At 39.9% G+C, this 144,179-nt stretch overlaps 1 pseudogene; it reads left to right on the top strand.

Moving 5' to 3' along the window:
* Window positions 1-57,517: 57,517 nt before the first annotated feature.
* On the top strand, window positions 57,518-114,013 carry LOC101604145 (annotated as a pseudogene).
* The last annotated feature ends 30,166 nt before the right edge of the window (window positions 114,014-144,179 follow it).

Genomic DNA, 144,179 nt, shown 5'->3' with positions numbered 1-144,179 from the left:
AAGACACATGTCCTAATATGAAGCAGCCTTCACTTTCAATGCCATACACTGCTTTCGCTGTTGCCCTGGTGGTTCTGTGATTTCTCCACATATTAGCAAAGTAAGGAAGTGCCCCTCTACAGAAAATCTTGAGGGCAAAGGAAACTTTATATCCCAGGTTTTGTCTAGTACTAATGCTATGGTAGGAACTTTTTCCATATCCCTGAATGAGATGAACACTTGCAAATAAATTCACTTCGCTACAGATGAATGCTTTATTTAGTGCTTCCTAAGTGAAAACATTTACTTTCACATTTTTTCCACTGTTCCGCTGACATCCATTCACTAATACTGACCTAGATTTTTCACCATAGTATGGGCCCAAATGTTTGAGAAACCAGTCCCCCTCCCCACAAAAATGTCTCTGATTTTGTGATCTGCTTGGTGTAGGCTGGAATTGAATACTAACATCATGACTTATGTGATTATTTCCTCTTTGGAAATGTCTTTTGCCTTGCTTTGGTTTTTTTTTTTTTTTTTTTTTTTTTTTTTCCATTCCCAGATAAACTATGTCATAACAGAAAATTCTCTCTGAACTTCTCCAAATGCACTCTGTTGTTTCCAGACTGTAGGATTATAATTAAGCCTGTGTAATTAAAGTGGAGGAGCATCCCAGGCCTATTGTGTATGCCCCTGTTTATATTACAAAGAGATAGCAAAAGGTACTCAGTAAGGTTCCAGCCAAAGTCCTTGAAAGGGCTACCAACTCTGCTGTCTAAACATTGTCCCTGGGTTGGAAACAGCAAGGGGAGAGTAGGAGGAGGGCTGGGCCAGGAACCAGAGGCCTGTTGATTTTTCCATTCTGGGCATGATGTCATGAGTTTAGAGACCTAGAGAAAGGTATTGACTCAAGTCTTTTCCCTGTGGTTCTGAGGGTTGAACCCAAAGCTTCCAGCATGCTAGGGCAAGTGCTTTACCACTGAGCCATATCCCTAGCCCTTGACTGAAGTCTTACACACTTAATCTGCTTTAGCCCTTTCATGGATCATCCTGTGGCTTGATGGCCTTCAGTGGTCCTATAGCCCTGAGCTTACATGAAAACATTCAGACCATTTAGGCCAGAGTGTAAACACATTCTTGACCTCAAAGCAGCACAAATATATCCTTCTAATTGAACTTCAGTCAACTCACAACCTCGTCTTTGGTGCTTTTTTGTAGGCTGATGCAAATAGAACATTAATTAATTAATTCCAGGTCAGCCTAGGCTACAGCGAGACCCTACCTTGAAGCCCCCCTGCCTCCCCAAAACCTACTGACTTTGTTCTCTAAAACAGCAAATCAGAAGCACTGACTACAAAGAAAAAACAAAACACCACAACCACAGTTTAAAAAAATCTATGAGATAAAATGTTATTATATTTTTGTATATTTGCAAAATGTTGCCAACCTAAACCATTAGATGGGGATTTTATTTCACAAAGTCTGCAAACTATTCAACAACTAACCCACTGCACCAAGAATGTGGTGCCAAACAAAATATGTCAGGATTAGTAGTACTCAATAAAATCTAAAAACCAAATGACATGCAAGCTATATTTCATCATTAGAGTACTTCCTTAAGTCAAGGAACATACATATTAACTTGTTTAAACACAGTGCTGAGCTGTCAGTCACTCTATTTGTCAAAACCAGAAAAAAGAGAACCCAGTGCTTACCAGTCCATCCAGATGATGACTTCACACTTCTCCCTTCCTGGCAGGCACCATCTGGTTAATCCTCACATCATCAGAGAAAAGAACTGCTGGGTGGAAGAGAAAAGGGGACACACTTCTGCATTGCAAAGCAGCATAGAAAAAGCAGGTAGGTAAACACCTTGTCAGGCCTGAAGGAAAGTACAGTTCTGGGATGAGAATCAAAACTACTGCCAGACGTAGTGGTACACACCTTTAATCCCAGCACTCAAGAAGTTGAGATACAAGGATCACTGTGAGTTAAAGGCCAGCCTGTGACTACATTGTGAATTCCAGGTCAACCTGGGCTACAGCAAGACCCTACCTTGAAGCCCCCCTTCTCCCCCCCAGAAAAAACCTACTGACTTTGTTCTCTAAAACAGCAAATCAGCAAATCCAATAGGAAGAGAATTAAAGAGGAGAGGAGGTGAGGGAAATCAACAATTGGAACTTTGTCTCCACCTCCACTGGCCCAAAGAAAGGCTCACATGAACCAGTAAAGGGCAAACACTTTGTCTCCTTCTGATAAGATGGTTATTTTAGTCTTAAGAATTAACACTTGTGTAGCATTTAAACAACTTCAGAGGATTCTTTAGATATGTTTTCTTATGACATCCTCATCATTTGCTGGTGACTTATACAGCATTATCACCAATTTATAAAGCAGAAGTCCAAGTCTCAGAGACATGAAGTGACTTTCCTAGTGGCTGTGTCAGAAACAGAGAGTGGGTTAGGGGACTTGGTCTTAAGCTTACACCCAAAACAAAAAACAGTGTGACTCCTCATAAGGTAATGTTTCTTTGGAGCAAAGTGCTACAGTTTGAGAAGAAATAATAAAATGGAGAGGGTTAAGTGTCTCATTCTCTGTCAATAGCAGTGAGCTCTCGTGCTTCTTCTACCTTGCAGGACAGGAGGAAGGGCATCTCTGGTTTGCAAAACCTAGTGGTGGGATATGTGATTGTGTGGGGCCTTCTGGGAGCAAAGGGAAAAGTGAAACCTGTTCAGGTGTGATCCAGCATCGGCAACTATGACCTGCTGCACTCTGAGAAGCCACCTGCTGATACTGATGGAGCAAATGTGTGGCCTCACCTCCCACTTTCCACCAGGTTTCTCCACCTCACCTCTACACACCTTGGGTCTCATGGATCCGAAATCTGGAAGCCCCTAACCCTTAGCCTTATATGAAGTCACACCTTCCATTATCAGAGGCGGCCTGGCATTTTGGCTTCATCACAAAATGTTCATATATACACACATCTGACCCCTAGTAGACACTTTGTTATGGACACCCTAGATTCACATATTAAAGTACTGACCTCCAGGGCTAAAGAATATAGCTGTGATCTTGGAGATGGTGCCATTAAGGAAGTAATCAAGGTAAATGAGGTTCTGTTGTGGCCTTAATTCAGTTGGAATGGTGGCATCATAAGAAGAGATCAGGGGTATGTGCCCTCAGGAAAGAGCATGTAAGGACACATATGGAGAAGCCAGCCATTGAAAGCTGAGGATCGAAGCTTCTAAATAAACCAAACAATCTTTGAACTAGCTTCCAGAGCCCAAGAACATTATTTTCCCTTGTTTGATGCCTCCTGGCCTCCCTATAACCATAGAATGTAATAGTGTTAACTTGAAATCAAGCATCTGGCCTCAGAGTCTACATTCTTAAGAAAATGTCTTTTGAGGAAAAATAAAAGTTCAGAAAGCCAAAAGGAAGAGAACTAAAGAGGGGAAGGGAACTGGCAATTGAAATGGTCTGCTCTTCCACTGGATCGAGGAAAGGCTCACATGAGTCACTAAAGATGTGATAGCTGCAGAGCACTCTAAGCCACAGGGCTCTATTCCGGGGGTCAAAAAGCAACCTGCTAACCACAGGCCTGGCACAGGAAGGTTGGGTTTGCAGGTGGAGACATGTTGCACAGTGGGTAATCCCAAGGAAATAGATTTCAAGATAAAGAAGACTGACGTAGGCCGGGAAGCATTGGAATGAAATGCTCTGTGTCTCCCATCATGTACTGGAAGTAGGGATGCCACCTTGCCAGAGTCTGGTGACACTGTCTCCTTGGAGCCTTTGTGCATGCTGCTCATGAGATGGCATATAACTGCCTCCCTGTCGAGGGTGGGGGGGTCTGTGAAGATACCTTTGAATGGTGCTGTATTTTTTGTTCAGATTGACAACAGCCTTGATCATCTGACAAATCAATATTGTATTCAAATTTCAGTTTATTAATCCAGTATATTGGACCTAACATGGAGAGTTGAGGTCCATGTTACCTATGATGTGCAAAGATTTCCTTCTCTGTTCTTTGCCTGGTGGTTTGTATTGCTTACTTAGTTTGGGTTTTGTTTTAAACCTCTCTACGATGGACCACCATCATATTTGTCTTTCTTTTACTCAGAAATTCATCAAGCATGCAACAATGGCTCAATTGGGCCAGGTAACAAGACATGACTGACTTTTCTACACCTGCACATTCCTTCTTTAATGAAGGTTTGTGGATGACTTACTTACCTAAACTGGGAGTCAAATGTTTAAAGAAAACATCTGTGGCATTATGTCTCACCACATCACTGATAAACTGATGAGCTGTCAAACAAGATTACAGTTTTAGATAATAAAAGCATGTTTATTAAGAAAGAAAATGCTTACTAGCCCTATCTGGCTGGATAAACTTTCCAGGGTCCCTGCCCTTCCAAATCTGACCACAGACACAGACACACACACTTTAAGTGATCCATATGAGAGACTGAGAACAAAAGATAGTAATGTCAGAGGGGTGAATCATCAACCAAAAAAACCATACAGAAAATATTTGAATCCAGTCATAGTGGGATATGCCTTTAATTCCAGCACTCCAGAAACAGAGATAGGATAATAATTGTGAGTTCAAGCCCAGCCTGGGACTACAGAGTGAGTTCCACGTCAGCCTGGGCTAGAGTGAGACCATACCTCAAAAACAAAAACCACATTCCATGCTTTTAACACTCCCACTCCTGGAAGATTAGTACTTCCAGAAACATAGAACTAAATCAATTCAAAGCCTCAGGTGCCAGAAAGATCTATGGGTACATGTGACAAAAAAGAAAAGACTCAGTCAACTATGGTAACAGAAAGTCAAATGCTTGCCATTAAATTTTCTTTATTTATTTATTTGCAAGCAGAGAAAGAGTATGGACACTCCAAGGCCTCTATCCACTGCAAACAATTTCCAGGTGCAAGTGCCTTTAACTGCTGAGCCATCTCCCCAGCCACCATGCTGGCCTTTGAAGAAAATACAGATGAAAAATCACAGAAGCCTATTAGCATGCATGTAGCTGGGGTGTGGGTGTGTAAGAAAGGATGGAGGGCTTGTGTAAAGTTGCATGCCAATCTGTCTCCTCATGCTTTCCGAAGTTTCTTCTCCTTCATCACTTGAACCCATTCCTCCCCAACCTTCTCCATTTTACACCTGCCAAGATAGAAAAGGGAAGCCATATTCTTCAACTCTAGTGGAACCCTCTCTTAAGAGTCATCTCTGTCCTATAACTCAGAAATGCATGACCAAATTACTAAAGAGGAGTAGCAGAGGGTGTTTTCTGCGTTAAAATTTAACTTCTTTATTTGCACACAATTATATGCATGTGTGCATGTGGACATGCATTCATATGTGCATGTGTATGTGTACGGGCTCAGCAGGATCTCTTTTGATTTCACAGGAACACTAGACACATGTACCACTTTTTGTGTCTGGCTTTACATGGGTGCTAAGGAGTTGAGTGCAGGCCAGAAGGCTTTGCAAGCAAGTGCCTTTAACTGCTGAACCATCTTCCCAGCCACCAGCTAGTTTCTTTTTTATTTTTTTGTTTGTTTTTATTTTTATTTTATTTTATTTTATTTTTTCAGAATTTTTATTGACATTTTCCATGATTATAAAAAATATCCCATGGTAATACGCTCCCCCACCCAGCACTTTCCCCTTTGAAATTCCATTCTCCATCATATTACCTCCCCATCTCAATCATTGTACTAACATATATACAATATCAACCTATTAAGTACCCTCCTCCCTTCCTTTCTCGTCCCATTATATCTCCTTTTTTTATATATTTTTTTGTTCATTTTTTATTTATTTATTTGAGAGCGATAGACACAGGGAGAAAGACAGATAGAGGGAGAGAGATAGAATGGGCGTGCCAGGGCTTCCAGCCTCAGCAAATGAACTCCAGATGCATGCGCCCCCTTGTGCATCTGGCTAACGTGGGACCTGGGGAACCGAGCCTTGAATCGGGGTCCTTAGGCTTCACAGGCAAGCGCTTAACTGCTAAGCAATCTCTCCAGCCCTATGTCTCCTTTTTAAGTTATTGACCTCTGCTACTAAGTATTTTCCTTCTCACACAGAAGCCCAATCATCTGTAGCTAGGGTCCACATATGAGGGAGAACATGTGGCACTTGGCTTTCTGGGTCTGGGTTACCTCACTTAGTATAATCCTTTCCAGATCCAAACATTTTTCTGCAAATTTCATAACTTCATTTTTCGTTGCTGCTAAGTAGAACTCCATTGTATAAATGTGCCACATCTTCAATATCCACTCAACAGTTGAGGGACATCTAGGCTGGTTCCATTCCCAGCTATTATAAATTGAGCAGCAATAAACATGATTGAGCACATACTTCTAAGGAAATGAGATGAGTCCTTAGGATATATGCCTGGGAGTGCTATAGCTGGGTCATATGGTAGATCAATCTTTAGCTGTTTTAGGTACGTCCACACTGATTTCTACAATGGCTGAACCAGACTGCATTCCCACCAGCAGTGTAGAAGGGTTCCTCTTTCTCCACATCCCCACCAACATTTATGATCATTTGTTTTCATGATGGTAGCCAATCTGACAGGAGTGAGATGGAATCTCAATGTAGTTTTAATCTGCATTTCCCTGATGACTAGTGACATAGAACATTTTTTTAGATGCTTATATGCCATTCGTATTTCTTCCTTTGAGAATACTCTATTTAGCTCCATAGCCCATTTTTTAATTGGCTTGTTTGATTCCTTATTATATTCATCCTCTATCAGATATATAGCTGGAGAAGATTTCTTCCCATTCTGTAGGTTGCCTCTTTGCTTTTTTCACTGTTTCCTTTGCAGTGCAAAACTGTTGTAATTTCATGAGGTCCCAGTGATTAATCTGTGGTTTTATTGCCTGAGCAATTGGGATTGTATTCAGAAAGTCTTTGCCAAGACCAATATTTTGAAAGGCTTCCCCTCCTTTTTCCTCTAGCAGTTTCAGAGTTTCAGGTCTGATGTTAAAATCTTTAATCTATTTGGACTTAATTCTTGTGCATGGAGAGAGAGAAGAATCTATTTTCATCCTTCTACAGATATATAACCAGTTTTCCCAACAGCATTTGTTGAAGAGGCAGTCTTTTCTCCAATGAGTATTTTGGGCATTTTTAATAGAATATCAGGTGGCTATAGCTACCTGGACTTATATCTGGGTCCTCTATTTTGTTCCACTGATCGACATGTCTGTTTTTGTGCCAGTACCATGCTGTTTTTGTTACTATGGCTCTGTATTATAGGTTAAAATCAGGTACAGTGATACCACCAGCCTTATTTTTATTGCTCAGTATTATTTTAGATATTTAAGGTTTTTGTGATTCCAAATGAATTTTTGGATTGTTTTATCTATTTCCATGAAGAATGCCTTTGGAATTTTGATAGAGATTACATTAAATGTGTAGATTGCTTTAGGTAAGATTGCCATTTTCACAATATTGATTCTTCCAATCCAGGAACAAGGGATGTTTCTCCACTTTCTAGTGTCTTCTGCAATTTCTTGCTTGAGTATTTTAAAGTTCTCATTGTAGAGATTCTTTATTCCCTTGGTTAGGTTTATTCCAAGGTACTTTATTTTTTTGGATGCAATTGTGAATGGAAGTGATTCTCTGCTTTCATCCTCTGTGTGTTTGTTGTTAGCATATATGAAGGCTACTGATTTCTGTGTATTTATTTTGTATCCTGCTACATGGCTGTAGGTTTTTATCAGCTCTAACAGTTTGCGAGTAGTCTTTAGGGTCCTTTATATATAGAATCTTGTCATCTGAAAATAATGATAACTTGATCTCTTCCTTTCCAATTTGTATACCTTTTATGTGTGTCTCTTGCCTTATTGCTATGGCTAAGACTTCCAGTACTATATTAAATAAAAGTGGGGACAGTGGACACCCTTGTCTTGTTCCTGATTTTAGTGGAAAAGCTTCCAGTTTTTCCCCATTTAGTAATATGTTTGCTGTAGGCTTGTCATAAATAGCTTTTATTATATTGAGATATGTTCTTTGTATTCCCAGTCTCTGTAGGACTTTTATCATGAAGGGATGTTGGATTTTGTCAAATGCTTTCTCTGCATCTAATGAGATGATTATGTGATTTTTGTCCTTCAACCGGTTTATGTAATGTATTACATTTATAGATTTGTGTATGTTGAACCATCCCTGCATCTCTGGGATAAAGCCTACTTGGTCAGGGTGAATGATCTTTTTGATATACTCTTGTATTCTGTTTACCAATATTTTGTTGAGAATTTTTGCATCTATGTTCATGAGGGAGATTGGTCTATAATTAATTTTCTTTTTTTGTTCTGTCTTTGCCTGGTTTTGGTATCAGGGTGATGCTGGCTTCATAGAAGGAATTTGTAGAATTCCTTCTTTTTCTATTTCCTGGAAAAGCTTAAGAAGCAATGGTGTTAGCTCTTCCTTGAAGGTCTGGTAAAATTCAGCAGTGAATCCATCTGGGCCTGGGCTTTTCTTAGTTGAGAGATTATTGATAACTGTTCAGATCTCCATGCTTGTTATAGGTCTATTTAAGTGACTAATCTCATCTTTATTTAATTTAGATATATCATATAAATCAAGGAAATCATCCATTTCTTTCACTTTCAAACTTTGTGGATCATATGCTTTTATAGTATGTCCCTATGATCTTTTTAATTTCTCTGGAATCTGTTGTGATGTTACCTTGTTCATCTCTGATTTTATTAGTTTGTGTCTCTTCTCTCTTTCTTTTGGTCAGATTTGCTAAGGGTTTATCAATCTTGTTTATCCTTTCAAAGAACCAACTCTTTGTTTCATTAATTCTTTGGATTGCTTTTATTGTTTCTATTTCATTAATTTCTGCCCTAATATTTATTATTTCTTCCTGTCTACTGATTTTTGGTTTGCCTTGTTGTTCTTTTTCCAAGGCTTTAAGGTGAAGCATTAGGTCGTTTACTTGCGACCTTTCTAATTTCTTAATATACGCAGTTAAGGCTATAAATTTATCTCTTAGAACTGCCTTCATTGTGTCCCAGAGATTTTGGTATGTTGTTTTTTTATTATCATTTGTCTCTATAAATTTTTTGATTTTCTTCTTGATTTCTTCATTGACCCATTCATCATTTACTAGTGTATTGTTTAGTTTTCATGATTTTGTGTATGCTCTATAGCCTTTCTTGCTACTGATTTGTAGTTTGATTCCATTGTGGTCAGATAGAATATAAGGAATTATTTCAATTTTCCTGAATTTGTTAAGATTTGCTTTGTGTCCTAATATATGGTCTATTTTAGAGAATGTTCCATGCATGTGCTGCTGAAAAGAATGTATATTCTGCAACATTTGGATGAAATGTCCTGTATCTATTTGTTAGGTCCATTCCTTCTATGACCTCATTTAGTCCAGATGCCTCTCTGTTTATTTTTTCCCACCTGTCAATTGATGAGAGTGGGGTGTTAAAGTCACCCACCACCAATGTGTTTGGTGTTTTCTGTGACCTTAGTTCCAATAGTGTTTGTTTGATGAATTTGGGAGCCCCCATGATAGGTGCATATATATTTAGGATTGTAATATCCTCCTTTTGGAGTGTGCCCTTAATCAATACAAAGTGACCTTCCTTGTCTTTCTTGACCACCGTTGGACTGAAGTCTACCTTGTCAGATATTAGGATAGCAACCCCTGCTTGTTTTCTAGGCCCATTTGCTTGAAACACTGTTTTCCAACTTTTCACCCTAAGATAATGTCTGTCCTTTGTAGAAAGGTGAGTTTCTTGGAGACAACAAATTGTAGGATCATGCTTTTTAACCCAGTCTGCAAACCTATGTCTTTTGGTTGGGCCATTGAGGCCATTGATATTAAGTGATATTATTGAAAGGTGTGTATTTATGTTTGCCATATTTGTGTGTGTATGTGTATGGTTCTGGTTCTGCCTTTGCTCTCTTGTGTTAACTAGTATTTGAGTATTGCTTGTTTTTTCCAGGGTCCTTATATGTGTGCTTTTCCTTTTCTTCAGCATGGAGGATTCTATCAAATATTTTCTGTAGAGCTGGTTTTGTCTTCAAATACTACTTTAACCTGCTTTTGTCATGGAATATACTTATTTTCTGTCTATTTCAATGGATAGCTTTGCAGGATAAAGTAACCTTGGTTGACAGTTGTTATCTTCAGAACTTGGAATACATCACTCCAAGCCCTTCTGGCTTTTAAAGTTTGTGTTGCATAATGTGCTGTAATCCTAATGGGCTTGCTTTTGTAGGTAACTTGATTTTTCTCTCTAACTGCTTTCAATAGTTTTTCTTTGGTTTGTGTGTTTGGTAGTTTGATTATAATATGGCGAGGAGAGGTTCTTTCCAAGTTTTGTCTGGCTTGGGTTCTAAAGGCTTCCTGTATCTGCATTGGCACCTCTTGCCCAATTTGGTTTCTATTTCCCTAATTTCTGCCCTAATCTTTATTATTTCCCCCTATACTGATTTTTTTTTTGCCTTGTTCTTAATTTTCTAAGGCCTTAAGGTGAAAATTTAAATTGTTTACTAATGAACTCTCTAATTTATTTATATAGGCACATAGAGCTATAAATTTCCCTCTTAGCACTGCCTTCATTATGTCCCAAAGGTTTTGGTACATTGTATTCTCATCACCATTTGATTCTATGAAATTTTTTTATTTCTTTTTATATATCTTCAATGACCCATTCTGCTTTCAATAGTGTACTGTTTAGTCTCCATGAATTTCTGTATGCTCTGTAGTTTTTCTTATTGCTGATTTTCAGATTAATCCCATTGTGTTCAGATGGAGTAGCAGGGATTATTTCAGTTTTTCTGTATTTGTTGAGATTTGTTTTGTGTCATAATATATGGTCTATTTTAGATTATGTTCCATGTGCTGCTGAAAAAATGTATATTCTGCAGCATTTGGATGGAGTGTTCTGTAGATATCTGTTAGGTCTATTTGTTCCATGACGCCATTTAATTCAGATGTCTTTCTATTTATTTTTTGCCGGGATGATCTGTCAATTGATGAGAGTGGGGTATTGAAGTTACCCAGTACAATTGTGTTTGGTGTTATCTGTGATCTTAAGTCTAACAGTGTTTGTTTTTTTTCCCTTGGATGAAACTGGGAGCCCCCATGTTAGGTGCATATATGTTTAGTATTGTAATGTTCTCCTGTTGGAATGTTCCTTTAATCAGTATAAAATGACCTCATTTAACTTTCCTCACTAATGTTGGTTTTAAGTCTATCTTGTCAGATATTAGGATTGTAACCCCTGCTTGTTTTCTAGGTCCATTTGCTTGAAATACTGTTTTCCTTCCTTTCACCCTAAGACAGTCTCTTCCTTTTATTGAGGATGAGTTTCCTGGATGCAATAAATGGCAGGATCCTGCCTTTTAATCCAGTCTGCAAGCCTGTGTCTTTTGGTTGGGGCATAAAGGCCATTGATATGAAGAGTTATTATTGAAAGGTATTTATTTATTTTCACCATAAGTGTTTCCTGTTTTTCATTATGCTCTTATTTAAGTATGTTTTATTTTTTATTTTCTCCTGTGTGTGTTTTGCTTTCTCTTCAGCATGAAGGATTCCTCCAAGTGTTTTCTGTAGAGCTGGTTTAGTTGTCATAAATTCCTTTACCCTGTTTTTGTTGTGGAATGTCTTATTTCTCCATCAATTTGAATATATAGCTTCGCACAATAAAGTAATCTTGGTTGACAGTTGTTATCTTTGGAATATATCATTTTAACCCCTTCTGGCTTTTAAAGTTTGTGTTGAGTAATCTGCTGTTATTCTGATGGGCTTGCCTTTGTAGGTGACTTGATTTTAACTGCTTTCAATATATTTTCTTTGGTTTGCGTGTTTAATAGTTTAAGTATAATGTGGCGAGGACAGCTTCTTTCCAGGTTTTGTCTATTTGGTGTTCTAAATGTTTCTTGTATCTGCATTGCATTTCTTTCCCAATTTGGGGAAAGTTTTCTTTTAGGATTTTGTTGAACATGCCTACTAAGCCTCTGGATTGAAATTCGTCTCTTTCTACTAGACCCTGAATTCTTATGTTTGATCTTTTCATAGTGTCCCTGATACCTTGAAATTCCCATTCATGCCTTCCTATGAACTTGTCTTTCTCTTTGTTGGACTATAATTAGGTCTGCCACCTGGTCTTCTACTTTAGATATTCTGTTCTCTCCTTCATCCACTCTACTGGTGAGACTTTCTGACTGTGTTCTTCAGAGCTAGAATTTTAGCATGGTTTTTCTTCAGTTTTTCTATTTCCTTACTCATGTCTTGTAATGACCTCCTTATTTCATTAAGCTGGTTTCCTGTATTCACTTCCAGAAGTTTGTTTTCTTCTTTGATTCCTTTCATTTCTTCTTTTATTTCTTTGAGTATAGATACAATCATTTTTTTTAAATCTTTGTCAGGAATTTCATCTAAAACAGTCTGATTGGTGATCATTTCTGATGGATTTATAATTTTTGGTGGAAATGTATTGTCTTGATTCTTTGTGTTTCTTGTATTATAATGTAATGACTTTTGCATCCTGAATCAACTTGATGCTTGATACTTGGTAATTATCTACACTGTTCTTGGATGTGGCAATCCACCTTTATATACTTTCTGGACATGAGTTTAAGGTGCCAGATGTAGCTCTTGCACCCCAACCCAACTACAGAAGTAACCCTAAGTGTTGAATTTGCTTGCTTAGCAAGTATTCTAGTGGGTTGGGTAGAACAGTTTACTGGCAAATTCTAAACTTCAACTAAGAAATATACACGTTCAATAAAAACCAGCACAGAATATGCAATTGTGGGGATTAAAACAAACAAATAGTCTTATAAAACCAAAATCCCTAAGGGTGTGTGTTGCTCTACACTCTTAATATTGTCAGCTGGGAGGTAGAGATTTCTGTTCCTAATAGGTTTCCAGGTCAGCATGAATCTGAATCAGACCCTGCCCCCAAAAATGATAGAAACAAAAGACAAAGGTTCTATAAATCTCAAAGCATCAAAGGCAACAACATTCAATCCCCAAATATAGCTTATTTGAAAATGGTAAGGCCAACCAAGAATACGTAACCCATAACCTGCTCTGACATGAGAAAAGAGATTAGCTCTTTCAGTGCAGGCCTATGTACCTATTTCTTTTGTCAGTCTGCCTTGTTACCTTTTGTGGTGGTTTCCAATCTCACTAATGCTGAGTAGGCACCTCGATCCCTCTGTGTTGTGCTGTGGAACTGGAGTTTTGATCAGCTGTGCTGGATGAGCTGCCACTGGGGGATGAATGCCAGAGGTTCACAGTGCTGATGGTTGAGGGAAGAGAGAAAGCCTGGAGTTGCTTACACAGTCCTGCCTATATCCCTTTCAGAAGCTCCTTAGCTGACCTCAGCTGTCTTTCTTTCACATTTCTTGAATTTGCAAGGAGGTTGATGAGGTTGGAAAATCCCCTTGTGTGGTCTCTGCTGCTACCACTATTTGGCATGCCTAGTGGTGCGATGCCAGGCAAGTTCATGGATCACATAGATCAGCAGGCCACAAGTGCCTCAGTGGGATTCTGGCCATTTTTCTCCTTTCTGGTGGATACTGGTCTCTCCTACTCCTCCGCTGGTTTCAAAATAACCTATACTCCTTCACTTTTCAGAAGGGTGTATTTTCTGTGGTTTTGCTTAAATCTTTCCCTAAGCTTATTGGGTGTGGCTCCTATGCTGCCATCTTACCTAGAAGTCTGAAGAAAGTGTTATGTGATACTGAGAAGGATATATATTCCTTACCATGGAATATATGGTAAATGTCTATTAAGTCCATTTAATCTATTGTTATTTAAGTCCAGTGTTTCTCTGTTTATTTTTTGTCCATCTGAGATATCAATTGGTGAATGTGGGCTAGTTAGTTCACCCACTATTTCAGTGTTAGGCATTATCTCTAACTTCATAGCTAGTAAATTTTGTTTTATACAATAAGGTACATCCGTGTTTGATGTATATGTGTTTAGAAATGCAATGTTTTCTTGATGATTTGTTCCCTGAATTAATCTAAAGTGGCCTTGTTTATCTCTTCTGAATAATTTTGGTTTGAAATCTCTTTTGCCAGAAATTAAAATAGTAATGCTTGCCTGTTTCCTGGTTCTAATTGCTTGAAATGTCTTTTTATATTCTTTTACCCTAACAAATAAGCTAGTAAACAATAAGGAAACACCAAACACCATAAATCACAACAGGGATTAATTTACACTTTTCAATAATAATTTAGGGTGAAAGTGCTAGGATTACAGGCATGTGTCACCAAGCCTGTTTGGAAATTTTCTTTCTGATTATTACTATCTTTATATTTTCTATTCCATTTGGAAATAATATTGATAATTTATAGTTTCCTAGGTAAAATCCATTTTCAAGTATGAACTTTTTAATTTAAGGTTAAAGATGCTATACTTTTACTTTGTTCTTCTAATTTTTCCTGTGCCTATATTGAAGTCTTCCTGATTTCCAAAGGGCATTTGTATCTTCCTTGTATCTGATCACATATACCAAAGGCTTCTCATACTTCATTCATGACCTCAAGGAAGTAGCTTTTAGTTTTATAAACAAATTTCATTGTTTGGGCTTTTTTCTATTTTTATGTCACTAATTCAGTTTATTGTCTCCATTGCTGTGCACTTTTTTTACTGTTTCATTTCATGATTGCTGAGATATTTATCCCTTTTCTTATTTTCAAATAAGTGACAATAGTCATAAACCTTCCTCTGTGAACAACTTCACCTATAACCAACCAGTATCATCTAGTAGAACTCTCATCTTTCATGTTTATAAGTGGTTACCACTTCATGTCTTTATTTCATCTTTAATCCATGGAAAACCCTGTCTTATTTTTCACAAATGAAAAGCTTAGAATAGGATATTCTTATTTTGTTGCTATTAAATAATTTTATAGTACCATATTCAGAAATATAGGCTATGATTTCTGCATTTGGACTTTATGATGGTGATGATCAATAATTTTGTATTCTAGAGACTGAAGAATGTAAATTATTCACTTTATATAAAATTATATATATTAGCCGGGCGTGGTGGCGCACGCCTTTAATCCCAGCACTCGGGAGGCAGAGGTAGGAGGATCACCGTGAGTTCGAGGCCACCCTGAGACTACAGAGTTAATTCCAGGTCAGCCTGAACCAGAGTGAGACCCTACCTCGAAAAACCAAAAAAAAAAAAAAAATTATATATATATATATATATATATGACTTATGGAACATTATCAAATGTATTATAAAATCTGCCACCTGAGGAGATGATTCAGTAAGAAAGAGCACTTGCAGGAAGATCACTGGGAGTTCAAGGAAAGCCAGGGATGACAGAGCAAGTTCCAGATCAGCCTGGGCTGGAGATTGAGACCCTACCTTGAGAAAACAAAACAAACACACAGTGTGTGTGTGTGTGTGTGTGTGTGTGTGTGTGTGTGTGTGTAGCTTATACATCATTCTAAAATGTGGTAATTTCCCATAGCCTCAGGTATTTTTTGACAAAGCTCCCTATTGAGTGTGCAGAAGACTGCTGGGGCAGGTATGTCACTAGGGGTAGATCTTGAGTCCAACCCTAAGGTATGTGTGTATAGAGAGCCAGCCTGAGCTCTAGTTGTTGGTTCTGTTTCCCTGCAATGGGTATATGATGACTGACCCAGCTACTTTTACTATGATGAAGCTTCCCATAAAATCTGTAAGCCTAAAGTAAACCATTTCCTTCCATAAACAGCTTCTGCTCCACTGTTTGTTCCAGCAATTATTAGGTAGCTGAAATATACAGTACCACATAAAAGTTGGGAATGGCCACACATGTCTGAATCCCAGCACTCTAGAGACAGGAGGATAGCTGCTCATCCAGTCTGACTTGCAAATGGAGGGTCCCAAGTTCAGTAAGAGACTGTATTTCAGGGAAATAAGGTGGAAAAGTGATTGAAAGGACACCTGATGCCCTCCTCTGGCTTCAACATACATACACACAGGATATGTGCATCTGTATGCATACATGCATATACCACAAACATGCACACAGATGCACTTGCTCTACAACTACACACACGCACGCACACACACACACACACACACACACACATTCAAACACATCAAAAATAAATAAATAGGGCTGGAGAGATGGCTTAGCGGTTGGGCGCTTGCCTATGAAGCCTGGGGACCCCGGTTCGAGGCTCGGTTCCCCAGGTCCCACGTTAGCCAGATGCACAAGGGGGCGCATGCGTCTGGAGTTCGTTTGCAGTGGCTGGAAGCCCTGGCTCGCCCATTCTCTCTCTCTCCCTCTATCTGTCTTTCTCTGTCTGTCACTCTCAAATAAATAAATAAACAATGAACAAAAAATATTTATAAATAAATAAATAAAATAGAATAAGATCTTGTCATCTGAGTTTGCTAGTTTTTGCAAAATATTCACTAGGTTCTCAATCATGTCTGAGTTAATTTCTGAAATATTTGTGGCTTTTATATTTGGAGAGAATATTATTTTTGCCATATATTCCATAATTTGCCTTATATTCAAGTTCAATAGTATTGCATGTTCTTGTAAGTCTTTTTGTATTATTTTGTTTTGTCTCACATTTTAATAGCATAAGGTTGAAGTTTTTTCTAAACTAGCCTGAAAGTCTTTTTTTTTTATTTTTGTGTGAAGTCTAAGCAATTCCTTGCGTGTTTAATTCACTTCTGAGCATAGTATTTTATTAATTACCATTGCTTTGTGTTGAGTTTCTTTTGTTCTCTGCTTTTTGTTGAACAAATTTAGTTTCTTTTTTTATTTTTTCTTTATTCAGTGTTAAGTGATATGTATCATTTCCTACTCTTAAGAGATTACTTTTCAGGCTTACCTTTTTAAACGTGTATTTGTGTGTGTGTGTGTGCAGTATTGTGGTGTGGTATATGATGTGTGGTGTACAGATGTACATATGCTGTACGTATATGTTGAGAAGGTCAGAGGAGAACTTTGGATACACTTCTCTATTGCTCATCCCTGTACTTCCTTGACACAGGGTTTCTCCCTCAACACAGAGCTTCCCATTTTATTCAATGAGCCCCAGTGATTGTCTGGTCTCTGCCCTGACAGATTTGGATTACAGAGATGTGTGGCAACACCCAGAGTTTCTTTAACTTTAAAAAATATTTAGGCAGAGGGAAGCAGCTGTGGGCTGTGTAGGTAGGCTGGTGGGACGGCGTGGGAGGCTTCGGGGGTAGGGGGGCAAAAAAAGAAAGAAAAATATTTAACATTTTTACAACTTCCACAAATATAGACAATATATTATAATCATAATCCCCTCCCACCACCACCACTCCTCTTCCCACCCTCCACTGAATCCCTTGTTCATGCTCTTTCCAACTAGTCTCTCCTATTTTGATATCATCACTTTTTCTTCTTCCTATCATGCAGGTCTTGTGTAGGTAACATCAACCATAGTGAGGTCATGAGCATCAAGGTCACCTTATGTCTGGAGGAAAGTATTTTAAGCACTCTTCCCCTTCCTTGGACTCTTACATTCTTTATGCCATCTCTTTTGCCATGGTTGCTTAGCCTTGGATGATGTGATAGAGGTGTCTCAGCACTGAATCCTCCGCTGACATTTCTGCTCAGCATTTCAGTGAGTTTGGGTGACCTTAGTGTTTACCATCATTTGAAGAGAAGTTTCTCTAATTAAAAGTAAGAGTAATAATGTATGGGCATAAACATAATTAGAGAGTAGTTTGGTGAACATAATATATCGATTCAGCCAGACAGGTGTTGTAGCTACCTCCCAAAGGCTTAATATTTCCCAGCCATGCGTTTTTGGTTAGATTTTCGGTACCAGCAAGGAATTCGTCCGCTGGAGAAGGTCTCAAGTCCGGTTAGAGATCATTTGTTTTCTACCATAACAGATATGTCACCATTGTACCAGTTGTTACATTTGCCTGGTTGACCAGCCATAAAGCTTTTAGGGTTGACTGCTAAATACCTAGGTTTTTAATTTTTTTTTGGTTTTGGGGTTTTTTGTTTGGTTGGTTGTTTGGTTGGTTGCGTTTGTTTGTTTGTTTGTTTGTTTGTTTGTTTGTTTGTTTGAGATAGGGTCTCACTCTTGCCCAGGCTGACCTGGAATTCACTATGTAGTCTCAGAGTGGCCTCAAACTCATAGTGATCACCTTGCTCTGCCTCTCAAGTGCTGGGAGTAAAGGTGTGTGCCACCATGCCCAACTAACACCCCAACTTTTTTTTTTTAATTTTTATTTATTTATTTATTTGAGAGTGACAGACAAAGAGAGAAAAACAGATCGAGAGAGAGAGAGAGAATGGGCGCGCCAGGGCCTCCAGCCTCTGCAAACAAACTCCAGACACGTGCGCCCCCTTGTGCATCTGGCTAACGTGGGACCTGGGGAACCAAGCCTCGAACTGGGGTCCTTAGGCTTCACAGGCAAGCGCTTAACCACTAAGCCATCTCTCCAGCCCACACCCCAACTTTTCATATGGGCTCAGAAGAGTCAAACAGGCAGCTTCTGGCTCTCCCAGGTCCTCCTGTTTAAGCAGCAAGCACTAAACCACAGGAACCATCTTCCTAGCTTTATCTTTATAATTTAATGTTCTTATTTAAGTCAACATATTTTATCAATGTCTAGAAATATCTGTATTTCTATCATCCTCTTGATCAAAGTAAAAGTCTTTAAGACTCCATCAACTGGAGTTCTACCTGTGTTTCTGACTCTCTAACCTCTGAATTCCCACACCTGCTTCCTTACAGCTTGGAAATTTTAAGCCAACTTGTTTCTTTCTCTATTATGAGTCAATACTTTCCTATTCTCAGTTATGACTTTAGTAGTTTTTAGCCTACATCGTTTTAGTAACTATTTATTTATATGTGTATATTTGCAGCTGTAAATGAACTCCGGATACTTATAACACTTTGTATGGCTTTGCATGTGCACTGGAAATTGAAAATGGGCCAGTAGGTTTTATAAGTACCTTTAAGCACTGAGCAAACTCCCCAGCCCCTTAGCACATATTTTAATCATGGCTGTATTCATTGATTTTCTTGTTTTTATTCCCAGCAATGTATTTTGATGAATACTTTTTAAAAGATTAGTTATAATTCTCTGAAATATTTTTATCTTCTCACTAAAACACAAATTTGATTAGTACATAATATGAAGTACAAAATTATTTGATTTTAATATTCTGGTCTTCTGAAGTAATAACTGATTACAAAGAAGTTAAACAGAATGAGCAAGTTTTTTTTAGACAAATAATAACTGAGGCCTAGGTTTGATACATATAAGAATTGCCTTTCTTCCTTATTACAGTTTTGCATGGAACAAAGAAAACCAAACTTTATGGAGAAAAGATATATCTTGGCTCATGGTTTAAGGGGACTGAACCAATCATAGTACGAAAGGCATGACAGCTGGAAGCTTGCTGACATCTGAAAGGATCAGAAAGCAAGCAAAGTCAAATTCTTGTTCTAGGCTGGCCACATCCAAGAATTAGCTGGGATGGTGGCACCCTCATTTAGACTGAATCTTCTGTCCTCAATTGAGCCTTTTTAGAAATGCCCTTACAGACATACCCAAAGGTATGCCTCATTAAAGCCCAAGGTATTAAGTCATCCAATCCAGTTTACAATTAAAATTAACCATCACAAATCTACCTCTTGTTAACCTGACACCTAAGCATACACATTAAACCCTAACATTCCCCCATAGGCTCAGAGATATATAATAATGTAAACGCCATTTATTAAAACTGCAAGTCCCAAAAGTTTTGCCATTTTAAACAATGTTATAAAGTCCAGAGTCTCTTCTGAGACTCAAGGCAATTTCTCAACTATGTGCCCTTGATTATATATATATGTATGTATTTCAGTATACAATGGCACAGACTAAATATCACTATTACAAAATGAGAGAATGGGGTCATAGCAAGGCAAGACTGCACTAAAACAATACCAAAACCTAGCAAAGCAAACACCAAAACCCACAACTTCATGTTCAGTATCTTGGATTCTTGCTGTCCTCATGTGGACTCTAATAGACTTGGAGAGCCCTCCCTCTCCAGTTCTGTAACCTCCAGCACACATAATCTCTTTCTTGGGCTAGTTACACTCCATATCTTCAGTTTGCCTGGGTATATGTCCCATGGTGTTGGAATGTCTAACACCTGGAGATCTCCATTGCAACATGGGCTTCACCCTCACAGATTCATGTAATGGCTTCTCAAGCCCTTGCAATGGCCACACACTGCTTGGCCTCAGTGGCTTTCTACAACTTTGGTACAAACCTCCATGGCCTGGAACTCTCATAGTTTTCATACTTGTGAATGATGTTACCAATTTCTGCTACCAACTAGAGATATAGTCTTCCCCCTTCAAGCACAGCTATATATTCTGTGTACCTTGATGGATAAACCTGGGAGAAAAGACTCCTTAGGTGTTTGTTAGTAGAAAATCCTTCTACTGGCATTTGCTGTAGTGTCTTTCCTTACAAATTAATATATCTTCACAAGCTGGAGTCTTTGATGGGTAGGTCTTCTCATAAAGGAATCTTTCCTATTTGTCTCGTAACAAAGTGTGAGGTTGCTATTTATGACAACAATTTCTCTAATAATTGCTGCCTCCTTGGCATTCATTTTGTTTGCTTTGATGCCCTGTCCACAATTTTCACCATATTCATGTTGCTTTCCTTGTTATTTTTTCATATCTTCCGTCCTTGAATTCCCATTATAAACCTCAATTAATCAAATGAGCAATAACCATGCCCTAGCCTGAATTCTGTGCTGTTGTGAAATTTCCTCCAGCAAACAATTTAGTCCATTATTTTTAAATTTAGCTTCACTTAAATCTTTAGTTTCCAGTTTTCCACTGCTATGATGCTATCCACTTTTAGAATGTGTCTTTCCTCCTCAACCAAACCTCTTTGGAAAGACTCATAAAAGTATGACTCATTAATTTCTTTATCCAACCAATCTGTCAGTCAAAATTAACCTCATAAGGATATAGGAACAAATGAAGATGCCAACATCAAACTGAACCAAGTGGTTCCCTTTCACAACTAAAGACTATGTCTTTCCTCTGTGAGATCATTTAGCTAATCACCTTGTTGTAAATAGGGAGATGTAGTGACAGCCAATGGACCACAGCTGGCTAGAATATAAATGCCATAAGTTCAAGTTTAATCTAAGGACTTTGCACTACTTCATCATGTGGCAATAAACAGTAGTAAGAATTTCTTATGCCTCATGAGAGATGCAACTGTAGATATAAAAAGTGACAGATCCATAGGAAACAAAGCTAAAATCCTCCAAGTAGAACAATCAGTAAGGGCACATGTGCTTAGATATTTTTTTCCTTTTTTTCTCTTTTTTTTTAACATGTTCTTATATTACTCTAACCTAGTAATATGATTTTCATGTAACTTCAAAAAGATACAAAAACAGGAATGATTTAAAAAATTGAACTCAAGAGGTTTTGGAAAACCAAAATGAATTTTAGTCATGAATCTGTATTCTCCTGAGGTAGAGAAACAAAATGATATCTTATATGACAATAACATCATAGACTTATAAAGCAAAGAAAACTAGTCCAGATTGTTTCACATTTGCAGAAAGTCTAAACAAACTTTTTGATAATTAATTTCTAAAATATATCCCTTCCCTCCATCCCTTCCCTGCAGACATGTGCACATAAATTATAATAAGGAATGTTGGTATGCAATTTGATTCAAAGTGCTTTTTGTAAAGTGCATAATGATGCATGCTGAGAAGATGCAGGCATGTCTAATTGGATATAATTAAAATAATGATGTGTGTTTAAAATAATGATACATTTAAAATGTTAAATGTAAGTGGCTGAAGAACCTGTAATAAAAAGTCAAAGCAGTAACTAGTTTTTGATTACCTGATTATTCACGGAGCTAATACCCTTCATTTAACAAGTAATGCAGGTAATGTAATAATGTCACAGTGGAGGGTTTTGGGAGTCCCGCTGATATCATAGGCCTTTATTTCCTTGATTAGGACACATCAGATATTTTTCCTTCATAACAATTTCTTCCTCAAAAAGAAAGGATTGTGTGTGTGTGTGTATGTGTGTGTGTGCATGTACATATGCATGTGCACACATGTATGTATACATACATGCATGTTTAAAGGTATATGTGTATGTGTACAAGTTCCCTCACAGATAGGTAAAATATTGACAATTAGGTGGCTCTACAATGACAACACAAGATTCAGTGAATTTTTCCTTTCTATTTTGTATAGATTTGATACAACTTTGAATAGCATAAAGTATCTGTATTTGAATAAAAGGTCTATATTTGATCATTGTGCTTACTCCATGCAAAGGATAGAACTTATCAACAGGAGAACATGTCCTAACCTTAGCATATGTAGTCTCAAAAATTCTCTTTAAATAAGTGGGCAAAGATCAGATAAAAGGATATTTTTCACATTCAGCTCTGGGTAGGTAAGATTCACTGTAAAGACTATTCTTTGATTCAGTTGTCTCCCACCATCTGGAGTTGTTTTGGTCCTGTCCTTGTCTTTCCTCACACCGCTCATTCAAGTTAAATCAGTGGCTTCTATATGTCTCATTATTTTTCAGTCTGGTCCTCATCCATGCACCCGGACTTCTCAGATGTGTGCAGTCAATGAGCCAGTGCTCCACAGCACAGATAACTCATTACCTTCTGTCCTCTGCTGCCCAGCTGTGACCTCCAACAGAGGCCAGTTCAACTCCCTGCAGGGCTGTGTAGGCAATTAGTGTCCTTGAATCCCAGGACTATAATTCATGATCAGTAGTTAGGTAAGACAAATGGCTTGGTTTGTTTTATTCTTAATTTTTGTGCATTGCTCATACCACTAAGTTTTTGTACTCAAAAGGACAAATAGGTCTATGATACATTTGAAATATTTCCTAATATTGTACATGTTATTTATTTTCCTTATTTGTTTATTATTGTATATGTGTATAGAGTACTTGTGTATTGTGTTGTATGTAGTGTGTATGGTGTGTAGTATATGTAAATGTGTGTGCAGATGCACATGTGTGCAGAGGACAGAGGAAAACATCAGGTTTCCTCACCACTTGTCTGTTTCTTTTCTTAAAACAAAGTGTCTCCCTCTATTTGGAGCTGTTGTCCATCAGTAAGCCTCAGCAACTCCTAGGTCTCTGCCCTCTAAGAACTGAGGTTAGATGGGAATGGCTATGCTCAACTTTTTATGAGGGTTCTGGCAAGTTGAACTTGGCAGTAGCAAGCCCAAAATGCCCTCATGCTTAAGCAGTAAGTGCTCTTAATTTCTGAGCCATTTCTCCAAACCTTGTCCTTTAATTTTATGTTTAATAATGTTGCATGAATTCTTTCTGAGGAGATGCTGTTGAATGTTTGCTCCCTCAAACAGGGTACCCCAGACACTCTAAAGGCCAATTTCACCAAAGTTTACCTTGGCAAACCAATGAATTTATTGGGATTTCTAGAAAATGGGTGAATGGTTAATAACAGAGATGTGGAGACCCCAAAGAAACCTCATTGAAAAGTCTCATTCCAACATATTTCATCCCAACATGGGTAACCTTTCCATGGCTGCATGTTGTGCTCAGAGTCCCCTGATCTTTTACCCTCTCTATACTCTGATTGCCCCCTGAGGCCAATAGACCTTATGCACATAGACCTTATGCACATAGCTAGCACAGGGTTTACCTGACATCTCAGGTGACAGTTCATCTGCCCCTGGCCCTCTCCATTTATAAGGGAATAGGCCCAATCTGAAGAGTCTCTCATCTGAACTTGTAGCTACTTTTAATAAAGATGCCAATGCTTCTTTCTTGGAAAACTGCATCACGCAACAATCATTTTGATGAATAAATTCTATTGTCAATTTGTCCAGATTAGGAATCAAGTAAGAGACATGCCTCTTAAGCAGGTCTGACATTTCCAGGAAGGATCGATGATGGGGGAAAGGCTTTGCCCCATACTATATATGAAAAAAGTCTGAGAGAACAGAGGACCTTTTGCCTGGATGCCTCTAATACTTACTGTTTGTACACCTACCGTTTCATGAACATCAGAAACTAGCTTCATCAGCCTTTCAAAGTTGACTAAAGACCAGAGACTCCACAAATCCTCCAAACCTTTATTGCCATGTTTGGACTGCTGAAGCATCCAGCCTAGTGGACTGAAGAACTACCAGATTCTCCAACTTTCTAGCCTACAGATAGCTCTTGTTGGACTGTACAGCCTGTATCCTGTAAGCTAATATAATAAATTTTCTTTAATATATATATTTTTTCATTCTGTCAATTCTGTTCCTCTAGAGAACTTTAATATGGTAAGTCATAAAGTATAAACATGATTTCTAAGAGTTTGAAACAGCTAATGTGGACTTTTTTTTTTAAAGGTTTTATTTTTTGTGTATTTTTATTTATTTGAAAGCGACAGACAGACAGAAAGAAGCAGATAGAGAGAGAGACAGAATGGGCGTGCCAGGGCCTCCGGCCACTGCAAACCAACTCCAGACGCGTGCGCCCCCTTGTGCATCTGGCTAACGTGGGACCTGGGGAACCGAGCCTCGAACCGGGGTCCTTAGGCTTCACAGGCGAGCGCTTAACCGCTACGCCATCTCTCCAGCCCTAATGTGGACTTTTAAGGGATGATTCTGAAGAATGTGTTAATTCCTCCAGTAATTAAGAGTAGCAGATTAGCAGCTTCATCCTAAAACTGATACTCAAGTAGAAATATCTAATTTGCATAAACATACACAGGGCGCCTAGGAAACTGCATATATTGGATAGAAAGAGCAAGAAACATTCTGGCATCATTTTCTTTCTTTATGGACATTTAATTTCAGTTGATATGAGCTATGATACCAAGTGTTTTACTATCCAGTATTCATGATGTGGTTTATAAATTATGCTTATTTTTCTTATTCTTTTCATAATTTTATTGCTCAAAATCAGCTTTAGTAGCAACAAAACAAAGAAATACAGCACAAACTTTACCCAGGTTAATATATGGTACACATTTTAGCATCTCTCTAATGAAATTGGAAAAATTTTGAAACCATTGACCCAATTAAACTCTCTGGAGTTCAAAAACTAAACAATGACTTTTCTGTCAATATGAAAGCAATGAGGGAGTCATTTTTATATCACATTAGCTATAGATTTACAAAATCCAATTCTCAAATACTACAACTAAATTTACTGAATTCTTATACATTTCTCATCAACTAACACATCCTAATGACTATCCAGGATCCTACCTAGATATATGAAAAAGTCATTATACACATATACACATGAGAATGTCTATATTTTAGTTCTTACATATTATGTATGGCTCAAAGGCAGTTGAAGAATTAGTTTTATAAAATTTAAATAACATTTTATATAAATAAATTCTTCTTTCACCAACTTTTAACACTGCCTAGTTAGTTTTCCAGGTGTTTCTAATTGTGCTTTCTCATTTTCATCTCAACCATCTATCTCTGACTCCGATCACTACCAGATTTGTGGGTGGTAAGGAAATGGGAATCACACAGAGTAAAAGTAAGGATGAGGAGGAGGGAAAAGAGCCAATGGAAACTTTTGCTGAAGGCCTGGAGATATGGCTAAGATGGTAGCATGCTTGCCATGATGGGTTCAATCCCCAGCAAACATAAACTATGTGTAGTGGCAAATACCTTTAATTCCAGCACCTAGGAGTTGGCAGCAGGACAATGAGTAGCACATAAAAGAAACTTTTTCTGGAGCCAAAGTTTGAAAATTATGCTAAAGCTAAACAAAATGGAGCTAAATTGTTTATTTTGCAAGTTAGTGGAATTTTCTTCCATAATTAGGTGCTAGAGAAAAAATTTTAGAAAGTCACAATTTTCCCCAAGACATAAAAGAAAGTTAATTTTGATCAAACACATAGTTCTGGAATGCTCACAGGTTAGAACTGATATCCTTCCATTAGGTAGATTTATAGGCCAAAATGCAATCAAGTTTAGGATCCCCAGGCTCCAGATAAATGAACAGTTCCAAACCACATCATTAACCTGTTTACTCATTCTCTTCTGCTCAACTCCTGTATCTTTGAGATTCAAATGCTGACTCCATAGTCTAAGGAACATATTTTCTAAACCAATGTTAGGCAAGGGACATAATATGTAGGATTTCACTTCCACAATATTAATTTAGCCTATGCTAGAGCATGAGAGGGCTTTCCATCTTTGTTAGTCCTCCTCAATTTCTTTCTTGAGTGTTTTTATGTTTTTATTATATAAGTCTTTCACATCCTTGGTCGGTGTTATTCCAAGGTATTTTTTGTCGTTGTTTTTATTGAAAATAGAACAATATCACTAATTTTTTTCTCTGTATCTTTGTCCTTTGCATATAGAAAGACTATTGATTTTTGCACATTGATTTTGTATCTTCCAACTTTGCTGAATGAATTAATCACCTTTAAGAGTTTTGAGATGGAGCTTCTTGGGTCACTTATATATAGAATCATGTCATCTGTGAATAGGGCTAACTTCTTCCTTTCCAATTTGTATCACTTTTACTTCTTTCTTCCATCTTATTTGTTGGGGTAGCACATCTAGTGCTATGTTGAAGAGCAGAGGTGAGAGTGGGCACCCCTGACTTGTTGCTGATCTCAATGGGAATTCCTTAAGTTTTTCTCCATTAAGTGTTATTTAGGCTTTAGGTGCTTTATATATACCCTTTATTATGTAGAGATATAACCCATCCATGCATATTCTCCCCAACTTTTTGATCATGAAGTGATATTATATTTTGTCAAAGGCCTTTTCTGCATCTATTGAAATAATCATATGTTTTGTGATTAAGTTTATTTATGTGGTGTATTATATTGATGGATTTATGTATTTTTAATCATCTCTGCATTCCTAGGAAAAAAGGCCTACTTGATCAAGGTGGATAATGCCTTTGATGTGTTGTTGAATTCAATTTGGAAGGATTTTTGTTCAGGATCTTTGTCTCTAACTTCATCAGGGATATAGACCTATAGTTTTCTTTTCTTGTTATATCTCTGTCTGGTTTTGGTATTAGGGTGATACTAGCTTTGTAAAAGTAGTTGAAGAGTTTTCCCAGTACTCTGAATTAACATTGTAAAAAATGGCAATCTTATCAAAAGCAATATACAGATTTAATGCAATACCAATAAAAATCTCAGCATTATTCTTCACAGAGATAGAAAAAAATCTCAAAATTCATATAAAATGACAGCAAGCCTTGGATACCCAAGAATATCCTCAGCAAAAGAAACACCTCTGGAGGAATCACTATACCTGACCTAAAGCTATATTTTAAAAGACATAGCAAAAAAAACAAAAAAAAAAAAAAAAAAAAAAAAAAAAAAAAAAAAAAACAGCATGGTACTAGCATAAAAACAGGAATATAGACCAATGGAACAGAATTCAGGATCCAGACTTTAGGTCAAGTAACTACAGCTACTTAATCTTTGACAAAGTCCCTAAAAATTTAGACTGGAGAAAAGACAGCATCTTCAACAAATGGTGCTGTATAAACTGGATAACCATAAGCAAGAAAATGAAACTAGACCCACACATCTCGCCATGCACAAAAGTCAAGTCCAAAGGGATCAAAGACCTCAATATAGGACTGAAAACTCTGGTACTACTGGAAGAAAAAATAGGAGAAACTTTCCATGATATAGGAATTGGAAAAGACTTCCTTAACAAAATACCAGTAACTCAAGAACTTAAGCAATCACTCAACCATTGGGATATCAAGAAGCTGAGAAATATTTTCACAGACAAACATACAATAAGCAGAGCCAATAGACTACTCACAGAATAGGAGAAAAATTTTGCCAGCTATACAACTGACAGATATCTAGTTTCCAGACTTTATAAAGAACTCAAAAACCTAAACAATAAAAAACAAAACAACCCACTCACAAAGTGGGGCAGGGAACTGAACAGGGAGTTCTCAGAGGAAGAAATACAATGGCAAACACTCATTTAAGAAAATTTTCAATATCCCTAACCATCAGGAAAACACAAATTAGAACAACTATAAGATTCCACCTTACCCCTGTAAGGATAGCAAACATTAAAAAAAAAAAATCAAATGAGAACAAATGTTGGAGAGAATGAGGAGAAATGGGAACCCTCACTCACTGTTGGTGGGAATGTAAAATGATACAACCACTATGGAAAGCAATATAGAGACGTCTAAAAAGGTTGACTATAGAGTTACCAACAGACCCAGTTATTCCCTCACTGGGCATTTACCCTAAAAGCTCCACACCTCAGTTCAAAGATATTTGCTTAACCATGTTTATAGCTTTTCAATTCATAATAGCTAAGAACTGGAATCAACACAGGTGCCCATTATTGAACAAATGGATAACCAAGATGTGGTATATCTACATGATAGAATTCTACTCAGCAGTTAGAAAAAAAATGAACACAATTAAATTTGTAGAAAAGTGGTCAAACTTGGAACAAATCATACTAAGCAAACACACAATCACAGAAAGACAATCGTCGCAAGGTCTCACTCATCTGTGGCTCCTAACTTGGACCAGCCCAAGATGTTGCATACCTAATAGGCATCTGAAGGACCAGAAATTTGTGGTGTTAGGACTGGAGGGAAGGGTAAGGGTGGGTAGAACACAAAATTGGACCCAAATTGAACTGGTACCATAAAATCCTATATCCTAGAAGACAGCCTTAGAGGGAACACCTGAATTAAATGACCCTGTACAGGGTGAAATGAAGCCTAACCTTAATTTTCTCTTTCTTTCTTTCTTTCTTTCTTTCTTTCTTTCTTTCTTTCTTTCTTTCCCCCCCCCCTCTCTTATATTGTCTTTCTTTTTCTTCTTTCTTTTCCCTTGATGCTGGCCTGTAATCCCCAGTACCAAAATGCAGTTAATACCCACAATGAGCTGTTGATCAAAGAGACCTACAGGGTTTCCCAAAAGAAAACAGACTTCTGTCAGAGTACTTGATTACCAACCAGAAGTTCATGGTAAAACCCTACTGCCAAGATACCATATACTGTTGATATGGAACATGGAGAGACCTGGCTGGAATTTGGAAGAGATCTAGTCCTGAAACAGCCTGTTTAGTGCCAAAATGGGCTACATGAACTATGGGGGGAAAATGGTCAACATCTGTCTGAGCAACTTTAGGTCTATGCTACTCAGGAGCAAACAACCTGCTGTGATGCTCACCCTAGTGTGATAGTGGCACACAGCCATGGTGGGTAACTGACTGCTCTTGGATTGGTTAACAGATCCACTCAGTGGAAAGGAACCCATATTTAGAACTGGGAACAAGTCAGAATCATATCCAGATAACAAGGTCACTCTCAAATATCAAGCTTCCACCAATCTTGGGCTACAAGAGAGCCTACACCTATTAAATTCTCTCTAAACTAACAGTGATTGTTGTTGGAGGATCTGCTTCTTTTTTCCAGATGGATGCCAGACCTAAGGAGAGAATCATCCCATAACACTTTCTTCAACAAAGCCCCAGCTTAAATCATAGAGGAATTGGGAAAATGAACAAGAATGCTGCTTTCTTGGTGGACCCAGTATCAGCACAAGGGTGGAGATAGACACAGAGGACACTCAATTTCTACCAAACCAGAGATCCAGAGATAAAAGGCTCCCAAGAGCCCATCACTGAGGAAGACCTAAAACAAACCCAGCATGGCTCAGGGAAATTTGCAGAAGCAGGGGAGGAAAGATTGTTAGAGCCACAAGTTGGAACATTATGCACAGAGACATTGCCTCTTCCCCATAACTGATGTCTACCCCCATAATGAATGACCCACAATCCCCATGGGGTAACAGGCATCCCAACAAGGAGGGTCCCTTCAGAGGGTGGAAGTGCAGGTAAGGGTAAGGATGGTACCAACATGTGCTGTTTACATACTAACTATATCCATAACTATTAAAAACTAAACTTAAAACTGTAGGTATTAAATACCATGACAAGAATTATAACTTGCTCTTTAGAAAGAGGTTCTTTTGTTTTGCTTTTAACTTTTCTTTTGTGGTGATAATGGGGATGGAGACTGGGGTATTGCATGTACTAAATCTTTGTGCTTTATCTCTTAGCTACACCTTTACTCTAAAAACAAGAAAATTTTGACTAGACTATAACTGAGGTTAGCTGTATTTTAGCCTTACTTTCTCTAAATTAATGTATAAAGTTAATATAATCCAAACAAAAATTTCAGTAAGTTCCTGGCTGTGGCCCTGAGATCTCCTCCAAAGAAAATGATGGGTCCACAATGCTCAGCACCAACACCCTGCTTCAAGTGTGGCCACACCACCCACTGGGAAAAACCTGCCACAGCCCACACCCACTGCCAGAGACCTGTCCTCATTGCAGACTTGCCAGACACTGGAAGGTCCATTTTCCTTCTTTGCCTCAACAAAGTAGGCCAGCCCCTTCTCCTCATCCCCCATGAGGGCAAATTGCCAATCTTCTGGGCCTGGCAGATGAAGATTGATGGTGGCCTGGGACCTCAGCCCCCAACAACACTCTTCATATCACAATGGAGGAGCCCAGCGTCACAGTCCAACTGTAGGTAGGAAGGCCTATCTCATTTGTGATCAAGGCAGGGGCCAGTTGGTCAGTCCTACCATCCTACTCTGGTAAGACTTATCCCTCGCAGATCTCTGTGTTGGGTATTGATGGCCTATCCCACTCCCCATGCATCACTTCCCCCTTACCCTGTGTAGTCTGGACATTCATAATACCCTCTTGTCCTATTCCTCTACTGGGTCGAGATCTTATGCAAAAAATCTCCCTCTATGATTTACCACCCACACTCTACCTTCCTCCTCTGGCCAACACTCTCCCTTACAAAGGAGCCGGGTTTTCCCCTCCCTGTCTCCGAAGTTAATCCCAGGGTGTGGGACATTTCCTCACCAGCATTAGCCTCTCATCACATGCCTATCATCATCAGACTCAAAGACCCCACATCCTTTCCCTGCTGCCCTCAATACCCAAACTCACTTAAACATTGACAAGGTCTCAAACCTATTATTTCTTACCTGCTCCAAGGTGGCCTCCTTCGCTCCACTCATTCCACTTGCTATACTCCGATCTTGCCTGTTATCAAACCTGACCGGACCTACTGCGTAGCCCAAGACTTGCTCCTAGTCAATGCTGCCATTATGCCCATCTATACAGTAGTCCACAACCTCTATACTCTCCTCTCTCACACCCCCTCCTCCACTACTCATTCTTCAGTTCCTGATCTCAAAGATGCCTTCTTCTCCATCCCCCTCCACCCTGATTCCTACAATCTCTTTGCTTTCACCTCGGAGAACCATATACTCATACTGCCTCCCAACTCACCTGGACTGTCCTTCTCCAGGGTTTTAGAAACAGCCCCCACCTATTTGGTCAAGCTCTCTCCACTGGCCTTTTATCCCTGGTTCTGTTACCAAACACACTTTTACAACATGTAGACAGTGTTGATCCTCTCTTTATCTAAACTACATACTAACAAACATCTTAACTTTCTCAGATCTAAGGGATATCGAGTCCCCCCACAACCCAAAAAATGTTCAACTTTCTTTAACCCAAGTGAAGTACCTGGGCTTTCTCCTTACCCCCACCTCATAATAACTCACCCTAAACTGCAAGCAACATCTTCACTCTGTTTCTCTGCCTACCTCTAAGAAAGAAATTCTCTCTTTTCTTGGTTTTGCTGGGTTCCTCAGAATGTGGAATTCAAACTTTGCCCTCCAGGCAAAGCCTTTTTACAACAAGGCTAAGGGAAGCCCTCATGAACCCCTAGACCCTAAGTCAGAGACAGATACTGCCTTCTCCCACCTGCACAATGCCCTTTTGAAAGCTCCAGTCCTTGCACTTCCAGACCTTCAGGCTTTTCTTCTTTATTCAACAGAAAAAAAGGGGTATGGCATTGGGAGTTCTAGGTCAAATGAAGGGCCCATCCTTTGCCCTGATAGCCTATCTTGCTAAACAACTAGAAACCTGTCTGGGGTTGCCAATCATGCCTATGCACTCCTGCTACAGCTGCTCCTCTGGCCCAAGAGGCTCAAAAATTCACTTTTGGACAACTCACTGTCCTCTCCTTATACAGACTTAAAGATTTACTCTCCAACTCTTGCCTGTGTACTCTGATCCCATCTAAAATTCAGCTCTTTTATATCAATTTCCTTGATAACCCCAACATCAAACTTGATTCTTGTCCTCCACTTAACCCCACTATCCTCCTGCCTCTACCCAAACATCTTACACACTCCAGCTTAGAAACCATAGAGGAACTCACCTATCATAATCCTAGAATCTCTATGTCTCCTCTCCCCAACCCCGATCATACACAGTATATAGAGAGCAGCCCTTCTTCTAACTCACAGGGCTCCCGTTGTCTCAGATGACCAAATAATAGAGACTGGCCCATTGCCTAAAGGGAGTAATCCCAAAAGGTTGAGCTGATAGCTCTCACTAGAGCCCCAAGGCTGGCACAAGTTAACATCTGTACTGACTGCAAATATGCTTTCCATATTCTATAACACCATGCTGCTCTCAGAAAGGAGAGAAGCTTCCTCTCAGCTAAAAGAACCCCCATTACTTACGGGCCCCTTATCTTTAAACTGCTACATGCCTCCTATCTTGCTACAAAGGTGGCTGTCATTCACCATGGGGGACACCAGGCTGTAACTTCTCCTGTGGCCAAGGGAAACTCTTTTGCAGACAGAGTTGCCAGGGGATCCAGCCTCCACAGCACATATTCAGCTTCAGCCTTTTCCCTTGTCCCTACCTCCTTCATGCCTTCATATACCCCAGGACAGTACCAAACTCTAACAAAACTTGGCAATATCCTGGGACCACAAGACTGGCTACTCCTGGGGGACCTCTACTGCTTGCCTGATCTCCAAGCTACTACCATCCTGACCCACCTACATAATCTATTTCATTGGGAGCCTGCCCTCTACAAAGATCCCTGACTCCTCTCCTTTTCCATCCTTGCTCCTCCTCTGTAATCTCTCTCCTCCATGACACAGGCTTGCTCACTCTGCACCAAGGGCTCTCCACAAGGGGGAGTTTGCCCCCTCCTTCCAAACCCCACCAACACAGGGGCTTACTTACAGGAGTGGACTGGCAGATTTTACTCACATGCCTCCTCACAAAAAAAACCTAATACCTTCTAACTATAGTGGATACTTTCTTGGAGTGGGTTGAAATTTTCCTATGACAGGAGAAACTGCAAACATAGTCACCTCTTACATTCTTGAATCCATTGTCCCCCACTCTGGCCTTCCCCTTACCACTCAATAAGACAATGGGCCAGCCTTCATTTCTAAGGTAACCCAGAAAGGATCTAGTGCCCTGGGGATATACTGGAAACTTAATATTCCATATAGGCCTCAGTCCTCAGACAAAGTAGAAAGAGCAAATGCCATTCTCAAAACTCACCTGTCTAAGCTGACTTCTGAACACCTTATCTTGGCTCCAGCCCCTTCAACTTGCCTTAGTCTGAATCAGAGCTACTCCTCAGGACCCCTCCTTCCTTAGCCCTTTTGAACTCATGTATGGATGCCCCTTCCTGTTACACAACCTTCCCTCCAAGGGTACTTACCAACTTTCACCTTTATCCGGAACCTTCTCTGGGAACATGCTGACTGCTTTCTTTCCCAACCACCAGAGGGAGCCACAACCCTCTTACTTAACCCTGGTGATCAAGTCTACCTTAAGCAGTCTTACCCACAGGGTCTCAAGCCACTCTGGACTGGTCCTCTTCTGGTGATCTTACCATCCCCACTGCCAGCAGCAAAGCTTCAGGGCATTCCCAGTTGGATCCACTTACCGCAGCTTAAGAGAGTCAATCCACCTCCATCCAACCCTACCTCACCCAAGGATAAGTGTACTGCCACCCCAACGGGCTCTCTTAAACTCTCTTGGGTTCCCATTCTTCCCCCATTCCCAGAATGTTCCTCTTGGCACTGATGCCCCCATTGCCTCCTTTCTCTTTCCCCAACCCCTCTATCCCTCTCCTCTCTGCTCAATCCCTACTTGTGCCTGGTGTTTGGATGTCATAGCTATTGACCAGGATAACAAATTGCTTAATTCTTCCTTCTTTCCTCTAATAGGGTGCATGGAGCCCATCTCTCCCACCTTCTCTATATGTTGCCGACGACTGCCCTGAAACCAGCTCAATACAGGGATGATATAAAAGAAGTCTCTGCTTCACTCAGGACCAAGTCATAACAGCATGCTACACTGACTGTGTTGGAGGGTGCTCACTATGGATCTCCCATCCTGTTGGCACCACTACTTGTACCCAACTAAATCCTATGTCATCCAACCACCACAACTCAAATCTCAGGGGTGCTCACAATTTTTTCCATCACAGACCCATGGGACCAAACGTGGGAAGATGTGATGGTAGGGGTAACAACCCAAAACAATCTGGGCTCTTGCTGTGGGGGCCAAATAGTAGTATTTAGATCCATTCAAAATGCTCCTAAGACTGCCCAAAATGCCCATATTTAAGCAGTTGTGGACATAAAACAGGCTAATGGAACACTCCAGGAAGATCTACATGATCTAACCTTCTCCACCACCCCTGGATGTTTCTGATCCTTAATTATTCTCTCTTCAACCTCAATCCAACTGAGTCTTACCAATAACACTGCCTGCTTCCTGTGTGCTTCCCTTGAGTGACTCTTCATTACTGCAGTCCACCTGTTCAATGTCACCTCTGTCTCAGACATTCCCTGCTTCTGGCATCCTCTCTCCAAGTTCCCTACCCCACTTTCTCTTCCAAACCACCTTGATTGCTGGCATAAAGACATCACTCAATGCTGGTCTGGAGCTTTCAGGAATAACTCTATTGTTCCTTTCCCCATATCTTGTAAGTCACAAGGTCATTATACTGGTGTAACACCCTGGCTATCTTAAATATTCCCTAAAGAAATCTTTTTTTTTTTTTAATTCAACTTTTCCCATCCTCACCTTTCCCCAACTGAAGAGCCCTATAAAGCCCACTATCTGGAATCTCAGGTTGGCTGTGCACCACTCTTGAGAGTCAGTCCTGGAAGCCTGTGCTTTTCCGAATAAAAGCTTTCATGTTTGCCTCAGAGTGGTTTTTGTGGTCTTGGTCACTCTCAAACCTTACACAGGGAAGGGAGAGAGAAGAAAAAAGTTTTAAGCCACACATGGTGAGGCAAACTTTTAATCTTAGCACTAGAGGGGATGAGGTTGGAGGATTGCTATGAGTGTGAGCCCAACCTGGGCTACAGAGTGGGTTCCAGGTCAGCCTTGGTGAGACACTGCCTCAAAAAGAAAAACAAAAGGGAGTAGCTAGAGATATAGGTCAGCATTTAAGGCACTTGCCTGCAAAGCCTAACAAGCCTGAAGTTTGTAGCACCTAGAGGTCTTAGCACACCCATTGTGCTTGCAAATGAATTAATTTATAATTAATTTTTTAGAAGGAAAAGCCAGTGCCCAGATCCAGAAATCAGGAAAGCAGCCCAACGATACAGGCAGCAACTTGACTGAGACCAAAATCATCCAAGGTAACTGGGATTGCACCAGGGAAGGGTCTCACTTGGTCACAAGCTGAGTTGGATCCCTCAACAGATCAGAAATCGTAATCACTTTGTTGATAGAGGATCTGGTTGTTATAATAAGTACTCTTGCATATATACTTGGGGCTGATTTTGATTGAATGTGTACAGTGTTTAGTTAACTTTTAGAATCTACGTGTATTTTATTCCACTCAGCCTACTTGAATACTCCCATAGCAGGGAAACTCAACCCCTACAAACACCTTTGTAGATACTCTGAGAGTCTTAAGGGCCACACCTAACACCTTAAGCTCCTACCCTGCAAATATAAAATATCAAAACAATTGATACAGCTAAGAATACCCAGCTAGCTAGAAAATCCAAGCATTAACTTAATCCAAGATGCAAAAATATATACATTATAACACAAGAAACACTAAAAAGCAAGACGATATAAATCCACCTAAAAGTATTAATGCATCAGAAGTGACCTCCAGTGAGAACGAGTTAGAGGAAATGCCTGAGAAAAATTTCAAAAGAATGATTGTAAATATGTTCAAAGAGGTCAAAGAACAAATCAAAGGAATCAAAGAAGATATCAAAGAGGAAATCAAAGGAATCAAAGAGGAAATCAAAGAAGAAACAGGACACCAATTTAAAGAAATAAAGAAGGAAATACCATACATAAATAAGGAAATAGAAATAATAAAGAAAAACCAGTCAGAATTACTAGCAATAGAGAACACAGTTAATGAAATAAAAAACAAAACAAACAAACAAAAAATAAAACTCTGTAGAAAATCTCACCAGTAGAATGGATGAAGGAGAAGACAGAATATCTAAACTAGAAGACCAGGTGGCAAAATTAATACAGTCCAACAAAGAGAAAGACAAACTTATAGAAAAGTATGAGTGGGAATTTCAAGATATTCCAGACACTATGAAAAGATCAAATATCAGAATTCAGGCATGGTAGAAGGAGAAGAATTCCACTCCAAAGGAATAGTAGTTCTCTAAAACAAAATCATAGAAGAAAATTTCCCCCAAATTTGGAAAGAGGTGCAAATGCAGATACAGGAAGCCTTGAGAACCCAAGCCAGACAAAACCTGGAAAGAACATCTCCTCACCATATTATAATCAAACTTCCAAACACAGAAACCAAAGAAAAAAATATTGAAAGCAGTTAGAGAGAAAAATCAAGTTACCTACAAAAGCAAGCCCATCAGGATTACAGGAGATTATTCAACACAAACTTTAAAAGCCAGAAGGGCTTGGAGTGATATATTCCAAGTTCTGGAAGATAGCAACTGTCAACCAAGGTTACTTTATCCTGCAAAGCTATCCATTCAAATAGACAGAGAAAAAGGACATTCCATGACAAAAGCAGGTTAAAGGAGTATTTGAAGACAAAACCAGCTCTACAGAAAATACTTGATAGAATCCTCCATGCTGAAGAAAAGGAAAAGCACACATATAAGGACCCTGGAAAAAACATGCAATACTCAAATACTAGTTAACACAAGAGAGTACAGGTAGAACCGGAACCACACACAAAAGAAATGGCAAACATAAATACATACCTTTGTATAATATCTCTGAATATCAATGGCCTCAATAACCCAACCAAAAGACATAGGTTTGCAGACTGGGTTAAAAAGCAGGATCTTACAATTTGTTGTCTCCAAGAAACTCACCTTTCTACAAAGGATAGACATTATCTTAGGGTGAAAAATTGGAAAACGGTGTTTCAAGCAAATGGGCCTAGAAAACAAGCAGGGCTAGCTATCCTAATATCTAACAAGGTAGACTTTAGTCCAACGTTAGTCAAGAAAGATAAGGAAGGTCACTTTACATTGATTAAGGGCACACTCCAACAGGAGGACATTACAATCCTAAACATATATGCACCTAACATGGGGGCTCCCAAATTCATCAAACAAACACTATGGGAACTAAGGTCACAGAAAACACCAAACACAGTGGTGGTGGGTGACTTTAACACCCCACTCTCATCAATTGACAAGTCATCCCAGGAAAAAATAAACAGAGAGGCATCTGGACTAAATGAGGTCATAGAAGTAATGGACCTAACAAATAGATACAGGACATTTCATCCAACAGCTGCAGAATATATATTCTTTTCAGCAGCACATGGAATATTCTCTAAAATAGACAATATATTAGGACACAAAGCAAATCTTAACAAATTCAGGAACATTGAAATAATTGCTTGCATTCTATCTGACCACAATGGAATCAAACTACAAATCAGTAGCAAGAAAGGCTATAGAGCATACACAAAATCATGGAAACTAAACAATACACTACTAAATGATGAAGGAGTCAATGAAGAAATCAAAAAGAAAATCAAAAAATTTATAGAGACAAATGATAATAAAAAAAAAAAAAACACAACATACCAAAATCTCTGGGACACAATGAAAGCAGTTCTAAGAGATAAATTTATAGCCTCAACTGCGTATATTAAGAAATTAGAAAGGTTCCAAGTAAATGACCTAATGCTTCACCTTAAAGCCTTGGAAAAAGAAGAACAAGGCAAACCAAAAATCAGTAGATGGGAAGAAATAATAAATATTAGGGCAGAAATTAATGAAACAGAAACAAAAAAAAAATCCAAAGAATTAATAAAACAAAGAGTTGGTTCATTGAAAGGATAAACAAGATTGATAAACCCTTAGCAAATCTGACCAAAATAAAGAGAGAAGAGACACAAATTAATAAAAGCAGAGATGAAAAAAGTAACATCATAACAGATGCCAGAGAAATTCAAAAAATCATAGGGACATACTATAAAAGCATATACTCAGCTGGGCATGGTGGCGCATGCCTTTAATCTCAGCACTCAGGAGGCAGAGGTAGGAGGATTGCCATGAGTTCAAGGCCACCCTGAGACTCCATAGTGAATTCCAGGTCAGCCTGGGCTACAGTGAGACCCTACCTCAAATACCCCCCCCAAAAAAAAGCATATACTCCACAAAGTATGAAAATCTGAAAGAAATGGATGCTTTCCTTGATTTACATGACCTACCTAAATTAAAAAAGATGAGATTAATCAGTTACATAGACCTATAACAACCATGGAGATCCAAACAGTTATCAATAATATCCCAACTAAAAAGGCCCAGGCCCAGATGGATTCACTGCTGAATTTTACCAGACCTTCAAGGAAGAGCTAACACCATTGTTTCTTAAGCTTTTCCAGGAAATAGAAAAAGAAGGAATTCTACCAAACTCCTTCTATGAGGCCAGCATCACCCTGATACCAAAACCAGGCAAAGATAGAACAAAAAAAGAAAATTACAGACCAATCTCCCTCATGAACATAGATGCAAAAATTCTCAACAAAATATTGGCAAACAGAATACAAGAGTATATCAAAAAGATCATTCATCCTGACCAAGTAGGCTTTATCCTAGAGATGCAGGGATGGTTCAATATACACAAATCTATAAATGTAATACATTATATAAATGGGTTGAAGGACAAAAATCACATGATCATCTCATTGGACGCAGAGAAAGTATTTGACAAAATCCAACATCCCTTCATGATAAAAGTCCTACAGAGATTGGGAATAGAAAGAACATATCTCAATGTAATAAAAGCTATTTATGACAAGCCTACAGCAACATATTACTAAATGGGGAAAAAATGGAAGCTTTTCCACTAAAATCAGGAACAAGACAAGGGTATCCATTGCCCCCACTTTTATTTAATATAGTTTTGGAAGTGTTAGGCATAGCAATAAGGCAAGAGACACACATAAATGGGATACAAATTGGAAAGGAAGAGATCAAGTTATCAATAGTTGCAGATGACATGATTCTATACATAAAGGACCCTAAAGACTCTACTAGCAAACTGTTAGAGCTGATCAAAACCTACAGCAATGTAGCAGGATACAAAATAAATACACAGAAATCAATAGCCTTCATAAATGCTAACAACAAACACATAGGATGAAACCAGAGAATCACTCCCACTCACAATTGCATCCAAAAAAATTAAGTACCTTGGAATAAACCTAACCAAGGGAGTAAAGAATCTCTAAATGAGAACTTTAAAACACTCAAGCGAGAAATTGCAGAAGACACTAGAAAGTGGAGAAACATCCCATGTTCCTGGATTGGAAGAATCAATATTGTGAAAATGGCAATCTTACTAAAAGCAATCTACACATTTAATGCAATCCCTATCAAACTTCCAAAGGCATTCTTCATGGAAATAGAAAAAAACAATCCAAGAATTCATTTGGAATCATAAAAAACCTCGAATATCTAAAATAATACCGAGCAACAAAAATAAGGCTGGTGTTATCACCATACCTGATTTTAATCTATACTACATAGCCATAGTAACAAAATCAACGTGGTACTGGCACAAAAACAGACATGTAGATCAGTGGAACAGAATAGAGGACCCAAATGTAAGCCTAAGTAACCATTCCCACCTGATATTCAATAAAAATGCCCAAAATACTCATTGGAGAAAAGACAGCCTCTTCAACAAATACTGTTGGGAAAACTGGTTATATACCTGAAGAAGGATGAAAATAGATTCTTCTCACACGAATTAAGTCCAAATGGATTAAAGACCTTAACATCAGACCTGAAACTCTGAAAGTGCTAGAGGAAATAGTAGGGGAAACCCTTCAACATATAGGTCTTGGCAAAGACTTTCTGAATACAATCCCATTTGCTCAGGCAATAAAACCACAGATTAATCACTGGGACCTCATGAAATAACAAAGATTTTGCACTGCAAAGGACACAGTGAATAAAGCAAAGAGGCAACCTAGAGAATGGGAAAAAAATCTTCGCCAGCTATATATCTGACAGAGGATTAATATCTAGGATATACAAAGAACTCAAAAACTTAAATAATAAGGAATCAAACAAGCCAATTAAAAAATGGGCTATGGAGCTAAATAGAGCATTCTCAAAGGAAGAAATACGAATGGCATATAAGCATCTAAAATATGTTCTACGTCATTAGTCATCAGGGAAATGCAGATTAAAACTACATTGAGATTCCATCTCTCTCCTGTCAGATTGGCCACCATCATGAAAACAAATGGTCATAAATGTTGGCAGGGATGTGGAAAAAGAGGAACCCTTCTACACTGCTGGTGGGAATGCAATCTGGTCCAGCCATTGTGGAAAACAGTGTGGAGGTTCCTAAAACAGCTAAAGATTGATCTACCATATAACCCAGCTATAGCACTCCTAGGCATATATCCAAAGGACTCATCTCATTTCCTTAGAAGTACGTGCTCAACCATGTTTATTGTTGCTCAATTTATAATAGCTGGGAATGGAACCAGCCTAGGTGTCCCTCAACTGATGAGTGGATAATGAAGATGTGGCACATTTATACAATGGAGTTCTACTTAGCAGTAAAGAAAAATGAAGTTATGAAATTTGCAGAAAAATGGATGGACCTTGAAAGGATTATTCTAAGTGAGGTAACCCAGGCCCAGAAAGCCAAGCGCCACAAGTTCTCTCACATATGTGGAACCTAGCTACAGATGATTGGGCTTCTGTGTGAGAAGGAAAATACTTAATAGCAGAGGCCAGTAAATTAAAAAGGAGATATAAAGGGAAGAGAAAGGAAGGGAGGAGGGTACTTAATAGGTTGATATTGTATACATGTAAGTACAATGATTGAGATGGGGAGGTAATATGATGGAGAATGGAATTTCAAAGGGGAAAGTGGGGGTGGGAATTACCAGGGGTAATTTTTTTATAATCATGGAAAATGTTAATAAAATTAAAAAAAAAAAATGGTGGCTGGAAAGATGGCTTGGTGTTTCAGGTATTTGTCTCTGAAGCCTAAGGAACCAGTTTGATTGTCCAGTATTCATAAAAGCCAGATGCACAAGAGGGAACATGCAGTGGCTAGAGGCCCTATTATACCCATTTTCTCTGTCTGCCACTCTCTTTTTCTCTCTCAAAATAAATAAATAATACTTGGTGCTAGAGAGATGGCTTAGTGTTTAATAAGCATTTGCCTGTGAAGCCTGAGGACCCTGGTTCACGTCTTGATTCCCCAGGACCCACGTAAGCCATATGCACAAGGGGGCGCACACATCTGGAGTTCATTTGCAGTGCCTGGAGGCCCTAGCATGCCCATTTTCTCTCTCCCCCCCCCTTCCCCTTTTTCTCTTTTAAAAGTTAAAAATAAACAAAAAGTTAAATAATCCTTATAAAATATTCAAATAAATCATTGTATTCCATATAATGTAACAATTTGAAGCCAAAAAAAATGATTTAGTATTTATTCATTCAGTAAAGTATCTATAGTTGATTAAATTTAAAGGTAGATTAACAAGCACACCCAAATTATAATTTCATAAGAATAAAATATAACAAACTTTTCTATGTTGTTATAATTGTAAAAGAAAATTCTAGAAGGATGCATGTGGTGGTTTGAGTCAGGTGTCCCCCATAAACTTAGGTGTTCTGAATGCTAGGTTCCCAGCTGATGGATATTTGGGAATTAATGCCTCCTGCAGGGAGTGTATTGTTGGGGTGGGCTTATGGGCTTTATAGCCAGTTTCCCCATGCCAGTGTTTGGCACACCCTCCTGTTGCTGTGATCCATCTTATGTTTGCCAGGGGGTGATGTCCACCCTCTGCTCATGCCATCATTTTCCCCTGCCATCGTGGAGCTTCCCCTCGAGCCTGTAAGCCAAAATAAACCTCTTTTTCCCAGAAGCTACTATTGGTTGGGTGATTTCTATCAGCAATGCGACCCAGACTGCAACAGTAAAGTGGTACCGAGGAGTGGGATTGCTGCTAGACACCTGACTGTGTGGCTTTGGCCTTTTGGAGCTGATTTTCAAGAGGAATGTGGAAGGAGATGAAACCTTGGCCTAAGAGATGCCTTGCAGTGTTGTAAGTACAGCTTGATGGACTATTGTGGTCAGAGCTGAAAGACCTGAAGGCAGTAAGAACTATGGACTGTGAGGTTTGGCTTATGAGGGTGAGAAAGAGCTTTGCTTGGACTGGGCTAGAAGTTTGTGTGAGAAGCTTGCTCTTGTGCCCGTGTCCTGAGAAGTTGTGCAGGGTTGCTTTGCGTAGAAATGAACTGGTGTGAGCAGAGGAATATGGCACAGAAAGAAAAATCTTTGGGTGAACTACTGCCCGTTCAGCTGCAACTGAGAGATTACAACTTTTGAGACTGGGCTAGCTGACCTGTGCTGGGGCAACAGAAAGAATGTCAACTCTTTTGAAGGAGCCTGAGTGCTCAAGGAGTGTCTTGTTCTTCAAAGTCTGCTTTATTCCCCCCTGGATTAACAAATTGGCACCCTACCTGGTATCGTGGAGTATAAGAAATGCTGGAAAGAGGGTCATTGAGTTTGCAACACGGTCTTGTGTTTTGGAAATGGCCATGGGTAGTGTGAAGCGGGTTTGCTGGTTGCCTGCCTAGAGACCCCATAGGGCCATGAGGATGAACCGTGGCTTGCAGTGGAGACCCAGTGGAGATGCCGGGACCATGAGATGGCTGCCAAGGTGCTGCCAGCCCCGGTGAAGTTTTCCAGGACTGTGAGTAGCCTAGCTGGAGGGGCGGAATTGGAATGCCAGAGACTTGTTGCTGGTTAGAATTATCGGACTTGAAGATGTGTCACTGGTTTGAGTTGCTGCACTTGAAGCTACAGAGTTTGATGTTTGCCCTGGTTGTTTTAAATCTTGTATTGGTTGAATGTTTCTTTGCTATGCTCAATGCCATCTTTTGCAGTGTGAATATTTATTCTGTGCCATTATGGGGTTTTTGAGGTTATATTTTGGTATTATGGCTCAGTTAAAAGATCTTGAACTATGGGGATGTATGAACATCATTGGGATTGAGAAAAACTATGGGGACTCTTAAAGTCAGACTGAATGCATTGTATTTTACATCATGTATGGATATCAGTTTATGGGGGCCAGGGGCAGAATGTGGTGGTTTGATTCAGGTGTCCCCCATAAACTTAGGTGTTCTGAATGCTAGGTTCCCAGCTGATGGATATTTGGGAATTAATACCTCCTGCAGGGAGTGTATTGTTGGGGGTGGGCTTATGGGCTTTATAGCCAGTTTCCCCATGCCAGTGTTTGGCACACCCTCCTGTTGCTGTGATCCATCTTATGTTTGCCAGGGGGTGATGTCCACCCTCTGCTCATGCCATCATTTTCCCCTGCCATCGTGGAGCTTCCCCTCGAGCCTGTAAGCCAAAATAAACCTCTTTTTCCCAGAAGCTACTATTGGTTGGGTGATTTCTACCAGCAATGCGACCCAGACTGCAACAATGCATTTTTCACTTTTCAGTGGGTTAGCCTACTAGAGTTTTGGGTGCAACAACCACTTGTGCCAGCCACTGTAGCCCTGACTCCCAGACCAGTATCTCTGCTGTGCTACCTGAAGGTTCTACTGATCACAGCCTTCATACCTCCCCTATGTCCCAGAGACCCTGGCACTGCTTCTGTCAGTGACTCCTGTGCCTTCCCTGTCTCCTGGAGGCCCCCACCACTGTGTTTGTCAGTGGCATGTGGGCCCTCTTTGTCTCTTGGAGGACCCCCTCAAACTGTGTCTATTGGGAACCTGTGCTCACTGTGTGGCCCATGTATCTCCCTTGTTAAGTGGTGCACCCACACATCCCTGTCTCCAGAAGGCTTCTGCCCCACTGTTTCTGTAAGTGAAACGCTGTCAGTGTATCTGATGACGGTAAACCTTCCCAGTCTCCCAAGGGCCCTACCCACTGCTTCTGGCTCATTCCGGACTCCTGCAAGCTGCAACAAATGAGCCCACAGACCACTCATGCTCCCATCGCCTGCTGTGCTCCCCTGTCTTGCACCCTTGGTGGGCTTGGCTGAAGGCTGTCTTGCTACCCATGATCAGAGGTCCTCAACAACCTATGTTTCCTACAGGCACCCTTGTGTGCGCCCCTTGGTCAATGACCCTATCTGCCTCACACCAGCCAATTCCCTGATCCAGCCCATGGAACCCAGAGACCCTCACCACCTCTCCAACTTTCAGTGACTACTTAGAGCATCACATTAGCCACAGAAGGGGAACACAGGAAAATTAGGCAATCACATACCAAGGGGAACCAGTGAGTCCTCAATAATCTGCCCACCTGGGTTCAATAGGAGAGCAAGGGCAAGTGCTATGGCTCTGGAGGCACAGGCAAGACACAGCTGAGATCAGTTCAAAGGGACCACACACTTCCTGTGGTAGTTTGAAGAGATGCCCCCCCCCAATATATTCAGTGTTTTATTAGTTTGTAGTTTGCATCTGCAGCCACCTGGATGGAGGTAGTGTCACTGGGCAGATCTTAAGGTTGTGGTGGGTTTGAGATTTCAATCTAAAGATATGTAGAGTTCCTGAAGTGTGCTGTGCTGTGTGGCTTTGGGCTTTTAGGTTTGTGCTCCTCTCTCTGTGTTTGGTCCCATGAAACTAGACCAGCTTCTTCTGCCAGTAGGGAACTTCCCCTGGATCTGTAAACTTCAATAAATCCCTTCCTCCATAACTGTGCCTGGTCTGGAAGTTCATCTCAGTGAACCTGAAGCTGTCTGCTACATGGGGAGACCACAGTGAAAAATAAAATAGAACACCAAACAGAGGGAGCTCCAACAAGGTTGTTCAGTCTCACAATGGAAGTCTCCAATGAAAACATAGAGAAGACAACAGGAATAGAACCCAAATACAAACACAATATGTTACCCTGACCAAGCAAATGGCATAACTGACAACAAATCATGAAAAACCAATAATCATGTAAATGAAATCTACACAGCTGTCTTCATCAGGCTTTACCTAACTTAAATAATAATAATAATAATAATAAACAAAGAGAGAGAGGGCCATCAAAAAAAAAAGAGTTAAGTGAACTAAATGTTTGAGAAAAAAGATAGAGGATCTAAGCAACTAACATGTTAAGCTTAATGAAGACATAAGTAAATGCAAGAATGAATTTCAAGAAGAATGAAGAAAATCAAAACATGACCTGAAATGGAAACTCAAAAAAGGGATAGATACTATACATAAAAAGGCAACAAAAGTATAAACTAAATAGAACTAGTGAAAAGCTTTCTGGAAACCCTGAGGAAAAGAGTTAATCATGTGGAGGACAGAAATTCACAGATGGAAGACAAAACAGAAAAAAAAAAAAAAAAAAGAATAGTTCAGGAGTAATGAAAGCCTAACCTTGAAAATTTTTTCATTCAGATGAGACTTAGGCTTTGCCCATAACCCTGTGGACCTTTGGAAAGTTGCCCAGGAAACTCCCATCCCCCTACACTATGTAGATCACCTGATTCCCCTTATGTGCTGTACCTTACTCTTCCCCTAAGTACTGGAATGAACATCCCTAGGCATCACCTAGCAGCCTTTGAACCCACCAATCCCCTTAGGACCCACTTTTCACTCTCAACTCCTTATAAACCCAGTTCCCTATTGAATAAATAAGCTGTTCACAGAGACTGTCTCCTAGAAGTGGTTCTTTCATTACATGTAAACCTTGCTATCCCTGATTGCCTGGACGTTTTCAGGGAACCATGGCTCCAAGGATCTAAGGACCCAAAATGGTACCAACACATCATGTATCCTTACTAAGTATGTCTGTAATAAAAAAAGAAAGAATAGAAAAGAAAAAAATGAGTGACCAGAGTATAGAAATTTAGTAATAGTTTAGGAGTTTGCTGCAAACTTCTTGATGGCAGCTGATGAAAACCTGAAGAAAGTCTAACAATGAAGATGAATTTGAGACACACTTGGGTGATAGAAGCAGTGGGATTTGCTTATCAACTGTCTTTTAGGGTAAACATAAATTATGACAATGCAAGTCTGTGATCCCAGCACTGGGAAGCTTCATTAGGAAGGTCATTAGATCAGGGCCAACCTAAGTAACATAGCAGTACTCTGGCAAAAATAAAAGGCACATACCACAATACCTATAAATGTAGGATAAGTAAGGAAGGTAGTAGATCTACTTTGAGCCATGAACTTCAGGACCAGGCAATTAGAAATGGGCTTGAAATTGAGCCTTGAAATTCATTAGTACAAGAATATTGGTTACTTCCCTAGTGCTTCTAAACATTAGCATACCAGGCTAAATTAACCCAATTACTTGAGATTTTATTTCCTAAAATCCTCATCATCTATTTCTTCTGTTATCACTAGGACTCACTCTGACATACTATGGATTAAGTAACTTCTACAACTGCATTAAGTTCTGGCTAGGACAAAGTCCATACTTGTCTAGGATCTCCTAACTATATAATCCAGACTCACACTATTTCACTTTCCCCATTACTTACTGTCTTCAAATCTAGCCTTTTGATCCTTGAACACAGTCTTTTCTCATTCCAAGGCCTGTGCATGCTCTTTCCTCTACCAGCACTCTTTTTCCTTAGCTTGTTTGATGGCCATTCGAGCCTCAATCCCAAATGACATAGTCCTGAATGTTGAAATTCCAAAATACCAAAATGCTAAAAATATAATACTGTAACAGATATTAAAATTCAGTTAAAAATACTTTTAAAAGGGAAAATTGAGAAATATGTAAAAAGTGATAGAATACACCATAGGTCACTTTATACAATAAAACAGTCAACAATAACATACATATTTTTCAAGGACAAACATTCAAGTATACTAATGATAGTCACATTTATTAAGAGTTTTAAATATATGAAGCATGTTCATAAAGAAATAGGTTAAAAAATGTACATTTCTTTGGTAATTATATGCACCTAACTTTGTAACTGTAGGGATTCTTAAAGACCATAAAGGACAATATAAGTCTTGAATAGATTAATAAAAAGCTATGCTGGAGCCAGACATGGTATATGCCTCTAATCATACTACTTAGGAGACTGAGGCAGGAGGATTGTGAGTTTGAAGCCAGCTTGGTCTTCATAAGAAATACATCTCAACAAAACTAAAGAAACAACATTTATGGGTCATATCATCTTTGTAGGAATTATAGATAAAAATTTATATAAAATAATTTAAATTTTATGTAAAAATATTGAAACTTTCTCAATAAATGAATAAATTCCACTTTTGTACTTCTATATTGGTGGAAGATAAAAGTTCTCAATTTCTGCTCTTTGGGTATGATACAATAGTTATAAGCATGGAGCCCATTTTTGTTTTTGCTTTGTTTTGTTTTGCTTTTGGAGACAAGGTCGCGCTGCATAGTCCAGGCTGGCCTCAATCTCTCAGTCCTCCTTCTTTGGCTTCCTACATAATGGGATTCCAGGTGTGGGTCTCTATACCACATTTCTTACCTCATTTATTCTTTTAAATATTTATTTACTTTGTAACTTTATTTTATTAGGTATGGATATATTTAGTATGAAAACAACAACATATGTTAGTACCACCCTTTCCCTGATCCCTGTCCCTTTTCCAAAGAGGCCTACTAGTTGGCGATGCAAGGCAACTCCATGGGGATTGTGGGTCATGCACTGTTTGGGCAGCAGTCAGCTACTTATTTTTAAGAGAGAGAGAGAAAGACAGAGAGAAAATGAGAATGAGCATGACAGGGCCTCTAACCACTAAAAACAAACTACACACACATGTGCACCCTTGTGAATCTGGTTTATGTGGGTCCTGGAGAATTGAACCTGCATCTTTTGGCTTTGCAAGCAAGTGCCTTAACTGCTAAGCAATCTCTCCATTCCCCTTACTCTCATTTCCAAATAACCACTCTCTTTTATATGGCAACTCTATGTTGTATCTATGTTGTATTTCCCACACAAAATTTTCCTCTATACAAAATTAATTTTTTTGTTTTATTTTTATTTATTTATTTACTTGAGAGTGACAAACATAGAGAGAAAAAGGCAGATAGATAGAGAATAGGCATGACAGGGCTTTCAGTCACTGAAAATGAACTCCAGATGCATGTGCTCCTTGTGCATCTGGCCTACGGGGGACCTGGGGAGTCTTTAGCTTCACAGGCAAGCACTTAACTGTTAAGCCATCTCTCCAGCACAAAATTAATTTTTTTTAATTTTTTTATTTTTATTTATTTGAGAGAGACAGAGAAAGAGGCAGAGAGAGAGAGAGAGAATGGGCACGCTAGGGTCTCCAGCCACTGCAAATGAACTCCAGATGTGTGCGCCCCCTTTTGAATCTGGCTAACATGGGTCCATGGGAATCAAGCCTCTAACCAGGGTCCTTAGGCTTCACAGGCAAGTGCTTAACTGCTAAGCCATCTCTCCAGCCCACAGAATTAATTTTTTATTTGTTGGTAATCAATCTCTTTTTTAGAATGTAATCTAGTAAGTGAGATTGTATTGATCCAGCATGCAAACTGGAGGACAACACACAGCATGCTTTTAAACATTTATAGAATTCAGAACTGAGGAATTAATAGTAAGAAGCATTACTTTGCAATCAGAGGCACAATGGTTATATGTCTTTGGCTAAGTCAACTTCAGAGTCCATGTATACAAATTAGGACCTCAAATATCTACATTGCCTCTACATTAGTGTTCTCATAGAACTTCAATTTTTATTCATCTCTAAATGTTTCCAAATTACCTTTGATATAATAGGCACTATGTTATTTGATAAAAATATAGCTATGCATAAGAAGCCTATTCTACATGTTGAGACAATAGTTTAAAGAAAGTTACAAATAATGCAACTCTTATCAAAAGAACCAGGCAGAGAGTGCATAAGAGTCTATAAGGACAAACACCAAACTCATCTATATAGAATCAGGGAAGAATGAGAAGTATTAGAATTCAATGTAACAAAAGAAGGCTGTGGCAGTTAAATTCTGTTGGCATATTGATAATATTCAGCAACAAATGATGAAAACTCCCCCAACTACATCTGTGAGGGCATTTGCAGGAAGGATTAACAGAGGAAGAAAGATCTTCCCCCTAGAATAGGCAGCCCTTCTGGTGGTGGACTATATGTAAAAAGGCTATGAGGGAACACTGAGACTTTGTCTAGTTGCCTGTGTTCCTTGCTGGTATTTGCATTGATCCTGTTGCTACTATCCTTTGTGGACATTGTAACTCAGCTTCGTCAATCTCCCATTATGGACTGAAGACCAACCGCTCTCTAGGACTCCTCCAGTCCTTCAGTGAAAGATTGGGACTGCTGAGACATCCAGCCTCATGGACTGACTTTTTTTTCTTATATGTTGGCTTTCTATTTATACCTTGTATAACTATCTGACTAGAGATAAAATTCTATGCTGGAAATGGAAGGCTGTGGGAAGGAGATTAAGATGAAGTTTAGTGGGCTGGACATAAATTATGGTATATCCTCAGGACTAACACTTATAGGACACAGGATCAAGGGAGTAGATGTCAGAGGCAATCAGTCCTCTGGTGCCTTGTTTCATCTACCTAACCTCAAGGATTGTTTCAGTTCAAACATCCTGTCAGAGTGGAGCCATTGTGGATGAAAGTGGCCAAGTCATTGGGTTACATGCTGCAGTATGACAGCAGCTTTCCACAGCTGGTGTTGCTTATGTTTCTTGAATGATTTCAGGTAACAGCACTTTCAGACTCTCTGGACTAGTAAGTTTATAGTGGTCTCTTTCTCAGTGCTGGTACAAAACACCTGACCAAAGCAGCTGATGGGAGGAAAAGATGTATTTTGGCTTTATTCTCAAGGGGAATTTTCATGATGACATCAAAAGATGATACATCAGAAGCTGGGCATCACCTTCTTGCCATAGTGGGTAGAAAATATCAGCAAGAAATGAGCTTGCTATCAAATCCATAACCCCAGCACCAACAACATACCTCCTCCAGCAAGGATCCATCTCTCATCAGCAGGGGACCAAGGACTCAGAAGTGAGTTTATGGGGAAAAATCTGCTTTAAGCCCCCTAAACTACCTGTGAACCCCACAGATTCATAATAATCATAAGATATAAAATTGCATTTGCTCCAATTTATAAATTTCCCATAGTTTCTTTTTCTGTTTTTTTCTTTATTTTATTTTATTTTTTAATTTTTTTGCCAAGGTTATTTTTTTTTATTGAAAAACAGTTATTACAACAGAGGTGCCATAAAAAGAGCATGCAGTATAAAATTTGAAATTGTGGTATACAATTTTTAACAATTTAAACATATTCTTAGAAATTTTTTTTGCATGTAAACAGATAAATATACACATATTTATTGAATTGCTATGTCAGTTGAGATGGCCTAAAAGAAACAATATCTCGCTGGCCACAAGCATATCTAGCACAGAAATTTTTTTTAATTTGATTTATTAGTTTTCTTTTCATCAAATACAGGCAGTTTGGTACCATTGTTTAGGCTCATCTATGACCTACCCCCTCCCATTAGACCCTCCTTGTTGATGTAAATGGTCGTGCATTGTGGAGTTAGTCCCCAGTTATTGGTATGCTAAATGTCTCTGCAAATCATGACCCAACATGTGACTCCGACATTCTTTCCGCCCCCTCTTCCGCAAAATTTCCCTGAGCCATGTTGGGTTCATTTTTGGTCTGCTTCAGTGCTGAGGTGTTGGGGGCATCTGAGGCTCTGGCTCTCTGATTTGGTAGGAGTTGATTTTTCTCTGTTGGCCTCCTTCCCCTTTGTGCTGGTATCTGGTTCACAGGAAAACATCACCCTTGCTTCTTTCACCAGTTGTCCTTAGTTTCAGTTGGGCCCCTTTTGAGGTATGTTGGGGCAGCTCACTCCATAGGATCTGCATCTATCTGAAAAAGAGAAGCAGATTCTCCAACAGAGAGTAAGTTAGCACCCAGAAAATTGAAATAACACTTACTTTTTTGATAGACAGATTGATAGGTGTAGCCCCTCTTGTTCCCCATGATTGATGATAGCTTGATATTGTGGAGTGGGCTTGTGTTTGGGTATGGTTCTGACTTGTTTCCCAGCTCCAGCTATGGATCTAGTACCACTGAATGGATCAGTTAGTCAAATCAAGAGTAGTTGGTTCCTCACCATGGCTGAGTGCCACTATTGCACTGTGTGGGCATCACATCAGGTTATTTGTTGCTAGTTAGATTAGACAATGAGTTGCTTGGACAGATATTGGTTGTTTCCCCCAGTCGCCCATGTAACGCCTTCTGGCACTAGACACGCTGACTGTCTGGGGACTTACTCTCTCCTGGCTTCCAGCCATGCCATTCGATTTTGCGTATCAGCTGCATATGGAGTCTTCAGCAATAGGGTCTTACCACTGGCCTTTGGTGGGTCATTAAGTACTCTGACAGAAGTCTGTCATTGTTTTGGGAAACCTTGTAGGTTTCTCTCATCAAAAGCTCATTGTGGATGGTAGCCCCATGCTGGAAGTGGGGGTTACAGGCCAGTGCCCACTAATAAATTGAGGAAAAATATAACTAATATACAAGAGTTAGAGAGGAGAGAGATAGAGGGGAAAGGGGGAGAGGGAGGGAGGGAAGATGTAGAAGTGTTAGGTTAGTCTTGATCCTACCCTCTCCAGTGTCTTATGGTTCAGGTGTTTCCTGTAAAGGTCTAGTGAAGGTTCAGCCATTTGGTCTGTCTTTTAGGAAGTAGAATTTTATGGTACCAATGCCATTGGGGTCCAGATTACTGTTTTCCACCCTTCGATGCCCTCCCCACCCTCCCTTCAATCCTATTGTCTAGTCCATGAGGTGCTTGCTGAGTATGTAAGGTATCTTGGGTAGATTCAGTTTAGGTGTTGTAGATGAGTGAGGCTATGTGTCAATTTTTTTTCTGTGATTGGGTAAGTTCACTGAGAATGATCTGTTCCAGGTTCAACCATTTTTCCTCAAATTTCTTTGTGTCGTTTTTCTTACTGCTGTATAGAATTCCATTGTGTAGATATACCACATCTTTGTTATCCATTCTTCTAATGATGGACATCTGGGTTGATTCCATCTTTTAGATATTACGAATTGAGCCGCTACAAACATGGTTGAGCAAATCTCTCTGGCCTTTGGTTTGAAGGTTTTAGGGTAGATGCTCAGTAAGGGTATAACTGGGTCTGTTGGTATTTCTATAGTCAGCTTTTTTAGGAGTCTCCATATTGCTTTCCAGAGTGGTTGTACCATCCTGCATTCCCACCAACAGTGAATGAGTGTCCCTGCTTCTCTACATCCTCGCCAGCATTTATTTTCATTTGACTTTTTGATGTTGGCTATCCTTATTGGGGTAAGGTGGAATCTCATAGTTGTTTTAATTTGTATTTCTCTGATGATTAGGGATGATGAACATTTTCTCAAGTGTGTGTTTGCCATTTGTATCTCTTCGTCTGTGAATTGCCTGTTCAACTCTGCACCCCATTTTGTGAGTGTGGTATTTGTCTTATTATTGTTTAGACTTTTGAGTTCTTTGTAAATTCTAGAAATAAGGCCTCTATCAGTTGGATAAGCTGCAAATATTTTCTCCCACTCTGTGGGTATTCTATTGGCTTTGCTTATTATATGCTTGTCTGTAAAGAAACTCTTTAGTTTCATATGATCCCATTGGTTGAGTAACTATATCATGGAAAGTACTTCCTAAATTTTCTTCCAGTAGTATTCGAGTTTCTAGTCTTATACTAAGGTCTTTGATCCATTTGGATTTGAGTGTAGTGCATGGTGAAATGTGTGGATCAAGTTTTAGTTTCCTGCATGTGGTTATCCAGTTTGGCCAACACCATTTGTTGAAGATGCTATCTTTTTTCCAGCTTGTATTGTTTGGGCCTTTGTCAAATATCAAGTAGCTATAGTTGTTGGACCCAAAATCCGGGTCCTCAAGTCTACTCCATTGGTCTATACTCCTGTTTTTATGCCAGTACCGTGCTGTTTTTATTACTATGGCTTTGTAGTATAGCTTTAGATCAGGTATGGTGATGCCACCAGAGGTATTTCTTTTGCTGAGGATATGTTTGGATATGCAAGGCCTTCTGCCTTTCCATATGAAATTTGAGATCATTTTTTCTATCTCTGTGAAGAACACTGTAGGGGTTTTAATTGGAATTGTGTTAAATCCATATATTGCCTTTGGTAGGATTGCCATCTTCACAATGTTAATTCTGCTTATCCAGGAGCATGGGAGGTCTTTCCATTTTCTCAAGTCCTCCTCAATTTCTTTTTTGAGAGTTTTTATATTTTCATTGCATAGGTCTTTTACTTCCTTGGTTAATGTTATTCCAAGGTATTTTTGTTGTTGTTGTTGCTATTGAAAATGGGACTATGTCCTTTATTTCTTTTTCTGTGTCTTTGTCATTTGCATACAGAAATGCTACCGATTTTTGTGCATTGATTTTGTATACTGCTACTTTGCTATAGGAGTTAATCACCTTCAGGAGTTTTGGGATGGAGTCTCTCGGGTCTCTTACATATACAATCATGTCATCAGCGAATAGAGCTAACTTAACTTCTTCCTTTCCAAATTGTATCCCTTTTATATCCTTCTCCTGTCTTATTGCTTGGGCTAGGACTTCCAGAATTATAGTGAAAAGCAGAGGTGAGAGAGGACATCCCTGTCTTGTTCCTTATTTCAATGGGAATTCCTCCAGTCTCTCTCCATTAAGTATTATTTGGGCCTTTGGAGCTTTGTATATTGCCTTTATTAGGTTAAGATGTGGACTGGCCATGCCGATTCTCTCCAATGTTTTGATCATGAAGTGATGTTGTATCTTGTCAACGGCCTTCTCTGCATCTATCGAAATGATCATGTGGTTTTTACGTTTAAGCTTGTTTATGTGGTGAATTACATTGACAGATTTTCGTATGTTGAACCACCCTGTGTTCCTGGGATAAATCCCACTTTGTCAAGGTGGATAATGCTTTTGATGTGTTGTTGGATTCTGTTTGCGAGTATTTTGTTGAGGATCTTTGCATCTATGTTCATTAGGGAAATAGGCTGGTAGTTTTCTTTTCTTGTGGCATCTCTGCCTGGTTTTGGGATTAGGGTGATACTAGCTTCATAGAAGGAGTTGGGTAGCTTTCCCTGTTTTTCAATGGTATGGCACAGTTTTAGAAAGATTGGTTTGAGTTCTTCCATGAAGGTTTGATAAAATTCGGCTGGGAATCCATCTGGTCCCGGACTCTTCTTTTTTGTGAGGTTTTTTTTATTACTTTTTCAATCTCCATGAGTGTGATGGGTTCATTGAGGTGATTAATCTGCTGTGAGTTTAGCTTTGGTAGATGATATGCATCCAGGAATTTATCCATCTCCTCCACATTTTCCAGTTTTGTGGAATAGAGGTTTTTGAAATAAGTCCTGATGATTCTGCTGATTTCACTTACGTCTGTTGTGATCTCTCCTTTTTCATTTTGAATTTTGTTAATTTGGAGTCTCTCCTTTTTTTTTGCTTGATCAAATTGGCCAGAGGTTTGTCATTCTTGTTTATTTTTTCAAAGAACCAGCTCTTTGTTTTGTCAATTGCCTTAATTGTTTCCTTGGTTTCGAATTCATTAATTTCTGCTCTGATTTTAATTATTTCTTTCCTTCTGGAGCTCTTTGGGTTGGATTTTTCTTGTTTTTCGAATGCCTTTAGGTGGATGGTTAGGCTATTGATTTGGGATCTTTCTGTCTTTTTTATGAAGGCATTGAGTGCTATGAATTTTCCCCTGAGGACTGCCTTCATTGTGTCCCATAAGTTTTGGTATGGTGTGTCCTCATTGTCATTCAATTCCAGGAATTTTGCAATTTCCTTTTTTATTTCATCCACTATCCATTTATTGTTTAAGAGTGTGCTATTCAGTTTCCAGTTGCTGTTGGGGTTCTTGTTGGTTTTTTTGTTGTTGATTTCTAGGAATATAGCATTATGATCTGATATCATGCAGGGAATTATGTCGGTTTTCCTAAATATGTGGAGGCAGTCTTTGTGACCCAGTATATGATCTATTTTAGAGAATTTTCCATGGGCTGCTGAGAAGAATGTGTAGTCTGTGGATTTGGGGTGGAAAGTTCTGTAGATGTCTGTTAGGTCTAAATGCTCTATGGTTTTGTTGAGCTCTCTTACTTCTCTGTTGAGCTTCTGTTTGGATGATCTGTCTACTACTGATAATGGTGTGTTAAACTCCCCAGCTATGATGGTGTTGGTGGTTATTTCTGTTTTATTGTCAAGTAGGTTTTGTTTTATGAACTGTGGTGCCCCTGTGTTTGGTGCATACAGATTTATGATTGTAATATCCTCTTGATGGATTATTCCCTTTATAAGTAGGAAGTAGCCTTCTTTGTCTTTTTTGATTGTTTTTGGTTTGAATTTAATTTTATCTGATATTAATATAGCTACACCTGCTTATTTCTTATTTCCATTTGCTTGGAATATTGTTTTCCACCCTTTCACCCTGAGGAGGTTTCTGTCTTTAGTGGTAAGGTGGGTTTCTTGAAGTCAGCAGATTGAGGGGTCTAATTTTTTGATCCACCCTGTGAGCTTGTGTCTCTTGATGGGTGAATTAAGGCCATTAATATTTAGGGTTATGACTGTGAGATTTGATTTGATCCCTGCCATGTTGTGGTGGTAGAGATGTGTTGGCATTTCCATGGAATTTGAATTTTTTCTGTCTACTCTAGGTTTGGTTGCTGTGATCTGCTTCTTGTAGGCATTTGTGTTTGGTTATTTGTTTCTTCTCTGTGGAGAATTTCCTGGAATATTTTCAGTAGGTTTGGTTTTGTGTTCATATAATTGTAAAGCTGAGTTTTGTCATGGAAAGTTTTCCTTTCACCATCTATTAAAGGGAGACTTTTGCCGGGTAGAGTAGTTTGGGTTGGAAGCCATAGTTTCTTAGAGTTTGTAGATTTCATTCCAGGCCCTTCTAGGTTTCAGGGTTTCCATTGAGAAGTCTGAAGTAATTCTGATAGGGTTTCCTTTGAAAGTGATGTGCTGTTTTTCCCTAGCTGCTTTTAGGATTTTCTCTTTGGCGTCAATGTTTAACGTCTTAATGATAATATGTCTTGGTGAGTTTCTCCTTGGGTCTAGTCTGTTAGGAGTTCTGTTTGCTTCTTGTATCTTGATTGGCCTTTCTTTTAAGAGACGGGGGAAGTTTTCTTCAATTATTGTGTTAAATAAGTTCTCCATGCCTTTGGTCTGAAATTCTTCTCCTTCTGGTATTCCAATGATTCTGATATTAGGAGTTTAAATGTATCCCACAATTCTCTCATGTTCTGTTCACAGGAACTTTTGAATTTACTGAAATTTTTGGACTCTCGAACTGTTTCTTCCATCCTGTCTTCCAGATCAGAGTTTCTATCTTCCACTTCGCTGACTCTATTCTTGAGGGCCTCTAGCAAGTTTTGGACTTGTTCAATTAAGTTTGCATTTTCTACTACTTTCCTATGTATCACTTCCATCGCTCTGTCCAGCTCCCTTTTCACCTCATTTTCTGATTTTCTTGATGATTCTTGGAAATCATTCTTGCATTTCTTTATGTTTTCATTTAGTGTGGCCAGCTGATTTTTAAGGTCCTCCTTCCTCTTTTTTTTCACTTTCCCTCAACTCTCTTAGCTCTCTTTGAATCCCTTCCAGTGTCTTTCATATTGCTCTAGCTTAGTGACTGTGGCATCCACACGATTATCTGTCCTTTGTAGCTTTCCTGCCAGTTCTAGCAGTAGGTTGGTCAGGGTTGCATTGTTCATAGCTTCCACTTGATGTTCTGATCCTAAACACTCTTCTATGTTTTGGTTAGATGTAATCCTTGTTGGACTGGGTGATCTGTCTGGATTTTGTTGCATTTTATTTTTCATGTTATTTCTTTTGCGCTGTGGTCTACCCATGTCAGTGTATGGGCAGGTAGGTGGGTGGAGCAGCCTGGGATCTAGCTTAATGAGAATCCAAGGCAGCCTGGGGCAGTTACAAGTAGCCTGGGTTTTTGCTCTCTCTTTCCAAAGCCGCCTATCTAGAGCCTGACAGGGGTGCCAAAGTTGCCTAAATTCTCACCCAGTAATGCACCTAAGCTTCCTGCCTTCTAGTTTGGAAGCAGACTGAGGCAGCAAGCCCTGAAGCTGCCCAAACTCTGGCTGGGAATACTGGGACCTGCAAACTGTCTGAGCTCTCCTGCCTCAGGGGAGTCGGGGATGGGTATTAGCAGAGGCTGGCCGGCAGGCAAGCAATGGGAGTACAGCAGCAGGGCGTCTGGCAGCAGCTTAATCAAGGCAGAGGTGGCCCCCGCGGGCATGGGAACCGAGCACAGCATGGCTGGCCAACATGCACAATCAGAGCACAAATGCAGAGATCCCCGCACGTCAGCACAGCGGGCTGGCAGGTGCGCGATGGGCTGACGGTCACGTGAACAGAGCACAGCCATGTGGCTCGGGGCGCAGTGCACGGGGTGTGGGGTGTGGGGCGCGGCGGCTGAATGTGTGTGGGTAGACTACCCACTCGAGAGGGAATGCGTACTTCCCTGTTTTTCTCCACTCTGTGCCCTGCCACTGGCAAGAAGACCCTGATAACCCTTAATTTCGTGCCTTTCTTTGCCTGGGGAGAGCTGGGGGTGCAGGGCATGCGGGTGGCGCGGGGAGTGCCGGGGCTGGGGCACACATGCCAGGGAGCGCCGGGGAGCGCCGGGGGGTGCGGGGATGTGTGCTTCCCTGTCTTTCCCCACTCTGTGCCCTCCCACTGGCAAAAAGACCCTGTTAGCCCTTAATTTCTTGCCTTTTTCTCCCTGGTTTCTGGAGTGCAGCTAGGCGGTCGCCATCTTGGCCGGAAGTCCCTATTTTTTTTAATTTTTATTAACATTTTCCATGATTATAAAATATATCCCATGGTAATACCCTCCCTCCCCACCCCCACACTTTCCCATTTGAAATTCCATTCTCCATCATATTACCTTCCCATTACAATCATTGTAATTACATATATACAATATCAACCTATTAAGTATCCTTCTCCCTTCCTTTCTCTTCCCTTTATGTCTCCTTTTTAACTTACTGGCCTCTGCTACCAAGTATTTTCCTTCTCACACAGAAGCCCAGTCATCTGTAGGTAGGATCCACATATGAGAGAAAACATGTGGTGCTTGGCTTTCTGTGCCTGGGTTACCTCACTTAGTATAATCCTTTCCAGGTCCATCCATTTTTCTGCAAATTTCATAACTTCATTTTTCTTTACCGCTGAGTAGAACTCCATTGTATAAATGTGCCACATCTTCATTATCCACTCATCAGTTGAGGGACATCTAGGCTGGTTCCATTTCCCAGCTATTATAAATTGAGCAGCAATAAACATGGTTGAGCATGTACTTCTAAGGAAATGAGATGAGTCCTTTGGATATATGCCCAGGAGTGCTATAGCTGGGTTCCCATAGTTTCTTTAATCAGTCCTGTCATTCCTGGCCACCCTGGGATCACTGTACATTGGTTTCCCAGAGGCGTCCAGGCAACTGTGGAGCAGGGTTTTGAGTGGCCATGAGTACGATGGGAAGAAACACCCAGGAACATGTGTCAGAGGACAGCTTGTTTATTTGTTGGGGAAATAGGTTTATAAGTGTTCATGTAGTGACAGGAAAAGGTACAGTGTATGGGTCACAGGGGGATTGGCTGCATGAAGGCTGTTGGATAATACATTATTAACATATAGGTACCTTCTGAGTGAGTGGTAAAAGGCCACATGGCCAAGGGGAAACTGAAACCTAAGTCTTATTAGGACATCCAGGTGCCCCAGGCAAAGGGAGGGAGCGGCCTACTCCTGCCTGTCTCAAGGTGAGATTATTGGGGTATAGGCCTGCTGTAACATCCTGCATCTTGGAGCCCTTAGTCATGCCTGACAGCTCAGGCCTACTTTAGCCTCCAGTGGCCTGGGGCTCTAAATGTACCCAACACAATGCCACTACTGTTTAAAAGTACAAAGTTCAGCATCTGAGACTCAAAACAGTCTCTTTACAGTGAGCCTTTAAAATTATAACACAACACAGAGAACAATCAATTCCTACCAAATCAGATATCCAGAGACACAGAGGCTCCCAACACCTCATCACTGAAGCAGACCAAAGATGAACCCAACATGGCTCAGGGAAATTTTGCGGGAAAGGGGGCAGAAAGAATGTAAGAGCCACATGTTGGGTCATGATATGCAGACATTTATACCCATAACTGTGGGCTAACTCCACAATGTATGACCCATATACCTCAACAAGGAGGGGTCAGAGGGAAGCGGTAGGACATGGACAAGCCTAGCCATCTTGACTTTATTCACTGAATACCAAACTAATTAATAAAAATAAATAAATAAAAATTAAAAAATTTTATCACGCCGGGCGTGGTGGCTCACACCTTTAATCCCAGCACTCGGGAGGCAGAGGTAGGAGGATCGCCGTGAGTTCAAGGCCACCCTGAGACTACAGAGTTAATTCCAGGTCAGCCTGGACCAGAGTGAGACCCTACCTCGAAAAACAAAAAACAAAACAACAACAAAAAAATTTTATCACAAGGGGCTCCTGCCATGGGCCTGGGTGGCTGGGGCTCAGCCGACCTCACTATGAAAGATACAGAGTGTGTGTGGGAGAAAGAGATTATAAAGGCACTCTAGGGCTTCCAGCCACTTCAAACAAACTCCAGACGCATAGGCTACTTTGTGCATCTGGCTTATGTGGGTACTGGGAAATCAAAACTGGGTCATTAGACTTTGTAGTCTACCATGTTCAATGTCCAGAGTCTGCTGACTGTCAACTTGCTGCTTATATGTATGTGTGCTTATATCCAGTCCTTGGCACCCAGTGTCCTGGTTATAAATAAGACTGGATTGTTGGCAATATTTTAGAAATGTGCCAGAAGAGATGAATGAAAAAGCCCTGATGTCACAGTGTGCTATGTAGTGATGGCCTTCAGCATCCTTTTCATGCAGTAACTTAGAAAAACTGACATTTGAATTTCCATCAGATTTCACTATAAACAAGGACTTGCCTTCAGGAATACTGGGAAGAATGATTAGCTCATTTATCTCAGAACATTGGATGAGATAACTTTCTACATGCTGTTCTCTATCTTCATGTTATTGGACCAGTGATCTGTATAAATAATTAAGATGCAACCATTACAGAGTTTAAGAGCCTGTAACAATCAACTTCAATACTGTTACTCAATATTACATTCTGCAAATATTCTTCTGTTTTGAAATAAGGTAGCTTAAAGGCACATAGTAGAAACAAAATTGGCAAGGTACTCCATTCCTTCCACTGGGGCTAGGAAATGATACATTTTTACGGTATGGCTAGACTCTTCATAGAGAAAAGTTATTTTTCTTGTTGTGGATTGCATGTGTATTACTAATTGTGCTCTTTAACTGACTACACTTTAAGAATACCTCAACTTTTAGAAAATTCTGCAATTGATTTCAGGGTTTTATCTCTACAATGCAAATTTTAAAACACACAAGCAAGAAATTGCAGAAGACACTAGGAAATGGAAAAACATCCATTTTCCTTGAATCAGAAGAATCAATATTGTGAAAGTGACAATCTTACCAAAAGCAATCTACACATTTAATGCAATCCCCATTAAAACTCCAATGGTATTCTTTACAGAAATAGGGAAAACAATCCAAAAATTCATTTGGAAGCACAAAAAATCTTGAATATTTAAAACAATTTTGAGCAACAAAAATAAGGCTGGTGGTATCACCATTCCTGATTTTAACCTATACTACAGAGCCATAGTAACAAAAACAGCATGGTACTGGCACAGAAACAGACATGTAGATCAATAGAACAGAATAGAGGACCCAAATGTAAGCCTGGATAGCTATAGCCACCTGGTATTTGATGAAAATGCCAAAAATACTCATTGGAGAAAAGACAGCCTCTTCAGTAAATGGTGCTGGGAAAACTGGATATATATCTGCAGAAGGATGAAAATAGATCCTTATCATTCTCCAGGCACAAGAATTAAGTCCAAATGGACCAAAGACCTTACTATCAAGTCTGACTAAACTAATTAATAAAAAAAAAAAAATCAGACCTGAAACTCTGAAACTGCTAGAGGAAAAAGTAGGGGTAACCCTTCAACATATTGGTCTTGGCAAACACTTTTCTGAATATAACCCTAATTACTCAGGCAATAAAGCCACAATTTAACTGCTGGGACTTCATGAAATTACAAAGTTTTTATACAGCAAAGGACACTGTGAATAGAGCAAAGAGGGAACCTACAGAGTGGGAGAAAATCTTTGCCAGCTATACATCTGATAGAGGATTAATATCTAGGATAGACAAAGAACCCAAAAAATTAAATAATAAGAAATCAAATAACCCAATTTAAAAATGGGCTATGTAATTAAATAGAGAGTTCTCAAAAAGAAGAAATACAGATGGCATATAAACATCTAAAAGGAAGTTATACATCCCTAGTCATCAGGGAAATGCAGATTAAAATTATATTGAGATTTCATCTTACTCCTGGCAGATTGGCTACCATCATGAAAACAAATGACCATAAATGCTGGCAAGGATGCAGAAAAAGAGGAAACCTTCTTTACTGTTAATGGGAATGCAATCTGGTCCAGCCACTGTGGAAATCAGTGTGGAGGTTAATGAGACAGCTAAAAATAGATCTACCATATGACCCAGCTGTAGCACTCCTAGGCATATATCCTAAGGACTCACCTTACTACTTTTGAGACACTTGTTCTACCATGTTTATTGCCACTCTATTCACAATACTAGGAAATGGAAATAGCCTAGATGTCCCTCAATGGATGAGTGGATAATGAAGATATGGCACATTTACACAATGGAATTCTACTCAGCAGTTAAGAAAAATGAAAATATGAAATTTGCAGGAAAATAGATGGATCTGGAAAGGATTATATTAAGTGAGGTAACCCAGGCCCAGCAAGCAAATTGTCATATGCTCTCTCTCATATGTGGATACTAGCAATAGATGATTGGATTTCTGTGTGAGTAGGAAGAAAACTCAGTAGCAGAGGCTAGTAAATTAGAAAAGAGATATATAAAGGGAATAAAAAGGAAGGGAGAGGGGGCCTTAATAGGAAGGTATTGTGTATAAGTAAGTAAAAAAATATATAGATTAATGGGGGTGAAAATGCCTAAGAGAGGTCAGCAGAAGAGATTGAGTAAAGGAAAGACAAAGGGAGGCTAATAAAACCTAAGAGGATATAAATAAATCATATGAAAAGCTACAGTTTTGGACAACGGAATACAAGGCATAGATTGTTAGTAGAAATTTTTCAATGCCAAGGATGGGATACCTATCAGTGAATTGTTGGCCAGCATGGTCCCTGATGTCCCCAAAACATTACAAGCCATTGCTGGGGCCTTGGTTTCCCACTAGGAATTGATGGTAAGACCCTATTGCTGAAGACTACACATACTTGGGTTGTAAGATCACTGAGAAATCCTGCTAGAACTGAGCTGACAACCTCCTCCATGTAGACCAGCTGACAGAAAGCTGGAAAAAGCCATACTGCATGAAGCTCAAGGGGAAAGAGAGAAATCAACAGTGAAGATATTCCACACTGGACATTGTAAGCCTTATGTTTGACCAAAAAGGCCTAATGAGCCAACAGGTGCAATAGCGACACATCTGTTTCTGGGAAACCATCTGCACTCTAATGTGACTGGAGGCCTGTTCCTTGGGAGGGAATACATCCCTGATACTGAAAACCTACAACAGGGGAAGGGTAGCACTCATTAAAACATGATCTTCCAGACACAGAATGGCCTGGATGTCCATGACCTCACAGTGTCTGACACTACCTACACAAGACTATCATAATAGGAGGAAAAGATGATGACATCAAAATAAAAGAGAAACTGATTGAGAGGGTGAGGGAATATGATGGACAGTGGAGTTTCAAAGGGGAAAGTGGAGGAGGGAGGAAATTACCATGGGATATTGTTTACAATCATGGAAGTTGTTAATTATAAAAATTAATTTTTTTTTAATTTTTATTAACATTTTCCATGATTATAAAATATATCCCATGGTAATTCCCTCCCTCCCCACTCCCACACTTTCCCATTTGAAATTCCATTCTCCATCATATTACCTCCCCATTACAATCATTGTAATTACATATATACAATATCAACCTATTAAGTATCCTCCTCCCTTCCTTTCTCTACCCTTTATGTCTCCTTTAAAATTATAACACAAGTTTAATATACATAATGGCAAAGAGTAAGCATACCAACTGTAAAAATATGGCATAGCAAGGAAAGATTGAACCAATATAAGATCTAAAACAACCAAGAAAACATCAAATCCAATAGGTTCAAGTCCAAAATCTGTAACCAGTGATAAAACCTCTGGAATCCAATTCTACCCTCACAGTCAGTCTGCTCAAAGCCTGGGAAAAACTCCATCATGCACCAGCAGTTCTCCTTAGCAGTCATTTGTAGCCCTGGCATCTCCATAAATTCCTGGGGTCTCCTTTGTAACCCATGGTTTATCCTCATGGTTCCATCCAGTCTCCATATAGGGATGCCAACAATCCTGCCTCACATTGCCCTGAGACCATTTCCAGGAAACAGATCACTCTGCATATCCAATAACCCCTTTGTTGCAGTCCGGTTCGCATTGCTGGTAGAAATCACCCAACCAACAGCAGCTTCTGGGAAAAAGAGATTTATTTTGGCTTACAGGCTCAAGGGGAAGCTCCACAATGGCAGGGAAAAACAATGGCATGAGCAGAGGGTGGACATCACCCCATGGCCAACATAAGATGGACCACAGCAACAGGAGGGTGTGCCAAACACTGGCATGGGGAAATTGGCTATAAAGACCATAAGCCCGCCCCCAAAAATACACTCCCTCCAGGAGGCATTAATTCCCAAATATCCATCAGCTGGGAACCTAGCATTCAGAACACCTAAGTTTATGGGGGACACCTGAATCAAACCACCACACCCTTTTTCTCTGGATTTGATATACTCCCACAGCACTAGGTAAAATACCAAATTTATTAATCCAGGGTGAAGAAAAACTGACTTTGAAGAGTAGTACACTCCTTCAGCATTCATGATCGCTGCTTTCAAAAGAGTTAGCAATCTTCCTGCGATCACCATGCAGAACAACTGGCCCAATCTTAATGGTGGTAACAGCTTAAAAACTTACAGCTGAAGTGTGTTACAGTCTCCAGCCCAAACTTTCATTTCTTTCTGTGCATATGCCTCTGCTTACACCACTTCATTTATACTAAATGCAACCTGCTCAAGTTCTTTGGACATGGGAAGAACTCCCCTAACACTTCCCACAAAATCTCTTTTCCCTCATAAGCCAAGCCTCTATCTATAGTCCATCGTTCCTTCTTCAGTTAGCTCTTTCTATTCTGGCCAAAATGGCCGATCAAACTCTTCTTACAGCGCTGTAAAGCATTCAGTGGTAGTCTGAATTAGGTGTGCCCCATCAGTTTGTGTTATGAATGGTTGATAAACAGCTGATGCAATTTACGAATTGGTTCATTACTGGTGGAGATGTGTTGTTTGAAGAAGATTTATGGGTGTTATAGCCAGCCTCCCCCTGACAGTTTTTGACACAGTCTCTTACTGCTGCTTTCCACCTGATGTTGACCAGGAGGTGACGTCCTGCTCCTTCTATGCCATTGTTTTCCCTGTCATCATAGAGTTTCCCCTCAAGTCTATAAGCTAAAATAAACCCTTTCTTCCCACAATCTTCTTTTGTTCTGGCATTTTGTGTCAGCAGTGTGAAGGTAACTGGAGTAGTAAATTGGTACTGACAGTGTGGCTGTTGCTGCAAGAAATCTAACCTTTTGGATTTTGATGTTTTGGAATTTGTATGCTGGGAGAATGTGGAAGGCTAGAGAAGCCTCACATTGCAGTACGCCAATTTTAGTGTGATTTTCTGATGAGAGTTTGAAAATGCTAAAGGCCAAGATAATTGGGTCTATGAAAGCTTGGCTTTTGAGCTTCCAAAGGGGAAGGAGAGTCATCAGAGAACTGAGCTACTGGTATAAAGGCTGGCTACATAAGTAATGGTCTGGTGTGCTTGGTGGAAGGTATAGAACAGAAAGTATGAAAGATATATGGTTAATCACAGAAAAAAATTAAGCAAATTTAAAGTCACTGGCACAAAGACTAGATTTAGGTTACCGAAGGTGCAATTGTTAAACAGATTACCATCATTAAGGGTGGGTCAACTGCCTTGCATTGGAACAATAGAAAAGATGCCTGAGGGTAAAATCCTCCCAGGAAAGGCTCAATGAGTAGGCAAGCAAACTTTCTTACAAAGAACAGACTTAAAGGAAGAATTTAAAAGTTGTATGTTGCTCTTCAAAGTCAAGATTTATTTCATTCCTGAATTTACAAATTTGTAGAGCCACTTCTCACCTGGTACTGGTTTTGGAAGCATAAAATGCTGGGGAGCTGGTCATAGAGAACACATGGTTCTAGAAGCCACTGATAGGTATGGGGTGTGAAGCAGGGATAGCTCCCTGTATGGAGGGCAAATAAGGCCATTGTATGGAACTGTAAAGATAGACTGTGGTTTTCAGTGTAAACCCATAGATGTTTTGGAAATACCAGGATTATGTATGGAGTGCTGCAGGTCTAGGAAGTGTTTTTCCCCAGAATATGAGCAGCCCATCTGAATGGATAGGATTTGAACTCTAGAGACTCATCACTGGTTAGAATTATCACACCTGGAGACTTTCACTGGTTAGATTTGCTTGCTAGACTTGGAGTTACAGAATTTGATATTTCCCCTCTTAGTTTTAAATCTTGTGTTGGTTCAATCTTTCTTTGTTGTACCCAATACCATCTTTAGCAGTATGAATCCATATTCCTTGCCATTATGTTTTTTTTGTTTTTGTTTTTGTCTACTGGCCTAGTGTAAAGATCTTGAACTATAGGGATGTTTGAACACTATTAAGATAAAATCTATAGGGACTTTTAAAGTTGGACTGAATGTTTTGCATTTTGCATCATGTATGGATACCAGTTTATGGGGGCGAGTGGCAGAATATAGTGAATTAGGTGTGCCCTATAAATTCATGCGTTCCTAATGTGTAATTTACAACTAATGGCAATTTGGGAATTGGATCCTTATTAGAGGAGGTATGCTGTCAGGGGTGGGCTTTTTGTTGTTGTGGTAATACGAGTGTATGTCCCCCAATAGGCTCAGATGTTTTATTGGAGCCTGTAATGGCTTTCTAGCTGCCTAATTGGAAGAGGTGTTACTATGGGTGGATCCTGGAACACAAAACTAAAGTGTGTTTGGGGGCAGATCTGATTTATAGCCCAAAAGTATACAGAAAATGTCTGAGCACTGTCTGGCTCCCTGATGTTTTGCTACCAGGTTTGTGCTTGTAGGTTGTGCTGGCTGTTTAGTAGTATCTCTCTGCTTGGATTTATGCATGGGAGAAAACTTATTCCACCATTGATAGAATTTTCTCTTGGATATTTAAGCTGAAATAAACCCTTTTTTCTGTAAACTGTGTATGCTTTAGATGTTCATCCCAGCAACATGGAGAAATTGGAACCAAGAAGTAGGGTCATTGCTGGGATGAGTCTGACCATGTTGGTTTTGGTCTTTTGAAATTTCTGTGCTGGATAAATGGGACAGAATGTGGTACCTAAAACTGAAGATACCTTCCTAAACAGTAAGCCATATATACTATTCTGGTGAGAGTTTGAAAATGCTTAATGAAGAGAGAATTGCATTTGAAGGCATTGCTTATTAACTTTCAAAGAGGAAGAAAAAAGCAGAGAATTTTGTTGGAATTGGGCTACTGGTATAAGAGCTGGCTGCATTCTTCTGCCCAAGCAAAAAGAGTTAAAGCAAAGTTAAAGTTAAGCAAGGATTGTTGTGGTTGTTGGAAGATATAAAACTGAGAAATATAAGATTTTTGTTTGGAAACATTTGAGCAAGTTTAAAATTACTGGCACTGAGACTTGTTATTGAAGGTGCTATTGTTAAGGAAATATTATTATGGTTAAGAATAGCCTTAACTACTTTACATTGAAACAATGTGAAGAATGCCTGAAGTGGTTCCAAACAGGACATACTGAATGGTAAAAATTCAACCTCTTTTGTAAGAAACAAACCTGCCCCTGGATTAACATGGTTGTGTCCTGCACAACTGATATTGATCCTGGAAGCATGAAATGCATGGGAATAGGCTCATGAAGTGCACATGAGTCCAAAAGCCTCTGCTGAGATGAGGCATGAAAAACATGGCATTCCTGATGTAAAGGCTAGAAAGACCAATGTGTAGAGCTGAAGATGAACTGTGGTTTACAATGGCAACCTGAAGATATTTTGGATATACAGGACCATGTAAGAGCTACCATGGAGTACTGTTGGCTTTGGGTAAAAATTTTCTCCGACTAGTCAGCCCAGCAAGGGAGGGAGCAGAATTGTAAAAGCAAGAGGCTGTCAGTCACTGATTATGAATGTCAAAATTGAACTGCAGATATTTATTTTACTTGATGGTTGATTCTGCATTGGTTCAGTCTCTCCTAGTTATGCCTTATGCCAATAAAAAGTGTTTAGTCTGTGCCATTATATGTTGGAAATATGGAACTTGTTTTGATTTTATAGGACTCACAGTTAAGAGAAAGTCTTGAATCTCCAATGAAACTTGGGACTTTAGAAGAAAATTAGGTTGGTAAAGACTATGGGAACATTTGAAGTTGACCTGAATTCAATTTACAATGTAGGATGATCATGGGTCTATTTTAGAGCAGGGGTAGAATATGGTTATTTGAATGTATGTCTCCCAATAGACTCAGATATTCTATTAAAGTATATAACTTGGATTTCTAGATCCCTGGTTGGGAGAGCTGGCACTGTAGTCTGGGTCTACCAGCTATAGGTGTGTTTGGGAGCATATCTGAGTTATAGCTCAAAAGTATACAGAAAGATCTGAGTCCTGCCTGGTTCCTGATGTTCTGCTGCCAGGTTTGTGATGGCTTCTGGTACTGGCTATTGTGTGGTATCTTTCTCTACTTGGATTTATGAATGGGAGCCAATTTCTTCCACCACTGGTAGAACTTCACCTCAGATATGTAAGCTGAAACAAGCCTTTTCTCCTATAAACAGTGTCTGGTTTGGATGTTCATGCCAGCAATGTGGAGCTCAATACAATAGGTGTTAAAGACAGCTTCCCTTTGCCAGTGCTTTGCACACTTTTCAGATGTTGTCCATCTGATGTTGGCCAGGAGGATATGTCCACCTTCTGGTCATGGCATTGTTTCCCCTACCATCATGAAGTTTCTCCTCAGGTTTGTAAGCCAAAATAAACCCTTTCCTTCCACAAGATATTTTTCATTGGGTGCTTTGAGCCAGAAACATTAAACTAACTGCAACACACTAGTCTAAAGTATTAAATCCTTCTATATTTCTCCCACAAATCAGTTCCAAAAGATCAAAAGCCACACCATTATGTTTCTAGCAATAATGACCCTACTCCTCTGGTACCATTTTTCTGTTGCAATTACCTTTGTGTTGCTGAAAGGAAACACCTGAATAAAAGATGTCTTATTTTGGCTTAGAGTCTTGAAGGGAAAGCTTCATGATGCCAAGAAAAAAATTGTATAAAGAGATGGCTGAACTTCATCTCCGTCACAATAGAAAGAAAATAGCAGCAGGATAGTGAGCCAAACTCTAGCAAAGGGGAGCTAGAAACACCCCTAGGCTCACTTCCTCTAGCAAGGGTCTACCTCCTAAATTGCCATTAGTGGGGGACCAAACTTTCAAAACCTCAAGTTTAAGGGGGGAAATTGATTCAAACACCACAGTGTCTTTCAGCAGAAGAATCGAAGTGTACCTCAATGTCACAAAATAATTATGTCATCTGTTATTCCAATACTTGAAGGCCCTTGGAAGACACTCTGACAACCAGAAAATAGGCCATGATGAGCAAGTGTTAGGCCCTGGGATAATGATGATAAGTATAAAAACAGCCTTCATGGATATTTTAATGTTAAAGAAAAGACAGTTTTCTAAAAAGAAAAGTAATGGTATGAATAAACAAAGGCCTTCTCCATAAAGATACATAAAATATGTGTTGCAAAGAAAGTGAACATGTGAGTAACTGGAAGGCATCTTATTGCACAGAATGCTAGGAAAGCCACTGAATTCCTTGGTTAACTCTCCTTCATCTTTAAAGCTAGCAAGCAAGTAACAGCTTCTCTCCCTTCTGTCCTCATGTATCTCCTCCAGCTCTGATTTGTGAGCTCTTTATGAAAGGACCTGTAATTATATCACACACATAAGAACAATCCAGTATAATCTTCTGTCTCAGAATCTTTAATTTATACACAATTTATACCAATGCCTCTTTTGCCATGTAAAGTAACATGCCTACAACTCTCTGAAGTCTCAGGTGGGGACAGCCTTAAGGGAGGCAATATTCAGCTTACCACAGTTAATTGTCTTATCTTTAATACAGGTGAAACAATAGGACCTCTCCTATGGTTGTAAAGAAATTTTACATCAGGTACTAAGAAGGTTACCTGGCAGAAAGAAAACCCTGAACACATGTGATCAGCTATTTTTAGAACAGATTTCTTTACCCGCCTTTTTCTTTCTTTCTTTTTTTTTTTAATTATTTATTTATTTATTTATTTATTTGAGAGCGACAGACACAGAGAGTAAGACAGATAGAGGGAGAGAGAGAGAATGGGCACGCCAGGGCTTCCAGCCACTGCAAACTAACTCCAGACGCGTGCGCCCCCTTGTGCATCTGGCTAACGTGGGACCTGGGGAACCGAGCCTTGAACTGGAGTCCTTAGGCTTCACAGGCAAGCGCTTAAGTGCTAAGCAATCTCTCCAGCCCTTTACCCACCTTTTTCATGCCTCATTCCTACCCATATCTTAGCTCAGCTCCTAACTACTTTATTTTTTTTTTTTACAATCACCTTTGTCTATAGGTTTACCCTCTAATGCATACTATCTGCCCTCCACACCACCACAAGGGAGAGCCTAGTAAGGACTCCCTTCAGCCTAGGCTGTCCTGGAATTCACTATTGTCTCAAGGTGGACTTGGACTCATGGCAATCCTCCTACCTCTGCCTCCTGAGTGCTAGAATTAAAGGCATGCACCACCATGCCAGGCCATTAACTCAATAAATACATAGCATGTGTCTACTTTAAGCAAAATGTCTGCTATTAGCTTGGATCCAGGTCCTATGCCAGCTAAACATCTCGACCCAGGTATTGAACATTTTTACCTCTATACCTTAGTACCTCACAGGTGCCTGCACAACAGTAGATGCTCACTAATGCCTAATGGGTGAGTTAATGAGTGGATGTATCTAGTTATAACCATCCTATGCTTGTACAAGGGAAGGAGCCTTATTAAATTCTTTTTAGAAGAACATGTTATGGTTATTGGTAAAGCAGTTGAGATGCAATAAAAAATTACAACTTTAACTCAATGCCTCCATGAGAAACATGTCTGAGCCTCTATACCTCTTCTGTCCCTGAAGTCAGAGCTGCATATAGACAATACAAAACTCCAAAGAAGGATTCTAAGGGAAACAACAGTAGAATGCCATATAACACACATTTCCATCTAACTTTTATAAAAGAGAAGCATTTACCTTGTGACGTAGCTCCCATTAGAGTTAATACATATTTTCTGTCTTTCAATGTAATCTCACTTGCTCTTCACCACCAAAAATAAAAAATAAATAAATAAACAAGGAAATAAATGCAAGATACTTCTGAGAAGGGCTATTTTCTCTGCTCTCTATTCAAGCAAGTGCCTGCCAAACCAATTAATACCTCCTGAATGTAATCTCCCTACTATGTTAATGTTATGTTAATAAATGCAATTAAGATAACATTCAGGAGGTGTTAATTGGTTTGGCAGTTGTACATGAACAAGAAGCACAGATATTTTGCTTTTCCTATTTATGGAGGCAGGAAGTGACACAAAGTTGGACAAAAGGAAACTTAATTTGTCTCCATCTCTTTTGATACCACTTAGGCCTTTTCTGTTAAATCATACATGGGATATTTTAATGATAATTTAGATAGCATTACAAACAAAGAGATTGTCAAATGTTACAAAAACACTAAAAGTACATTTTGCCACAAAAATTAAGTACATGATTACTCTCTTTAAAATGGTATGTATGTCACATGTCTTATATATACACATGCTGTCCCTTTTTATAAATGTGCTTATAGAATTTATGCACATAAATTCTTATACTAATCAAGGAAGGATACTATTTAAGGGAATCAAATTCTATACTATTCTTGGTATATTTGTTTTTTTTAATGTACACAGTGTTTAAGGGTTAATGGTAAGGACTCCTAAGTGTCCAACAACAAACAAATGAATAAATCAAATGTGGTGTATATTCATAATGAAAATGTTTCACCCACAAAAAGAGTGAAGTTACATTCTTTGCCAGCAAATGGATGCAATGTAGATAATCATATTAAATGAATTAAGTGTTGTGTGTGTGTGTGTCATACACATGTAGTATGTGTGAAATGAAAGTGGAAGTCAAACTGGGGTGGGGAGAAGACTCATGGGAAGGGTGGTGGGGTGATGCAAGGGAAGGCATAGAGTATGGGGAGAATAAGTCAGCATACAATGTATATTTGTATAAAAACAACAATAAATATTTTTATTTAAAAGAAAAAGATAGCAGAAAAGGACTTTAAAAAGTTAATGGCCCTTTAATCTAAACTTACAATAAAATTATGGTTTTTATTTTGTGTTAGAAATTATACAGATACTCAAAACATCGTACCTTACTTTGTAAAAGAGAAACAAGCCTAAATAAATAGGTGTTACATTGTCTTGTCATCAAAGACACTGTGTATTTCTAGAAGGTGGCTTTTGTTGGTCTTTTCCAGGCTTACTCTTCTTAAGACTTTATTAGGAATCCAGAGGATGAAATCAGAGAATTGCTCCCATTCACAATTGCATCAAGAAAATAAATAAATAAATAAAGTACATTAGAATAAACCTAACCAAGGAGGAAAGAATCTCTACAATGAGAACTTTAAAATACTCAAGCGAGAAATTGCAGAAGACACTAGAAAGTGGCGAAACATCCCCTGTTCCTGGATTGGAAGAATCAATATTGTGAAAATGGCAATCTTACCAAAAACAATCTACACATTTAATGCAATCCCTATCAAAATTCCAAAAGCATTCCTCATGGAAATAGAAAAACAATTCAAAAATTCATTTGGAATCACAAAAAAAGCTCGAATATGTAAAATAATACTGAGCAACAAAAATAAGGCTGGTGGTATCACCATACCTGATTTTAACCTATACTGCAGAGCCATAGTAACAAAATCAGCATGGTACTGGTACAAAAACAGACATGTAGATCAGTGGAACAGAATAGAGGACCCAGATGTAAGCCCAAGTAGCTATGGCCACCTGATATACAATAAAAATGCCAAAAATACTCATTGGAGAAAAGACAGCCTCTTTAGCAAATGGTGTTGGGAAAACTGGATATATATCTGCAGAAGGATGAAAATAGATTCTTCTCTCTCGCCATGCACAAGACTTAAGTCCAAATGGATTAAAGACCTTAACATCAGACCTGAAACTGCTAGAGGAAAAAGTAGGGGAAACCCTCCAACATATTGGTCTTGGCAAAGTCTTTCTGAATACAACCCCAATTGCTCAAGCAATAAAACCACAGATTAATCACTGGGACCTCATGAAATTACAAAGATTTTGCACTGCAAAGGGCACAGTGAATAAAGCAAAGGGGCAACCTACAGAATGGGAAAAAATCTTCGCCAGCTATATATCTGATAGAGGATTAATATCTAGGATATACAAAGAACTCAAAAAGTTAAATAATAAGGAATCAAACAAGCCAATCAAAAAATGGATTATGGAGCTAAATAGAGCATCCTCAAAGGAAGAAATACAAATGGCATATAAGCATCTAAAAAAAAGTTCTACGTCACTAGTTATCAGGGAAATGCAGATTAAAACTACATTGAGATTCCATCTCACTCCTGTCAGATTGGCCACCATCATGAAAACAAATGGTCATAAATGTTGGCAGGGATGTGGAAAAAGAGGAACCCTTCTACACTGCTGGTGGGAATGCAATCTGGTTCAGCCATTGTGGAAATCAATGTGGAGGTTCCTAAAACAGCTAAAGATTGATATACCATATGACCCAGCTATAGCACTCCTAGGCATATATCCTAAGGACTCATCTCATTTCCTTAGAAGTACATGCTCAACCATGTTTATTGTTGCTCAATTTATAATAGCTGGGAAATGGAACCAGCCTAGATGTCCCTCAACTGATGAGTGGATAATGAAGATGTGGCACATTTATACAATTTAGTTCTACTCAGTGGTAAAGAAAAATGAAGTTATGAAATTTGCAGAAAAATGGATGGACCTGGAAAGGATTATACTAAGTGAGGTAACCCAGGCCCAGAAAGCCAAATGCCACACGTTCTCTCTCATATGTGGATCCTAGCTACAGATAACTGGGCTTATGCGTGTGAATGAAAATACTTAGTAGCAGAGGCCAGTAAGTGAAAAAGGAGACATAAAGGGAAGAGAAAGGAAGGGAGGAGGGTACTTAATAGGTTGATATTGTATATATGTAAGTACAATGATTGTTATGGGGAGGTAATATGATGGAGAATGGAATTTCAAAGGAGAAAGTGTGGGGGGGAGGGAATTAACACGGGATTTTTTTTTATAATCATGGAAAATGCTAATAAAAATTTAAAAAAATAAAAATAAAAAATAAAAAAAGACTTTATTAGGAATCACCATTAATAATTGTCCCCTACAATGTGATATGTGAGAGCATATCAGTACATATTTGCAGAAGTCCTAGGCCAATAGGTGGTTATAGGAAATTCCCAGTGTCAGAGGTAGGAAGCTGTCCAGGAAATTATTGGCCACGAAGGCCTTTCAGGCTCCAAAACAATATAGTTGTTGCCAGTACTCTTTTTTCAAATTTATTTTTATTAGCTATATACATATTTAGTATATAAACAACACATGTTGGTACCATTCTTTCCCTCCTCCCTGCCCCTTTGGTGAAGAATCCTTCCTCATTGGGTCAACCCCATAGGGAGTGTGGGTCATACAGTATGGCTGTGGAGGAGAGGCAATGTCTCTGTGCAAAATGTCCCAACTTCTGGCTCTAACAGTCTTTCTGTCTCCTCTTCTACAAAATTCCCTGAGCTGTGTGGGTAAATTTTAAGTCTACTTCAGTGTTGGGCACTTAGCAGGCCCTGACATCTCTGGCTTGGTAGGTGGTGTGTGTCTTCAGTGTCTATGTCCTTCACCCATGTGCTGATATCAGATTCAGATTCAGTTAAAAAAAAAAAAAAAAAAAAAAGCAGCACTCTTGCAAATGGAGTCTTCAGCAGTAGGGTCTTACCACTAACCTCTGGTGGGAAATCAAATGCTATGACATAAGTCTGTCCTGTTTGTTTTGAGAGACTTACTAGGTCACTCTGATCAACAGCTCATTGTGGATGTATACCACATCCTGGTACAGGGAGTTACAGGCCAGTGCCAAAGGGAAAAAAATAAAAAATAAAGAAACAGGAAAAATTTAAGGTTAGGCTTCTTCTTACCCTCTTCAGGGCCCTTAGATTCCAATGCTCCCCCTGAGGTCCTTTTTACGGTTCCAGCTTTTAGTCTAACTTCTAGGATATAGAATGATATGATGCCAGTTCAATTTGGGTTCAGTATTAAGACCCCCTCCATACCCTTCCCCTTCCCCAAGCCCTACCCAACTTGGGTTGATCCAATTAAGGAACTGCAGATGGGTGAGACCATGTGACAGTTGTCTTTCTGTGATTGTTTGAATTTGCTTAGAATGGTCTGTTGCAAGTTCAACCTTTTCTCTACAGATTTCATTGTGTCATTTTTTTGTACTGCTGAGCAGAATTCCCTTGTGTAGATGTGCCACATCTTGGTTATCCATTTGTCCAATGCTGGGCACCTGGGTTGATTCCACTTCTTGGCTATTATGAATTAAGAGGCAATAAACATGATTGAGAAAATATCTATGAACTTAGATGTGGAGGTTTTAGGATAAATGCCCAGTAAGAGAAAAACAAGGTCTGTTATTAGCTCTATATTCATCCTTTTCAGGAGTCTCCATATTGATTTCCATAGTAGTTATATGAGCTTACATTCCCACCAACAGTGAATGAGTTAGGAGATTAATCTGCTCTGTGTCTAGGGATGTGTCTAGGAATTCATTCATTTTTCCAGATTATTCAATTTTGTGGAGTAGAGGATCTCTTCTTCATTTCTGATCTTGTTAATTTGACACCTCTCTCTAATTTTTTTGTTTTTGCTTGATCAAATTGGCCAGGTGTTTGTCAATCTTCTTTATTTTTTCAAAGAACCAGTTCTTCATTTCATTGATTTTTAAAATTGTTTTCTGGGCTGGAGAGATGGCTTAGTGGTTAAGTGCTTGCCTGTGAAGCCTAAGGACCTCGGTTCAAGGCTTGATTCCCCAGGATCCACGTTAGCCAGATGTACAAGGGGGCACATGCGTCTGGAGTTCGTTTGATGTGGCTGGAGGCCCTGGCGTGCCCTTTCTCTCCCTCTTTCTCTCTCTCTCTCTCTCTCTCTCTCTCACTGCCTCTTTCTCTGTCTATCACTTTCAAATAAATAAATAAACATAAAAATTTAAAAAATAAAATAAAATTGTTTTCTTAGTTTCCAATATGTTAATTTATGCTTGAATCTTGATAACTTCTTTCTGTCTGAAGCTCTTTGGGTGGGGTTCTTATTTTTCCAATGCCTTTAGGTGGACAGTCAGGATATTAATTTGGGATCTCTCTGTCTTTCTAATGAAGGCATTTAGGGCTATGAATTTTCCCCTTGGGACTGCCTTCATTGTGTCCCATAAGTTTTGGTTGGTTGTGTTTTATTATCATTCAGTTCTAGAAATTTTACAATTTCTTTTTTGGTTTCTTCCACAATCCATACATTGATTTACTTATTTATTTTTAATTATTCATTCATTTATTTAAGAGACAGTGGGGAGCATTAATGGGTATGCCAGGGCATCTTGCCACTACAAATGAACTCCAGAATCCTGCACCACTTTGTGAATCTGGCTTTACATGGGGACTGAGAATTAAATCCAGGCCAGCACACTTTGCAAAGAAGTGCCTTTAACTGCTGAGCCACTTCACAGCACAAAATTTAATCACCAGTGTGAGATTTGTGAATGGGGAAAACTCAATCTGATCACAGTGTTTGGGGGGGGGTGAAGAACGTTAAGAAGTGATTACAAATGGATAAATCCATCAGAAGGAAGCCTCTATGATTGAAAACTTACTGATCACTTTATAAAAAGAGTCAATGGAGTACTAAGGGCAAATCTGAAGTTATTGAGCACAGGTGTGCCAGAAACTCATTACAAAAGGTCAGAATTCTCTTTCAGTGCCACTTTCAGATATGAAACCAAAGCTGAAGGCATAGCCAGAATCAGGTGTCAAAGCCAAGGCTAGTACCAAAAGCAGATCTGGAGCCAGACCTAGAACAAAATTCAGAGCCAGAGTCAGGGCCAGAGCTGGAGCAAGGGCCAGACCAAGACATGAGTCCAAAATAGAGAAGAGAGACTGTCCATCACAGAGGAAAGACAGGTTTCTACCAACTTGCAAAAAAAAAGAGGAATTCCAGATGGAATCCAAGAATCATTGGGTTTACCTCTGGAGAATGACTATTGTTGCAGATTTTATTTTACACTCAGATCAGAGAATAACGGGGAGTGAAGCTTGGTGCCTTGAACTCCTTTCTAAAAGAGGAAAATGACATTTCAACTCTACCACAACCTGGTCTAACCAGAACAATATAACTACTTCAATAGAAGAAAGGTAACCTAAAAATTGAACTAATATGGGTTTGGGAGAGGGTACAGGGATTAAGAACTCTTACAGCTTAAGTATGAGGGTAACTTGAGCCAGAGACTACCAACATTAACTTCAACTCCACATGTAAAAAGCTGAGCATGACCACACACATTTGTCACTCCGTCTGTGCAGGACATAGACAGATGATTGGGGCTTGCTAACAAACACCAACTCTGAGTTGAAACCCCATCTCAAGAAAATACATGAAAAAATGATGAGAAGACACATATGTATATACATGTCATCATACCACATAGCATCCCAAACACACACTCTACACATGAACACACAGGCAAAAAAAAAAAAAAAAAAATTCAACCAATAATCTAATTTCTGATGTACAAGTCCCAACACACACACAAAAAAAAACACAAGTAAGATGAAAAATAAAGAAATATGTTGATGTTTCTCCCAAACTGCAAGTCCCAGAGCAATGGGCTTTATTGAGAGTGACTCAAACAAAAATCTAGGTGAATAATTGCAAAGAATAATTATAAACATGTTCAAGTAAATGAAAGATGGTACAATCAAAAAGCTGAATTAAGTCAATATATGAAATAAAACTGGGCCAGGCATGGTGGCATATGTCTTTAATCCCAGCATTCAGGAGGCAGAGGTAGAAGGATCGTGAGTTTGAGGCCACCTTGAGAGTACAGAGTGTATTCCAGGTCAGCCTGGGCTAGAGTGAAGACCGACCTCGGGGGGGAAAAAAAAAAGAAAAAAGAAATAAAACCGGAATTCAACTTAAAATATAAAACAGAAATACTGAAGAAAAAACAAACTGAAATTTTGCATATAAAAAAAATTCAAGTTAGTTAAATAAAAACCTCAGAATGGATATCCAGGAGGAAAGACTATTGCGGATTCAATAAAAGATATACATACAGTTATATGCAGTTGAAAACAATGATTAATTTTAAAATATATTAATGGAACATACCAGACCTTCAGGATGTGATGAAAGACATAATCTACATGTATAGGTATAGTTTAAAATACCAAAGATTAGCCGTGCATGGTGGCACAAGCCTTTAATCCCAGCACTCGGGAGGCAGAAGTAGGAGGATCACCATGAGTTGGAGGCCACCCTGAGACTACATAGTGAATTCCAGGTCAGCCTGGGCTAGAGTGAGACCCTACCTCGAAAAGACCTAAATAAATAAATAAATAAATAAATAAATAAATAAATAAACAAATACCAGAGATGCCACAGTGTTTGTCAGTTTTAAGTCAAACTGTTGATAGAATCATTTTCTTATAGCATTAAGCAATAATATCTAAATTTTGTATATGGCACTTAATATAAATAAGAAAAAAATAAAGTAGATGACTTTTTATTTTAAAGGCAGAGAGCCTAACTCTATCATTGATGATGCCTTCAGCAAGCCAATCAGCCACTAGGAGCTTGGTTGAGAAATGGTATCATTTTCTTTATTTGAAATTAGATAAAATAAGAATCTGGAAAAATCCATTTTCTGAAAGAAGATACTGAAAGCAGACAGGCAATAGATATTATCCCTTAATGTCAAGAATGGAGGTTAAAATTTATTTTAAAATCAGATATTAGTTTCCATTAGTTTTGCATGGGGAGTGGTGTGCATGTACATGTGTGTTGCATATGGAAGTCAGAAGTCGATGCTGGGTGTGGTATTCAATCACTGTCCACCTCCTTGTCCCTGTCTCCCCAGTGCTGGGATTACAAATGTATAATACCACATCTGGAATTTTGCTTGGGAATTAGTGATTTGAACTCAGGTCCTCACACTTGTGTACCAAGCACTTTACCCACTGAGCCATCTCTGCGCTCCAATTATCATTTTTAAGACTTAATATCATGATTTTATAGAATACAGTACAAGCTAACCTAAATTCTTTTTTGTTTGCTTGTTTAATTTACTTTCTATTATTTTTGCTTGTGTGTGCATGTGCGTGTGCATACATGCGTGCATGTGTGCGTTTGTTAGATGAACATGCATTGCCCTTGTGGTGCCCCGTACATTCAGCTGCAGTGGTGGGGGAATTCACCGACAGTGGCTGCAATGAAACATCTGGTGTTCTCTCCATCAATCTACCACCAGGTCTTGTTTTTAGTCTTTTTTTCTTTAATGACTTTGAAGCTTTTGGGACCCTTAGTACTTTGGCCTCTGCTTCCCCTCAGGCTCACATGCTTAAGCACAAGAGAGAGAGAGAGAGAGAAAATAGGTATGCCAGGGCCTCCAGCCGCTGCAAACAAACTCCAGATACATGCAACACTGTGCATCTGGCTTTATGTGGGTACTGGGGAATCAAACCCAGGTCCTTAGGCTTTGTAGGCAATTACCATAACTGCTGAGCCACCTCTCCAGCAACCCTACCTACATTCTTAATGTTACCATATGTTAGGATTGTAATTCCCCTGGACACTAACTTTCACTGTGAAAAGGAAATTTAATGTTAGGATTTGTGGCAAATATACATATCCATCATTTTACATGTATCACTGCCTTAATAAAAATCTTACATTTATTATTTGTATATTAAGACTAATTATAAACTCCACAGAAAATTATCAAGTATTACAATGTATATTACTTAGATAGATTTTAATTAACATAAACCATTTTATGTTCTCTTATTTTTGTTACCAATGAGTATTGAAAAATTATCAATACAAAGTTATTACTAAGACATACAATAAACAAATGCTTTTCTAGCTAATAAAGTTATGTTTTAAAAAGGGAGAGTTTGGGCAGAAGTACCCTACTGGAATGGATAATGCAGGCCCCAGAAGCCATAGATTGTTACAAAAAAATTCAGTACAAAGGGTGGAATACATTCCAGTGAGGTGTTGGTCATGGAGATCCCTGAGGCAAAACAATAAAGGCTTTTGATTGCCAAACATAACTACATGGTGTGACTGACCCTATTGCTGAAGACATGATGCGCTTCAGTTGCCTTTGGTCTGAATTTCTTCTGCTTCTGGTATATCCATGACCCAACTATTGGGACATTTAAGGGTATCCCACAGTTCCCTCATGTTCTGTTCACAAAAAGTTTTGAACTTAAGGGTAGAGAAAGGAAGAGAGGAGGATACTTAATAGGTTGATATTGTATATATGTAATTACAATGATTGTAATGGGGAGGTAATATGATGGAGAATGGAATTTCAAATGAGAAAGTGTGGGGGTGGGGAGGGAGGGAATTACCATGGGATATATTTTATAATCATGGAAAATGTTAATAAAAATTTATAATAAATAAATAAATAAATAAAATAAAATAAAGTTTTGAACTTATTCAAGTTTTTGGACTCACAAATTGTTTCTTCTGTCTTATCTTCCAGTTCTGAGATTCTGTCCTCCACATGACTGACTCTGTCTTGAGGGCTTGTAGAAGTTTGGACTTGTTCAATTTGGTTTGTCTTTCCTATTGCCTTTTTCTGTATAGTATCCATCCCTCTGTTGAGTTTTTTTTAGGTCATTTTTTTGATTTTCTTAATGTTTATTGGAATTCATCCTTTCCTTTGTTTATGTCTTCATTGAGCATAGCCAAATTATTAATGATGTTTTTGGTTTTGTTTTTTGTTGTTGTTGTTGTTTGGCTCTCCTTCAGATCACTTAACTCTCTTTTGAAGTATCTCTGGTTTGTTTCTATTAGGTCCAACCTAGTAAGAACAGCAGTCACACAATTGATGGTCTTGTTTAAAAATTTTCTGCAAGTTCCACCAATTGCTTGGTCAAGGTCACATAGATTCTATCTTCATTTTGGGGTTCTGGTCCTGTTGTCTCATCTATGTTTTGATTAGATACTTCCATTGTGGGACTGGGCAACCTTGTTGGATTTACTTGCATTTTATTTTTCATGTTATTCCTTTTGCACTGTGGTCTGCCCATCATAGTGTGGGAATCTTATTTAATTCAGGAGGAAACTGTAGTTTATCGTTGAAGTGTCTCCAGTGATTGTTCCCTTTTATGTTTGACTCCATTAGGCTTTTGATGACATGGGACCTGTCTGATTAGGTTGGAGGAGTGTGGTGGGGACCTGGAGACCCAGTGGCAGGTGGTGGGACAGGGAGAAGTGACTGCAAGGACCCAGTGGCATAGCGGGATGGGGACGTAGTGCCTGGAGGAAAGGTGAGAGAAGCTTGGGTCCCTATCTGTGGAGTGTGCAGGTAGCACAGCAGAGAATCTGGTCTTTGGCGTGGGGCTGGGACTGGTGCCTGAGCAGCCTCGGGGTCTAGTGGGATACATGATAGAATGAGAATCAGTGGATTCCCTGCTGTGCCCCTCCTTGCCTTCTCACTGGGGATCTGCTAGGATCTGCTGACTCTGGAACCCCACAGATCTTGCCTTGTATTACCCCGGAAGCTGAAAGATAAAAGGAATAAACACTATGTAATACCCTCATACTTATTTTAATATACACAGCTTTATATTTATGTTAGTCCCTTTATACTGATATAAGTTGTCAAAATCTCATCCTGAAAAATTCAAATAGGAAAAAAATCACTTCATTATTCTCCAGAAGATTAATTAATTAATTTTAAAAGGGTTTTGTTGTTGTTGTTCAGAACCTGTTTTGGAAAGAAATCCTTATCAAAGTCTATGTACTCAATGTAAAATTTAGTAATGTAATGGAATTTTTATCTTATACTTCCAATGAATGCCAGTCTATGTAATTAAGTAGCATTTTAAGGTTTTATGAAACATTTAATTGGCCCAAAATACTATTTAATAGGTTTTAAGAAGTTAAGAGTACCTCAGTTTATAAGGTGATATGCATCTAGGACAGTTTTTAATATAGCCTCAAAATACTTGCTTTCACATTTACATGCATTTAACTAAGTATGTCAATAAATACAAAAATATTAATTTAAGCTTGCAATAATAAAAGTTCTAAAACTGAATGAAGAAAGAAAAAAAAAAAAAAAAAAACAACCCTGAAGTAGCCAAAAGTTTTGTTACTCAGTTATGGAGAATTTTAGGGGCAGATTGGGTTTTGACTCATGCTATCTTTGTATAGAATGACATACAAGCAATTACATGAAAACAAGTATGAATTTACATGACAAAATTACATTAAAAAGGTAAAAGGTACCTACACAAGACCATCATAAGAGAAGGAAAAGATCATAACATCAAAATAAAAGAAAGACTGATTGAGATGGGGAAGGGATACGATGGAGAATGGAATTTCAAAGGGGGGAGGGAGGGTATTACCATGGAATATTTTTTATAATCATGGAAAATGTTAATAAAAATTGAGAAAAAAATTAAAATAAAAGGTAAAAGTGTTTTATCTTTATCTTCAGAGGGAACAATATGAACCCATGGCAGGCCTGTAAAACTGCCTTGTTTGTTATCTTTCAGTTTATTTAATTGGGTAGCTTCAGTCTTATAAGGTGGTGGTTGTCATATCAGGAAGTGGTCCCTTCCTTAAGTATTGGTTGCTGCACACCAAAAGGACAGTGTCCAACAGTAGAATCTGGGGTCTGAGGTTCCTGTATTATTAAAACTTCTTAGGCTAACATAGTCATTTTGGGTTAGTGAATTCTAAGGGTAGTTTTGTAGCAGTGAAAAGAAAGCAGACCAATAGGCTTGGCACAAGGAAAAATTTACCTCCTGGAAATGCAGAAAGAAAGGCAAGATCCTGCTGTGATGTGGAGGCAGAGAATTTGGAGTTCTGGAAGTCCCCACGAAGCACTAGAAAAATCAAGATGGAAGACAGATGTAAACATGGACAATTAGTGAGTACTAGTTACCCAGAGATGTCTTAGGGGTCCTCCTAGAATCTGCTCGCTTTTCCTTATAATTTTGAGAGCTGGTGATTGATGAAAAGTACATGGACACTAATTGTCTTTAGGGAGAGTATAGCAGGCACAGGAATAGATGAATGGCAGGACGTTCCCCTTCTTGTGTTAGGAAGATGGGGTATAAATCTGCAGAGTGGGAGAAGACATTTTGAGTTTTATTATCCACTGTTTTCCATTTAGAATGCAGAGTTGGGGCACAAATTAATATCATCTATGATATCAAAAGTTTCTTTGTCTCTCTGGGCACAGTGGCGCATGCCTTTAATCCCAGCACACAGGAGGCAGAGGTAGGAGGATCACTGTGAGCTCGAGGCCACCCTGAGATTACATAGTTAATTCCAGGTCAGCCTGGGCCAGAGTGAGACCCTACCTTGAAAAGCCAAAAGCAAAAAACATAAAACAACAACAAAAAAAGTTTCTTTGTCTCCTTTATCTCTATCCTCGTAGACAGCAGTAAAGGCCTGTTTATAAGATGCTTCAAACTATGTCCTTTGGTTCCTACGAAACATTCCCAGCTAAAGAATGTTTTGAATTTCTATCCATTGAACCAAAATTTCCCCAAATTATCCAGCTAATATGGGGACCAGAGGATGTTGTAGTAAAATATAAGCCTCATTTTCTTCAGATTCTTAGTATTAATCTTATAACATCTCTTCAGGGTATGTCATAGCATGGAGTACAAGAGACAATCCTCAGTGAAGTGGAGAAAGTGTCCCTCTCATCCACCTCAAGTCCTCAAAGAAAGCTGACAGGAAGAGCAGCCTCTTCCCTGTACTCTGAACCCTAGTGTTGCTGAGAATATGTGAGCATGGTCACAGAAGAATCAGAAACCATGATCTGACTAGCAAATTCTTCTGGAATTACTTTCCCTTGGGGGATTTGAACCAATAGCTTATGTTGTTTCTCTAATGAGACTAAGTTCTGCAATGTCAGAATGCTATTCACTGCTACAAACATCTGTGAAGTTCTTTGCCCTTCATGGATAAGGCATTTCTCTTAAGAAGCTCTATAAACAGGCCCTGAGCTGTGGGACTACTAGACTCTTAAGAGTCTTACTTGTATGAATGGCTTTGACTTTTTGTTCTTTTCTTTGGCCATTCAGAGTAAAGATGCAAACAGGTAGGGATTTTGTTTAGTTTTGGAACTAATGCTTAAGGGAATTTGCCTACAGCAAATGAACAATGAGAAAGTAAGAGCAGTTAGAGTATGAGGAAGCAGACTTAATTAAAGAGTAGGGGAACCTCTGTCTTAGCCTGACTTGCATCCCATTCCCCAGCTATGGGCTCAAGCATTTAGCCCTCAGACAACATTCTATGTGGCTTACCACCTCTCTCAGTCTGTGCCACTGCTGATCTTATTCTTTTTATTTTTTACTTACTTATTAGAGAGGAGAAAAAGAGAGAGAGAGGGAGAGAGAGAGAGAGAGTAAGAGAGAGAGAATGGGCAGGGCCTCTAGCTACTGCAAATGAACTGCAGATGCATGTGCCACCATGTGCATCTGGCTTATGTGAGTATTGGGGAATCAAACCTGGGTCCTTAGGCATCGCTGGCAAGCATCTTAACCACTAAGCCATCTCTCCGGCCCTGATATCTTACTGTTTTACCCTTGGGCCAATTGAGATGGGACCCCAGACTTCAAATGCCTGTTTCTGCCAAAGATTGGGCCTATAGAAAACAAAGAAAGAAAGAAAGAAAGAGAGAGAGAGGGAGGGAGGGAGGAAAGAAGGGAGGGAGGGAGGAAGGGAGGGAGAAAGAAAGGAAGGACCTGTAGGGATTAGCATGTGAAACTAACGGGCACTAGAACCCTATGGGTATTGGTGTTGGCATTCTAATTGCATCCATCTTCCTCACCCTGTGGAGTTCCTGGGGAAACTATCTCAGGTGTAAAGAGGGCTTGAACAAGTGCTACAGCTCACAACACTGAAATATCACCCTGCTATTCCTGTTATTCAGGTATGCTTCTGGGAAAGTAGATGGAAGAAAGAATTGAAGTGGGCAAGGGAATATTACTGACACAGGAAAGTGGATAAAGTATCATGTAACTCAAGAAATCCTGGAGTGTTTGTACAGTTGTTACTACCAACATGGCTGCACCACACTTGATCACCCATGTGGTTCACAGGCCACTTTGTGTCTCCCAGCTTTGATCATTTGCAAGTGCCAGCTCTCCAAAAGAGTCACTGGCCAGTCAGTATGCTTCTTTGCCCCATCTCACGTCCCAGTAGGGAAAGACACACCCTATTTCCTGGCCTCAGGACACCATAAGGCACAATGGAAGGGAAAGGGAGAGGTGCCGTTAACACTATCATTAGGCATACCATCATTTGAAAGTGAAGGGCAGAGTAGAAGAAAGGAAGGAAGAGAGAGCTACATAGGATCCTATCTTCTGGCTACGGGAATCAGCTGTTACAGATGTATATCAGAGTTGGGGGAAACAAATTTCCAGGCTCTTGTATCCCAGGCCTAGGGGAGCTTGCTTAGTAATGGAAGTGTAGGTTTTGTTATTTTTTTTTCTGATCTATTTTTATTTATTTATTTGAGACAGAGAGAGAAAGAGAGAGAGAGAGAGAGAATGGGCATGCTAGGGCCTCCAGCCACTGCAAACGAACTCCAGACGCGTGTGCCCCCTTGTGCATCTGGCTAACATGGGTCCTGGGGAACCAAGCCTCGAACTGGGGTCCTCAGGCTTCACAGGCAAGCGCTTAACCGCTAAGCCACATCCCCAGCCCACAGACAGTTTTTTAAGAAGAGAAAAAAGGACTGGAGGGATGGCATAGCAGTTAAGGTGCTTGCCTACAAAGCCAAAGAACCCAGGTTCAATTCTCCAGGACCCACGTAAGCTAGATGCACAAGGTGGTGCATGCATCTGGAGTTCATTTGCAGAAAATGGAGGCCATAGCATGCCCATTCTCTCAAGAAAGAGGAAGGAAGGAGGGAGGGAGAGAGAGAAGGAAGGAAGGAAGAAAGGGAGGGAGGGAGAGAGGCAGGAGAGAAAGAAAGAAAGAAAGAGAGAGAGAGAGAGAGAGAGGGAGAGAGAGAGAGGAAGGAAGGAAGGAAGGAAGGAAGGAAGGAAGGAAGGAAGGAAGGAAGGAAGGAAGGAAGAAAAAAAGAGAATAGAAGAAAAAGAACTCCTGAGCTCGATGGCTCAAAGGTTAAGGCATTTGACTGCAAGATCCAAAGATCTGAGTTTGATTTCCCAGTATCCATATAAAGCCAGATGCACAAAGTGGTACATGCATCTAGAGTTTGTTTACAGTGGCTAGAGGCCCTGATGTGCCCCTGCTTTCTCTCTCTCTCTCTCTCTCTCTCTCTCTCAAAATAAATAACTTAAATAAATATTTACAATGAGACAAAACCAGCATTTCTTTTGTGTTTTAACCCACAAAATGTGAAACTCAAGAGACACAGTATGACTCCAGCAACCTGGAGTAGTGGGGATGCAGACATAGAATAAGAAAATGTTGGCTGTCCCAAGTTCTAGTTTTATTTCATTTCATTTTTAAATGTCTAAACAGGGTTTGGAGTGTGGTTCAGTGGTATCATGTGATTAAACAAATAAATTTCAGGCAGCTTTCCTATCAATTGACTTTTAACTTTCTATTGCTTAAAATATCCTAATATCTTTCCAATAAGTTAAACCCTTATTCCAAAATAAATTTAATTTGATTTTATGTTGCCAGCAACTAAAGGGAGCTTTAATAATGAAATATTACAATGGTTGTTGTCTCCTTCCTCAAAAGATGAGTGCATACTGTAATTCAAGGACTAGATGGCAATTCCCATGTACAATTTTATTTTAACTAACAATATCAAAGCAGAAATAAAAAAAAAAAAACCTTGATATCCACATTGTTGGATTTCTACACTAATGAAAGGGCAATTGCTACAGGACATAGTAGAAAAACAGAGAGGAATTTTCAAAGGGGTCCTCTTGCTTTTATTCTTTTTTTATTGTTATGTCTCAAAATCCTTTGCTTCTGAACTTTTCACTTCATGGACAGTGCAGCTGGGAAAACCACAGGTGGTCTCCTCCTCACTCCATGGAGATGACTCACCTCCTGGTCATAGCTCCTAACTAAATGGGGTCCAAGGCTGGGAGAACAAAGGAGTTATTTTTATACGAGAATTTTTTTCTTTTTCTTTTTTTTTTTTTTTTTTTGCCTGCTGTGCAGAGACATTATGGGGCTGTCTGGCTGGAAGCTGGAATATCTGAAACAAGTGTGGCAGGAAGGAATGGTGACCTAAGATTGCTCTTGCTTAGCTCTTCCCTGTCTTTCTTTCACTCTCACCACCCACACCTCAAAATGACAGAATACATTAGCATTTGCCTGGCTTAGTACAGCCGGGAAATATCCCCCAGGGTGAAAGATTTAGGGAACATAAAACAGTGTGTTTGTTGGCTGGTTGTTTTTTCTTGAAGGGAACCACAGCATCTCCCACCATGCGGGTGACTGGAAAATGAGGGGGATAGACAGCATGACAAATGAAGACTTGATCAGCAGAGAAACCCCTGCCTGGTCCCCATCCTAAACAATACAGAATGGGTGTGGGTAACATATGCTGGCTGACTTAGACAGTGGGGGGAGGGGGACTAGTCAGGTAGCTTTATTTTCAGGTAGCCAGTTAGAGGGTTCAAAGAGGGAAAACCCTGCCTGCCAGCTTGCTTCAGCAGAACTGGAGTTCAGCATCTGATCTAGTTTACCCAATCACCACCCCCACCCCCACTCCCCCAGCCCTGCTCCTGAGGCAGACCTGGAGCCAATCAGGTTTCTCTCAGACTCACCTAAGTCTGAGGGTAAAGCCCACCACAATAAGATTATAAATAGACCTGTACTAGGTGGGCAAGGCCTCTCTCTTTGGCTGTTCACCTCTCCTGAACAAGGTTTCTTCTCCAGTAAACTGTCCCTCTTCCTTTCAGCCCGCCTGGGATGCGGAGGGGAGCTCTAATCCAAAATTGGCTCTCCACCGCTCCTGCCTTCCACATGGCAGAAGTTCTCTGGACTATCCTTTTATTTCTTTAATCTAATAAAGTGTCTTTAAGTCTTACCTTCTAGTCTATGGATTTTAGTCCTTCAAATTCATAAGACAAGAATCTGAGGCACCCTAAATTTAATGGGTCATTAGCATATTGGTGCATTAGCAAGGAATCCCAACAATCCCTTTACAACAGTGCATGTCGTGCTCCACCACCCTCTGTGCATGGGTAGCAAACTATGATTCCAAAACAAAAATTCTGAAATCTACACACATGCACATATCTACACAGTAAGCATAATGGACTCAATATTACACACTAGAAGAAGTGTAAAAGGACTGGAATCAGGACTTCCCCTTTCTGCTTTTACATACTGAGTATTACTATTAATCTGCCTGTTGTTAGGCAGATTCAATCCACAATGCTAGGTTTTAGCCATGGTGTGGTCTTTAACTAATATACATTAACAGTCACCAAACAAAAGGGCAAGAAACAATCCCTTCTGAAACTTTACAAGAAGGACCAAATCCACACAAGACAGAGAAAACCTGTATTCAAGGTCAAAAAAGGTAAGACACTTTTTCATTATGTTATTGAATTATCAGGATGAGAATTTTTATTGCTTTTTATCACTTAAAGTACTGATGTTGAATATGAATCCCAATAAAAGACTTTTATTGCCTGAAATTTTTATATCTACTGTATATTTTTTGACATTGTTTGTAAGTCTTTGATAAAATACTTCCCAACATTTGGGCATCATTTATGATAACAGTGATTTCAGTTGGAGAGAGCTGGAACTAGCCAGTAAAGTGGTGTGTTAGTTTGAATGTATGTCCCCCCATAGACGCAGGTGTTTTATTAAAGCTTGTAACTTGGTCTTTAGCCACCTGACTGGAGGAGGTATCATTGGGAATGGATTCTGAGGTTCAGCCCAAAGGTATGTTTTGTGGGTGCATCTGAAATTCCAGCCCAAAGGTATGCAGAGAGGTCTGAGCTCTGACAGGTGTGTGTGTGGGGGGGGGTGTTGGTGTTGGTGTTGGTGGTGGTGGTTGCTGGTGGCCCTGGATGCTTGGTGCTGTCTTTCTGCCAGGATTTATGAATTGAAGTCAAATTCTTCCACCATTTGATGAAAATTCCTCTGGATCAGTCATCTTGAAATAAATCCATTCCTCCCCTAAAATGTGCCTGGCTTGGATGTTTACACAACGAATATGAAGTTGACTACAAGTGGCACAATCAGATTTTATTCAGGAACAATTTCTTTTTTTTTTTTCTTTTCACAATTTTTATTAACATTTTCCATGATTATAAAAAATATCCCATGGTAATACCCTCCCCCCCCCACACTTTCCCCTTTGAAATTCCATTCTCCATCATATTACCTCCCCATCTCAATCATTGTAGTTACATATATACAATACCAACCTATTAAGTATCCTCCTCCCTTCCTTTCTCTTCCCTTTAGGAACAATTTCCATAGAGGAAAAGAGACCTCATTAATTGCACACCTATAATTCCAACATTTGGGAAACTAAGGCAAGGTAAGGTCAAGAGTTCAATGCCAGACTAGGCTATAGAATAAGATTATCTCAAAAGAGAGCAAGAAGGAGAGGGAATGAGTAACCTTGATTCTCAACAATATGATTTGGAATCACCTAGAATACACACCTCAGTGGGTTTGTGAGGGCATTTCCAGAGAAGATTAATGAAGTGGGGGGGGGGGGTCTTAACCTCGCAGTGCTGGAACAAGGCCTGTATATAAAGAGGTCCAAGGAAGAAGCCTTGTCATCTGCCTGCATTTGCTTTTCCTAAGCAAGGGCACCTGTTGCTGCTGCTGCCATCTTCAGCTGGCATCAACCTTCAGCTTTGTTGGCCTTCCAATATAGAGGTAGCCCCAGCACCTCTCCAAAGAATGCCCAGGCCTCTAGCATTGGCTTAGGAGAAATCCAGTTTTGTGGACTGAGCAGCTACCAGGTTCTCTGCCTTTCCATACTGCTGGCAGCCACTGTTGGACTACTCAGCCCACCACAAACATCTTTACTGTCCTACCTGAACGGCAAATTAATTTTTCACTCCTATCATATTCACAGGGATTTTGACTGCCTGTCTCTGACAGAGAATATTGTACTGGTCCAGTGTATCAATGACATTATGCTAATGGAACCAAATGAGCAGGAGGTAAAACACTCTGGAATTGTTATTATAGCCATGTGCTTTAGAAGATGGGAAATAAATTCAGCCAAAATTCAAAGGCATTTTACCTCAGTGAAATTTCTAAGAGTCCAGTAGTGTGAGCCATGCTGAGATATTTTTTATAAGGTGGAGGATAACTTGTTTCATTTGGCCCCTCCTGCCACCAAGAAAGAAGCACAGTGCCTAATAGGCCTCTTTGTATTTTGGAAGTGGCACATTCCTCACTTAGATATAATACTCTGGTACATATGGCAAGTGACTCAGAAAATTACTAGTTTTACATGGACCCCAGAACAGGAAAATGTTCTTCATTAGGTCTAGACTGCTGTAGAATCTATTCTGCCACTTCTGTCATATGATCCAGCAGACCCAGTGGTACTTGAGGTATCAGTGTCAGATAGTAACACTGCTTAGATCCTCTGGTAGGTCCCTATAGGGGAATGGCAGCATAATCCCTATGTATTTTGGAATAAAGTGCTAATATCATCTGCCAGCAGCTACCTTCCCTTTGAGAAATATCTCTTTTGTGTGCTACTGGAAGAAATGAAAGTATCCTTAATTACAAATATAAATGTATACATAAGTAACCCTAAGCCTTCAACAGAGGGCTAGAGAGATGGCTCAGTGGTTAAATCTGCTTCCTGAATAAGCATGAGGACCTGAGGGGGCTTAAAACTGGCTAAATTTAAATCTTCAGAACCCATCTAAATAGGTAGGCATGTGTCTGTAAACTCAGTCATCCAAATGGGAGTAGAAATAAGGGAATCACCCAAGCTTGTGATAAATAGCAGGCTTTGGTATCAGTAAGAGACTCCACCTCAAAATGAGAATGATGAGGAGACCAATGGAGCAGGGCACCTGACATTCTGCTCCAGTCACCAGAAAAAAGTATATGAGGATTGTGGTGGTTTGATTCAGGTGTCCCCCATAAACTTAGGTGCTCTGAATGCTAGGTTCCCAGCTGATGGATATTTGGGAATTAATGCCTCCTGCAGGGAGTGTATTGTTGGGGGTGGGCTTATGGGCTTTATAGCCAGTTTCCCCATGCCAGTGTTTGGCACACCCTCCTGTTGCTGTGGTCCATCTTATGTTGGCCAGCGGGTGATGTTCATCCTCTGCTCATGCCATCATTTTCCCCTGCCATTGTGGAGCTTCCCCTCGAGCCTGTAAGCCAAAATAAATCTCTTTTTCCCAGAAACTGCTCTTGGTTGGGTGATTTCTACCAGCAAGGCGAATAGGACTGCAACAGTAAAGTGGTACCGAGGAGTGTAATTGCTGCTAGACACCTGACTGTGTGGCTTTGGCCTTTTGGAGCTGATTTTCAAGAGGAATGTAGGAGGATTTGAAACCTTGGCCTAAGAGATGCCTTGCAGTGCTGTAAGTACAGCTTGATGGTCTATTCTGGTCTGAGCTGCAAGACCTGAATGCAGTAAGAACTATGGACTGTGAGGTTTGGCTTTTGAGGGTAAGAAAGAGCTTTGCTTGGACTGGGCTAGCAGTTTGTGTGAGAAGTTTGCTCTTGTGCCCATGTTCTGAGAAGTTGTGCAGGGTTGCTTTGCATAGAAATGAACGGGTGTGTGCAGAGGAATGTGGCACAGAAAGAAAAATCTTTGGGTGAACTGCTGCCTGTTCAGCTGCAACTGAGAGATTACAACTTTTGAGACTGGGCTAGCTGACCTGTGCTGGGGCAACAGAAAGAATGTCGACACTTTTGAAGGGGCCTCAGTGCTCAAGGCATGTCCTGCTCTTCAAAATCTGCTTTATTCCCCCCTGGATTAACAAATTGGCACCCTACCTGGTATCGTGGAGTATAAGAAATGCTGGAAAGAGGGTCATTGAGTTTGCAACACGGTCTTTTGTTTTTGAAATGGCCATGGGTAGTGTGAAGCGGGTTTGCTGGTTGCCTGCATAGAGACCCCATGGGGCCATGAAGATGAACTGTGGCTTGCAGTGGAGACCCAGTGGAGATGCCGGGACCATGAGATGGCTGCCAAGGAGAGCTGTCGGCCCCAATGAAGTTTTCCAGGACTGTGAGTAGCCTAGCTGGAGGGGCAGAATTGGAATGCCAGAGACTTGTTGCTAATTAGAATTATTGGACTTGAAGATTTGTCACTGGTTAGAGTTGCTGAACTTGAAGCTACAGAGTTTGATATTTGCCCTGGTTGTTTTAAATCTTGTTGTGGTGGTTTGATTTAGGTGTCCCCCATAAACTTAGGTGTTCTGAATGCTAGGTTCCCAGCTGATAGAGATTTGGGAATTAGTGCCTCCTGGAGGGAGTGTATTGTTGGGGGCGGGCTTATGGGCTTTATAGCCAGTTTCCCCTTGCCAGTGTTTGGCACACCCTCCTGTTGCTGTGGTCCATCTTATGTTGGCCAGGAGGTGATGTCCACCCTCTACTCATGCCATCGTTTTCCCCTGCCATCGTGGAGCTTCCCCTCGAGTCTATAAGCCAAAATAAATCTCTTTTTCCCAGAAGCTGCTCTTGGTTGGGTGATTTCTACCAGCAAGGCGAACCGGACTGCAACAGGAATCTACAAGGGCACATACATGTATATATATTACATATACTATATAAAACACATACACCACACACACACAAACACACATATGTCAAAGACTCTACCAGATAACACTTAGAGCTGATGAACACTTCAGTAAAATGGCAAAATGCAAAATTAGCATATAAACATCAGTAGTCTTCCTATAGACCCTTGACAAACAAGTTAAGGATATAATCAGAAAGATAATCCTGGGCACAATAACCTCAATATATATATGATCTTGGAATAAACCTCACAAAAAGAAATTACAGATCCCTGCAATGCAACTTTTAAAACACAGAAGAAAATAAAAGTAAATGGTGGAAGATAGAAAGGCCTCCTATCTTGAAGATGGGAAGGCCTCCTGTCTCCATACATTGGAAGACTTAGTATTGTGAAATTAGCCAAATTATCAAAAGCAATCTACATATTCAAGGCATTCAAAACTCCAAAGATATTCTTCAAAGAAATAGGAAAAAAAACCTGCCTTTAATATTCATATGGAAACACAAAGGATAAGCCAACTACTCTGCTCTGCACTGAGATAATAGGAAAAATGCTCTGAGGGCAAGACCTAACCAATTGAAGGTTCAAGCTAGTAATAATAATTCAAAAAACTTTTAAATACAAAGCCTGAAGGCATTGCTGATGTAATTTCATACTCCTTAAGGTCAGCATACAGAGGCATCAACAGCTGTGTTTCAAGGCAAAACTTCATCCACATATAGGGGCAGAGTTTGGTAGAATTACTCACATGGTGCTAGTTTTAGAAGCATTAAAGAAATGCAAGAAATTGAGTGTCATAAATTGCACCATCATTTAAGAAGGCCACTAAATCTAAGCAATATGAGGCAGAGTTGAATTCCCTACCAAGAGGCCCTATGAGGCTACTGTGTGAAGCTATGAAGGTAAACCCTAAGTTGCAATGGAGATCCCAGGACATTAGAGATGCCAGAAACAGGGTATCTGCCAAAAAAAAAAAAAAAATAAAGCTTTGGACTTGGGACAGATCTTTCCCATGAGATAGGATGCAAGCAGCATAGCTGTAGGGAAGAACTACCCATGACTTTTGGAGCTCAAATGATTTCATCTGAATCCCAGACACTGGACATAGAGATTCAGTATTGGATCTTTGCCTTGTTGATTTTTCATTTTGTTTTGGTCCAGTTTTTACTCGTTGTCTCATTTTTCCCTTTTTGAATGGGAATGTTAAGTCTGTGCAATTATATGTTAGAAGTATGTAATTTGTGTTTTAACTTATAAGGGTCATAGTTAGATACTGTCTTGAATTTCTGATGAGATTTTGGGTTTTGAAAAATGTTAAAAATGGCAAGGATGCCTAGCTTGGTGGCACATGCCTTTAATCCCAGCACTTGGGAGACAGAGGTAGGAGGATCACCATGAGTTCAAGACAACCCTGAGACTACATAGGGAATTCCAGGTCAGCCTGGGCTAGAGTGAAACCCTACCTCAAAAAAAAAAAAAAAATGGTAAAGACTTTTAAAATTTGAGTGAATGCATTTTTTTCATCATGATATGGCTTAGAGTCCATGAGGGCTAGAGAGAAAATGTGGTAGCTTTAATGTAAAAATTCCCATATTGATTATGTGTTTGAATACTTATTTCCAGATGGTACTGCTCTTTAGGAAGGCTGTAGAGCATTTAGCAGGTAGAGCCTTCTTCCAGGAAGTGTGTCACTGAGGGATCAGATGTTATAGACCAGCCCCACTTGCTGTCTCATGCTCTCTTTACTACTGATGTGAAGAAACAATTCTAGGTTTTGTTTCACCATGCTTTCCCTGCCATGATCAAAACTTCCCCTCAAAACTATAAGCAAAAATAAACCCCTCCCTTCCAAAGTTGCTTCACACATAACAAGATTAACCCAACATGGGTTAAATAATTTATACAGGTCCATAACAAGCAGTGAGATTTCAGGAGTGATAAAAGTAATCTCTCAACTAAAGAATGTCCAGACCCAGATAGAGACACTGGTGAATTTTATAAAAGCTTTAAAGAGAAATGAACATAAATATTTCACCAATGATTCCATAATATAGATAAGGAAATACCACTACCAAAATTTTCATGCATTAGTAGTATCTTGACATCAAAACAAGACAAAGATGGAACAAGAACCAAATTTAAATACAAATACCTTTGATAAATATAAATGCAAAACTTCTCTAAAAATTTTGCAAAGTGAATGCACATCAAAAGAATCATTCATGGGCTAGAGAGATGGCTTATCAGGACAAGGTACTTGCCTGCAAAGCCAAAGAACCCAAGTTTAATTAACCAGGATGCACATAAACCAGATGCACAAGGTGGCTCATGTATCTGGAGTTTGTTTGCAGAGGCTGGAGACCCTGGCATGCCCATATTCTCTTTCTCTCTCCCTCCCTCTTTCTCTTGGTCAAATAAATAAATAACTAGAATTAATGTTATATAAATATGTATACACACACACACACACACACACACACACACACACACACACATATATATATATACACATATTTGACAACTTCTATACTTATGGGCAACAAACCATGGTATTTCCCTCCCTTTCCCGGTTTCCCCTTCATAACTCTGCTTTCTGTCATATACCCTCCCTCTGTCCATTAGTCTCTCTTTTAATTTGATGTCATCATCTTTTTCACCTATTATGAGGGTCTTGTGTAGGTATTGCTTGGCACTGCGAGGTCTTGGATATCGAGGTCAATTTCTGCCTGGACAGTTGCATGTAAGAAGTGGTATCCTTCCTTTGGCTCTTACATTCTTTCCACCACCTCTTCTGCAATGGACCCTGAGCCTTGGAGAGTGTGATAGAGGTGTTTCAGTGCTGGACACTCCTCCATCCCTTCCTCTCAGCACTACCTTGCCTTTGGGTCATCCCAGTGGCCATTGCCATTTGAAAAGAAGTGATATTAGCATTAATATATGAATATGAACATTAAGTGTAGTGCATTCAGGGCAATTTGGTAAGAGTAATATATGCATTTATCCAGAAAAGAGCAGGCTTTATACCCCTAAGGCTCATGACCTCCCCTGCCATAGGCTTTTGATTAGGTTTTCAGTACTAGGAATACATTCCCTCCCATAGAGCAGGCCTTCAGTCCAATTAGAGAGCAGCTGGATTTCCTCACAGCAGACATGCCACTATCACACTCGTTTGGTCAGTCATTTAGCCTGTCTGGCCAAACTTGAGGCTTCCAGTGTCCATTGTTTTCACTGCTAATGAATGGATAATAAGATGTGGTACATTTACACAATGGAGTTCTATTCAGCAATAAAGAAAAATTAAATTATGAAATTTGCAGGAAAATGGATGGATCTGGAAAGGATTGTACTAAGTGAGGCAACCCAGACCCAGAAAGCCAAATGTTGCATGTTCTCTCTCATATGTGGATTCTAGCTACAAATATATATACTTGTGTGTGAACTGGGACCAACAGTCAATAGCAAAGGTCCATAAGCTAGAAAAAGGCAATAAATGAGGGAGGAAAGGGAAGGACTTTAGGGGATGGTTTCATTTCCTAGCTATTGTGGATAGAGAAGCAATAAACATGGTTGTGCAAGTATCTCTAAGGTAGTAAGAAGAGTCATTAGGATATATGCCGAGAAGTGCTATAGCTGGATCATATGGCAAATCTATTTTTAGCTGTCTCAAGAACCTCCACACTGCTTTCCACAATGTTTTTTCTAAAAAATTTTTAAAAAGAGTCATTCTCTATGATGAAGTTCACATTATTGCACAGATACAGGGATAACTGTTCAACAGAAGTAAATAAAAGTGCACTACATCATGTAAATGAACTCAAGTCTGAAATCACACAATTATATCTATAAATATATAAAAGGACTTTCAAAAATCCCATAGCCCTTTATGATGATCATTCTAAAAAACCTTGGAATTGAAGGAGCATCTCAATATAATAAAGGCTGACAAGTATAAGCCAGACCCCTGTTTCTGCACCTCCCAGCTCCCTAGTCTGGGCTCCCTGTGCAGGTCTCTGTGCTGGCAGACATGGCAGTGTGGAGTAAGTAGGCCAGACTCCTGTTTCCTGGCTCCTCCCAGCTCCCTGGTCTGGGTTCACTATTTGGAGTGTGTGTGGGCAACCATGGTGATATAGAGTGAGGAGGCATGACCCTTGTTTCCTGACTCCTCCAAGTTTCCTGGTCCAGGTTCCTCTGGGCAGACAGGCATTGTGTGGAGTAAGTAGGCCAGGTCTCTGTTCCCTGGCTCCTCATAGTCTGCTGGTACAGGTAGGTCCTACTATACCTTGCTTGGGAGGCCTGCTCCCTGTATGAGCTGTGTAATCAGGCCTTTTGCTCTGGTATCCTATCCACTGGGTATCAACATTCCTGTTCACCTGAGTCAGAGGATGCATGGGCAAAAGGACAAAAACTTGTTTTCTCCTCATTAAAATAGAGTCTTCCTGAAATAGGTAGACAACAATGCAGAAAAGCCAACAAAAGTCAGAAAATGGAGAGATCTTCACCAAGGATGCCTAGCCCTATATTTGAAGCCTCCAATGAAATAATTTAAAAAATTAACAGAAAAAAATCATTCCCAAAGTGAAAATATAACAACAAATGAGACCCTGATTAAGAAAAAATCACTGAATTTGAAGAAAATCATCAAAGAACCAACAATCATATCAATGAAATTAAACAAAATTGTCTCCTACAGTATTCAGCTTTGACAGTAGGCTTAACTTGATTGAAGAAACATTAGAAATCCTCCAGAGAGATATGAACAAACTGAATGTGAGTCAAGAAATCAAAGATCTCAACAACTGGTTCATTAAGCTTAAGGAAGATTTGATCAAATAGAAAAACGAATTCCAGGAAGCATCAAGAAAATCAGAACTTGTACCTCAATAAACATATGGACATAATACAAAATAATACAACATAAAATGAAAAGCAAATAGAAATTATAAAACCTCTCTAGAACCCCTCACCAATAGATTTACTCATGTGGAAGACAAAACCTCTGACCTGGAAGACAAGACAGAAGAAATTGATCAGGAGGCCAAAAAATTTGATAAGTTCAAAAAATCAAGTGAATAGAATATGAGGGAACTTTGGGATACTCTTAAAATGACCAAACATCTGGATCATGGGTATACCAGAAGGAGAGGTAATCCAGATCAGAGGCATAAAGAACATAGTCAACAAAATTATGGAAGAAAATTTTCTGAATCTCTTGAGAGAGGCCCAACCAGATACAAGAAGCCCATAGGACACCAAACAGATAGGACCAAAGAAGAAACTCTCCAAGACACAATCTAGTTAAAACTGTTAAAAACAAAAACAAAAAAAGAGTGTTAAAAGCATCAAGAAACAACTCACAACATACAACGGCAATCCCATTAGAATTGCATCAAATTTCTCAGTGGAAAACCTGAAATCTAGAAGGGCCTGGGATCGAACTCTTCAATGTTTGAAAAATCATGGCTTCCAACCCAAGATCCTCTACCCAGCAAAATTATCCCTCATAATAGATGATAAAAGGAAAACTTTCTCTGAAAAAAAGTCAACTCTATGACTATGTGAACACAAAGCTAAACCTATAGGGAATGCTTGAAGGAATACTCCACACAGAATAGTCAAACAACCAATCTCAAGAGCCAACAAGAACATCACAATAACCAAATAACCAGGCTCAAAATATTATAAACAAGAAAGTACCAAATATCATAAAACACCTCATCATGGCAGGTATTAATATAAACCTCACAATAATAACCTTAAGTATTAATGATCTTAACTCACCCATCAGAAGACACAAGTTATCAGGATGGAACAAAAAACTGGAACCTTCTATCTGTTGTATTCAAGAAACCCACCTCACCACTAAAGATAGACAACTCCTCAGGGTGCAAGGTTGTAAAATGAGATTCCAAGCAAATGGAAATAAAAAAGAAGTGGGTGTAGCTGTACTAATATCTGATGAAATAGACTTCAAACCTAAAATAATCAAAAAGGACAAAGAAAGCCACTTCTTGCTCATCAAGAGAATGATCCAACATGAGCATATCACAGTCATAAATATACATGTGCCAAACACAAGGGCACCAGAATTTATAAAACAAAATCTATTTGACAATAAAACAGAAATAAACACCCACACCATCATAGTTGGAGACTTCAGTACTCCACTATTAACAATAGATAGGTCATCCAAGCAGAAAATTGACAGGGAAATAATAGAGCTCAACAGCATCACAGATCAAGTATACCTGAAAGATATATACAGAATTTTCCACCCCAACTCTACAGAATACACATTATTCTCAGCAGCCCAAACCTTCTCCAAAACTGACCATATATTACCTCTTAAAGCATGTTTTAAAGTCAGGAAAATAGAAGTAACTTCATACATAATGTCAGATCACAATGCTTTAAAGCTAGAAATCAAAGTGAAGAGACTTATCAATAAATCCACCAGCTACTGGAGACTACACAACACACTTTTAAACAAAGAATGGGTCATGGAATAAACCAAAAAAGAAACTGTAAAATTCCTAGAATTAAATCATGATGAAAACATAACCTACCAAAATTTATGGGACAAAATGAAGGCAGTCATAAAGGGGAAATTCATAGCCCTCAATGCCATCATTACAAAGACAGAGAAATTCCAAATTAATCACCTGACTATTCCCCTAAAGTCTCTGTGAAAACAAGAAGAATCCAACCCAAAATCACCAGACAGAAAAAAATAATAATAATAATCAGGAATAAAGCAGAAAGCAACACATGGTGGCACACGCCTTTAATCCCAGCACTTGGGAGGCAGAGGTAGGAGGATCACCATGAACTTGAGGCCACCCTGAGACTCCATAGTGAATTCCAGGTCAGCCTGGGAGCCAGAGTAAGACCCTACTTGAAAAATAAAACAAAGCAAAAAAAAAAAAAAAAAAGAATAGAGCAGAAATTAATGAATTGGAAATTAAGGAAACAATTTTTTAAAAATCAATGAAATGAATGAAATGAAATGAAATGAAGAGCTATTTCTTTGAAAAAATATACAAGATTGATAAACCCCTGGCCAATTTGATCAAGCAAAAAAAAAAAAAAAAAAAAAAAAAAAAAGGAAGTCTCAAATAAACAAAATCAGAAAAAGAAAACAAGCAATCACAACAGACATCAATAAAATTGGAAGAATTGTCACGGCATACTTCCAAAATTAACACTCCACAAAATTGAATAATCTGGAAGAAATGGATGAATTCCTAGACACATACCACCTACCAAAACTAAACTCAGAGCAGATTAATCTCCTAAACAAACCTATCACATTCATAGAGATTGTAAAGGTAATCAAAAATCTCCACAAAAAGAAAAGTCCAGGACCAGATGGCACATGCCTTTAACCCTAGTACTGGAGAGGCTGAGGTAGGAGGATTGCTGTGAGTTCAAAGTCAGCCTTAGAAAAAGTGATACCCTTCCTCAAAGAAAACACAGAAAGACACCTCAGCTTTTAGTCGACTCCCTTCTCTATTTTATTTTCTGCTTAGCTGTTGGGCTGGGAAATGGCAGCTATATTTAAATCCAGAATTTATTTCCAGAATTTAATAGAGTCTAGTAAACCAATAACTGAGATGCATGAGTATAAGAATAATATAAGGAAAAGGGAAAGCAAACTATTTATTGTATTCCTGACAAGCAGAATTTACTAGTTGCTTCTGGCTGGAGTGGAATGTCTGCGCGCTGCATTAGCTAGAAGATCTAGGGTATGCCAACAGGCTGGCTAATGTTACTAGAGTTTGCCCCACAATTGTCACTGTGGAAAATGTTTTCCTACATTAATAAAAAGTTAAAAAAGGAGAAGGAGGAAGAGGAGGAGAAGCAGTAGCAGCAGCAGCCATAGTAACAAAAATAGCATGGTACTGGAATGAAAACAGAAACATAGACCAATGTAACAGAACTGAAGACCCAGACCTTAGGTCAAGTAACTATAGCTGCTTGATTTTTGACAAAGGTGCCAATAATATAGACTGGAGAAAAGATAGCATTTTCAACAAGTGGTGTTGAACAAATTGGATGACCATATATAGAAAAATGATATTAGATCCACTCATTTCACCATACATGAAAATCAAGTCCAAATGGATTAAAGAACTCAGTATAAGACCTGAAACTCCTTAACTACTGGAAGAAAAAATAGGAGGCACTCTTCATGATACAGGACTGGGAAAACACTTCCTGAGAAAAACCCCAGTAGCCCTGGGAATTAAACAAGCATTCAACCAATAGGACCTCAAGCAGCTAAAAAGCTTTTGGAAGGCAGGTATCCTCACCACTATACCACCAATGCTCCTTTAAAAAGCTTTCCACAGACAAACATACCATAAGCAGAGCTAATAGAGTACCCACTGAATGGGAGAAAATCTTTGCCAGCTATATCACTGACAGAAGCCTAATATCTAGAATCTACAAAGAACTCAAAAAACTAAACAATAAAAAAGTCAAACAATCCACTCCAAAAGTGAGGCAGAATGGTGGGTAATGAACTGCTCTTGATTTGGCTAACTGATATACTCAGTGGAACAGAACCCATAGCTGGAGCTGGGAAACAAGTCAGAACCATATCCAAAAACATGAGTCTGCTCTCCATTATCAAGTTCCCACCAATCATGGGCTACAAGAGGGCCTACACCTATTAAATCTTCTCTAAAATAATAATGGTTATCCCATTTATCTGGTGCTGACTTCACTCTCCATTGGAGAATTTGTTTCTCTTTTTCAGATGGATGCAGATCCTGAGGCGAGAATCAGCCCATCACACCTCAACAGGGCCCCAGGTGAAACCAACAGTAATTAGTAAAAGGAGCAAGAGTGCTGCTTTCTTGGTGAACCTGGTACCAGCCAAAGAATAAAGCAGAGAGATACAGAGAACACCAGCTCCTACCAAAATAGAGATCCAGAGACACAGAGGCTCCCAAGACCTCATCACTGAAGTAGACCTAAAATGAACCCAACATGGTTCAGGGAAATTTGCGAAAGAGTGGGCAGAAACATTGTTAGAGCCACATATTGGCACATTATGCACAGAGACATTCTCATATCCATAACTTATGGCAAACCCCACAATGCATGGCCCACATTCCCCAATGAAGAAAGTCCCTATGGAGGAGGGAGGAGGCTAACGATGGTGCCAACATGGTTGTATACACACTGTGTACATAACTAATAAATAATAATAATAAGTTAGGTAGAAAACTGAAGAGGGAGTTCTCAAAGGAAAAATTACAAATGGCTAACACACACTTAAGAAAATGTTCAACAACCTTAACCATTAGGAAAACACAAAATAAGACAACTTTGAGATTCCTTACCCCAGTAAGGATAGCAAATATTAAACATCAAATGAAAACAAATGGTGGTGAAGATGTGGAGAAATTGGAACACTCATTTACTGGTGGTGGGAATGTAAGCTCATACACCCACTATATTCCTGAAATTGACAAATATAGAGTTACAAACAGACCCTGTTATTGCCTTTCTGGGCATTACCCTAAAAGCTCCACATCTCAGTTCAGAGGTATTTGCTCAACCATATTTATAGCTGTTCAATTCATAATAGTTAATAACTGAAATCAACCCAGGTGCCCATCATTGGATGAATAGAAAACCAAGATATGGTATATCTACATAATGGAATTCTATTCAGCAGTAAGAAAAAAAAAATGACACAATGAAATTCATAGAAAAATGGTCAAACTTGGAACAGATCATTCTAAGTGAACTCACACAATAACAAAAAGACAGTCATTTCATGGCCTCATCTGTAGTTCCTAGCATGGATCAGCCCAATTTGCTGACATACCTGAATGGATCTGCAGACTTGGACAATAGGGAGGGCAGCGCTTGGGGAAAGGGGAGGGGTGGAGGAAAGATCATAAAACTGAACCCAAATTGAACTGATCCTATAGAATCTGACATCCTGGAAGTTAGACTAAAAGGTGGAAACCTCAAGAGGACCTTAAGGTGTTCACCTGAATCCATTTCCCTAAAAATCTCATAACCTGACATGGTGCTCACACAAGTACAATAGTAGCACACAGCCATGGTGGGTAACCAACTGCTCTTATCTGCTCAGTGAAAGGAAACCATTTCTGGAACTAGGAAGCACATCAGAATCATACCCAGATAGTGATTCTGCTGTCCATTTTCAAGTTCCTAATATTCCTGGGCTATAAGAGGGTCTATACCATTTCAATTCCCTCTAGATTAATAATGGTTATCCCATTTAACTGGTGCTGACTTCATTCTCTGTTCAAGAATCTGCTTCTGTTTTTCAGATGGGAGCTGGATCTGAGGAGTCTATAGAGGCTGCTGAAGGTGAACAGTCATTAACAGTCTTATTCATGCTATACTACCAACCTTCCTGGAAGAATGTTCCAACTGGTACAATACTGGCATGACTTTTATAGGAGTGTGTTGGTTTGAATGGGGCATGTGCCCCATAGTGGAGCTTTTGGAAAGTCAACTCTTATTAGAGGAGGTGTGTCACAGGGGATAGAGTTTGAGGTTTATTGGTCCATCCTGCTGGGTGTTCACTAGGTACCTAACTCAGACTACTTCCACCCAGATATGTGACAAGTTCTGAGCCAGCTTTCTGCTTGTTCCATGCTTTCTCTACCATGATGAAACTTCCCCACAAAATTGTCAGCTTGAAATGAATATTTCCCTTCCGTTAGCTACTTTGGGTCAGGCCTTTTTCCCACCAAAGAGATGGTATTTGCAACAACCACCTAACTGTATTTTGACTTAATTTGCAGCCTTCCCCACAGGATGGAATTCCTGTCTCATAGTATATACCTGGTCTAAACCATAACAGTAGGGAAGATTTAATTTTAGTGGGGAAGCTACTACTTTTGTTTTGATAAATGAATATATTGTGCCTATCCAACTGCCTTCTAAATATTTGTTTGTGCCCACAGATCAGTGGTGCCCTTAGCATTGGCCAGAGATGCTTCCTTTTAAAGAAAGAGTTACTGCAGACATGCATGGCTGATCCAAGTGTGAAATCTACATAACCACCATCAAGACCTTGAATGTCATGGAATTCCTTTTCTCAAAACATCATCTACTGAGAATCCACAATTAAAGATGAGAAGTCAGAGTTTCACAGAAGAAAATTTGAACTGGCTGCAGAATCTAGAAATACAGCACTAAAGAAAGGGAGGATATTGGTGGATCTCTTTAATTGAGGTTGTTAGCTTCACAAAGAACAATTAAAGTAGCAAGAATGATCATTCTTAGAAAGTAAGGAGGAGAAAAACAATGAGAGCCATTATAAAGCAGTTAGGCAAAAACATTAGAGAGAACCTTTGTGAGAATTTTAAAATCAACATGCAAGCCACACTTAGCTGGTCAGATCAGAAAAGCCACCATCAGAGGAACATCACCAATGCTCCAGATGGATCCTGATGATCCTACAAAGATCTCACTGGTTGGTGATAAGCACAGAGGCCCAGCACTAGTCTATCCTCCATAACAGCTTTAGGAGTTCTATCTCCTCTTATGGACATTATTCAGGCCACACACAAGAATATGTGGATTAACTACAGAAAAGAATTCAAGAATAAGCCAGTATGAATCAGAGTTGGAGATGTTATTAAAGAAATTTTAATATGGGTTGAAGCATAAGGGTTAAGAAAGAAAGAGAAGTACTCAGGAACAATAGAACATTTTCATGTGTAGGTGTAATCTTCTCAAGGGACAGTCATAGCTAAGTGTCTTTGTAATGGGTGTATATATACATAGGGCTCAAGATCATTCATGTTACATTTCTTACATATTTAAAGTTACTAAGAACCTCTCTCCACTTTGTTCAAGATAAGGTCTCAAGTTAGCCCAGACTGACCTGGAATTCACTCTGGTCTTGAACTCACAGTGATCCACCTAACTCAGCCTCCTAAGTCTTGGGATTAAAGGCATGTGCCACCATGCCTAAACTCCTCCCTCCCTTTTAACATTTCTTAAAGAATGTCATTTGTAACAAGGTTAAATAATGTGTAAATTTGTAGGTTTATAGACAACTTTAATATATAAAATATTACAAATTGGCTATATTTCCAATGGGTTATCCATTCCACTAAGAGCCCTCCTCACTGGGGCTATCAGTAATTGCTATGGGGTCATGAATGTACTAGTCTGATTCTGTGGTGGGAGCAATACCTCAGAGTACATTTTCCCACCTTGTAGCTCTTACATTCTTTCCAGCTCCTCTTCTAAATTGCTTCTTGAGCCTTGGAAGACATAAGTCTCCTTTAGTGTTGACCTCTTGGCAGCCTCTTAATTTTCTTTGATGAGTTTTGACTCTTCTCAGTATCTACTGCCATACATTAAAGAAATTTTTATAATCAAAGTTATAAGAAGAATCTGTGAGGGGAATTGTCTAGACTTAAGAATAAGAGGGGAATACTAAAGTCTCAAAACTATAGGTAACTTTGCTCATAAGTGACCACTGTTAATTTACTATCAAGATGACTTTGTAAAATGCACATTGTTTCTTTGAAGCATTTGGGGTTATCACTGGTGTCTAAAGTTTATTGTCTTCTCCACCAGAAAAAGAAAATCAGACAAGATCAGATCTTTACTCTCATGTTTTTCCTTCCCATGTCTTCACAATTTACATATCTGAGTGTCCTGTGTTATTCCCATAAAGCAACAAACTAAATACAAAGCCTTTTTCAGATGGATGGTTTTTTTGAGGAAATTCCAGATACTGTGACAGCATGTGACAGGTTAACGCAAGCTTATTATGAAAGAGTTCATACAGCTAAATGAGTTAAGGAAATCTAAAGAACACCTTAAGAAGACAGTCTCCAGCAAGACAAATACTGTTAGAAAACTGGAGGAGACAATCCCAAACATGTAGTACAAATTCAGAAAGGAATTTGACAAACTAAAAAAAAAAAAACAAAACAAAAGAAAAACAGGAATTCTGGAAATGAAAGAAACAATCATTCAAATAAAATCACAACAGACAACAGAGAGCATCTCCAACAGAAACAACCATAAAAAAGATCACATTTCAGAGAAGGAAGACATAGTTGAGGCAATAATCCCCATATAAATAAATAATCCCACATATAAATACAATAATCAAGGAGCATGAACAATGCTTCCAGGAAGTCTTGGATATACTCAAGAGACCAAAACTCAGAATCGTTAGTGTAGAACAAGGAGCTGACATAATATCTAAAGGAATTGAAATATTATTCAGTGAAAATTTCCAAACCTGGAGAGAGAAGTCAACATGCAAATAAAAGATGTATTTAGATCACAAATACACATAAATTGTAAGGGATTTCTTTATGACACATCATAGTAATGAAATACAAAGTGCCACTAATAAACCAATAGGACTTAATGAAATTTAAAAGGTTTTACATATCAAAAAACAGTTATTTGAGCAAAGAGGAAGCTTACAGAATGGAAGATAATCTTTGGTAGCTATACATCTGACAGAGAATTAGTATCTAGTATATATAAATATCTCAAAAAAACTAAACCATAAGAAAACAAACATCCCAATCAAAAAACAGTCTAAGAAGTGACTAGAGTACTGAGTAACATCTCGATTACACCTTCCAAGGCTCAGGGTCTAATGTGGTAGAGGTTGCGGAAAGAATGTAAGAGCCAAAGGAAGGGTAGGACTCCTTACAACATGCTCCTCCAGACACAAAATGGCCTATATATCCATGACCTCACCATGCCTGACACTACCTACACAAGACCATCAAAAGAGGAGGAAAAGATCATAACATCAAAATAAAAGAGAGACTGAGATGGGGAGGAGATATGATGGAGAATGGAATTTCAAAGGGGAAAGTCGGGGGGGGGGAGGGAGGGTATTACTATGGGATATTTTTTTAAGTCATGGAAAATGTTAATAAAAATTGAGAAAAAAAAAGACAAGCCAGGGGTGGGGGGAACAGTCTATAAACCAGGCGTGGTGGCACACACCTTTAATCCCAGCACTCAGGAGGCAGAGGTAGGAGGATCACCAAGAGTTCGAGGCCACTCTGAGGGTACATAGTGAATTCCAGGTCAGCCTGAGCTAGAGTGAGACCCTACCTCGAAAAAACAAACAAACAAAAAAAGAAAACAGTCTGTATAGCTTAATAGAGAGATCTCTAGATACTATATATATATATATATATATATATATATATATATATATGTATATGTATATATATATTTTTTCCTTTATGTATATATGCTTTTTAAATTTGTAACAAATGTACCCATTAAATTAATGCAAATAAAGCTACTTTAATATCATCTCATTTCTGCCATAATGATTATCACTGAGAAATCAGACGATAATAAATGCTGGCAAAGGTGTGGGGGGGGAGAATTCTTTCTTAGTGAGAACGTAAACTGGTATAGCCATGTGGAGATACGCACAGAGGTTCCTGAGACAGCTAAAAATAGACCTACCATTTGAACCAACTATGCAACTTCTAAGCACATACCCTGAGGACAAAGAGGTGCATGTGTCTGGAGTTTGTTCACTGTGGCAAGAGGCCCTTGGACTCACAAACATTCTCTCTCTCTCTCTCATCCCAGTCAATCAGTCTGTCTGTCTGGTCTGTCTCTTTCTCTCATAAATAAATAAATTAAAAGATTAAATAAATGGTTTGCCTTTGGGAGTAGATAATGCTGCACCTAGAAGCCAAAACTTATTACGAGAAAATTGCAGCACTAGGGTGGGGTACTTTGCAACAAGCTGTTTGATGATGCATGACAGTACAGGAAATGTCACCCAAACAAAATGTGATAGATGAAGGCCTACAAGTCTGAAATACACCGAAAGAGGCTGAACTAAGCTTTGCTTGAACCTACATCATAAAGGTAGTCCCTTTCTTGGAAGACATTTGGTGTTTGTTTCTGGCTGCAGGGAGTCTCTTCCCCCACCCGGTTATGAGCTCACTCACTGATTTCCCTTGTCCTTAGGCTAAGTGTCAGGCACATCATATCTTAGTGAACGATAGTGTGTAGAGCCATAATAATGAATTGTGAATTGGCTTGTAAACTAAAAGGGATACATAAATGTTAGGGATTGTTGTGTCATGTTACTGTCCCAGATAAGCACCTATAAAAGTTACAGAATGAGAATAACTCTCTTGGAAGTCTTTTCAAGAAACCAACTTAGAAACTGAAGATCTTTCTTTCCATGGAATACCACTCCCTGGTCTTATTTTGATATTATATTTGTTTTTGCAAATATTTTGCAATTAAAATAACAAGATTAGTGTACTGAGCCCAAAATGGCACAGCAGACTGTGCTATGTATTTTAAACACATTATTATGTGTACTAATTCTCAACCCACAACAACCCTTTAAGGAAGAGACATTTCCATGTTTTTGGTTGAGGACACTTAGAGAATTGTTATCATGTAATTCTGGGATAAGGGTAATTGGGTGGCCAGAAAAAGAGTTGGTATTAGAAATAAGCATCCTATATTTTTTTGACTTTTTAAAAAATATTTTATTTTTGTTTATTTATTTGAGAGAGGAGGGACTGGCAGTGAAAGAGGGGGGAAGAGAGAGAGAAAACTATGGGCACACCAGGACATTTGGCCACTATAAATGAAAGGCATCCTATATTTTAAAAATACTAGTAATTTGTGTTAAAAGTAAAAGCATGTACATTTCATGAAAGTTCTCAGGGATGGCTATCTTTGCTGTTCATTTGTGAAGAGCTTATTCACTGGGCTACTCAATTTGGTCACACTGCCTGTATGTACAGACAATATGTTAAAATCTGATGACAAAACTCATGCTTTCTCCATTGTTCCCACTGTATATAAATGATGCCAATATGTAAGATCAATGTGCATTCAAATTTATTCCTTAAGCACAAAGAATAAGTGACCAAAGTATAAATGGCTGGAGGGATGGCTCAGACGTTAAAATTACTTGGGTGCAAAGCATAGCTGCCCAAATTCAATTCCCTAGTATCTATGTAAAGCCAGATGTGCAATGTGGCAACATGCATCTGGAGTTCATTTGCAGTGGTAAGAGTCCCTGGTGCACCAATCACATTCTCTCTATCTCTGCTTGTAAATATACAAATAAACATATGAAGTATTTTTTTAAAAAACAAACCATTAAATGATAATCAAATTAAGCAATTATAAATATGGTATAAATTAATCATTTTTTTTGCTAAAACTGTTTAACAAGATTCCCTTCAGACCTTAATTCTTATTATAGTGACTATGGGAAAAACAAAAACAAATTTAAAACCCCATATGAAAACAATCAAATAGGACTTCCAGTTAAGAGGATAGAATAGGAGCCGGGTGTGGTGGCGCATGCCTTTAATCCCAGCACTCGGGAGGCAGAGGTAGGAGGATTGCCATGAGTTCAAGGCCACCCTGAGATGACAGAGTTAATTCCAGGTCAGCCTGGACCAGAGTGAGACCCTACCTTGAAAAACCAAAAAAAAAAAAAAAAAAAAAGAGGGTAGAATAGGAGCCATGCTAGAACAACCTGGGGAGAAAGGTGGCTCCTACATGAGAAGGGATTTGCCAGAATCCCCTACTGGGTGGGCTTGGATACTTAAGACATAGAATACTAACATGCAAGCATGATAAACATATTAACAAACTTAATGAAGCTATGAACAAATAGATGAATGAAATGAAAGAAAACCAGGAAAACATTAAGAAATGCATAAATGAAAGACAACCATCATCTCAGCATAATTATTGAAGAGAATCAAAAAGATCTTGGGTTGGAGAGATGGCTTATCAGTTACGACACTTGTCTGCAAAGTCAAAGGACACAGGTTCAATTTCCTAGTAATGATATAAAGCCAGATGCACGAGGTGGCACATGTGTCTTGAGTTCATTTGCAGTGATTAGAGGCCCTGGTGTGCCCATTCTCTCTATCTTCCCCATCTCTCTCCAATAAATAAATAAGTATAATATTTTTTAGAAAAGAAAAAAAAAATCTTGAGGGGCTGGAGAGATGGCTTAGCAGTTAAACGATTGCCTGTGAAGCCTAAGGATCCCAGTTAGAGGTGCGATTCCCCAGTACCCATGTAAGCCAGATACACACAAAGTGGCAAATGCATCTAGGGTTTGTCTGTAGTGGCTGGAGGCCCTGGTGTACCCATTCTCTCTCTTTCTATTTCTCTCTCTCTCTCTGTGTGCCTCTTTCTCTGTGTCTGTTGCTCTCAAATACATAAATGGGGAAGAGGCATGTAACTAAGGAGCAGATCTTAAGTCTAGCCCTAAGGTGTGTGAAAAGTAGTTTGTGCTCTGGTGGGTTTATGGTGCTGGCCATTAGGTGATATCTCAGCTTGGATCTATGGATGTGATCCAGCCCTTCTGCCTTTGTGGTAGTTTGATTCAGGTATCCCCATAAACTTAGGTGTTCTGAATGCCAAATTCCCAGCTGATGGAGATTTGGGAATTAAAGCATCCTGGAGGCAGTGTATAGTTGGGGGCGGTCTTATGAGTGCTATAGCCAGCTCCGCCTTGCTAAGGTTTCACACACTTTCCTGTTCCTGTGTCCACTTTATGTGGGCCAGGGGGTGAGATCTGACCTCTGCTCATGCCATCATTTCCCCCTGCCATCGTGGAGCTTCCCCTCAAGCCTGTAAGCCTCTCTTGGTTGGGTGATTTCTGCCAGCAATGCAAACCTGACTGCAGCAGTAAAGTGGTATGGAGAAGTGGAATTGCTGCTAGACACCTTACTGTATGGCTTTGGCCTTTTGGAACTGATTTTCAAGAAGAATGTGAAAGGATTTGAAACCTTGGCCCAAGAGATGCCTTGAAGTGCTGTAAGTACTTCTGACTATTCTGGTCAGAGTTGAAAGACCTGAATACAGTGAGACCGACCTATGGACTGTGAGGTTTGGCTTATGAGAGTGAGAAAGAGCTTTGCTTGGACTGGGCTAGCAGTTTGTGTGAGAAACCTGCTGTTATGCCATGTCCTGAGAAGTTGTTCAGGCTTGCTTTGCATAGAAACTGGTGTGAACAAAAGGATATGGCACAGAAAGAAAAATCTTTCGGTGAACTCTTGCCGTTCAGCTGCAATTGAGAGATTACAACCTTTGAGATTGGGCTAGCAGACCTGCACTGAGTCAACAGGAAAAATGTAGACTCTTTTGAAGGGGCCTGAGTTCTCAAGGAGTGTCCTGTTCTTCAAAGTCTGTTTTCTTCCCCCCTGTGTCAATAAATTGGCATCCTACCTGATGTTGTGAAGTGTTAGAAATGCAGGAATGAGAGGATCATTGAGTTTGCAATATGGTTTTGTGCTTTGGAAATGGCCATGGGCAGTGTGAAGCGTGTTTGCTGGATGGCTATATGGAGACCCCATGGAGCCATGAGGATGAACCATGGGTTGCAATAGAGACCCACTGGAGATGCCAGGACCACAAGATGACTGCCAAGGAGAGCTACTGGCCCAGATGAAGTTTTCCAGGACTGTGAGTAGCCTAGCTGGAGAGGTAGAATTAGAACTCCAGAGACTTGTTGCTGGTTAGAGTTATCAGATTTGCAGATTTGTCAGTGACTAGAGTTATTGGACTTGAAGCTACAGTGTTTGATGTTTGCCTTGGAGGCAGTGTATAGTTGGGGGTGGTCTTATGAGTGCTATAGCCAGCTCCGCCTTGCTAGGGTTTCACACACTTTCCTGTTCCTGTTGTCCACTTTATGTGGGCCAGGGGGTGAGATCTGACCTCTGCTCATGCCATCATTTCCCCCTGCCATTGTGGAGTTTCCCCTCAAGCCTGTAAGCCAAAATAATGAAGCTATATTCTGTGCCATTATGGGTTTTAGGGGGATGTTTTGGTATTATGGCTCAGTTAAAAGATCTTGGATTACAGGGATGTTTGAACATAATTAGGGTTGATAAAAACTATGGGGACTTCTAAAAATGGACTGAATGCATTACATTGTATATCATGAATGGTTAACAGTCTATGGAGGCCCGATGCAGAATGTGGTAATTTGATTCAGGTGATCTCCATAAACTTAGGTGTTCTGAATTCTAGGCTCCCAGCTGATAGAGATTTGACAGTTAACACCTTCTGGGGGCAGTGTATTGTTTGGGACGGGCCTATGGGTGTTATAGCCAGTTTCTCCTTGTTAGTGTTTGGCCTACTCTCCTGTTCCTGTTCTCTACCTTATGTGTGTCATGGGGTGATGTCCACCCACTGCTCATGTCATTTTTCCCTGCCATCATGGAGCTTCCCCTCAAGCCTATAAGCCAAAATAAACCTCTTTTTCCCACAACCTTCTCTTGGTTGGGTTATTTCTACCAGCAATGCAAACCTGACTGCAACACATCCAGTACAACCAATGGTAACATTAGATCCAGTGTTCCAAGCAGCCTAATGGAGTCCACAATGCAAAAGCGAGAGACCGAGGCAGGCACTTGGAATACTTGAGATTGGAAGTCATTCCAAAATGTAACAGGGTCTATGTACACAAAACCAGGTACATAGGTCTACACTGAAAGTGCTAATCTCACCTTCCATGTCAGGGTAGATTACGAGTTAGTTAGATTTGATTGATTAGATTGATTGATCAGCTTTGCTATTCTCAAATAAGCTATATTTTGGTATTGACTACTGTTGCCTGCCTTTGATTTTCCTGATTTACAGGGCCTTTGTCTTTCTCTTCTGTCATTATTGGGGGCAGGGTCTCACTCAGCCCCAGGCTGACCTGGAACCCATTTGAGACAAGAAATCTTAGCCTCCCTGTTGACAGGATTAAGGCTTACAGGAAACTGGCCTTAAAATACCACCTTCATAAGAACCCAAATGACAGAGAAAAGTTTAGACAAATTTCTCAAAGTTATGCAGTTCTCTCTGATTCCAAGGAAGGGAATTATATGACAAAGAAGGAGAACTGGCAATAAGGAGAATGGAACAGGTAGTGGCTTTGGCTACTCCATGATTGTCTTTGACATATTTTTGGAAAAGGAGGAAGGATGCAGAGAGAAAAGTGAGGTAAAAAATGTGCATCAGCTCCTAGTAACCTTAGAATATATATAGCTTAGAATTTACATAATGGTGTAACAAGAAAACTAGCTCTGCCAGAAAACATGATTTGTTACAAATGTGAAAGCCAAAGTGAATATAAAGCAGTAGTAGAGTGTTGCCCTATTGCCTGGGTACTAGAATGCAGATAAGGATTCATCAGTATAGGAGCAGGAGTGGTCCAGCCAATTTGGGTTGTGTGCATGGAGTGCTAGGGCCATGGGGAACAGGTCAGTCCTAAAGATAGATGTAGAGCTGCAATAGTTTGAGAAAAGATTTTAGGAGTTCATATTGACCAAGGCATGAAAGCTGACCAGAAGATAGCCTTCCATAGTGAAGGAGGGGAAGAACCAGGACTGGAGCCAGGAGATATTATCATTGTGTTAGATCAGAAGGACTAAGCAGTTTATTTATTCACTTATTTTTTGAGGAAAAAGTTTGCATATTTTCTCTCTACTCTCAGCTAGGACAGGTTAATTTTTATTTTTACTTAAATTTGGAGACTCCCCCAAAGTCTCACCTTAGTCCAGGCTGACCCAGAACTCACTCTGGTAGCTTCAGGCTGGCCTTGAACTCACAGCTATTATCTTACCTCAGCCTCCCAAATGATGGGAGTAAAAGCATGTGCTACCATGCCAGCTTATTTTTACTTAAATTTTGTTTTATTTGTTTACTTATTTTGAAGCAAGGTCTCACACTATAGCTTAGTAGCTTAGGTTGGCCTATGAACCCATAGTAATTCTACTGAATTAGCCTTCCCAGTGTTGAGTGCTAAAATTATATGCATGAGCCACCATGCTTTGTTTAGTCTTACTTTTTAAAAAAAAAAATTTATTTATTTATTTGTGACAGAGAAAGAAGCAAATAGGGAAAGAGAATGGATGTACCAGTACCTCTAGCCACTGCAAATGAACTCCAGACTCATGTGCCAACCTTGTGCATCTGACTACGTGGGTACTGGGGAATCAAACCTGGGTCCTTTAGTTTTGTAGGCAAATGCCTTAACCATTAAGCCATCTCTCCAGCTCTAGCCTTAATTTATTTTTTTTTCCTCTGAGGTAAGGTCTCACTCTAGCCCAGGCTGACTTGACACTCACTTTGTAGTCACTGGCTGGCCTCGAACTCACTGGACCAAGCTATTTTTACTCAACCAGGAGACCTCTTCATGTGCATGCATATGTGTGGCTTCCAAAAGCCAATATCTACATAACTTCACCTGTGTTATCCATGATAGAAATAATACCTTTTAAAATTTATCATAACATGCTGCCTGCTTGAGGACCTGCACTTCTAGAATGCATTCCCTTCTGTGTCATCATTTAAATACATATGTATTTAAATACATATATATGCATGTGTGTAGGTGTGTGTGTGACTGATGTATGTATGTACATATAAGTCTATTTTGACTAGGCCTGATTACATTATTTTCTTCTTCTCTTTGGACCATAATAAGCTCTTGAATAATGCCTTCCAGAACTGGGTAACTAAGAAATTAAAGTGAAGAGACCTGTATGTGGAGAAGGAACTTGCATGTATAATCCAGGAAGTTGCCCCTTGGCCATGTTAAAGGTTTGCAAACCATTTGACTTAAGTTCCAAAGTAATTTAATGTTAGTCGTATAGCAAACTAGGATGAATAGTTTCAATTGTATGTTACAGTGACATGTTCCCACACTTAAATCTGGATATCATAATTTAAGAACTTATTAAAATGTATGAATGTTTCCTTAATAAACTGATTACAAAGCAAAACAAAAAAGAAGCAAATAAAAAACCAACTCAAGTACTGTCAAATGAAGTTGTATATTAGAGATGCAATTTTCTTTTCTCTGAGGGCAGTGGTACACTCCTCATCCAAAAGCAATGTTTTAGTACATGTGCTAGGTGTATCCCTTGTCTATTCTTGATGGGATGACTTCATTCTGCTGAGCATCTACTCAAATAGCTTAGGATAGCATTCCCAGCCAGGTCATTTCCTAGTCTGCTCTCATGGTGGTTGACAGGTTGGTGAGATATGTCAACTTATTTAAATTTTCTTCATATTATGTTTCTACCAAGGCTGCAATAATCACTTTAAGATCTTGATTTACTGTGCTAAAATTTACAAAGTTGTGTCCAAGTGGGTTATTTTCCCACTCTCTAATATAAAGGTGCATATTGTTTTCTGGTAAATTTTTATGTAAAAAATGTTTAATATTTCTCTCATGCCTTTGTGTATAATGTCCATTTCTGAATTTGGTGTTACTTAGAAGTTGAACTTTTGAATTTATTTTTAATTATCATTGTCTTCTAGTTCTGTCATATTTTCCATCATGGGTAGAAAATGTTCAACATCTTCATTATTGTAATGAGTTAACTTAAAGTAATACATGTAATTATTATTAATACCTGTGAGCAGAATCAGTTTTCATCACTTTGAGTAACTTATACAGACTGTTTTTCTTGGTTTCATCTTCTTGCACTTTCACAAAGTGGAGGGACACCAGAAGATAGAATTTACTCTATCTCTCTCTCCCTCCCTCCCTCCCTCTCTCTCTCTCTCTCTCTCTCTCTGGAATCCAGGTGTAGATATTGTTTTCTCCTCTACTAATCACTGTCTACTGTAGTTAACTTCTTTCCAGGTGTAGATATTGTTTTCTCCTCTACTAATCACTGTCTACTGTAGTTAATTTCTTGTTGCTGGCTCAAAGCAATTGACCAAAAGCAGCTCATGGGAGCAAAATTGCTTATTTTGGTTTATAGACTCAAGGGGACACTCCACGATGACAGCGGTTAGACGACAGAGCAGAGGCTGGACATCATCTCCTTGCCACAACAGGTGGCAAACAGCAGCAGAGGAGTAAATTCACTAACAGAAGTAAGCTAGGGCAACTAAACCATTGAGGTCCATCCCAGCAACACACCTCCTTCAGGAAGGCTCCACCTCCCAAATTGCCATCAGGTAGCATCCAAGCATATAAAACACATGAGTTTATAGAAGACACCCAATTAAAACCACCACACTATTATGGATAAAATTAATTTATCTAATACAATTCGAACTTCAAAAAATCATGTTGAGGGCTGGAGAGATCGCTAAGTGGTTAATGTGCATGACTATAAACCCTAATAATCTGAGTTTGATTCCTCAGTACCCACATACAGCCAGATGCACAAAGTGGCATCTGCATCTAGAGTTTGTCTGCAGAAGCTAGATGCCTGGCATACCCATTGTCTCTTCTTCTCTCTCTCTCAGATGTGGTGGACCACACCTTCAATTCCAGTATTTTGGATACAGAGGTAGAAGGATCACTGTGAGTTTAAGGCAAGCCTGAGACTACATAGTAAATTACAGGTAAGCCTTGGCTGGAGTGAGACCCTATTTCACTATATAAACAAAAAATAAATAAGTCTAAAATCCATGTTTCTGCTACAAACCATCTGCTACCTATGTGCTGGGCCTGTCTGTGGCCAACTGTGTCTGGACACACCTCACTCCCAAAACCCAGTAAAAATGTGACAAGACCATCTTTGAACTGAAGAGAGGCCCTGGCCCCTGATCCTACTCCCTAAAACTGCACAGGTCAAGGGACAGAGTCAGGGGAACCACATACCTCCCATGCCCTGCATAGAGGCCAGAAGCCCCATATTTACAGAATTTATGTGCAGGGGGCTTGGGAACTAGCTGCTTCCTACACATGTGATACTGAAAAAGAACTAGAGAAACCAAGACAGAGTAAACAATCATGCCATATATTAAAATGTTTGCTCCAATAGGCTGGAGATGGCTTAGTGGTTAAGTGCTTGCCTGTGAAGCCTAAGGACCCTCATTCAAGGCTTGATTCCCCAGGACCCACATAAGCCAGCTGCACAAGGTGGCACATGCATCTGGAGTTTGTTTGCAGTGGCTGGGGGCCCTGGCACATCCATTCTCTCTCTGTTTGTCACTCTCAAATAAATAAATAAAAATAAACAAAAAAATTAAAATGTTTGCTCCAAGATTACATATATATATACATGGTATATCATATAGAATGTAGCCAGTACCTCATGTTTTTCTGGGTTGTTACAAATTGATTAAAAGGAGGAATTATTTATTTTGGCTCATGTGTTCACTCCATGGTGGGCTGGCTATGCTGCTATGGATCTGTGGATAGGCAGAAGAGCATGATGGCCATATATGGTAAAGCTAAGACGTTTACCTTATGGTGGCCAGAAAATAGTGAGACAGAGAAGTACAAGGGTTCCATTATAACCTACAAATGCACATCACCAATGAATTACTTCTTCCAAGTACACTATTGCCTCCTAGAGGTCTCAACGCATCCTAATAGTGCCATCAGTTTGAGAAGAATTCTGCACTTAAGTCTTTGGGCACTGTGGTGGTTTGATTATGTGCTCCCCTCCCCCTGCCATAGACATATGTATTCTAACTGCTACATTCTCAGCTGGTGGCAATTTCATAGTTGGAGCCTCCTGGAGGTAGTATTTTGTTGAGGGTCATATTATGGGTGTTATAGCTAGATTCTCTTTGCCAGTGTTTGGCACACTCTCCTGCTCCTATTGTCCATCTGATGTTGGCCAGGAAGTGACATCAATCCTTTGTTCATGCTATCATTTTCCCCTGCCATCATGTGCTTCCCTTCAAGTCTATAAGACACAATAAACCCCATCCTTTCATTTTGTGCTCTTTGTTGGGTATTTTCTACCAGCAACACAAAGCTGACTGCAGCAGTAAAATTGGTACCAGAGTGGGGTTGTTGCTGGTAGAAGCCTGACTGTGGCTTTGGGCTGTTGGGGGACTGATTTTCAGGAGGAATGGGAACAGATTTGAAACCTTGGACTAAGAGAAGCCTTGCAGTGTTGTAAATTTTGATGGACCATTCTAGTCAGAGAGGAAAGACCTGAATGCATTAAGAACTAATGTCTGTGACATTTGGTTTATGGGGTGAGAAAGTGCTTTCCTAGACAGAGATAGAAACATATTGTGTTTGCTTTCTGTTATGCCTGTGTCCTGAGAACTTGTACACGGTTGCTTTGTGTAGAAATGGACTGGTGTGATCAGAGGGATATGGCACAGAAAAAGAAATTTTTACATTAAAACTGCTTCCCATTCAGTTTCAATTTTCTGAGAGATTACAACCATTGAAATTGGGCCAGCTGATCTGCATTCGGACAACAGGAAGAATGCTGACTCTTTTGAAAGGGTCTGAATGATGAAGGAATGTCCTATTCTTCAAAGTCTGCTATAATGCCCCCTGAATCAACAAATTAGTAGTCCACCTGGTACTATGGAGTATAGCTAATGCAGGAAAGACAGGGTCACTGAATTTGCAACATTGTTTTGTTGTTTGGAAAGGGCCATAGGCAGTGTGACACAGGCTTGTTGGATGACCTGCATGCAGGCCTAATGGAGCCATGTGGCTTAGCCATGGGTTGCAGTGGACACCCAGTGGAGATGCCAAGACAACTGGATGGCTGCCAAGGAGAGTTGCCAGTACCAAATGAAGTATTCTGGGACTATGCATAGCTTAGCTGGAGGGGTGAAATTGTAACTAAAGAGTCTTATCACTGGTTAGAATTATCAGATTTTAAGAATTGTCATTGATTAGTTATCAGACTTATAGCTACAAAGTTTGGTGTTTTTCCCGTTGTTTTAAATCTTGTATTTGGTGAATATTTCTTTGCTATGCTCAGTGCCATCTTTTTCAGTGTGCATGTTTATTCTGTTCCATCATTTTTTTTTTGGAATTATGACTCAGTTAAAAGACCTTGGACTATGGGGATGTTTGAACATCACTGAAATTGATAAAAACTATAGAGACTTTTAATGTTGGACTGAATGCACTGCATTTTAGATCATTAATGGTTATCAGTTTATGGAGCCCAGGGTTGGAATGTGGTGGTTTGATTCAGGTGTTCCCCATAAACTTATGTGTTCTGAATGCTAGGATTCCAGCTGGTGGCAATATGGGAATTGAAGACTCCTGGCGGTAGTGTATTGATGGTGGGCTTATGCGTATTATATCCAGGATTCCCTTGCCTGTATTTGGCACACTCTCCTGCTGCTGTTATCCACCTGATGTTGGCCAAGAAGTGATGTCCACCCTCTGCTCATGCCATAATTTTACCCTACCATCATAGAACTTCTCAAGTCTATAAGCCACAATAAACCATTTCCTCCCACAAGCTGCTTTTGGTTGAATGTTTTCTGCCAGCAACATGAAGCTGACTGAAACTGCGACCATATAAGATCTAAATTATAACACATTGAATATGTACACTTCTATGTATGTATGTATGTATGTATATTATCCTTCTATAAATATGTTTAAATATTTCACTCATTGCAAAAGATTGTTCATGGACTGGAGAGATGGCTTAGTAGTTAAGGCACTTGCCTGCAAAGCCAAAGGACCACAGTTCAATTTCCCAGGGCACACATAAGCCAGATGCACAAGGTAGTGCATGCATCTGGAGTTCATTTGCAGTGGCTGAAAGCCCTGGCGTGCTCATTCTCATTCTCTCTCTCTCTCTCTCTCTCTCTCCCCCTGCCTCTTTCCCTCTCTCAAATAAATAAACTATTTTTTTAAAAGGATTGTTCAAATAAATCTGTCATTTTTCTTGTAGATAGATAGATAGATAGATAGATAGATAGATAGATAGATAGATAGACAGATGATGATTGTACAAATAACATGCTCTATAAGTGTATGTCAAGGTATGAACCCTCAATTGTAATAATTATTTGGGATCTTACATAGAAAGTTATGCTCTCAAAATACTCAAGGTGAGAGGAAAATAGAATAATGAATGCTTCTTGAGTCACACTGTTTTAGTTCCAATACTATCAAAGGCTAGTTTTATGTTCTTAGAAAGTTGTATAATCTCCTCTTTCTAATCTATAAAATGAAAAGGCTAAAAATGTACCTACTTCAAAATATTGTTATAAGTGTTAATGGAAATCATAAATGTAAACTGCTTGGAAACAGGGCCTGGTCCATGTAAATACCTCATAAATGTTAACAATCAAGATTATTACCATTTTCATTAGACTATCTCAAAAGGAAAGAATAACATCCCTATTTCTGTCTTTTACTTTCTGGTATTCTCCTCCATCTAATAAAGTTCACTTCAATTCAGCATGGTAACTGCTATTTCCATATTCCATATTAAAAAGCTCAGATCTAGGCAAAGCAAACACTTGAAGCATATTCTTGAATGTCCCAGAGTTCTCAAAACCTAATCCCTGAGCACATTTGATGGTAGAAGCATTTTCTGACAGGTTCTATGATTCATTCCTTTCTAAATTCATGTCTGGTACCATTATGGATTACAATCTCAAGCCAGCATGTGAACAGGGTTAATATTCTGGCTGGGCTCTCATAAGAGGAACATGTAACTGGCCTGGTAGGAAAAAGAATATTCTCTAGCCAGACATGGTGGTGCATACCTTTAATCCCAGCACTCGGGAGGCAGAGGTAGGAGGATCGCCGTGAGTTCGAGGCCACCCTGAGAATACATAGTGAATTCCAGGTCAGCCTGGACTAGTGTGAGAACCTACCTCAGAAAACAAAACAAAACAAAAGAATATTCTCAAGAGATATTGTGCCCTTTCCTTTGGCTATCAAACTATTGAAACAACAAACCCACAAGAATTTCCAAGAAGAAAAGGTTGAAGTCTGGTGCTAGTCAGAGGAGAAATGTGTCTCTCTTGTAGATGTCATTCAGGACTGACAGCTTTGCAGATCACCTTGTAAGACTGGAGGGAGACAATGATAGACAGAGTCATACCTTGACCAGGAATGCTTAACTATGCTTATCTCCATCCTTCAACATAAGCCTAATCTTCATGTTAGTACCCCAAAGATGAAATTGGGCAATCACTGGATCTTTTTGTCCCACTTTTCAATGTGGTCACATTGAAAAAGCCAACATTTCCTGCTTTTCATTTTTAATTTATGTCTTTTGATTGGCTTATTGAGGATAGACAAGTTGCCAAGATTGGTTTGTTTGGTCATCAGTAACAATTTTGGTAGCCAGCCATAAAAAAATAAAAACATAATTTTGGGGTGTTGAGAGTAACCCACAGCCAATTGACCCCAGATGCAGAGGAAAGAGTATAAAGTGTCACCAAGCAGTAGTGGGATGACTTTATCTGGGTACTTTTTCTTAATATTCTCCACTTTACCTTGCATCAACTACCTTTACCTCTATTTAGTGAAGCAGAAAAATGAATGGATTTTATTCTTGACTCATGAAAATGTTTGGCTCTTTGTAACTTTCTCCCCAATTTGTTCACATCAGATTTTGCCTTCCTGTTTGTTTGGGGCATCTTTGAGCTGTTTAATGGTTCTATTGAATGACTTGGTGATTGGCTTCATGTATTGGTGTGTTCTTCTGTGAACTATTTTGTGCCATTATACCATTTGTCTGAAGGGCTTTAACTATTTGCATGTCTGTCATTTGAGGGAGAAGGGTTTGAGGGCTTTTCTGGGCTATTTAGGATTATGTTGAACCATATGAGAAACAAGGATGATGAGATTTCTGTTGTGATTTGTGTAACCATGGAAACATATTAAATCTTTACTACCTTGATGACCCCTAGAGAATTCCAGCTTACTAGTCTTTTACAAATAGGCTGGCTTCTCAGACAGCATGAGGCAAAATAAATCTGCCCCCAGAGCTCTGACAAATAACTGAGTAACAAATTTTTGGCCACATCATTTTTACATTTTCTTTTTTTATATATATTTTTTGTTCATTTTTTATTTATTTGAGAGCAACAGACACAGAGAGAAAGACAGATAGAGAGAGAGAGAGAATGGGCACCCCAGGGCTTCCAGCCACTGCAAACAAACTCCAGACACATGTGCCCCCTTGTGCATCTGGCTAACGTGGGACCTCGGGAACCGAGCCTTGAACCGGGGTCCATAGGCTTCACAGGCGAGCACTTAACTGCTAAGCCATCTCTCCAGCCCTACATTTTCTTTTTTAAACTGATTGTTATTTAGAATCATGAATATTGGATTATCATTTTTACATGTATTCAGTGTGCAGTAGGTATGATGAGGTCTATATGGTGTGTATGTGTGTGGCATATGCATTTTTTGGTGCTGATACAGTGTCCCAGGCACATGTGTAGAGGCTAGAGAAGAATGACAGGTGTCTTCGTTTGTTCACCCACTTGTTTTTATGAAGTGGAGTCTCTTCACTGATTCCAGAGCTCTGGTAACTTTGCAGCTCCTAGTGATACTCTAGTCTCTGCTCCCTAAAGAACTGGTGTTAGAGATGTGCTTGGACAGGTTCAGATATTGACAGAGCACTGAGAATCAAACACAGTGTTTTCAAGGTCCCTTCTGGTGATCATACTTGCGCAGGAAGCACTCAACTGACTCAATGCCAGTCCTAGATTAAGATTATTTCTGAAATGTGTATGAATCAATGTAGGTGTCTAGGAGATGATTTGGGGCTATATGACTGAATTTATTCCACTTTGAAAACTCAGTGTTGCTAGAATGAAAGAATTCTTAGAATTTGAATATAAAACTTGAAAGAAAGCTCAATTTTACCTTAGGCAAGAATATTCAAAATGGGAACTAATTGAAATGTTAATTATGAGGTCCCTTGCTGATAAAATGTTTGAGCATGATGCTTTCAGTGTTAATTCTGGAAACTTAAGGGAAAAATCTTATGACAGATTTTGAAACAGATAAGCTAAAATTTTATTTTATTTTATTTTATTTTATATTAAATGGAAACTTTGTAGGGACACATCATTTATTGGTACCATCATTTCATTCCTCCCTTTTCCAATTCCACTAAAGGCCCTTCTCAGTGTTATTGCTGGGATTCACCACAGGGTTGTGTGGGTCCCTGGATCCTTGGGGCCATGGATCCCTGAAGGTGTCCAGGCAACCATGGAGAGGACGGTCTTGAGTGGCCATAAGCATGACTAAAGAACCACTTCAGGAGGCAGTCTCATTGAACAGCTCGGTTTCTTTGTTAGGGGTATGGGTTTATAATCAGTTGAGCACGGGAAGAGGTTGGGTTCAAAGGTTGCTAGCTGATGCCTAAGGATGTTCATTCCAGCATGTAGGGAGAGTCAGGTGACCTACATAGTGGTGGGAAGAGGGTCACAGGGGGATGGGCTGTGTGAAGGCTGTTGGCTGATAAGGAGTTTCCAAGGCAACTGACCAAAGTTCACAGGGTTATGGGCAAAGCCTAAGTTTTTTCTGAATGTCCAGGTATCCCAGGCTTGGAAAGGAAGTAGCCCTAGTTCCTGCCGATCTCAGGGTCCTCAATTTTGTCCAGAGTCCAGGTTTACTGTGACCCCTGACAATGGGTGGAGGAGCCTGACTCACTGCAGCCCCCAAGAATGGGGGGAGGAGCTCCCCTGCGAGCCTAATCTCCAAGATACGACCAGCAGTTCAGGCTGCTTCGACCTCTCCATAGCCTGGAGCCTTTGTGTCAGACAGTTTAGGCTTGCTTTAACCAAGGACCCTGCCTGTGTCCAACAGCTCCCCCTTTGTTTTTATAATGGAGAGTTGTCATATTGAGTGAAATCCTTATAGTCTATCATAAGCTCAGATAGAGCTAGATGCGCACGAGAACCTGATTAGTAGCAACCTTAGCAATATTAGTTATTTGTTGTCTGAGAAATTTGATGAGGCAGGGGACTACAAGTAATAGGATTCCTATAGCAAAGAGGGAGCTAAGGAGGGGGGCAGCAGCCAAGTGACTAAAGGGTTAGAGAACCAGGTGGTGGGGTCCTCAGGCTTGTAGCAGTCAAGCAACTCCTTGTGAAGTTTTTTAAGAGTTTTAACATCTTGTTCAACAACATTCGATTCATTAACAAAAAACAAAACCATTTGTCTCCCAAGACCACACATGTCGCCTCAAATTTAGCAGTAATGAGATCTAAGATTCTATGGTTTTGGAGTACCACCCCCGTGAGAGAGTTCAATTGTCTCTGGAGAGCTTCAAAGTTGTCAGTGATGGATATCATGGTCTGGTCAATCCAGTCTTGAATATCCCCTATGAGGTAGTTGGTCTGGGAAAGAGCAGCTCCTGCCACACCAGAGGCATCCAGGGACAGTGTCAGACTGAGGCCCAACAGCAGAGGGATGAAAAGCTCTTTTGGTTGGCACAGGCAGAGCTGATAGGCAGCTCCCTCTTCCTTATTGAGATTCGCCTGTGAAACAATCAATACTGGGGAACAATAAGTGGGAGAGGAAATATTTATGTATGGGGTGGTTAGCCCTTATACCATAGGAGACCAGGTATCTTGACACAAGTGGTCCTGGTTATGGAAATATTGAGGAGGCATTCAGCTCTGGTCAGCTTAAAGCAGGGCAAGCAGAGAGACACACTTTGACCAGAATCAAAGATGGGAAAATAAGCAAGGCAGGGTTAGGAATAGCTTGTTATAGATGTAGGATATTCAAGGGTGGCATTAACAGGAACTGAGGTTAGCAGAGGACAGTTAGGAGATGCACAAATGAAGCAGTTAGAAGCATTAGAATGGTTAGTAAAGGGGAGAATGTCAGCCACATATTGGATATGTTATGTCCATGTTATAGTGGCTTGTATTTTTTCTATGACTTGTTTATCCTGTGAAAAAATATGATGGTTGGTTTGCACCAGGTGGGAAGCAGGGATATACTGCCTAGAAATATGAAGAGTACCAGAGGGAGAGGATGAGTAGTAGATGCTAGCATAGAGTTTTCCCATCACCCCTATCCTCCAGCAGTCATTCCAGGGGTCTTTTATGGAGAGTGTACATTCTCTAGTTTTCCAGGAGGCTTTAAAGACAGAGTATGGCTGCCAAAAGCTGTCAATGACACAGCAATCATATCGGCATCCTCCATACTAGTCCTGGTATTTAAGGCACTCTTTGTTGGTTTGGCAATAGGCGAAGCTATTTACACAAACTACAGACTTAGGATAGACATGGAAGGTGACATTGTCTTGGCAACCCTTAGTTGGGTAATATTCTTTGCTGATAATTTTATTGACCCCTTGATAGGTCTCTCGGGCTTCAAAGCACCATCATCTGCTGGGGGGGGAGGGTTGGCACTGGATAAGAGAGGTGGTGCAAGACATTTGCATTGGAATGTAAGATTGTTAAAGCTACCAACAAAATGGATGAGAGGGAGGCCTGTAGTGAGCACATGGCTTTGGCTATGTCCAAAAGGTTATGGACTCCCCCCAAGAGGCTCCCTTTTTCAACCGGCAGGGATGGTGCTTCCCCCATTTCTTCTGCCTCTGTTAACATACGTGGGATGCCACCAATGGAGGTGTGGAGCATTCCAGGACTCCTTGGGGTTGGTATAGAGTTTCCATGACAGTTGTAGAGGAGTTAAATAACATAAGCTGGATTTGCTTGTCTGGTAAGTAGTGGGCAATTGTCATATCAGAAAATATGTTATTAATCTTGGTTAATGCCTATTTTGCCTCTGGGCTTAGGGGTGGGGGGTGGGTGGGTGTTTTTCACCTTTTAACATATCAAATAAGGGTTGTAAATCACCGGTGGGGATAGGAAGTCATGGTTAGAGCCAACTAAAGTTCCCCAGAAAGCTCTGAAGTGAGGCCAATGTAAGCTTCTGGGGAAAGGAGAGTGTGGGTTTTAAGAGGCCAGGCAGAGGTGAAAGAGAGTTCTGTCCCCAGAAAAGTGATGGGTGGGATAAGTTGGACTTAATTTGGGACAATTTTGAAGCCTTCCACAGTGAGGGAAGGTATTAATTGATCCCTTAGCTCTTTGCTGGTGAGTTGGAATAGTCTTTCCATGTTAGCATGTCACCCATATGATAGATAGTAAGGCCTTGATCTAAATGTGGTCTTAATGCCATAGCTACTGTTTCTTGGCATACTGTGAGACTATTAGCCATACGTTGGGACAGAACCATCCACTTAATGCATTTGGCTAGCCCCGCATTATTGATAGAGGGGACCAAGAGTTCAAAGCAGTGTCGGTCTCGGGGGCTCAAGGGGATAGAGAAGAAACCATCCTGAACATTAATAGCAATGAGAGTGTTGGCTGGAATGGCTGACACAAGGGGCAGTCCCCTCTGAGGGGCTCCCCAAATGAGCATGGCTTTACTGATGGCCCTAAGATCTTGTAGTGTGGTGGTTTGTTTCAGGTGTCTCCCATAAACTTAAGTGTTCTGAATGCTAGGTTCCAGCTGATAGAGATTTGGGAATTAACGCCTCCTGGAGGCAGTGTTGTTGGGGGCAGGCTTATGAGTGTTACAGCCAGTTTCCCCATGCCTGTGTTTAGCACACCCTCCTGTTGCTATGGTCCACCTTATTTTGGCCAGGGGGTGATGTCCACGCTCTGCTTATGCCATCAGTTTCCCTGCCATCATGGAGCTTCCCCTCGAGCCTGTAAGCCAAAACAAACCCCTTTTTCCCACAAGCTGCTCTAGGTTGGATGATTTCTACCAGCAATGCGAACCTGACTATAACATGTAGTATCCTCCATCCTCCTGGGCCCTTTTGGATTGCAAACACAGGAGTGTTCCATGGGCTTTGCAAGGGGCAGATGTGATTACGTTAGAGTTGTTCTGTTACTAATTGATTTAGGATTTCAATTTTCTCCCTTGGCAGAGGTCACTGTTCAACCCAGGTTAGCCCCTCAGAGAGCCATTCTAGGCAGGGAATTTCATATTTAACAGTGGCCTTTAGGACTGGGGGTGTATATGTCTCATTATCTTCTATCTCAATGCATTCTCCTTCTATATCACTGGTAATAACTACATCTAGACTAGCCTCAAGGATTGCTCTCCCTAATAGATTAGTTGTTACTTCCACCACTAACAGTAGGATGAGACCTATAGTTCCATCTGGGTCCTTCCACTTAATGAGTTCTTTGGTAATATATGCTTGTGAAGGACCACCTACCCCTGCTAATTGGGGCCCGGTGTTGGGGAACTGATCACTTTAGGATTGTTTTATCTGCCCCAGTATCAATTAGACATTTGAAAGTTTTTCATCCAACCTCTAAGGCTAGCCTTGGGTGGGTGCCCTCTAGAATGCTTGTTAACCATTGTATATTATGGGTTTTCCCTCTTAATGGTGGGACTGAGGATTGCCGCTTTTGGAGTTTAAAGACTCTAGAGGTTTGCTATCTTTGTCATAAGTAGAGTGGCAGTCTTTTTTCCAATGATACCCCTTGCAACAAGTAGGGCAAATTGTTGTTTTGGGGGATGGGAGGGCCTTTAGTGGCCTGATGTTGAGGACATTCCACTCTTCAATGTCTTTCTTCTCTGCAATTGAATCATTGGCCTCTAGGTTTTAAGGATGCTGCAAAGGCCTGTGCCAGAGAGGCAGCCTTATATGAGGGAATCCTGATATCCTGAGTGTTGACTATCCATTTATCATAATGTTCATCTTTGAGGCTTTGGCAAATTAGCCCACATTCTGAAGCCATACCTTTCCAAATAATGCTTTTGAGGTGGAGGTCCCTGGCCATTGGGTTGGGGATTTTTCTCTCTAAATTGGCTCTTGCCCTTAATATAAAATCAGAGAGGGTCTCCTTCAGCTTCAGACAAATAGACAGTAGGGAAGAGGTATTATCCTGGGTGCTGTGTGTGTGTGTGGGGGGGGGGTATTGTATTCCATGCCTGGAGGATGCAGAGGCGAACTTGGTCATAGAACTCTGGGGACTGTTGGGTCTGATGAAGGCCTGTGGAGAAATCACCCTTTCTAAATAATTCATCAAATCCCCAGGGAATGTTTTGTTGGTTTTGGTTTCTTTTTATTTGTTGGTGGCATTCATCTCTATAGAGGGCTTCCCATTGAAGGAACAGGGGACTAGGCAGGGAGGACTGGTAGATATCATGCCAGTCCTGGGGGCATTAATGAAGCCCTGTAGGCTCAGGAGGAGGGACTTAGTCCATGGCCATGGATCCTATCCTCCCTAATGGCCTGTCTGTGCTCTTTAGGATCCCTAGTTTGATAGGAATACCAATCTAAGGGCTGAACCCGGGTTGGTTGAACGTTAACAGGAAAGGCTGCTACTTCCTGATTGAATGACTTTTTATTGTTATCTCGGACCTCACATAGTTGTTGTCCCCCAGACTACAATCGTCCATCTGGGAGAGTGCATACTTACCTTGGTGCATCGCAGATGGGTCCCTGGATCCTCAAGGCCACAGTTCCCGAAGATGTCCAGGCAACCATGGAGAGTAGGGTCTTGAGTGGCCATCAGCACAATGAAAGAATCACTTTTGGGAGGTAGTCTCAGTGAACAGCTGGTTTATTTGCACAGATGGAGGATACTTGGGATCTGCTGGGTAGCAGATGTTGTTTCACCCAGCTTCATGTCCTCTGCTGGTCATTCTTCCTTTCATCTCTGACTGCTCAGCCTCATTTTGGCCACTGGGGCTGTTCTCCCACATTTGCTTTCCCAAGATCTTTCCAGTCTCTTGGCTGTCCCTACAGGTGATGGAAGTGCCCAGGTCCTTCAGTCTGGTGAAGGATCTTTGCTGCTTCTGTCTTTTCCTTCCCTCCCCTCCTTGGACGGTGACACAGAGCCCTTTGATGACACCATACTACTGGCCAGAGAAAAGGACGTGACTAGACTTTCTGAATTTGAACAGATTCAGGTTATATTTTAATTTTTTTTTTGTACAGGTTGATTCTAATACATTTCAACATGCTTTTTTTTCTCAAAAAATAATTTCAAGATGTAGGGCTGGAGAGATGGCTCCTTGCTTAGGGTGCTGGCCTGCAAAGCCTAATGACTTAGGTTTGATTCCCCAAAATTCACATGAAGTCAGGTGCACAAAGTAGCACATGTGTTTGGAGTATATCTGCGGTGGCTAGAGGACCTGATGTGTTCATTCTCATTCTCTCTGTCTCTCTGCAAATAGGTAAATAAAATATTTTTTAAAATTCAAAATGTAAGTGATAGATGCCAAACTACATTTAAACATTTTGTTTTTCTTTTCCAGTCATCCACTATTGAGCCAACAGTGGAAAATCATGAAGATACTGAGAAAGGCTACTGTTTGGATCTTATAATACATAATGAACATAAAGGGAAGAGAAAGGAAGGGAGGAGGGTACTTAATAAGTTGATATTGTATATATGTAAGTACAATGATTGTGATGGGGAGGAAATATGATGGAGAATGGAATTTCAAAGGGGAAAGTGTGGGGGGGGGAGGGAATTACCATGGGATTTTTTTTATAATCATGGGAAAATGCTAATAAAAATTTTAAAAAAATAATACATAATGAGTAAGTATGAGTCACTGAAACATAATTTATGCTTTATACAGGATTTTTCTTCAAGAACTGGAATATAAATACAGGGCAGTCTACTATACTCATTAATAGCTTGATTGCCATCTTCTGACAGCTTAAAACGTAAGTAAGTAATTTGTTACACTCAGTAACAGTTTGTAATTGCCTTAGAAGACAAGATTTTATGCTTTATTGAAGATGGTTGTTTTGTTATTTGTTTCAGGCCTTTGGCTACTTAGAAATACCTTCTTAAATGTCTTAAATGACTGATTTGTAAGCAACTATTTTAAAGTGACTTTCATACATTGAATGTCTTATGTAGCTGTGACTAGAAGTATGTATAACCATGTACATAAATTTTATGGAAGATTTTTCAGAGGTAAAGGTGTATAAGGGTAATGCATGCAAAGTGATCAGTAAGTACTACTTCAGTTTCTTCTGATGAATACCCTGCCATTGGAGCAAAATTACTCTTTGAAACTCTGGTCTATATCCATTTTCCTTGACTTCATAACCCCTTTGTTACTGTATATATTCCATACACTTATAAATCCGAAAATATGTCTACTTGTTTGTGGTGGTTTGATTCAGGTGTCCTCCATACACTTAGGTGTTCTGAATGCTAGGTTCCCAGCTGATGAAGATTTGGGAATTAATGCCTTCTGGAGGGAGTGTATTGTTGCAGCAGGCTTATGGGTGTTATAGCCAGTTTCCCCTTGCCAGTGTTTAGCACACCCTCCTGTTGCTATGGTCCACCTTATGTTGGTCAGGGTCCACACTCTGCTCATGTCATCATTTTCCCCTGCCATCATGGAACATCTCTCTCAAGCCTATAAGCCAAAATAAACCTCTTTTTTTCCCCAGAAGCTGCTCTTAGTTGGGTGATTTCTACCAGCAATATGAACCTGACTGCAACATTAAAATGATACTGAGAGTAGGGTTGCTGATAGACACCTGACTATGTGGATTTGGCCTTTTGGAGCTGATTTTCAAGAGAAATGTGGAAGGATTTGAAACCTTGGCCCAAGAGATTCCTTGTACTGCTATAAGTACAGCTTGATGGACTATTCTGGTCAGAGTTGAAAGACCTGAATGCAATAAGAACTATGGACTGTAAGGTTTTGCTTATGAGGGTGAGAAAGATCTTTGCCTGGACAGGGCTAGCAGTTTGTGTGGGAAGCTTGCTGTTATGCCTGGGTCCTGAGAAGTTGTACAGGGTTGTTTTGCATAGAAATGAACTGTTGTGAGCAGAGGAATATGGCACAGAAAGAAAAATCTTTGGATGAACTGCTGCTTGTTCAGCTGCAATTGAGAGATTACAACCTTTAAGATTGGGCCAGCTGACTTGCACTGGGCCAACAAAAGAATGTACTCTTTTGAAGGGGCTTGAGTTCTCAAGGAGTGTCCTGTTCTTCAAAGTCTGTTTTATTTTTCCCCCTGGATTAACAAATTGGCACCCTACTTGGTATTGTGGATTATAAAATACGCAGGAAAGAGAGGGTCATTGAGTTTTCAACGCGATTTTGTGCTTTGGAAATGTCCATGGGCAGTGTGAAACAGGTTTGCTGGTTGTGTGCATAGAGACTCCATGGGGCCATGAGGATGAACTATGGGTTGCAATAGAGACCTAGTGGAGATGCCGGAGTCACGAGATGGCTGCTAAGGAAAGCTGCTGTCCCCAATGAAGTTTTCCAGGACTGTGAGTAGCCTAGCTGGAGGGGTGGATTGGAATGCCAGAGACTTGTTGCTGGTTAGAATTATCGTACTTGAAGATTTGTCATTGGCTAGAGTTGTTGGACTTAAAGCTACAGAAGTTGATGTTTGCCCTGGTTGTTTTAAATCTTGTGTTGGCTGAATGTTTTTTTTTGCTATGCCCAATGCCATCTTTTACAGAGTATTTATTCCGATAGGAATTTTATATAAGGAAGTTCCTTCTTTCTACTTGACTGCCGGAGCTGCTTACTGCCTTTCAGCACAGATTTAAGACAAGCACAGAATGAAGACCAGCATCATGTGGATTGAAAACCAGTGGCTCCTCAGGAAGCCTACAGGCCTTCAGAACTGGATCAGGACTGCTGAGGCATATAGCCACATGGACTGAGCAGCTACCAGGTTCCTTGATTCTCAGGCCTGCAACTGCTATAAGACTACTATAAATTAATCCAATAAATTCCCTTTGTAATATAATTCATTCTAGCTATTCCTTTCCACTAGAGAACCCTGATGAATATACCTAGTACACATGTTCTTAACTTTCAAACGAGTTTCCTTTAAATACTTGCACTTGCTGGTTGTGTTTTTGTAAAGTTTTATCAATACTGTCTGTTAATATTCTGCAGAAATACAACATTTTTGTTTATTTTTATATATTTATTTGAGCGTGACAGACAGAGAAAGAGAGAGACAGAATGGGTGCACCAGGGCCTCCAGAAAAAGCAATGAACTCCAGATGCGTGTGCCCCTTCTACATCTGGCTAATGTGGGTCTGGGGGAATTGAGCCTCAACTGGCATCCTTAGGCTTCACAGGCAAGCACTTAATCACTAAGCCATCTCTCCAGCCCAGAAATACAACTTTTTTTTTAATTTTTATTAGCATTTTCCATGATTATAAAATATATCCCATGGTAATTCCCTCCCTCCCCACCCCCACACTTCCCCACACTTTCCCATTTGAAATTCCATTCTCCATCATATTACCTCCCCATTACAATCATTGTAATTACATATATACAATATCAACCTATTAAGTATCCTCTTCCCTTCCTTTCTCTACCCTTTATGTCTCCTTTTTACCTTACTGGCCTCTGCTACTAAGTATTTTCCTTCAGAAATACAACTTTTAATTAAGGAATCTGAGCAGTATTTTGGACATGTCAGGACATCATCCACAGGATAGATATGATAGATTCCAGCTATGCCTGATCCAAGTACTACTCCTCGGTTGCTTAAAATTGGCCATAAAGGCCTATTAGGACTAACTTCATCATTTCTGTCACTTACTCCTCTTACCACTGTGGGATAAATCAGGCCACCTGAGGATACAGCTCTTTCCAGTGGTGAGAGACATGAAAGATAAAACCACCAGATGGCTAATTAGTGGTGTCCACAGAAAATATTGTTCAAAGACAAGGAGGGAAGTTGTCAGAATCAAAATGAAGATATTCTGGGCATAGGATTACAGAATTTGGGAAGTTGTGAAGCAAGAGGATCATAACTTCAGGGCCAACCTAGGCTTCATGGTAAGACTGATTCAAACCGATGAGATGGAGTTCCTTGTGCCACCCATCTAAATACCAAATGCCAAGAGGTTATGAAGTAATGATTCTTAAACACAAGTAACTGACAGTAACTGAATGTACCCTACCCTTGACTCCTACTTGTATTATGTTTATGACATTTGTTTCTGACAGAGACATGTTTCAGCTCAAGATTAAAGTGGCAAAACAAAGAGTTAGGAAATGGAACCAGCACAGCAGGAAGGAAGATGTTCTAAAGAGACACCTGTGCTTTTCCCTTTGGCTGTCAGACCAGTAAAACAAGAAACTGGAATTTCCTCAGGAGTTACATGCTGTAAGAGAAAAGTCAGAGTTCTGTTATCATTCAGAGGAGAATGTGTCTCCCCCAGAGATTTCATGTAGTGCTGGAAACTTCCAAGAGCAAGACTACCTTTTAAGAAAGACTAAAGTCTAGACAATGATGGGCAAGGCCATACCTTGATCAGAACTGCTTAGGTATAAATATTTCTGGCCCTCTACTTAAACTCCATGTCAGATACCTAAAGATGGACTTGAAAGATCACTAGATCTTTTTGTCTTTCTTCCCAGTGTTTTTTATCTAAATACCCTTTAGAGCCTATTGTAATGTTAGTATTGCTAGTCTCAAAGTTTCATTTAATTAATTGTTTCATTTCTGACATCTTAAGTTAATTGTTTATAGAGATATTGATACTTAAGACATGGAAATACAAACAATGTTAATATAGTTTATCTAAGCTTCAGTAACAGTCATAAATATTTCTTTAGATAAGCCTTAAAATTGTTCAATGGCAAAAAGTACTTATTTAAAATATTGCATTGTGTCTATCATATTGTCTCTAATGCACGTTAAAATCAGGCTTGCTTAACTCAACAATGACCAAGTTTTATTTTATTCTAGAGCTAAGTATAATCAGTCTCAGTCAAGGTTTCACTTAATTAATTGTCTCATTTCTGGTATCTTAAGTTCATTGCTTATAGAGATATTGATATTTAAAACATGTTTCTTGCCCTAAAAATAAAAATCTTAAATTGCTGTTCTACTTCCAGTTTGGGTGGCAATTGGTACTTACATTGATATATAGACTAGCCATAGTTGTTTTCAAACACAGATACTAAGTTTTTATACTATCTTATCTTTTTCCTGGTATACAATTTCTAGATTAAATCAATTGCCTGAAAGTTATTGATAAAAATATTGTCTTTAGAGCTACTAAAATAGTCTGCCTATACTTATAACTGACAGATACTTAAAAGATAAAATGTATATGCTTTCTAGGTCCCAGATATAGCTTACACTGCGTTGCAGTCCGGTTTGCATTGCTGGTAGAAATCACCCAACCAAGAGCAGCTTCTGGGAAAAAGAGATTTATTTTGGCTTACAGGCTCAAGGGGAAGCTCCACGATGGCAGGGGAAAACGATGGCATGAGCAGAGGGTGGACATCACCCCCTAGCCAACATAAGGTGGACCACAGCAACAGGAGGGTGTGCCAAACACTGGCATGGGGAAACTGGCTATAAAGCCCATAAGCCCGCCCCCAACAATACATTCCCTCCAGGAGGCCTTAATTCCCAAATCTCCATCAGCTGGGAACCTAGCATTCAGAACAACTAAGTTTATGGGGGACACCTGAATCAAACCACCACATTCCGCCCCGGCCCCCATAAACTGATACCCATACATGATGTAAAATACAATGTATTCAGTCTGACTTTAAAAGTCCCCATAGTTTTTATCAATTCCAATGATGTTCATACATCCCCATAGTTCAAGGTCTTTTTTTTTTAATATTTTTTATTTATTTATTTGAGAGCGACAGACACAGCGAGAAAGACAGATAGAGGGAGAGAGAGAGAATGGGCATGCCAGGGCTTCCAGCCTCTGCAAACAAACTCCAGACACGTACACTCTCTTGTGCATCTGGCTAACGTGGGACCTGGGGAACCGAGCCTCGAACCGGGGTCCTTAGGCTTCACAGGCAAGCACTTAACCGCTAAGCTATCTCTCCAGCCCTAGTTCAAGATCTTTTAACTGAGCCATAATACCAAAAAATAACCTCAAAAAACCCATAATGGCACAGAATAAATATTCACACTGCAAAAGATGGCATTGGGCATAGCAAAGAAACATTGAACCAATACAAGATTTAAAATAACCAGGGCAAATATGAAACTCTGTAGCTTCAAGTCCAGCAACAAGTCTCTGGCATTCCGATTCCACCCCTCCAGCTAGGAGTCCTGGAAAACTCACAGTCCTGGAAAACTTCATTGGGGCTGGCAGCTCCTTGGCAGCCATCTCATGGTCCCGGCATCTCCACTGGGTCTCCACTGCAAGCCACGGTTCATCCTCATGGCCCCATGGGGTCTCTAGGCAGGCAACCAGCAAACCCGCTTCACACTGCCCATGGCCATTTCCAAAACACAAGACCGTGTTGCAAACTCAATGACCCTCTTTCCAGCATTTCTTATACTCCACAATATCAGGTAGGGTGCCCATTTGTTAATCCAGGGGGGATTAAAGCAGACTTTGAAGAACAGGACTCCTTGAGCTCTCAGTCCCCTTCTAAAGAGTCTACATTCTTCTTGTTGCCCCAGCACAGGTCAGTTAGCCCAGTCTCAAAAGTTGTAATCTCTCAGTTGCAGCTGAACGGGCAACAGTTCACCCAAAGATTTTTCTTTCTGTGCCATATCCCTCTGCTCACACCAGTTCATTTCTACCAAAGCAACCCTGCACAACTTCTCAGGACACGGGCATAAGAGCAAGCTTCTCACACAAACTGCTAGCCCAGTCCAAGCAAAGCTCTTTCTTACCCTCATAAGCCAAACCTCACAGTCCATAGTTCTTACCGCATTCAGGTCTTGCAGCTCAGACCAGAACAGTCCATCAAGCTGTACTTACAGCACTGCAAGGCATCTCTTAGGCCTAGGTTTCAACTCCTTCCACGTTCCTCTTGAAAATCAGCTACAAAAGGCTGAAGCCACATAGTCAGGTGTCTAGCAGCAATCCCACTCCTCGGTACCACTTTACTGTTGCAGTCCGGTTCACATTGCTGGTAGAAATCACCTAACCAAGAGCAGCTTCTGGGAAAAAAAAAGATTTATTTTGGCTTACAGGCTCGGGGGGAAGCTCCACAATGGCAGGGGAAAACGATGGCATGAGCAGAGGGTGGACATCACCCCCTAGCCAACATAAGGTGAACCACAGCAACAGGAGGGTGTGCCAAACACTGGCATGGGGAAACTGGCTATAAAGCCCATATGCCTGCCCCCAACAATACACTCCCTCCAGAAGGCCTTAATTCCCAAATCTCCATCAGCTGGGAACCTAGCATTCAGAACACCTAAGTTTATGGGGGACACCTGAATCAAACCACCACACACTGTAACCTAACAACTCAGCTTAAATATTAATTAGAATGATTTTAAACTATTGTGTAATTCTCTAACCAGATCTGCTTTGCTAACCAGATATGTTCTGCACCCTTTTAAACTCATCTGTTTTACTAATCAGATATGTACAGTCTCTTTGAGTGATTAATAACCATATGTAGAAGCCAAAATCAATTGGAAATGTTGGCATTAAAAAGATAACCAATATATTTTTTAAATTTTTTGTTTATTTTTATATTTTTATTTGAGAACAACAGGGAGAGAAAGAGGCAGATAAAGAGAGTAAAGAATGGACCTACCAGGGCCTCCAGCCACTGCAAACGAATTCCAGATGTGTGCACTCCTGTTCTGGGCTAGAGAATGGCTTAGCAGTTAAGTGCTTGCCTGTGAAGCCTAAGAACCTGGGTTTGAGGCTCCATTCCCCAGGACTGACATTAGCCAGATACACAATAGGGTGCACATGTCTGGAGTTCGTTTGCAGTGGCTGGAGGCCCTGTTGTGCCCATTCTTCTCTCTATCTGCCTCTTTCTGTCTGTCTGTTGCCCTCAAATAAATAAATTAAAATAAACAACAAAAAAGGATAAGCAATATTTTGGTTCCTGCTTCCATGTCAAAAGTCCACAGGAGATGATGGGACACTTGAACTTCTGGTCTCTGCTAAGTTAACTGTCTTCTTGATCAGAGAGGATGTGGAGACTCAGAAATGAATTTTGAGTCAGCATATCTGCAACAGGAAAGTCACATGAGAGGAAAATCAGTCCTCCAGGCTTCCCAAAAGAGGGAGGGCCACTTGGTCAGTACGGCCTTCACTTATCCTAGCAGTTGACAAGGCTGAGAGTCATAGAACTTCTTGCAGGTCCCTAGAAGTCTCTCCTACAATGACATTATTGACCTCCAAAATATAAAGTTAATTCTGGCAGCCTACATGTTCTTAGTCACCCAATAAGAAAAATATAACTACAATATAAACAATGATTTGGACTAATAGGCTCCCCTTTCTGATACTGACTTACAATATTAGACTCTAATATTAACTCAAGTCCTCTGCCTCTTCTTGTCCCAGATTAACTTCACCTACCCTGACCCCAGCTCTTCCCACTTGCCTTAGCCAGAATCAGAGCTATTCCTCAGGCACCCTCTTTCCTTAGCCCCTACCCTATCTCATCCAAGGATAAGTACATTCCCACCCCAATGGACACTCTCAAACATAAACTCTCTTCCGTTCCTTCTCTTCCCCTGATCCCAAAATGGCCCTCTGCCTTCCTTTGCCCCAAGCCCTCTATCCCTCACCTGTGAATGCTCATCCTCCCTTTACACCTGGCATTTTGATATCATAGCTGTTGACAAGAGTAACAAGCTCCCTTAATCTCCCTTCTGTCTTCTCATGGAGTGCACAGAGCCCATCTCCCTCACCTTCTCTCTCTCTCTTTTTTTTTTTTTTTTTTTTTGGTTTTTCAAGGTAGGGTCTCTCACTCTGGCTGGTCCAGGCTGACCTGGAATTAACTGCGTAGTCTCAGGGTGGCCTTGAACTCATGGCAATCCACCTACCTCTGCCTCCTGAGTGCTGGGATTAAAGGCATGCGCCACCACACCCAGCTCCCTCACCTTCTCTATAACAGGTGTCTGCCAGTGACTGCCCTGAAGCCACTGCAATACAGGGATGGTATGGGAGAACTCTCTGCTTCAACAGGACAAAGTCATAACAACATGCTACACTGGCGCTATTGATCTCACTACTCTGCCACCTCTAGCCACCATGAAACTGCCTCCTCAGCACCTTCCCCGAAGAGACACCCATCAACCACATTATCTAATCCCCCCCATAAGAACTCATCACCCTTATGGTCAGCATGAAAGAAAATTAACCTTTGTCTCTTATCATTAACAAAAGGCTGGGATGTTATGTCAGGACAAAATAAAGTCACCGAGGACAGCAGGAGGCACTTAGTTGGGATATTCTTCATGGTCAGGCTTAGGTGAATAGCAGAGATATTGATTGGTTGATGGGAACACAGGAAAGGTTCATAGGCTTAGGAGGAGCCCACCAACCTGGAAGGTGTGAAAATGCAGGTTTGTAGAAAGCTCAGGAAAGCTTTTCTAGCTCTGAGAGGCCATTTTCTAGTCTGGCTGGGATAGGTTGTTATCCATGTTCTCCTTGGGCCTCTGTCTCTGACTGAGTACTTATAAATAGCTGCTTTTCCTCTATGGTCTATCTGTGGGAGGTTGAGGCAAGAGGATCAGAAGTTCAAAGATATCCTGAGCTATACAGGGAATTTGAGGCCAGCCTAGCTACACGAGACCTTGGCTTAAAAAATTATCTGTTATCTATCTATATATCTATCTATTATGTATCTATATACATATATATAAACATACATGCATACATACATAATCTCTACCAAAACCTATTTAAATAATGAAGCAAGTTTTCAAAAGATGTATAGTTAGCCAGGTGTGGTGTCACATGCCTTTAATCCCAGCACTCGGGAGGCCAAGGCAGGAGGATCGCCATGAGTTCAAGGCCCCCCTGAGACTCCATAGTGAATCCCAGGTCAGCCTAAGCTAGAGTGAGACCCTATCTCAAAAAAACAAAAACAAAACAAAACGAAAAGATGTATAGCTGACTAACAGGAACCAGAGCTTAGAACTATACCTTATAAGTTCCTTTTAGCTTTGCACTGAGCCCAGAATACATCCCGATTACAAATACAGAAGTAGCTAACCCTATGATTTATTTTTATTATAGAAAGGAGAGCCAGAAAAAAACCTCAGTTCAAGATAACTGGGCATAGATATTAATGGATGCAGCTTCAAAGACAAGAGTCTCTTATAGGTCTCAGGATACAAGCTAACTAACACTGGCTATCACAATTGCTTGTTTTCACAACATTGAGAAGAAACATCCTTGGCCTAGAGGAAGATGGAAGAGAGCCATTCATCAGGATTTTGGAAGTTTAAAAACAGGAAGAAAGAGAGTGAGGAAAGATGGAAGGAAGGAAAGAAGGAGGAGAGAAAGGAGAAAAAAAAAAGATAATACATTCTACCAGACAAATCTAAAAAGACAAGTAAAAAATTCCCCACACCTATGCACACAGCACCCTGCTAATAAGCTTCCTGTAATAAGTCCTATAGTTAAGGAAAGCCTACTAAGAAGAATTTCAATTTGAAAGGGCTTGGAACACACCAAGGATGCCCCAGTGTCCTACTCTGAAGTTCTGCTAGATGCCATTCAGAGGACATATCCCTGACCACTTTTGTGGCCCTAGCCCCTTCAGTCCTGTGGCTGGGCCTGAGTGCTGAAGATGACAGGGTATCCTGCAGAAGTTGAGCCTTAGCCTATACAGAAAGAACAATAAGGGCTGGAGAGATGGCTTAGCGGTTAAGTGCTTGCCTGTGAAACCTAAGGACCCCGGTTCAAGGCTCGGTTCCCCAGGTCCCACGTTAGCCAGATGCACAAGGGGGCGCACGCGTCTGGAGTTCGTTTGCAGAAGCTGGAAGCCCTGGCGCGCCCATTCTCTCTCTCTCCCTCTATCTGTCTTGCTCTCTGTGTCTGTCGCTCTCAAATAAATAAATAATAATAAAAAATTTAAAAAAATATATATATATAAAAGAAAGAACAATAAAATTAGGATGGCTGTGGAACTGGAGAGATAGCTCAGTGGGTAAGAGTATTTGCTGCACAAGCATACGGACCCAAGTTTGGTCTCCAGGACTTGTATAAAAATCTGGGCAAGGTTGCACAGACCTGTGAACCCAGTGTTGAGGGGACAAGAACAGGTGGATCACTGACACTCTCTTGACAGCCAATCTAACTGAAAAACTGAGATCCCCAGGACTCCCATTTCATAGAAAAATAAGAAGGAAGAGGAATTGAGAGGACACCTGGTGTCTTCCTCTGGCCTCAGCACCCAGGTATATAGGGATCATGGATCTGTACTCACATGAGTAAACCCACAGACCAAAAAATAAAAAATAAATTAGGATGATGTGGTAGTTTGAATAGGAATAGATGACCCCCAATATATTCAGTGTTTTATTAGTTTGCAGTTTGCATCTGCAGCTACTTGGGTGGAGGCAGTGTCACTGGGTGGATCTTAAGGTGTAGTGGTGGGTTTGATATTTCAATCTAAAGATATGCAAAGTGTGCATAGCTGGAGTTCCTGAAGTGTGCTGTGCTGGTTTTTTTTTTTTTTTTTTTTTTGGCTTGTGCTTCTCTCTCTCTGTTTGAACCTGTGAACCTGTGAAGGCAGGCCAGATTCTTCTAACATTATGGAACTTCCCCTGGATCTGTAAGCTTCAATAAATATCCCTTCCTCCTTAACTATGCCTGGTGTGGAAGTTCATCTCAGTGAACCTGAAGCTGTATGCTACAGATGATTATTGTGGTTTAAATATAAAATTTCCCATATAGGCTCATGTGATTGAACACTTGGTCCCCAGCTTGTGCCAATGTTTAGGCAGGAGACTTAGGAGGGGTCTTTGCTAGAGGATGTAGGTCCCTGAGGGCAGGTCTTGAAGTTTTGTATTCCACTTCCTTTTTGCCTTCCTTCTTGCATGCCAATGAGATGAGCTGGCTTTCCACACCTACTATCATGCCCATCATGAAACTTTCCCAACAAAATTGTATGTTGAATTAAACCCTTTTCTTTCATAAGTTCCTTCTCATCAAGTACTTGTTTACAGCAATGAAAAAGTAATTAATAAATATGACTTAAAATGCAGGAGTGAGTCAAGATTATTTTCTGAGATCCTGAAGGGTTTATGTAGAAGAAATGTTTCAAGTTACTAAGCCTTTTTGGACAAACTCCAAGATATACTAGACTTTTCTGGCTTCTTCCCTGAATAGTATCCCTCTTATAATTTTTCTTGGCAAATAATCTCTTCTATTTCACTGGATGGGGATGATCAATGAGACACACTTCCTGGCTACTTTGTCTTTCCTGATCCCCATCTCAAAAATCTCTCTGTTCCTTCAAGTCTCAATGGACTTCTCAAAAGAGATAGGAATTAGCATCTCATGAATACCTTCTATGACCCAAGCATGTAGATACATATTCTCATTTAATTTCAGAAACACCCTGAAAGGTAAGCATAACTTGTTTCATACATGATAGAGGAAATTACAGTCTGTCTCTCTGTCTTTCTGTGTGTGTGTGTAGTAGGGGGGATTAGTTTCAAGGGAGGAATGTGCGAGAAACTGTGGAGGGTCTGTAGATTCCTCACTTGGGAACAAGATGGGTAGATACCTACTTTCAAAAGCCTAATGCAGGTTTGGGTGTTGCTTAGTGGTCAGTTCCTGCCTAGACATGTGCAGGCCCTGAGCTTAATCCTCAGCACTGCACAGACATATGAAAAAGCCTAACTTAAAGTTGTGAATAGATGTGCTAATTTCATAAATTCTTGTTGAAGGAGTATTTTATAAATGGGCTTGCTGACATCTGGTGAGATAGAAGACATGTGAGTTTTGCCTAGGATAACATAAAATAAATGTTTCCTAAAGAACCTCACAGTGGCTGATGCTACCTACAAAAGACCTGCATTATAGGAGGAAAAAATGATAACATCAAAACAGAAGAAGAGAGACTAATTGGAAAGAAGAATGGATTCAGTGAAGGAGGGATAGGAAAGGCAGAAAGGGAGGGTGATAGGAGAGGATTATGATTATGGTATATCATATATATATATGGAGGTAGTCAAAAGAAAAGTTAAAGAAGATAGTTTGGGCAACTTAGCAAAACCTTGTATGAGAAAAAGAAAGAAAGAAAAAAACCCTCAGAACCCTAGGTCTGAACAACCTTCCTATGCTCCCTTAAGTCTTTCCTTCCTACTCTTTGAGGAATGTTTAATGTATTCAACCCATGCAACTGAATGTCCTTTCCATGCCATATTTAACATGGCTCTGGCTGAGGTTTGCAAGGTCAAAGATCCCTAAACAACCAGTATTTTGATGGGCTAGGGCCAGTGACTGCTAAAGCTCAACATAACTGTATAATTTGGAGGTTGATAAATCTTTCTTTTTTTTTTTTTTTTTAAATTTATTTATTTATTTATTTGAGAGCGACAGACACAGAGAGAAAGACAGAGGGAGAGAGAGAGAATGGGCGCGCCGGGGCTTTCAGCCTCTGCAAACGAACTCCAGACGCGTGCGCCCCCTTGTGCATCTGGCTAACGTGGGACCTGGGGAACCGAGCCTTGAACCGGGGTCCTTAGGCTTCACAGGCAAGCGCTTAACCGCTAAGCCATCTCTCCAGCCTGATAAATCTTTCTTTTAACCAGGATTTTGTTTTTTTGCTTTTCAAGGTAGAGTCTTGCTCTAGTCCAGGCAGACCTGGAATTCACTATGTAGTCATGTAGTCTCAGGGTGGCCTCAAACTCACCATAATTCTCCTACCCCTGTCCCCCAAGTGCTGGAATTAAAGGTGCATACCACCATACCTGGCCAAATCTTTTTTTTTTGTTGTTGTTTTTTTAATAAAGGGCTAGCCAGTAAATACTGTGGACTTGATGGGCCATAGCATCTCTTTTGCCAGTGATTCAAACATGCTACTTTTTTTTTTTTTTTTAATTTGGTATTTCAAGGTAGGGTCTCACTCTAGCCCAGGCTGACCTGGGATTCACAGTGTATTCTCATGCTGGCCTCAAACTCATGGCGATTCTCTTACCTCTGCTTCCTAAATGCTGGGATTAAAGGCATGCACCATCATGCCTGGCTCAACTATGCTGCTTTGATATGAAAGTAGTAGTGAATATGAAGGAGAGAGCACAAGGGTGGACCAATAAAATCTTGTTTAGGATGCTGTAATTTCAGTGTCCACTTTGCCTCAGTGACAGAGCACTTCAATAACATATACAAGGCCCTGAGTTTATGTCAAGCTCAACAATAAGTGAATAAACAAAGAAGAAAAAAAAGAAAGAAAGAAAGAAAGAAAGAAAGAAAGAAAGAAAGAAAGAAAGAAAGAAAGAAAAAGAGGTAGTAATAAATAAAGAATGAAAGAAAGGCCAAAACATTTTTTCAATGCAGCTAGCAGGATTTGGATTGCATAGTTTTCTGATTCTGGTCTTACTAAGCCCTTTTTCCATTTGGCTTTGTATCCCAATAGGCCAAGTCTGGGCTGAACATCATGTGGGCTGGAATTTTCTCCAAGCTCTTATCTATAGAACCTCACATTTGTTTGTGAGACCCAGCTCATCACTCTTGCTATCAAAAACTCTACAGCCTTTCAGCTTCTCCTGCCCATTGACAAAAAGTGATAGATGTCTCTGCAGGAAGTGGCTATAAAGTAAGTCAGACTTAGTCATCATTGTTTGTCCCTGGTGAAGCATCTGGCTTTACATGGGTACTAGGGAATCAAATACAGGATAGGAGGGTTTGTGAGCTCATGTCTAACCAAGACATCTCCCAAGCCCTATTTATTTATTTTTTGACCCACTTGGTTAAATTAAGTTCACTTACATGATCATGGGTAGAGGTTATTTACTTGAGAATGGACCTATACCACTGAAGGACATGACTCCCATCTCCCATCAATTATCAGCTGTCATCAGCTACTCAGGGAGGTGTAGGTGGGACCTCATGAACCCCTCCCACATCCACGATGAAATACTGACATGCCCAACCTTGAAAAGGACTACAGCTACTGAGAGTTCATGAATTTAACAGCATGTCATATCCAGATTACAGCACTCTGCAGCCCCCTTCTCATCCTCCTACTCTCATTCTTTCCACCTACTCTTCCACAAAGTTCCCTGAGCCTTCCAAGAGGTGGCTTAGATGTCATGATTAGAGATCAGCAGACAGTATTCATGTATTATTGGCAATTTTGGCAGCTATGCTTTCTGCACTAACCCCTGCCCTTTGCATAAAGAAACTTCTCTGATAAAGGTTAAGAACATTACCAGTATACGGGAACAAGTACAGATATTTACGGGGCTGGGAGATGTCTCAGTGGATAATAGACTTGTCACTCAAGCCTGACTACCTGAATTTGATACTTGGAAACCATGGTGAGCTTCTGTAGTCCCAGCATGTGGAGGGTAATATGGGAGACAGAAACAGAATAATTTCTCAAAAGTTTTTACTAAGTGCAGTAAGAAGAACAGCAGAGTGAGATAGTGAGATCAAGAGAAACTCTTCCTAAAATGAGGTAGAGTGGTGAGGATAGATGTGAAAGTCATCCCCTGATCTTCACATGCACATGGATGTACACTGTGGCATGCACATGCCAGCATTCACAGATGAGTACATATATACACACAAACACATAAACACTAAAAAAACAAACAAACAAAAAAACCATATTTAGAAGGTAGTTTGGCATTTTGAATATATCCACAGCAGTGGGTTTGGCCGGACTTACAGCATAAGGCATAATGTCCAGCCTGTGGAACATACCTCAGATCTAGTCAGAGAGCAGTTGGCTACTATCATGTTTTATGCCACTATTTCACCTGTGAACACATCTTGCCTAGAGCACTTTGCTCAGCTCCATAGCCCATTT

This window comes from Jaculus jaculus, chromosome 1 (genome assembly GCF_020740685.1).
Source record: "Jaculus jaculus isolate mJacJac1 chromosome 1, mJacJac1.mat.Y.cur, whole genome shotgun sequence".
NCBI lineage: Eukaryota > Metazoa > Chordata > Mammalia > Rodentia > Dipodidae > Jaculus > Jaculus jaculus.
The sequence above is the reverse complement of the archived record's forward strand: the minus strand, read 5'-3'. Positions and strand labels throughout refer to the sequence as shown.